The sequence below is a fragment of the Podarcis filfolensis genome (genome assembly GCF_964270895.1).
Source record: "Podarcis filfolensis genome assembly, chromosome: 13".
Lineage (NCBI taxonomy): Eukaryota > Metazoa > Chordata > Lepidosauria > Squamata > Lacertidae > Podarcis > Podarcis filfolensis.
In genome coordinates this window covers 23,436,360-23,542,981 of record NC_139615.1, presented here as the reverse complement: position 1 = coordinate 23,542,981, position 106,622 = coordinate 23,436,360, and the positions used below count along the sequence as shown (strand labels likewise).

General features: G+C 40.8%; 8 protein-coding genes across 8 annotated transcripts; all 8 read right to left on the bottom strand.

Moving 5' to 3' along the window:
* Positions 1–6,054: 6,054 nt before the first annotated feature.
* LOC310747417 (olfactory receptor 14A16-like) lies at positions 6,055–7,023 on the bottom strand (the record flags this gene model as incomplete). Its single annotated transcript, XM_083581780.1, has 1 exon — positions 6,055–7,023. The coding sequence occupies one exon, from the start codon at positions 7,021–7,023 to the stop codon at positions 6,055–6,057; it is 969 nt and encodes a 322-aa protein (XP_083437906.1).
* Positions 7,024–12,088: 5,065 nt separating this feature from the next.
* Positions 12,089–14,487, bottom strand: LOC310747416 (olfactory receptor 14A16-like; the record flags this gene model as incomplete). Its single annotated transcript, XM_083581779.1, has 2 exons — positions 12,089–12,096; positions 13,707–14,487. The coding sequence occupies 2 exons, from the start codon at positions 14,485–14,487 to the stop codon at positions 12,089–12,091; spliced, it is 789 nt and encodes a 262-aa protein (XP_083437905.1).
* Positions 14,488–19,723: 5,236 nt separating this feature from the next.
* On the bottom strand, positions 19,724–20,713 carry LOC310747415 (olfactory receptor 14A16-like; the record flags this gene model as incomplete). Its single annotated transcript, XM_083581778.1, has 1 exon — positions 19,724–20,713. One exon carries the CDS (start codon positions 20,711–20,713, stop codon positions 19,724–19,726), a length of 990 nt encoding a protein of 329 aa, XP_083437904.1.
* Positions 20,714–24,971: 4,258 nt separating this feature from the next.
* On the bottom strand, positions 24,972–25,940 carry LOC310747414 (olfactory receptor 14A16-like; the record flags this gene model as incomplete). Its single annotated transcript, XM_083581777.1, has 1 exon — positions 24,972–25,940. The coding sequence occupies one exon, from the start codon at positions 25,938–25,940 to the stop codon at positions 24,972–24,974; it is 969 nt and encodes a 322-aa protein (XP_083437903.1).
* A 5,849-nt stretch (positions 25,941–31,789) lies between these two features.
* LOC310747413 (olfactory receptor 14A16-like) lies at positions 31,790–32,731 on the bottom strand (the record flags this gene model as incomplete). The annotated part of the gene is made up of 1 exon (XM_083581776.1): positions 31,790–32,731. The coding sequence occupies one exon, from the start codon at positions 32,729–32,731 to the stop codon at positions 31,790–31,792; it is 942 nt and encodes a 313-aa protein (XP_083437902.1).
* A 3,470-nt stretch (positions 32,732–36,201) lies between these two features.
* On the bottom strand, positions 36,202–37,225 carry LOC310746669 (olfactory receptor 14A16-like; the record flags this gene model as incomplete). Its single annotated transcript, XM_083580650.1, has 1 exon — positions 36,202–37,225. The coding sequence occupies one exon, from the start codon at positions 37,223–37,225 to the stop codon at positions 36,281–36,283; it is 945 nt and encodes a 314-aa protein (XP_083436776.1). The 3' UTR covers positions 36,202–36,280.
* A 7,143-nt stretch (positions 37,226–44,368) lies between these two features.
* On the bottom strand, positions 44,369–45,343 carry LOC310747412 (olfactory receptor 14A16-like; the record flags this gene model as incomplete). The annotated part of the gene is made up of 1 exon (XM_083581775.1): positions 44,369–45,343. The coding sequence occupies one exon, from the start codon at positions 45,341–45,343 to the stop codon at positions 44,369–44,371; it is 975 nt and encodes a 324-aa protein (XP_083437901.1).
* Positions 45,344–53,833: 8,490 nt separating this feature from the next.
* On the bottom strand, positions 53,834–71,150 carry LOC310747411 (olfactory receptor 14C36-like; the record flags this gene model as incomplete). Its single annotated transcript, XM_083581774.1, has 4 exons — positions 53,834–54,772; positions 62,338–62,537; positions 66,143–66,605; positions 70,926–71,150. The coding sequence occupies 4 exons, from the start codon at positions 71,148–71,150 to the stop codon at positions 53,834–53,836; spliced, it is 1,827 nt and encodes a 608-aa protein (XP_083437900.1).
* Positions 71,151–106,622: the final 35,472 nt, after the last annotated feature.

Here is a 106,622-nt window from a genome sequence, read left to right as displayed (position 1 = left end):
TCCGGGGGTTTTTGATGGGAAATTGGGACAGTATACGGGGCCCCCCCATTGCTCTACAGCTTGACCCCGCAGTACGACCGGTCAGGCTCAAGGCCCGCCAGGTCCCATTCGCCCTGAAACCCCGTATAGACGAGGAATTGGACCGACTCGTGGAGCAAGGAGTGCTGGAGCCGGTGCCTAATGCCCCCTGGGAAATCCCAATCGTCACACCCGTCAAGCCTAATGGTTCAGTCCGCATCTGCGCAGACTACAAATGTACCATAAACAAGGCCCTCACGGCCCATGCATACCCAGTGCCAGTGGTCAGCCATGTCCTTGCCACCCTGGCTGGGTCGAAAATTTTTGGCAAGCTGGACTTGGCCCAAGCATATCAACAGCTGCCAGTAGATGAGGCCACAGCAGAGGCACAAACGATTGTGACCCACAGAGGAGCGTTCAGGATAAAGCGGCTGCAATTCGGTGTCAGCGTGGCACCAGGCATATTCCAGAATCTAATGGACTCTCTCCTTAAAGGGATTCCTGGTGTCACCCCCTTCTTCGATGATGTGTTGATTGCCGGGCCCACACCAGAGGAGTTTGAGGACCGCCTCCGCACCGTTCTGCACCGTTTCCAGATGGCGGGTCTCAAGGTGAAGCGGGAAAAATGTCTACTAGGAGTGCCTCAGGTGGACTTTCTGGGATTTATGGTGGACGCAGAAGGGGTCCACCCGACTGGGGACAAGGTACGGGCCATTTGTGATGCCCCAGCGCCCAAGAACAAGACTGAACTTCAGGCCTTCTTGGGACTATTGAACTTTTACCATTCCTTCCTTCCCCACAAGGCGGCGGTAGCGGAGCCCCTACACAGACTCCTGGACAAGCGGGCCCCTTGGGTGTGGGGCCAGCGCCAGGAGGCCGCATTCCAGGCAGTCAAAGACTTGCTTGTCTCAAACTCGGTCTTGGCACACTTCGATGAGAGGCTGCCGGTGGTGCTAGCATGCGACGCCTCGCCCTATGGCATTGGCGCTGTCCTGGGACACCAACTCCCGGATGGAAGAGAGGTACCGGTGGCATACTTTTCCCAGACACTCAACGCAACCAAGCGGAACTACTCGCAAATCGACAAGGAGGGTCTGGCAATCGTGAAGGGAGTAAAAAAAATTCCACGATTTCTTGTACGGGCGGCCCTTCACCGTGGTGACTTGGCTTGTTTGCCCCCGAAAAGCAGACCCCCAAGTGCTGTCTCCTTGCGTCCTCAGGTGGTCAATTTTCCTTGCCAGCTACAAGTATGCACTGATTCACCGCCCTGGGAAGGCGATGGGTCATGCGGACGCCCTCAGCAGGCTACCACTACCGGAAACAGGCCCCGACCCAGCACCTGCACAAGAGGTTATGAGCCTGGAGCTGCTTCCCGACCGCCCCATTCAGGCACAAGAAGTTGCACACCATTCCAAGAAAGATAGGGTCATCTCCCAGGTCCTGGACTAGGTGTGGAGGGGATGGCCCAGCAGCAGCCCCAGGCCAGAATTTGCCGGCTACACAACCCGCAAACATGAACTGTCAGCCCACAAGGGGTGCCTGTTATGGGGAAGCAGGGTCGTTGTTCCCCAGCCCCTCCGCAAAAGGGTCCTCACAGCCCTACACGAGACACACCCAGGGGTAGTAAGAATGAAGGCCCTTGCCAGGAGTTATGTGTGGTGGCCGGGGATCGACGGAGAGATAGAGGCCTGGGTCAAACACTGCCAGGCCTGCCAAGAATCCCGCCCAGATCCCCCAAGGGCCCCAGTCCAGTCCTGGGAGTCCGCCCGAGCACCATGGTCATGCCTGCATGTGGACTTCACTGGCACCTTTCAGGGGAAAACATTCTTCATAGTGGTGGACTCCTACACCAAATGGCTGGAAGTTGCACTGGTACCGTCCACTTCTACGTCCGCAGCCATCCGGGTACTACGCAGGCTGTTTGCAACCCACAGGCTCCCTGACACTCTCGTCTCAGACAACGGGACTGCATTTACGTCAGGAGAATTCCAAACCTTCACAGCGCAGAACGCCATCCGCCACATCCGTTCGGCGCCATTCCACCCGGCCACCAATGGCCAAGCACAACGCATGGTGAGGACCACCAAGGACACCCTTCGCCGCATGACGCAAGGGGATTGGGAGTACCGCCTTGCCACATTCCTTCTAGCACAGCACCCCTAGCTCAACGACTGGCCGGAGCCCCGCTGAACTACTAATGGGTCGGCGCCTTGCAATCAGATTGGACCGCCTTCACCCCGATAGAGCTCAGGATGAGGTAGTGGTGGGGGAAGGCAGGAACCCCCGGACCTTCGAGGCCCAGGACCCAGTGTACGCAAAGAATTTTGGGGCAGGCCCTGCATGGGTACCCGCCACAGTCACCAGGGTCACTGGCCCCGTGTCGTACGAGGTGCTAACAGATGTGGGGCAATGCTGGCGCCGCCACTGCGACCAGATACGGCGACAATTCCCGGGAGAAAACCAGGAGGAGGAGGACAGGTCAGAGGAGTCCCAAGGGAACAGTGGGGCAGTGGGGCCCATAGAGCAGCAGGGGCAAGCAGGAGAGGCAGAATCAGTAAATACAGAGAGGACCCATGAGGCCGAAAGGACACCAGAACCACGACTGAGCGAGCTGGTTGCGCCAGACCAAACAGCCCCATCACAGCCAGCATCCTTGGAACACGAGCCAGAACCTGAACCCCGGACCAGGGAACACCCCAGGCCGCAACGCACACGTAGGCCGCCGGCGTACCTTGAGGACTATTGAATGCAACCTCCCGGGCAGGACTGGGACTTAGAGGGGAGGGGTGTTATGTACTGAGTTGAATAGGATCCAAACTGCAGCAGCCTGATTGGTCCTAGAACAATAGGATCCAAAAGGCAGCAGTCTGATTGGTCCTAGAACAATACAGCAGTATGATTGGCTGGCAGGAACCACCCAATCATGCTCCAGATAGAAGTGAATCCACAACCTGATTGGCTTACAGTAGAATTCCGGAATGAGCCAATCATGTGCAGCCCATTGTGTAAATAATGTATATAAAGCAGATACTTTGAGGGGACATTCATTCATTCCTCCTCACCACTATGAGCTGAATAAAGATCATGAAATCACTTTGCGACTCTGAGTATATTTCAGGTTGCTTAAAAAAGAGACTGCAGTTCCTTCTCCTACAGGAGGGGTGACTTTGTCCAGGAGTCTACTGGGGGACCAATGGGCCTATACACCTCTCAACAATGGTGGCCTGCGTGGGGTTGTGGCATCCAATCCATGTTGGGGGCAACTGTCCAACACAAGTTCAACCCCACCACATTCCTATCAGGTGGAAGGCAGTCTGCCTGATGCTGGATACATGCCCAGTGCCTTAGCCAAACCAACTCTTTCCTGTAATCAGTTTTGGCCTAATTCAACCCAATACCAGTCTTCTGTGTTCATTCCTGTGGCCCTCCCTTCACCTGCCATGGCCATTATGTGACCGTGAGGGCAAATCTATCTTTCTACTCTATTAGGTTCCCACAGAGCCCCAAACCCATAACTTTAGCTTCAGCACAGAGAGGAAGTCAAATCTCTTGGTCTTCATAGCTCCACTGGAGACTAGACAAACTTGTCTAGGTCAAAAGACATGTAAAAAGGATACTTAGCAGGCTGGCTGGGGTCATTACCTTAACAAAGAGACTGGTTTGCCCACTTTAGCAGTTCCTTCTCCTACAGTCTCCAGTATTAGAGATACAAAATCAAATGAGTTTGATTGTGCCAAGAATCTGAAGCCATTCCCATCTATCTTATATCTGAAGAAGAAAGTTACATCATGGCATTGCATTTTTTTACATTGCTTTGTAGGAGTACAACATGAATCTCCAGTTTCAGTCTAATCTCCTTATTTAAAATGAAGCACAGAGTGGATGAACAAGAGAAATCCTCAATGATACATCGGGCAATGAATATTGGTCATAATATTGAAATGTTGGCATGGGAATGGTTGTGGAATATAGATCTAAGTTTTATAGCAAGTTATGATTTGAGGAAAAACTACCTGTATATGAAAATGATGTATAGATGGCATTTGACACCCAATGGATTAGCAAAAATGTGTAACTCTAAATAAAATACCTGTTGGAAATGTAAAGGTAAAGAAGTTACCTTTTTCCAGATGTGGTGGACTTGTAATAAGGTAAAAGTCTACTGGGAAATGATATATGGTGAATTGAAAAAAAATGTTTAAAATAACTTTTATTAAGAAACCAGAGGCTTTTCTTTTAGGAATTATAGGAATTTTAGAATAAGAAATCAAGATATTTTTTTTTAATGTAGAATGAAAACCGTTTATTGAATATTTACAAAATTATTGTAAACAAATTAAGACATTAGGAGGACTAAAGTAAAAATGTGCAGTGACAGAAAACATATATTGACTATCTGGGATAAACAATAAATAAGGTTAACTTAGAATTGCAGTAAAAACAGTATAAATGAAAGAAACCACAAGAAATAGGGGGGAGGGGAGTCGAAATATGATGTGGAATAATTCAAATTCTTGTTTTGTGTTTGTTGTAAAATTAAAAGTATAAATAAAATATTAACAAGCAAAAGCACAAAATGGACTTGAAAGACTGTGTAATGTTTTATTATGTTTTTATATACTAATATGTTGGAAGCTGCCCAGAGTGGCTGAGGCAACCAGTCAGATGGGCGGGGTACAAATAATAAAATTATTGTTATTATTATTATTACTTCAGTAAACACAAGGTGCCACTCTACTGATGGCAGTGCTTGAGTGCTGACAAGTTCCACTTTTCCATGGTATACATATATGGCACACTTTAAAAATAATAATGGCATACATCATAATGATATGGATGGTGATGACTCACGCTTATTGTGTGACTCTGCAAGCAAGGTTAACAGTGAACTGGGGGAGTATTCTGATATAGAAAAGGCATTACTATTTATTCATTTAAAATACTGATATCCTGTTATCCAATCAACCTACAGGTGAAACTCGGAAAATTAGAATATTGTGGGAAAGTTCATTTATTTCAGTAATTCAACTTAAAAGGTGAAACTAATATATGAAATAGACTCATGACATGGAAAGTGAGATATGTCAAGCCTTTATTTGTTATAATTGTGATGTTTATGGTGTACAGCTGATGAAAACCCCAAATTAACAATCTCAGAAAATTAGAATATTAAATGAAATCAGCAAAACAAGGACTGCAAATAGAGCAATATTGGACCTCTTAGAAGTAGAAGCATGCACATGTACTCAGTATTTGGTTTGGGCCCCTTTTGCATCACTTACTGCCTCAATGCGGCGTGACATGGATGCTATCAGCCTGTGGTGCTGCTGAGGTGTTATGGAAGACCAGGAAGCTTCAATAGCAGCCTTCAGCTCTTCTGCATTGCTCGGTCTCATGTCCCTCATCTTTCTCTTGGCAATGCCCCATAGATTCTCTCTGGGGTTCAGGTCAGGTGGGTTTGCCTGTATGGTACATTGACTTGCTGTTGCCGTTTTGAAAAGTAATGGCATTAGCACAACTGTTCCCACGTGAAACTCTTGAGAAAAATACACTATTAATACCAGGCATCAATATCACACATTAATAGAAAAACAGGAAGTTAATCCTACAATCCTTCTTTCTTAAAGACTCCAGAAAAACATGCATGGAATGCAGGGAGATTACACATACATGTGCTGAAAAGCTAAAATGGTGCAAGCAAACATAGTTAAACATGGGAGGCAACATATTTACATCTATGCTTAATGCTGAGATCTCAGGCTGTATATCAATAAGCCTAAAATACACCACCATCATTTAAAACAAGCATACATCATCAATAATAAAGAAACCACCCCAGCATAAAAGCAAAGCTAAAGAGCAAATAGATAGAATATATTTTAAAAACATCAATATAAATTAAAAGAGATAATGTGTAGCGACCATGATAACTACTAGCAGTCATGGAAGACCACCCCTGTGGCCCCACATTTTATGTCTCCAGTGATGGGAATTCTTTCACAGATCTCAACACTTTCAACGCCTGGGCAGGACTGTTTAAGGAAATCCCAAGCATTTCTGGATATATCTAGGAACAGTGTCAGGAAATTGCTTAAGATTCAATTGTTTCCACAATGCAGTCTGGATCTCTTTGTTTCTTATGCTATAGATGAATGGGTTGAGCATAGGGGCAAGAATAGTATATATCACAGCAAAGACTAGATCCAGGCCAGATGAGCTATTACTAGGTGGTCTGATGTAGGCAAAGACTGCAGTGAAAATGAAGACAGAGACAACCATGAGGTGGGGCAGGCAGGTGGAGAGGGCCTTATGCCATCCCTGTTCAGAAGGCATTTTGAGGACTGTACTCAAGATCCATGCATAAGTTACAATGATGAAGACAAAGCATCCAAAAACAGAAATACAGCTAAACACAAGAAGTCCAACTTCAACTAGGTATAAGTCAGAGCAAGATAATTTTAGTAGCTTTGGGACTTCACAGAAGAATTGATCAACACGATTGGAACAGAAGGTAATGGAAAATGTGCCTGCAGTGTGTAAGACAGCATAGAGAATACTGGTGATCCATGCAATGGTTATCATCTGAATGCAGGCCCCTTTGTTCATAATTACTTCATATTGCAGTGGATTACAGATGGCAACATACCTGTCATGTGCCATTATGGTTAACAGGGTAAAATCAGAGCATCCAAAGAGGAAAAAGAAGAAAACTTGAGTGACACATGCAGCATACGAAATGTGCCTGTTATTCATGATTGAATTAACCATGGATTTGGGTTGAATGACAGAAACTGAGCCAATATCAGAAACGGCCAAGTTCATGAGGAAGAAGTACATTGGTGTATGCAGGTGATGGTCAAGGGCTATTAAAAAGATGATCAAAAGATTCCCAGTTACCGTTAACAAGTATAGTCCTAGGAACACAAAGAAGTGTAGTATCTGTAGTTCTCGGTTCCGAGAAAATTCTAGAAGTAGAAATTCAGATGTGGATGTCAGATTGTCCATTTTTATGTCACACAAGATTGCCAGCTATCTGTGAAGGATAGAAAATCCCACAAAATATCAGAACTGATTCTCCATTTCATTTAATGCTTTTATGCAGATATTTTAAATTCATATTTATTAACGTTATGGGGAGTGCTGCAATCCACCATGAAATGTGTGCTTCGTGTAGGGAGGACTGTGATATTCCTATTGCCTCTTCAATATTTTCCTCATAGTACAACAAAGTGGATGTCATAAATGCATCTTGAGTAAATGAGAATCTTTGGGGGTACGGGAGTAAATCTGCATAATTACTCTATCCTTCAGAAAAATAGGTAGATATCTCAGAAATTTCAGCTGGTTCAAAATGCAGTAGTGTTAGTACTGAACAGGGTTCAATTTTGAACTCACAAGTCACCTGCAGTGGTTTACAAATTAGTTTCTGGGCACAATTATACTACTCATATTACATATTAGAATGCTAAGTGAATTGGTCTCCTATTATCTGAGATTGCCTCCTTTCCAACAGACTCTGTCTTGTGTTAATATTGGAAAAGATTCCCTCTTAGTAGTTCCAGCACCCATAGAAATTCATTCAACTGAACTTGGAGAGAGTATTTTTTGAGCTTAATATGGTTGCACTTGAAAAAAGAAACTGCAAAAGGAGATTGCACCATGAAACTACTAAATTGCAATTCATCAAGAGGTATAGTGTTATCACTTTTGGATTGAATTCTTACAATTGATATTTTAATAACAAAACATGTATATTTTAGTAATGTAGGTTGCAATCCTGTGAACACTTAGCTGGGATTAAGTCCCACTAAATTTTATGAGATATACTTTGAGCATTGAATTTTACTATTAAATGGTTGTAAATGGATGTACTCACTTACATTATTGAAATAAGCACCACTGGTTTCAGGTGGAAATCTCTTATCAGTTCAAATGCAGCAGTTTTCAAAAGAGAGAATCCAGTTGTTTAGGAGGAAGACTCTGAAGTATTATGTTGCATGTATGTGTATGTTGAACTTTATCTTGTCTCAACAAGATCTTTGATCTTTGATCTTTCTTAATTTTTCTTTGAAACCTAGCCCTCTGTGTGTTTCTACCAACACTGAGGTCTATTAGCTGTTGGAAGGAATTTGTAGTTCTATTTTCTTTGACATCTTGGAGACATTCTCCCAAGAGCCCAGTGCACCTCATCGGAAAAATATGTTGAATTTTTTTCCTTCGCCTTCTCTTTGTTTGTTTCCACACTAACCTAAATAGATGATTGGCACCAATATGGCAATAGGAATGTTAATGTCTATAATTAATTATATTTTGTTCCCTTGATGTTCCGGTTTTGGCTTAACGTGCAAGTACTATACTGTACCTGCAAAGAGTTGTTCTATATTGCCTTTTACAGCTGTAACCTCCAGAGAAAATAGAACATTGTTGAGAGGCTGGCTCAACAAAGCATTTTGCAGATGCCATTGGTGGTTGTTGCTGATGTTTCTATGTTACAAAGGGTTGTGTGTCGAGGTCCCCAAGCCCCCAATAATTGACAATTCACACATAGTTTTTGTTTAAGGTTTTTGGCATAATTATGACCACAACTTTATTAAAATACATAAATGTGAGTGGTTGCTTAGGCATTGGTGCCGACTATCTGTCCCCTGCCCCAGGACAGAACTAACTTCCGGATTCCAGCAAAAGCCAGTAAGGGGAAACAATATTGGGGGGACCATGGAGCTGGGCACCAGACCCTCACCTCTCCTCTGCGAGGCCCAAGTCCCATTCAGGGGTACGGACGAAAGAATGGCAAGCCCCTGGATTTCTTTAATGGAATTCCCTTGCAGCAGCAGCATTGGAGGGGCAGGCACCGCCAATCCTTACCCCTCCACCAACCAATTTTTTAACCAATGCCTAACCACAACCTTACAAGTTGTGACGATTTGCTACGCAGTAGGCAAAAACCAAATGGGACCAGCCAATCAGCCATATGGACAAAATTCCTACCAGGCCCCTGCCCCAAATGCAGACAACCCCATGATAGGCATAGCAAGGTCAACGCAATAGCCCTAGATTAGGGAGGGTGGGCGGGTGATCTGATGCACGCAGCGAAAAAGCCCAGTCAGTGACTTGATTGGTCCATCTTTGGTCCATCCCCCTAAATGGCAACACCAAAATTTGCCCAGTAACTCAACTGCCCAATCACTGTGGATGGTCATCCATACTAATCTGCCCAGCGACAGAGGGGTGGCCTGTCAGACCCCACCACAACACATGCTCTCTATGAAGGAGAACACGCTTTGTAAGTTTTAGTTCCCAAATGATAATCTGTTTGACAGAACTATTGTGGAGCTGAGCCAGTACAAAGGCCAAGCCTCAGCAAAGGGGTTTGTGATGCACAGCTTAAATTAATAATGCAGAGTCTTCTTCAGTAAAAGAATAAAAGCTTTACTGATTTAAAATAAACTTGTTTGCAAATAACAGCATAGTGTAACAGAAAATTAAACCACATTCAGAGCATAAAACAGAGTACATGCTTCACTGAGCACAGGCTCCATTCCTGAGTCAGGCTCCATATACAGAGAGACTCAGAGGCTCCACAGAGTCTGCCTGCAAACAGATACAAAACATTTATACAGAGAATGAGTTATCCTCTGGATAAGTCACAGAGATTCAGCATGCTAGAGTGATTTTGCAGCTTTTCTTTACTGCTTCCTTTTACTGCTTCTGCTCTCAAAGACCTTTGTCACATGACAGTTTGGTGGTGATAGAACTTCAGGATGACAGTGCTCTATTTTATTTACGACAATTACGTAAATTTTATCATTCATGTAAAATGAATGTATGTAAGAATTTACTGCTGTTTTATGTTTGCTTTATGTCATTTACACCTGTAAGAGTTTTTTGCTTCAAAACCCTTTAGAGACCCTTAATAAAAAGAAAATTAAGAATTTCTGGACAGAAGTACTGAATATTATACAAACTAGTATGGGCTATGATATTCCAACTCTCCCTTTTTATACTTAAGACATGTAAAAAGGATACTTAGCAAGCAGGCTAGGGCTATTACCTTAACAAATAGATTGGTCTGACCATTTCAGCAGTTCCTTCTCCTACAAATTCCAATCTTAGAGATACAAAATCAGATTTATCACTGTGGCAGTAATCATGAATCTGAAGCCATCCCTATCCATATTAAATCTCAAGAAGAAAGTTTGGCATTGCATTTTTTACACTGATTTGTGGGAGAACAACATGACTTCAGCCTAATTGTCCAATTCAAAATTTAAAAGAAGCATAAAATGGAAAAGGGTGACTGCTGCTGTTGTTGTTCATGTTCTTCAAGCACTTGAAGACTTCAATAAGCACAAGGTGAAACTCTTTTGATGGTAGTTCCTTGAGTGTTGACTGATGTTATTCCTTTTCGGGAACATGACAATAATATCTACAAGGTGGCTTTTGTGACAGAGCACTGGTTTGCTCTTGCAGAGAAAAATCATTGCACCACCTTGGCCTTTTGCATTTGTTTTACTTATTAATATACTGCAGCGAAACACAAGAAAACATATGCTATATTCAGTGGTTTTTTGTTATTGTTTTAAAAGAAAAACAGGTGCCAGTATGCACCATGTCCCCACAACCCCCCTCCACTGTCACTTGTCACCCTCCTGCTCCCCCCCCCCTTGCACCTTTGCAACTTCCTCTACCACTGCTTCCCATGGCTGAAGGCACAGCCTGCTGGAGGAGATTTGGCGTAAACCTTAGGATCACCAAAGCACCTTTCAGAAAGGTGCCTACCAATCATAAAAATGTTGTGCCAGAGCCTATTCTGGCCTGTGGTTTTCCTACAAAGTGATACCTCGGGTTAAGAACTTAATTCGTTCTGGATCTCCGTTCTTAACCTGAGGTACCACTTTAGCTAATGGGGCCTCCTGCTGCCGCCACACGATTTCTGTTCTCATCCTGAAGCAAAGTTCTTAACCCAAGGTACTATTTCTGGGTTAGCGGTGTCTGTAACCTGAAGCTTCTGTAACCCGAGGTACCACTGTACTAGGATCATGTGGCATCCAGCTGAAGAGGGGGAGTCTACTGTCGCCTTCTGCAAGCATGAATCACTATCTCTTTATGGCAACACAATGGACTCTTGAGACATGTAAAAAGGGTGCTTAAAAAGACACTGCAATGCCTTCTCCCACAGAGTCCAATCATAGAGATAAAATATAATGGGCTTAAAGGGGAAGCACATATTCAAAGCAAATCCTGTAATCCTTTAACAATATTAGTCTGTATCAATCTGTCCATCTATACACAAACACGCACAAACAAACAATTGAACTTGGATAGCTGGAAAGCTTCTTATTTCTAATAACCAGCCTGTGCATTTATTTATTTCTGTCTGGGAAAAAAGATGTACAGGTATTTCATTAGTTCAAAAGGTATCTTGGCAAGGGGTAATGGAATGAATGAAGAAATATAATGTTCAGTTCCTTGGTACTTTGTATTTAGAATAAATATATCACATGAATTGTGCCTTGTTTCACAAATATTTGTGGTAAATTAAATCTTTATTTCTTGAGCCACATAGTCTCAACACATGAAAATATGTTAAGTCCCGTCTTCATGTTTACAGTGTGTATATCGTCAAAATTTAAAGAGTTTTATTCTAAATAATAACAACCAAGAAAAACCCCTAGTTTCCACAAAGCAACTTTCATTTTTCATGATATAAATTTCCAAATTCAGCAAGTGCTCAGGGAAATTTATACTCACTTTCAAGTGAGTATAAACAATGTAGAAGTGCTCAGCAAGTGCTCAGGGAAATTTATACTCACTTTCAAGTGAGTATAGAACAATGTAGCCATGAGCCATGCTGGCTGGAACTGTTGGGAGACCTGGACAGAAGCAGAATTGCCAAAATAATATGGGTAGGGAACAACATATGTTCCCACTGTGTGTATCTACAGCTTCTTTTTAAACAAGTAAGGTTAACAATCTGGTAAGGGTGTATTCTAAGAAAATAAGGACATTACGCCTTATGTATTTAAAATATAAATATCCCAATCCAATCCAGTAATTTCAGAGCTTAAAACTAGGAACCTACAACAGAATACAATCAGCACAAGTTAAAATCAAGAACACATAAACAAGCAACTCAGCATCAATTCAATGGCAACCCCCCCAAAAAAAACCCCTTGTTTTAAGCTAAGATTAGAAAGGAAACAGCATGAATGCCTGAGAAATCTCAAGGGAAATGGAATTCCAAAGCTTGGGAGCCACCATGGAGCAGGCCCACCCACATGTCCCCACACTGTGTACATCATCTAGCGATGGGACACTAATAATCATCACCATGTGAGATCTCACCTCCCAGATAGGGCTCTACAGCATTTCAACTTTTCAGAACAAATTTGGGAACAGTGCCATACAAGTGTTTAAGATTCAATAGTGTAGCACCCTGCTTGTGGTTAACGCTTAGCTGGAATGAAATATTCAACGCAGCAATAGAGAAATTAAAATAATAATTTATTTGTCAGACAAATAAATGTGAGGCACAGTGGTATATGGTTACCAAGCTCTGGCCTGCCTCCTGCCATTATGGCCAGCACTTATATTCCCTCAGCTCAGCCCCCTTGCTCCTCCTTTGGCTGCCTCTGTCCAATCAGCCTGGTTAAAATTCCTATTGGCTGTTTGCTAGAACCAATCATAAAAGATACACCCATTTCCTATTACCTTTTATGGGAGACAAAGAGCTATATTTCCTTCTATTTATAATTGGCAAACAGCCATTAACCTCTACAAGGCACCTTAATTACCAGATAACCTTTTGCCCTAGACTAGGCGCCTTAATTAACATTTCATCTTTTGCCCTATTGCCCTATTCACTCCAAAACAGATGGTGGCTAATTTTATCTGAACAGATCTTTTTGTTCACCTTCCCACACATTATCAATGAAAGATCTCCTTCTTTGGAGGTCATGGTGTTTTTCTGCTTGGCAGGGGTCTGGACTCAATGGCCTTCGTGGTCTATTCCAACTTCTTCTATGATTCTATGATTCTATGATTTCTTACTTTCTAAATCCTTTGCATAATTACATTTAAGCCAATATATTTCATACATAACATATATCGATTCTTAGAAGCAAAGATCTTGTCTTAAGTAAAAAGGAACTTAGTAAAAGCTAAGTTCTCTAAGTTCCCTAAATTCTCTGAAGCTTCAAAGCAGCTTCAGAGAGAGAGAGAGAGACCTCTTCCCTAGCCAGCTGCTGTTTGTATTAGCTCTTGCCCTTTTAACCTTAGGAAGATGTGGCTCAAGTTTAATGGGAGGCACAATAATTAATTGTGTTTTTGCAACCTTGATTGTATTCTATAATTTGTATGGTCAGTGTGACCTTTTGCTCCCAGCCTGTTTTATGACCGCAATAAACCAAAGGGGCCTCTGACAAAGACCTTGCCTGCGACAAAGACCTTGCCTGCTGGTTTCCTGTCTCGAAAGAAACATGTGAATTTAAGCTCATTTTTAGAATACAGGAATCTGATCAAAATATAAGCCTTGATTAAAATGCAGGCTATGATCAGAAGCCTCAGTAGCTTCTGCAATGCACTCTGGATCTCTTTGTTTCTCAAGCTATAGATGAAGGGATTTAGTAAAGAAGGAAGTATAGTATATATCACAGCAAAGACTAGATCCAGGTCAGGTGAGATATTACTGTGTGGTGTTGCATAAACAAAGGTTGCAGAGAACACATACAGAGAGACAACAAGGAGGTGGGGCAGGCAAGTGGAGAGGGCCTTATGCTGTCCCTGTTTGGAAGGGATTTTGAGGACTGTAGTGAAGATCCACACGTACGTTTTAATAATGAAAATGAAGCATACCAATGCTATGATATAACTAAACACAAGAATTCCAACTTCAACTAGGTATAAGTCAGAGCAAGACAATTTCATTAATTTGGGGATTTCACAGAAGAATTGATCAACACGATTGGAGCAGAAGTTCATTGAAAATGTGCCAGCAGTGTGTAACGCAGAATAGAGAATACTGGCAATCCACGCAATGGTTGTCATCTGAACGCAGGCTCCTTCATTCATGATTTGTTCATATTGCAGTGGATTGCAGATAGCAACATACCGGTCATGTGCCATTATTATTAAAATAGCAAAATCTAAGCATTCAAAGACTAAAAAGAAGAAAATTTGAGAGACACATTCAAAATAGGAAATGTGACTGCTGTTTATGAGTAAGTTAAACATTGATTTGGGTAGAGTGACTGAAACTGTGCCAATATCAGAAATGGCCAAGTTCATTAGGAAGAAGTACATTGGTATATGTAGACGATGGTCAAGAGCTATCACAACAATGATCAAAAGATTCCCCATTATGATTATTAAGTATAATGCTAGGAACAGAAAGAACTGTAAGACCTGCAGTTCTCGGACCTGAGAAAATTCCAGAAGCAGAAATCCAGAAGTGGAGGTCAGATTAGACATTCTGTATGTGAAAACAACGGTGTGTTACCTGTAAGAGAAAGAGAGAGAGAGAGAATAAAACCCATAAGAATACTAAAAGTGATTCTCCATTTATTTTTATACTTGTATGTATAGCAAATAAAATCTATTAGAATAATACAATCATAGAATTGTAGAGTTGGAAGGAAGCCTGAGGATCACCTAGGCCCACCCCTGCAATGCAGGAATATACATCCGTCCCATACAGACTTCGAACCTGCAGCCTTGGTGTTATCAGCACATATGTTCCAACCAACTGAGCTATCCAGCTGATTCTCCATTTATTTTAATACTTGTCTGCAGAGCCATTAAAATCATGCTGATTAATATGATGGGAAATGCTATAATCCATTGGCAAATGTGTGTTCCTTGAAGAGAGAATGACTGTGATATCGTTTTGCATCATCACTATTTTCCTCATTGTACAAGAAAGGGGATGTACAGGAGGACATTCTACGCAATTACGGTATTTAAAATTTTCAGGAGGACATCTATTACAAGAGATGTCATGGGATATGCTAGCATCATCACAGTTGATCTAGAACAACACTAACAACCCACCATCAGCCTGAGCTGGTTAAACGTCCATCAATTGAAGTGGAAAAAAATGATAATGAAGGCCAGACATGTATCCAGGAATAATCTACCTCTTGAGAGGCCTAGAAGAGAAAATGACAAGACACCACTTCTTGCCCTGATAGTTCCCAGCTGAAACCACTGGAATTACACTTCCCTCTCACAGGTCTTTAAGAATAGGTCTGTACTTGTTGCAGACAGTGTCCCAAACTAAAGATGTTATCATCAGTCATCAGCCAGAGCAGGCCACTTCACAGGGATATACTGTAGACAAAGTGACCAGACTGTGTGGGCACTGCAGAAGTCCACTCTGTTCCTGTGTCTACTCTTGCAACACTAGTATGATAGGATATAATAGTTATCATCCACATGTAGTGCTGTTTTCTTTCCCTACCCTTCCCCAACTATCTTCAATCTCTGGAAAAGTGACATTCTTTTATCTGCATCTCTGGTGAAAAAATGGCTGGTCCGGGAATGCTTGCAGAAAATCCTGCCAGTGTTTGTCAATGGAAAATTGCCCTCCTTGCCATCACTCAGAAAAGCATTCTTGACATGATACTCTCCTCACTCTTGACTGCCACTCCCTCTGCTCCCTACCCCCAAAATAGACTTCTTTCCTTCCAGTGTAACACAAAACATTTGAACCATACTGGAAAAGATTTATCAGGAGAATCAGGAATGTGATCCAAAATGTGCAGGACTTGCTCCTTGGTCCTATTTTTTCAACAGATGACAAAGCTGTGAACCAGCATTTCCCAACATCATGCTCTCTAGGTGTTGCCAGCCTATTTTCAAAGAGAATGTCACAATTGGAAGCAATAACACAGAATTTCAAGCATATTTTGACTAAAGAATAAAATAAAAATCCCTCAGCTGCCATGTTGCATTTATAACGTAAGCATAATTCACTGCCCTAGTTATACAGCATTACTATTTTTCTTCTTTAAGTGCTACTGTCCATTACCTGCTCTTTGAAAGCATCATTTCTTCACACACAAACATACTGGATGGTTGAAGTATACATTGTGTAAAGGTTTGCCATGGTATTATCCAGAATAACAGGGCTTCATTCACCCTGCTTCCAATGTGATATATGTCATCAGATGCCGGTCACACCCTTCTGAATTCTACATTGGATGAACTGGCCAGTCTCTGCACTAAAGAATAAATGGGCTTCAAAAGCTGAATATAACAGGAAAACACTGGGCTACAATCCAGCAAGAGGTTTGTTGACTGAATTAGAACAGTGGACTTTGAACATCCTGCATGCCTTAAACTGCTTAACAATTCAGGAGGTTTGTTTATCAGCAACTGTTCTGTGAATTGCCACCATGATAATATAAGTGTCATTATTTGTACTTACTGCATTTCATATTCCACTGACCTCACTGTTTGCAATCCTTCCCCCCAAAAAAGAATATGCTGTAATAAATGTGTGCTACAAAAATAATGATTTTGCTTGAAAATGTGAAAATAAAATCTGCTTATTGTGTCTCTTAGATACTACTATATGTTTGATTGTGCATTAACCACAAATATAAGCCACTACCATATTTAGATATGGGTGTGAGAGAATGCTAGGAGGGGAAATTGGTTTTTTGAAATAAAGATGGATGAGTGGGCAAACAAATGAGATAATAGGAATAAGAATGATGAGAAGAAAGGGGGATGAGAAAACTTTTACTTACTATTCCTCAAAGTATCATGAACAGAAGATTAATTTTCTCTCCCAACTGCTTTTGCATAAAATAAATATTTGCATTTGTCTGTTCACTGAAGCACTTTCATTGCTCCTTTGAAACTTGGTATTCTGTGTGTCTGCCAATTTTCTGTGTTTTTTTCTGTTGTGGGAAGGAATTTATATTTTTGTTTGCTTTGCTTTCTTGGAGACATGTTCTCAGGAGCCTTGCACAGCTGATCTGAAAAGCTTGCTGAGCCAAATAAATGTCAATCATTTTTAATTTCCTTACTGATGTCCATGTTTAGACTTGGAGTTCAAGCATGGGAACAGGTGCTATATCAGCATGGAGCTTTTCTGTATTAAGAAGGACATATTAAAGTTAAGTTATCCTAACAAAACTAAGGATTTCTCAGAGGCCCATTGACTGTAGAACCAAATGATGTGTTGTCCTGGAATGCCTGTAAACAACATCTTGGTAGTCGAGATAACCCTGTGACTAACTGATGCAAGTTGTAGAATGAGATCATATATTCTTATATGGTTGTTTTGAAGTCTTAATTTTGGTTGAGAGAGTTGAGACTTCTCACGCTGATTGCCTGGCACTGACTCCCTTATATAAGAGATGAATGGCAGTGAGGAACAGACCTTTAAGCAAAGGGTGTTTAATTGGACTCTTTTTGCAAGCTTGCCTTTAAGCAAAGGGTGTTTAATTGGACTCTTTTTGCAAGCTTGCATTGCTTGATTTTTGGATAAGTATTTGTAGTGGAAATGCAGAAGAATCGCAATCGAGGAGGCATAGGTGGCCTTGTGCTAGTAATCCTTGATTCAGTACCAACTTACATGCTTTCAGGAGCACTCCTGTTCCTGGGGGGGGGGTGGCCCAGTTGAGGTTTAGCTGGTTTACTGGCCTGGATCATGAACTCACAGGCCAGGTGAAAATAGTATCAACCACTCCAGGTGGCGGCAGTTGAGTCATTAAGCCTCATCTGCCTGGAGCCAGTGGTGGAGGAAGGGGGGGGTGCAGACTGCCGCGGGTGTCATCACTGAGGGGAGGGGGGTGACAAAATGACACAAATATGAGTGTGTTTTTTAAAAAATGGGCTCACGAAATTTTTTAGATCAGTAAACAAATGTAACGAAATGTGGCTGGCACTAGGCGCCACACCAGTGACTGACGTGGTGGCTTGGGTGCCTGCAGGCTCTGCGCTGCCTAAAATGGCAGCATGGGACATGTGTCTGCCCTCCACCTCTCCCTCAGCTGCCCTATGGCTGAGGGGGTGATGGTGGAGAGGCTTCATACAGTGCGCCCCACCCCCATGGGCGGCTCGTCCCACTCCCAGTTGCAGGATGTGCGTGCCACCCCCAGCACATGAGCGGCTAGCTACGCCACTGCCTGGAGCTGATAAAAACTGCAGGGTTTGAGCCAGACAAGAGGGAGACTTGATGCAAGCCAATGCTATTGCTGGTCCTGCATAGCCCCTGATACCCCTGGGACTCCCTGCAGCTGGCTGGAGGGGTTCAGTTGGTTGTCTGCTATTGGATGTTGGCTGTTGGGTTAATGTTTTGTTTGGGATGGTTTGTGTGTGTGTGTTGTTGGCTGTTTAGTCTTCTGTGTTAAGAATTTATTGTCTGCCTCTTTATTTGATCCTGGGTGAGTTTCTGCACTTTTAAAATGTGTGTATAAAGGCCTATTCTGCTCAATAAATTCAACCTTTCTTCTATACTGTTGGTATGTTGCTACTTCAGAGATCTATTAAGATAGAACCCATTTTGTTCTTGGAGAAAGAGCAGCCCATATCCAATTGGCCCCTCATAGACAAAGCCATGGTGCTTGCTGCTTCAGTGTCCGATCTGAAGTGTAGCGGCAAGGAATCCTACATTGCATTGCTGTATGTAAGTCTCTTGATATAACTTTATGATAAAGCACTGGAACTGATCACTCAGGTGTTTTGTGAATCTTCCTTTGGAATCTCTGCAACTGGGACTTTTAAGGGCTCAGTCAATCCATCGCCCTAGTCTATATTTGGACCCGCAGAACAGAGCACATTGCTACCTGTTGCAAATGATATTGCATATATAATTGAGAACACCATTTTGCATGTTTACATAAATGATGCCTGAAGATACCCTTCCTATATCTGCAAAATAAACAGAACTTAAAAGTAAAATAAAAATAAAATGTAGCTCCTACTTTCTAAACTTAATATAATATAGGCAGGTAGCATCTGTTACATTCTTCAGGCCTAAATCAACCTAAAATCAGCAATCTCTTTCTCTCATAAGAGATGAACATCCTGGGCTTCATGTAGTTTCCTCAGTGAACTCCAAAGGAAAACCCTGAGCACAGAGGTTGGCTAAACTGCCATGGGACTTTGCTAGTGAAATTGACACAGTAGCCTACATCACATTGGAATGTTGTCAGGGGTGAATCTAGAGTCACAAAGGTCAACCTTGATCACTCATTTAGGAAGAAGGGGTGAACTTGGAATTGAGGAAGAATCACTAAAGATCAACCTTCCAGATGTATTGAGCTATAACTCCTCTCCATATGGTAAAAGAGTTGATACCTTTCCATTTCATTTACCCAATAACAACACAAAAAACAACACGGGGAAAATAAATGCTGTTACTTTAATACCATGCATTGCTTTTAGATGACAATACAAAACCAAGCCATTTAAGTAGCACTCCAGTAGTCTAGTGAGTGAGGACCAATGGCCTTTCCTATTTTGTTGGACTCCATCACCATTCAATCCAAAACAGGATGATAAGTGGTCCTAGCTGATAGTAGTTGGGTGCCAACAAAATACGGAAAGGTCCAGGGTTCAAAACACAACAAAATAACATCTATGGGGTACAGAGCAACAACAAATGTGTCTACCAGAAGATTCTGCTGCATACTTTTCATGCCTGCTTTTTGAATATTGGATTGCTCCCTAAGAAGGGCAACCCCAGTAGATATCAACTCCTAGGAAGGGCTATAAAAGGAAATCCCAAACATTTCAGAATGAACCTGGGAATAGGGTCAGGAAACTGCTTAAGATTCAATTGTTTCCACAATGCAGTCTGGATCTCCTTGTTTCTCATGCTATAGATGAATGGGTTCAGCATAGGTGGAAGAATAGTATATATCACAGCAAAGAAAAGATCCAGCCCAGATGAGCTGTTGCTAGGTGGTCTGATGTAGGCAAAGAGTCCAGTGGACACAAGCAGAGAGACAACGAGGAGGTGGGGCAGGCAGGTGGAGAGGGCCTTATGCCGTCCCTGTTCAGAAGGCATTTTAAGGACTGCAGTCATGATATACACATAAGTTACAATGATGAAGACAAAGCATCCAAAAACAGAAATACAGCTAAACACAAGAAGTCCAACTTCAACTAGGTGTAAGTCAGAGCAAGATAATTTTAGTAGTTTCGGGACTTCACAGAAGAATTGATCAACACGATTGGAACAGAACGTAATGGAAAATGTGCCTGCAGTGTGTAAGACAGCATAGAGAATACTAGTGATCCATGCAATGGTTATCATCTGAATGCAGGCCCCTTTGTTCATAATTACTTCATATTGCAGTGGATTACAGATGGCAACATACCTGTCATGTGCCATTATGGTTAACAGGGTAAAATCAGAGCACCCAAAGAGGAAAAAGAAAAAAACTTGAGAGACACATTCACCATAAGAAATGTGCCTGTTATTCATGATTGAATTAACCATGGATTTGGGTTGAATGACAGAAACTGAGCCAATATCAGAAACGGCCAAGTTCATGAGGAAGAAGTACATTGGTGTATGCAGGTGATGGTCAAGAGCTATTACAAGGATGATCAAAAGATTCCCAATTACTGTTATCAAGTATAGTCCTAGGAACACAAAGAAGTGTAGTATCTGTAGTTCTCGGATCTGAGAAAATTCTAGAAGTAGAAATCCAGAGGTGGAAGTCACATTATGCATTTTGTATGTCACACAAGAATGCCTGCTATCTGTGAAGGAGAGAAAATCCCACAAAATATCAGAACTGATTCTCCATTTCATTTAATGCTTATATGCAGATATTTTAAATTCATATTTATTAATATTATGGGCAGTGCTGCATCCACCATAAAATGTGTGCTTCATGTAGGGAGGACTGTGATATTCCTATTGCCCCTTCAATATTTTCCTCATAGTACAACAAAGTGGATGTCATAAATGCATCTTGAGTAGATGATAATCTTTGGGGTACAGGAGGAAATCTGCACAATTACCTTATCCTTCAGAAAAAATAGGTAGATATCTCCAAAATTTCAGATGGTCAAAATGCAGTAGTGTTAGTACTGAACAGGGTTCAATTTTGAACTCACAGGTCACCTGCAGTGGTTTACAAATTAGTTTCTGGGCACAATTAAACTACTCATATTACTATTTAGAATGCTAAGCGAGTTGGTTTCCTAATATCTGATACTGACTCCTTCCGTACAGACTCTGCTTTGTGATAAGATTGGCAAGGGGGCTCCTCTTGGTAGTTCCAGCATCCTCAGAAGTTCATGGGACCGGACTCGGAGAGAGTGTTTTTTACCTTAATATGGTTGCACTTGAAAAAAGAAACTGCAAAAGGAGATTGCACCATGAAACTACTAAATTGCAAGAGGTATAGTGTTATAACATGAAATTGAACTGTTCCAATATATTTTTTAATAACTAAACATGTATTAAATGGTTTACCAATCCAGCTACTTAGTTAATTGACTATTTTTCACTGTCTCTGTACTTTTAGCAATTCACTGTTTACACCCTCCATCGCCTACCACAAAAGCTAACCACAGCCACATGTATACTCAAGATAATGCTTCGTGGACCTTTGTTCCAAAAAAGTCGTAATAAATGTGCAAGTATTTCAGGCACCAACAGACTGTTCAGGAATGTGACGACAAACCTACAATGGCATCTTCGATTTTGTCTGGTTGTTTGTGCACTAACCATGAAGTCAAAAGGTTAGGGTAAATTTGTATAGGGGTGTTTTTTTTCTTCTTTTTTGGTCTTTGACTTCTTAAGAGATCAATATGTATTATATATGAAAATTCCCTGCACAATAAATTTATTAGTCCTCAAGAAAACTTTTATTTTTGCCATAACAGATCATATATACATTTTAGTAATGTAGGCTGCAATACTGTGAACACTTAGCTGAGAGTAAGTCCCACTAAATTTAATGAGACATACTTTGAGCATAGAGTTTTATCATTAAATGATTGAAAATGGATGTACTCACTTTCATTGTTAAAGTAACCATCACTGGTTCCATGCAGAAGTCTCCTATCAGCTCAAATGCAGCAGTTTTCAAAAAAGATATTCCAGTTGCTCAGGAAGAAGACTTTGAAGTATTATGTTGCATGTATGTGTAGATTGAACTTTATTTTGTCTCAACAATGTTTCAATGGGCAGACAAGGCACGTAGTTCACCCAGTCCTTTGAACTTCCTTAATTCTTCCTTTGAAAATTAATCCTCTGTATGTATCTACTAACACTGAGGTTTTTCTGCTGCGGGAAGGAATTTATAGTTCTGTTTTCTCTGACTTCTTTGAGACATGCTCTCTCAGGAGCCCAGTACACCTAATCAGGAAAGTGGTGTTGATTCCCCCCCCCCTTTATCTTCTCTTTGTTTGTTACCACACTATCCTAAATAGATGATTGGCACCAATAAGGCAATAGGAATGTTGATGTCTAATTCTATCCCCCCCCCCTTGATGTTCCAGTTAAGGCTTAAAGTACATGTACTATACCTGCAAAGAGTTGTTCCTTATTGCCTTTTACAGCTGTTCCCTCCAGAGAAAATAGAACATTGAGAGGCTGGCTCAACAAAGCATTTTGCAGATGCAATTGGTTGTTGTAAATGATGTTTCTATGTTACATAGGGTTTTATAATTTGATTCCCAAATGTTAATCTGTTTGACAGAACTGTTGAGGAGCTGAGTCAACATAAAGACCAAGCTTCAGCAAAGGGGCTTGGTGGTGACACAACCTGAAACACAGAACTTCACAATGACAGTTCTCTTTTATTTCTTTTATGACACTTATGTAAATTTTATCATTCATGTAAAGTGAATGAATGAATTTACTGTTGTTTTATGTTTGCTTTGTGTCATTTTCACCGTGAAAGTACTTTGCTGGGAATCCATTCAGGGACCCTTAATAATACTGAAAATTAAGAATTTCTGGACAGTACTGAATATTATAAAAACAAATATGGGATATTCCAAAAAACCCTAAAATAATTCTCCTTTCTGACACTTAAGACATTTTAAGTGTATACTTAGCAAGCTGACTAGGGCCATTACCAAAGAGACTGGTTTGACCACTTCAGCAGTTCCTTGCTTCCCAAGGCAACCGAGCCACAAAGTTCCCAGGAGAACAATAAATCACACTGATGCAGAATATTATGGTTCATGGGTTCAAAAAGGCCACAACTTTATTGGTTACAGATGTGAGTGGTTTGGCTTAGGCTTTGGGTGAAGCCAGACTATATCTTGACTCCTGCCTGTCTGCAGGGAGTCCACAGAAGGGTAAACCACCATTAGGGAGTGCCCTATAACTTAAGTCAGATAGTAACACCCCCAGGGGTTCCCGTAGGGAACTGTGACATGGCTCTAGCCCATGCGAAGGCTCCAGACAAAAATCACACCCCGGATCCCTCTAACAGGATACCTTTACTGAGGAGGGGCAGGTGAGGCCACAACCTCCCCTCAACCAAACAAAAGGCTTCCCAATACAAACCCCAGTCTTAGAGATACAAAATCAGCTGTGTTGTCACTGTGGCATAATCATAAATCTGAAGCCATTCCTATCCATACTGGCTCTCAAAAAGAAAGTTAGGCATTGCGTTTTCTACAGTGCTTTGTGGGAGAAAAGCATGAATCTTCAGATTCCGTCTAATCTTCCAATTCAAAATTTAAAAGAAACACAAAATGGAAAAGGGTGGTGAATCTTTTATTATTATTATTATTATTATTATTATTATTATTATTATTATTATAGCACTTGAAAGATTGCAATAAGCACAAGGTGACACTCTTTTGATGGTAGTTCCTTGAGTGCTGACTGTTATTCATGACAAAAATATCTACAAGGTGGCTTTTGTGACAGAGCACTGGTTTTCCCTTGCAGAGAAAAATCATTGAACCACCTTAGCCTTTTGCATTTTGTTTACTAATTAAAATACTGCAATATAACATGAGAAAAAGATACAGCATTGTTGTATTAAGTGGTTTTTTGGTTTGGTCTTAAAGAAAAATAAGAGCCGGTATGTATCATGCCCCCACAACCACCACTACCCTGCCACTGCCCCTTGTCACTCACCTATTTCCTCCCTCCCCCCTTGTACTTTTGCAACTTCCTCCACCACTGCTTCCCATGGCTGCAGGCAGAGCCTCCTGGAGGTGATTTGGTGTGACCCTTACCATCACCTTTCAGGAAGGTGCCTGCCAGTCATAAAAAGGTTGGGCCAGAGCCTATTCTGGCTTATGGTTTTCCTACCACTAGGATGATGTGGCATTCAGCTGAAGAGGGGGAGCCTCCTGCCTCCTTCTGCAAGCATGAATCACTGTCTCTTTATGGCAACTCAATGGACTGGAGTGCCTACAGAGTCCATTCATGGAGATACAACATGGAGTCCATTCATGGAGATACAACATGGAGATATCATCAATAATAAAGAAACCACCTCAGCATAGAAACAAAGCGAAACAAAGCAAATAGATAAGATATATTCTTAAAAGATCAATATAAACTAAAAGAGATAATATGTAGTAGCCATGAAAACTACTAAGGTAAAGGTAAAGGTACCCCTGTCTGTATGGGCCAGTCGTGTCCGACTCTAGGGTTGCGTGCTCATCTCGCTTAAGAGGCCAGGAGCCAGCGCCGTCCGAAGACACTTCCAGGTCACGTGGCCAGCGTGACGAAGCTGCATGAAGATGAAAACTACTAGGAGACCACAAATCCATAAATACAAAAGAGAAACCAAGCCCTACCCACCAAGTCTACAATCATGAATTTCTAGGTAGCAGCAGCATCCTCACTTCTGCTGCTATCCTACGGAATATCAAAGGGGAGGGAAGTCCAAAGCCAGGGCGCCACCGCAGGGAAGGACCACTCCTGTGGCCCCACATTTTATCTGTCTCCAATGATGGGACTTCCTTAGCAGATCTCAAAACTTTCAGCTCCTGGGCAGGAATATTCAAGGAAATCCCAAGGATTTCTGGATATATCTGGGAACAGTGTCACAAAAGTGTTTAAGGCTCAATAGCTTCTTCAATGCTGTTTGGATCTCTTTGTTTCTCATGCTGTAGATGAAGGGATTCATCATAGGAGGAAGTATTGTATATATCACAGTAAAGACTAGATCTATCCCAGATGAGCTGTTAATAGCTGGTCCGATGTAGGCAAAAAGTCCAGTGAACATAAGCAGAGAGACAACCAGGAGGTGGGGCAGGCAGGTGGAGAGGGCCTTATGCCGTCCCTGTTCAGAAGGCATTTTGAGGACTGCAGTCAAGATCCACACATAAGTTACAATGATGAAGACAAAGCATCCAAAAACAGAAATCCAGCTAAATGCAAGAAGTCCAACTTCAACTAGGTATAAATTAGAGCAAGACAATTTTAGTAGTTTTGGGACTTCACAGAAGAATTGATCAACACGATTGGAACAGAATGTAATGGAAAATGTGCCTGCAGTGTGTAAGACAGCATAGAGAATACTAGTGATCCATGCAATGGTTATCATCTGAATGCAGGCCCCTTTGTTCATAATTACTTCATATTGCAGTGGATTACAGATGGCAACATACCTGTCATGTGCCATTATGGTTAACAGGGTAAAATCAGAGCACCCAAAGAGGAAAAAGAAAAAAACTTGAGAGACACATTCACCATAAGAAATGTGCCTGTTATTCATGATTGAATTAACCATGGATTTGGGTTGAATGACAGAAACTGAGCCAATATCAGAAAAGGCCAAGTTCATGAGGAAGAAGTACATTGGTGTATGCAGGTGATGGTCAAGAGCTATTACAAGGATGATCAAAAGATTCCCAATTGCCGTTATCAAGTATAGTCCTAGGAACACAAAGAAGTGTAGTATCTGTAGTTCTCGGATCTGAGAAAATTCTAGAAGTAGAAATCCAGAGGTGGAAGTCACATTATGCATTTTGTATGTCACACAAGAATGCCTGCTATCTGTGAAGGAGAGAAAATCCCACAAAATATCAGAACTGATTCTCCATTTTATTTAATGCTTGTATGCAGATAATTTAAATTCATAATTAATAATGTTTTGGGCAGTGCTGCATCCACCATGAAATTTGTGCTTCTTGTAGGGAGGACTGTTATAATCCTGTTGCCCCTGCAACATTTTCCTCATAGTACAACAAAGTGGATGTCATATATGCATTTGAATGGATGATAAGCTTTGAGGCACAGGAGAAAATTCTATATAACTACTTTAGAAGAATATGTAGATATCTCAGAAATTCCAGCTGCTTCACAATGCAGCAGTCTTATTACTGACTAGGGTTCAATTTTGAACTCACAAATCACCTTCAGTGGTTTACAAATTAGCTTCTGGGCACAATTAAACTACTCGTATTACTATTTAGAATGCTAAGTGAATTCGCCTCCTAATATCTTATATTACGTCCTTCTCTACAAGACTCTGCCTTGTGTCAAGAATGGCAGAGGGGCCCCTCTTGGTAGTTCCAGTCTCCTTAGAAGTTCATGGGACTGTTCTTGGTTAGGGTATTTTTTTGTACAAACCACTTTCAAAAAAGGTGAATTTTGCTCTTTCATTATAGAGTTTACACCACATACTGAAGGCAGATATCTTCACCCTATTTCTTGACACCACAAATACAAACATATTCTCTCTCTCTCTCACACACACACACACACACGCACACACACACATCTTGGGTTACACCTCTTTTTTCCAAACTGAAATTGTTTTAAGTGATTTTAATATGGCATTTTTATAGTTGTATACTACCCTGGGACCTTAGATGATGATGATAATGGTGCATTTTCATGCAGTAGGTTAGCATCCTCATGAGTGGCTTAGAACAACACTTTCTCAGCTTCTGCCCACCATAGTCTCTCTTCTGCTTTGATGAGACCTTTGACACCTGGGTCATGTAGGCTATTCCAACAGCAATTACACCCCACCAACAACCCGAGCCTAGACTAATCCATGGAAGACATTCATTTTTTGGAGAATATAGTGCAACAACATACTGGAGATGTAAGGGAACACCCCCCCTTTATATAGGAAACCTACTGACTTATACAGGTGCTATATCTTGATTTCACTTTTACTTCCCAGCTGATAGTACTCACACATTACTTTCACCAACATTTCTCTGATCAAAATTGGGACACCCCACTCCGTAATGATAATTTTAATATTTATACCCCACACATCCTACTGGGTGGCCCCAGCACTTTGGACAGATTCCTACATATATAGAAACATAATAAAACTTTTAACATTTTTTTTAAAAAAAACAACTTCCCTATACAGGATTGCCTTCAGACGGCTCAGGGATTGGATAACTCCAAACTCTCAAACATTTCACAAATGAAAAAGGGACATCCTACCATACCCTCCAACATTTCTCCAATGAAAATAAGAACACCATAAGGACAAGCGAGACATTCCAGGATCAAATCAGAAACTGGGACGACTTCTCTAAATCAGGGGCGACCCTGGAAAAAAGGGACACTTGGAGGGTCTGCTTTCTAAGACCAGCATCCCAACCTATAACCAGCAACAGGCTACAGTACAGAGATATGGACACAGGATATAGGCCCTGTGGTCAATTCAGATGACAACTCTCCCCATGGCTATTCTGGTAATGCTGTTACATGATCTAAACATCATGCTGTGCTGTGTCAAAGCCTGCTTTCTCCCCCTCTCCCCACCCCCCCAAAACCACTCCCTGCAACATTCCTTATTTTTTTTCTGCCTCTTTTGCTAGGAATGTAAGACCTTCATATAAATGCTATGTGTGAGTATTTTGCAGTGACTTCCTTGTTAATGTAATGAGGTGGCTGAGATTCCTTTTTTTAAAAAAAGGTCAAAACGTGTTTCACATGCCCTGGGCATACACACAGTGACATTGGGCTATTTCAGAACTGGCTTCTAGCCTAGCAGGTTTTCCTGAAATGATGATGTGACAGGGTCATTCCAGGAAGTGCTGCTGAGACACAACCTGGTCTTCAAAGACCCCCACACTGTTACAAGTGCAAATGGGGTCTTTTGCATAGTTAGAAAACAACATTTTAATTTACTTTAATTGCTCATTCCAGGAAAGTTTGTCACTCTAAAAACCTGTCTACAAAGTGTCTCACAAACACAGCAAGCAAGCACATTTGGTTTCAAGAAAGTTGGGCTACTTATTTATCTATTTTCTATTCTATTCTATTCTATTCTATTCTATTCTATTCTATTCTATTCTATTCTATTCTATTCTATTCTCTCTCTTTCTCTCCCCGTATATATCTCAGCTAACTCATTCTGTTCATTGTGTGTCTTCAGTCTGCCCTGAGCATCTGAGGGAAAAGTAAAAGATGGAGAAATTGTGCTTGGAAGATGAATGGGCAAAGAGACAAGAGAATGGGGATGAGGATGGTGAGAAGAAAGGGGGTGGGAATAAGAAACTGTTTATTTACTTTTCCTCATACATATTATCAGTGCTTTTTAAAAGAAAAATGGTACTGGTACTCACCATGATGTTGCTACAGTAAGTACCACACTTTAAACATTGAAGGGGGGATGAGTTTCAGGACTGCATGCCCTTGAGTACCCCCAGAAAAAGCACTGTGTATTATCAACAGTACTGTAGATGCAATTTGTCTTCCAGCTGGATCAGTGAAGTGTTTGCATTTGTCTCTTCATTGCATCACTTCCATTCTTCATTTGAATCAAGACTCTATGTCTTTCAGTGTAGCTTTTCAGTTTTTCAGTTGTGGAAAGGAATTTATATGTCTGTCTTTGGTTTCTTGGAGACGTGTTCCCAGGAGCTCAGTGCAGCTAATCGGAAAAGTTTGTTGATATTTCTTCTTTTGCCTTTATTATTATTTCCCTTACCCTAGCCTAGATAATTGGCACTGATAAGCTAATGGGACTGTTCAACTCATGGGAGCTAGACCTATGTCAGTAATTCATTCTCATAGCTTCAGGTCCAGGTTCAGACTCAAGAGTACAGGGATTCTATGCTGCAAGAAGCTGCTCCATATTACGAAAGGCCTTTGAGACAGTAGCTATCTCCTCAAGAGAAAATAGATGATGACACTGAGGCCCACTGACACATGCTTGCAAAGCACTTTGCAGACAGCATTGCTGAGATCCATTTTGATTGTATTCTAGTTTTTCAGTAGCTATTCTGGAGGAGGCTATGTTTTCGCGGGTTTTTTGTTACATATAGCTATACTACCTTTCTGCTGAGGCCAAGACCATTTACAATTTTAAAATGATAAAATGATATAAAATATAAAGGTGAATTGGGGTAGTGGTAGAGGACAGTTCAACTGGAGGAGGACCTGAAATTGCTTGCCTGCATATATCACTCTGTTCTCATTTCTCACAGGGCAGATGGTGTCCTTTAGCATTAAGAGGGGGTCATTCTGATAGAAAGAGGCCCTGATGTTGTCTTACCCTGCCCCCTCACTCTCTTCTTGAATACCTTCTACTGTACTTTGTTGACCTTGAAATGTGGACAGGCTCTTGGGAGAAGTGTAGCTAATTGCTTGTATTCTCATCCTGGTCATTGAAATCAGGATGTTTAGACTTCTACACTTGGGCTAGCAAAGTTATAAACACTTATCTCAGGGGAAGTACTAAATGAGGTGATAATATGGCCTCTTTTGAAAACGAAAACATAATCAGACTCCTCCAATTTGAAGAACTGTCATTTTGTGTCCAACACCCCCTTTTTGAACAAGTTGTGTGAACAAGTGGTTTGCTTGTTTGTTTGTTTGACATAGTTTCAAATGTTTCTATATGAAATTGATAATTGAGATCCTTTCCATTCTGGCTTCTGGCCAGGCTTCAGCATGGAAACCACTTTGGGCCAGGAGCTGGAAGGGGAAATGTTGCCCCATTGGTTTTCCTGTATTGTCAACCATGGATCATCCTGAGGGAATGGGAGTTAGGAGGGTACTTCATTGACATGGCTCCCATCATTTCTGACAGATAGGATTCAGAAGTACATGGAGGTAAGTAAATGGTAGTCAAAGGTTCTACCCCTCTTTTTTCAAAGTCCCATCCCAGCAGCAATTTAACCTGCAAATTAGCTGTCAAATTGTTATCCGCTTTTGTCAACATCAGGCCAGCTGCTTTTGTCAACATCAGGCCAGCTGGGGTGCCTTTTACTTAACCCAGTTATCCAAAATAGAAGGGGATCCACAGTGAACTAGGTTGTTGATCAAGGCTTTCTTCAAAATGGAGTCACGGCATAACACAGCACCCTGCCCCTCCATTCTTGGTGAAGTCTTCCAACTCTGACAGCAGAAGGTGTCTGTGGGTTCAAGGCACCCCCCAAATTCATTGGGGGAATTAAGGGGGAAGCTAGCCTCTGCTATCTCCCATTATGTCCAATTTGAGCCCCCAATCTTCAGAGGCTGGGAGTGCAATTATTCAGGTTCATGGCTGGAAACAGCAGCCTGTTTTTAAATCTCTTTATTGTTTATGTTCTTATTATGAAATTACTTTGAGATATTTTATGGAAAGTAAATGTAATTAATTAAATAAATGAACAAACACATACGAACACATACGGTGTTTCTGAATGTCAATAGAAAATGTAAACCAACCTTCTTTACAAATAACCAAGCCTTTTCAGTGGTGCTGAAACAATGTAAGTATGGTGAAAGATTAGCTTTTCTGGGGAAAGTATTTAAACCAAGAAGTGCAACAAGCATGGAATCTTCCTCACACCAAACACCACATAACTGGTGTCTGATGGAAGAGCACTTCATGTGAAGGCATGTGTAATAGGAAGTGGTATTTCAGATAGTCAGATCCAGGCGCACCGGGTATAAGGGGCAGAGGAGGCTTCAGCTCCCCCATTATTTTTCAGCAGGGGGCAGTGCCCCACAATATTGGGGGGGGGGGCTGCCACCAACCTCTGCCACCGCTGCACAACTTCTGTGCACCCCAGCCTCTGCCCAGCAGCCTGGAAGCACAGGAGCCGGGCAGCAGCTGGGACAAACAAACATGAAGATCGCCCTCCGTGCATCCTGCCAGGCAAGCTGGGTAGAGTCACGTGACATGTCACGTAGCCTCACCCCCTCAATGGGGAGCAAGTCGGTGCCCCTGGTCAGATTCCTAGCTCTTTTGGGCCTTATTGGTAAGAATTGTAGGAATTTAAATCCCAGTACTTCTGCCCTAAAACAAAAAGGACTCTCTTTCTTTCTTTCTTTCTTTCTTTCTTTCTTTCTTTCTTTCTTTCCTTCTTTCTTTCCTTCTTTCTTTCTTTCTTTCTTTCTTTCTTTCTTTCTTTCTGATTATGAAATAATTATAAGTCCATACCTTTAAAAAACCACACCAAATCCACCATTGCTACTACAGAACATATACTATTAAGAAGATATCTACTTGCTGTAAATGGACCAGAATATTTCTACTCCATGTCAATTTTGCATATACACAATCATTTATTCATCAAACCACTAACTTTTAATTTTTTTTTTACTAAAATCCAATTAAAATTGTAGGTTTGTTCACCTGAGGTATGCATTTTGCCCCTAAAATGTGCATTTTGTTTGTTTAAATTGTCTCTCACCCTATTCTTTATGCACCTTTTCATTAAAACAAACATATTCTTGCACATTTATTTGACCTGCCACTGCATTGCAAAAATTGGAGAAATGCACTATCTCACTGAGAGTCATGTTCCAATCGATTGGAAAGTCAGGGACTGACAAAGTATGGTGGGTGATGTTAAAATGCAAACCAAAATAATTTATTCTCCCTCCTTAATGCCCATATCAAAATACAGTGGATTACAAAATGATTTTCATTTGATGCTTGGAACATAGTTTCCATCCAAAATGTTTTGACAGTGCTGATCTGATCTCTTGATTTCTCATGCTATAAATCACTGGATTCATCATAGGTGGCAACATAGAATATAGCACAGAAATCATCATGACCAGATCTTTGGGGGCATTTTGAGTTGGGCACAAATAGCCAAGGGTGCCAGTGCAGATAAATAAGGAGACAACAATGAGGTGTGGCAAGCAGGTAGATAAGGCTTTCTTCTTCCCTTGCACTGAGGGGATTCTTAGTACGTTGGTGAAAATCTGAACATAAGAAAAGATTATGAAGATAAAGCAACCGAAAGCTTCACATGCTGCAAATACATTGATCCCAACTTCTGTCATATAATTGTCATTACAGGAGAGCTTCAGCAATTGTGGGATTTCACAAAAAAACTGGTTGAGAACGTTAGAGCAGAAAGTGATGGAAAATGTGCCCCCAGTGTGCAACATAGCATTGAAAAGGCCAGTCATCCATGCACTAGCTGCCATTTGGATGCAAGCTCTCATGTTCATCACTGTCTCATATCGTAGTGGATTGCAGATGGCGACATATCGATCATAAGCCATGACTGTGAGGAGGACCAGGTCAGTCACTGCAAAGAAGATGAGGAAAAAGACTTGGGAAACACATTCTGGATATGAAATCAACCTGGTGTTCATGAGGGAGTTGCTCATGGCTTTGGGGACATTGATGGAGATGTTGCCAATGTCTGCAATGGATAAATTCATCAAGAAAAAGTACATTGGCGTGTGAAGTTGACGGTTGAGGGTTATGAGTATGATTATGAGTAGATTTCCCATGACAGTAGCCAAATAAATCAGAAGAAATATCACAAAGTGTAAAATTTGCAGCTCCCGCATATCAGAGAATCCCAGAAGAAGAAAATTGGTCTCATTTGACATCATCTACCCTGTGGGAAGAAGGAGAGAAAGAACTGATAGAATTTGGAGGTGCCTGATCCTTGATATAAGAACTCTGCTGGATGAAACCAAAACCTTATTCAGTCCAGCTCATTTTTTTTCTTTAGTAGATAATCAGATGTCTCTTTGAAGTCCATAAGCAGTAAACAAGGGCAAAAGCTTTCTTCCACATTTGCTGCTCCCAAAGCTGGGATCATATGCAGCTAGGAATATAGGAAGCTGAGTAACACCCTGATCTATCTTAATCAATACAGTGGTACCTTGGGTTACAGACGCTTCAGGTTACAGACACTTCAGGTTACAGACTCCGCTAACCCAGAAATAGTACCTCAGGTTAAGAACTTTGCTTCAGGATGAGAACAGAAATCGCCCAGTGGTGGCGCAGCAGCAGCGGGAGCAGGAGGCCCCATTAACTAAAGTGTTACCTAGGGTTAAGAACAGTTTCAGTTTAAGAATGGACCTCCGGAATGAATTAAGTTCTTAACCTGAGGTGCCACTGTATTGTTTACATTGGCTGACACGATTCAGAGCAGAATCTTTTCTAGCCCTACCTAAAGTTTTATTGTCATCCATTAATCATTGGCCCATGAAATAAGGACATTCATGTGCAGTTGGCCCATGAAAAGTCATATTTTGGTATCACAACGAATCAAATTAACCATCATATCATTTGAATTGATTCACACATTCAGACATCATTTGTTCAGATTTAAAGAAATCAACTACTTAAGTGTTTGTGTGCCCTAGCTCATATTCACTGTTTCAAAAGATGTTATCAATGAGAACAACGGCAAACACCACCTTTCCCCTCTTTTGAGCACTATCAGCAGGACAGATCCTCCCACATTCGCTGAGTGCAGAACAAGTTGATGAATTTGCAGGCCGATAATTGAAGGAAGCCAAGTCTCAGGAATATAAATACAGTAGACATAAAAAAAGAATATGAGACGGGAAGAATGTAGCAGAGAAAGATTTGGAACAAATGACTCATAATATCTGACTTGTTCCATATCAGCTGTTACCTGAACATTTGTCTTTTAAAAAAACAACAACCTGCATTCGTCAATATATTTCAAATGCTCTTAGGTAAAGGTCAGTTCAGACCCTCTGGCACAATTGATCTGTTCCTCCCCAGCACCATTCTGTGCGAGAAAGGGGGGTGAGAAAAAGGGCTGCAGAAGGAAAGAGTGGATGGCCCCATGCAATTTTGGCTCTCACTCTGTCCTCCACTGGCATAGTCCCAAACCATTGCTAGCATCCAGCATCTTCTTAGTTACCCCAAGGGAACATGATAATATTAAGGTGAAATGTTTTTCACTCTCCTGCCATAAAGCAAGAGGAGAGACATGTAGAAATTCCTTAATTCTTAGATTGGGACAGTAGCCCCATGTTGTACAAGAACCATGAAGTCATAAAAAGAATTGTAAATTATTATTTTGAAATGAAGAGTATGTATCTGCCTCTAATTGTGAATATGGGAAATGCATCATTAATCATCAGTAGTTTTACCACTGCCCTTCAAATTCACCAGCCCTTAGTACTGAACAGGTGGCTCTCCATCACCCAGAATTAAAGCATAAAAAAGTGAATGGTTTGAAGTAATACCTGGCAATTTAGTACTTTTAATGTCTTAACTGCAGCATCGTAGAGTGCAAAGGGACTTTGTAGGCAATCAAGTCCATCCATTTAGTGGAGGAAATTCACAGCTAGTGCATTCCTAATATGTACCGCTATGAGCTTCAGATTTGAAATATACATCTAATTGACTGTCTTCCACTGATTCTAGTATTCAAGTCTGCCAAGGAGGTATATATGTGTGCATGTGATTTGAAGCTGTTTTGATTGTTGCAACATTTCTTCCTTTTTTGTTTCTGAGCACTTGAGAAACTTGTTGCCTTGGGACCACTATGTCTCAGCGTACAAGATCAGCTGGGAAATTATCTTTTATAGATAGAGAAAAAAGTGCTTTTAGTTTATTATAATTCTGTTAATTCTATTCCTCTTAAGTGGTTCAAATCTGTAGGAAAGAGAAATTAACCCTTTAAAACACTCTGAAGAGGGGCTCAATTGGTTCTCAGCAACTTCTTGTGCATATTTTAAACTATGTTTCTGAGTACATTCAGTTTCTGAAGGAATCTAGTATTTGTGTGTGGGGGGAGGGGGGGTATCAAAAAGTTCCCTTCCAGAGATATTTCACTTTCAAGAGAAACCACTGTTGATGACAGTCAAACATCCAAAGAGGAGCAGAAGTAAGGAAATGAAAGTACCACTAGTCTTTCAAGCAGACAACCTATTAAGAAGGATATTGTGGACAGGGATCTTCTGACACTCTGCAGGCTGGTGCAACCTCATGCCAGGTAGCGTCAGGCCCATGGCAAGTCCTGTGGCATCTCCCAATTCTTCCCTGAGGCTGAGGAGGAGGAGGACGACAGCGGACAAATGGGCAAGGGGGAGGGAGGGGGCAAGTGACCAGTCAGGCAAGGAAGGTGTCAGCAGCAAGAAGAGCAACAAGGTTGGCAGCATGGAGGGAGTGTTTCAAATTGCCCTCCCACAATGTTGAGAGGTTATGCCATTATCCACTTCCCACCCACCCTCTTCCTTTCTGGGTGGAGGTTCTCTAGCATTCTCTCCCTGCCACCTGTCTTTGACTCTCTCTTCCTCCTCCTCCCATTTTGGGGCAAGCCCACTTCCAGGCAGGCAAAAAGCTTCCACCGCAGCCTAGACTTGTAGCAGTTACCCCCCTGCCTGTATATGAGAGCATGCAGTGGGAAAGGGTAGAGCATTTTTTTTTAAAAAAAGTCTTGATATTCCAGGGCCATGAAAGCTGCATTTGCTCATTTTTTTGCAATTGGGTATAGGGCAGGGGAGGGAGGATGAGATGGCAACCCTGCTCATGTGCATGATTCTGTAGGGCAAATGATATATTTTATTTAGAATGATAATTTTATTTAGAAAAAATTATACACTATTCGTTTGTTTTAAAAAAATCAAATCAGTTTACAAAAGAATAAAAAAAATTATTGGCAAAAGCAGTTAAAAACAACTATTTAAACACTCAAAAAAATAGAATCAGCAATAAACTAAAAACAGATTGAAATAAACATTAACCTTTTAGATCTCTGGGAAGGTTTGCCTAAACAAAAATGTTTACAGCAGGTGCCAAATTGAGTGCAGTGAATCGACAGCATGCCTTTGGAAATGTGCATAGCACAGCTGAATGCTGTGCATTTCCTGACAATACACAAATAATTTGGTTGGTATGCATAGTGAGAAATAAACATGCTTTTTTCTATAGTTCTTCAGAAGTGCCGATCTTTGCTCCCTGGGCTGCTTCTGTCACACTGCCTAATGTTATCTGACTCACCACACACACACAACAATGATGAGCAAAGAAGCAGAAATAATATATGATTTCATGAGGCTAGATAGACAAGTAGTCTGTCCCTGTTTAAGGCAACTCTAGGTATAGGTTATATACATATGGGTATATTTCTCTTAGGAACTTAAGTTGTGAAACACACTAGCACAGGATCATAAAATGATGGTTGTCATCTGATGCTTGGAACATAGTTTCCATCCAAAAAGTTTTGACAGTGCGGATCTGATCTCTTGATTTCTCATGCTATAAATCACTGGATTCATCATGGGTGGCAACATAGAATATAACACAGAAATCATCATGACCAGATGTTTTGGGGCTTTTTGAGTTGGACACATATAGGCAAACGTGCCAGTGCAGATAAATAAGGAGACAACAATGAGGTGTGGCAAGCAGGTAGACAATGCTTTCTTTCTTCCCTGCACAGAAGGGATTCTTAGTACGTTGGTGAAGATCTGAACATATGAGTAAATTATAAAAATAAAGCAACCTAAAGCTACAGATTCAACAAATACAAGGACACCAACTTCTGCCATATAATTGTCATTACATGAGAGTTTTAGCAATTGTGGAATTTCACAAAAAAACTGGTTGAGAACGTTGGAGCAGAAAGTGATGGAAAATGTGCCCCCAGTGTCTAACGCTGCAAAGAAAAAACCAGTAATCCATGAACTGGCTGCCATTTGGATGCAGGCTCTCATGTTCATCAGTGTCTCATATCGTAGTGGATTGCAGATGGCGACATATCGATCATAAGCCATGACTGTGAGGAGGACCAGGTCAGTCACTGCAAAGAAGATGAGGAAAAAGACTTGGGAAACACATTCTGGATATGAAATCAACCTGGTGTTCATGAGGGAGTTGCTCATGGCTTTGGGGACATTGATGGAGATGTTGCCAATGTCTGCAATGGATAAATTCATCAAGAAAAAGTACATTGGCGTGTGAAGTTGACGGTTGAGGGTTATGAGTATGATTATGAGTAGATTTCCCATGACAGCAGCCAAATAAATCAGAAGAAATATCACAAAGTGTAAAATTTGCAGCTCCCGAATATCAGAGAATCCCAGAAGAAGAAAGTTTGTCTCATTTGACATCATCTACTCTATGGGAAGAAGGAGAGAAAGAAGTGATATAATTTGAGGGCATGAGCCTGAACATAAGAAATCTGCTGCATAAGACCAAAGACTTACATAATCTGGCCTCTGTTGCCTATACTGACCAACAAGATGACTCAGGAATATCACTGAGCCTAAGACATGAAGTAAAAAGAGGAACGTAACACTGTACCAAAAAAATGTTTTAAAGCACATATCTGAATTTAACCCTGAACTGGGAATATGGGAACTGTTCCATAAACATTTCAGTAGTTTCATCTCTCCTTCAAATTCATCAGCTGTTTTCACTGAAAGAGCTAGATTTCATGCCCCAAGAATAAAGATACAAGACAGTTAATGTAAATAAAATATAAACAGAACTAAGAGCTTTAAGTTTATGTCTGATTTGAAAGATTCTTAATTAGAAGCACAGATTGTCTAGTTCAATCACCATTTTTGTGAAGGAAATTTGGAGCTAGTGTATCTCCAATGGATGGCTTTTCAATCTTTGCTGAAAGATTTCTTAGCCTCCATATATTTAGTCCCTCCACTTTTCTCTCAAATAACACTTTAACTTAAACTGCACGTACATCTTAAAAAGTCAATTCATGGAGTAGAGAAGGAAAATGAAAGGGAAAAGAGGGAAAATATAATATATTCACAACAAAAATGTCATTCAGAGAAGTTTTTTATTGAGATGGTGAGGGGGGAAAGTAGATTATTACCTTGCTGTTGATTATTTCTTCTGAATTATTGTGGTGATCACCCATCATGTTATGCGTTTCTATATTAATCTATGAACATATCACTAGGACATTCAGATTCTAAATGGAGAGTAAAGTGTTTTCTTCCACTGATTCTGGTATTTAAGGCTGCTAAAGAGGTGTATATGTGCATGTGACTTGAAGGTTTATTTTGGTAGTTTTTCTCCCTCTTTCTCTTTTGGGTCCAAGCATTTGTGAAACTTGTTACCTGGGGACTACAACAGCTGCATGAAGAAACTCAGCTGGGAAATTATCTTTCATTTATTGTGACCACAAAGGATGCAAGACACAGAAGGTTGGGTGAACTGGAACACATTTACTTATTTAAATATTTAAACCCAAAACCTATATGCATAGGGAAAACAACCTTAAAGATTTATTTTATATTTTTGTGTAAACTGCTTAGAGTTTTCTTACACTCAAGTGGTATATAAATTTGGTGTAGTGCAGTGGTTAGTGCAGTGTTGGACTAAGATCTGGAAAACCAGGGTTCAAATCGCCACTCAGCCATGAAGCTCACCTTGGGTGATCTTGGGCTGCTCACAAGCTTTCAGCCTAATTGCTGTGACAATAACAAAGAGAGGAGGATAGGAAGAAAGGAAAGGTGGGAAAAGAAAGAAAGAAAGAAAGAAAGAAAGAAAGAAAGAAAGAAAGAAAAAGAAAGTTCGGGCAAATTACACACATTCTATACAAGGCCGTATTCAAACTAGATAACATCATCATCTTCACTAAAGCATTCCCACACTTCATCTTTAACAGAAGGAAAGGAATCTTCTAGGATGTGGCTGCTGTAACATACATATTCAGCCAGGATGGGGAACTCTCCTTTCTGACTATTATGGGAGTTGGACTCCAGCAACATATGGAAGCCCACAGATTCCCAATTCCTACCATACACCATCTATCTATCTATCTATCTATCTATCTATCTATCTATGAATGAATGACTGCTTTCTTCAGAACCTTTTGTAAAATGCCAGTTTAGACCCATTTACACATTAAATTGATAAACTGAATAACTGAGCCACATTGCATGTATTAATTGGTTTAATTGCATGTATTAATTGGTATCATTATTAAACCAATTAAATACAAGTATTGTGCTCAGTTATTCAATTTATCATTTTAACATTTAAATGTGTATAAATTGGCATTTTACAAAAGGTTCTGAAGAAAACTATGTGAATTTAATGAACATGCATATTATCTATTATGCAATTAGCTGCCTCAGAGAAATCAATGAGGGGGGGAAACATAAAGTAAGGAATTCCTTAAAAATAAAAGCATCAAGAGCACCATTCTCAGGCACTTGGTAGCCAGACTCGGCAACTCCCTGTGCTTCAGTTACAGCCCAGGGGAACCCTTTTTCAGTTCATGGATATGGGTGACCAGAGAGACTGCAGAGTGTGGAACAAATATGTAATGGCTAGGATAACACACCCTACGTCTTCTACCACCTTGCAACAGTAAGGAAAGCTCAACCCTCCAACCTCTGAAATTGTAGAGAAATTCTTTTTTTAAAAATCCCAACTGCCCTCCAAATGACAGAAACAAGATCCTCTTTTGTGGGAGGAGAAAAGCTTTTGAGAAGTAGATATCAGTGAGAATCGCTCAGCCGGTAGAGCTTGAGACTCTTAATCTCAGGGTCATGAGTTGTACAAAATATTCCTGCATTGCAGAAAGTTGGACTAGATGGCCTTTGAGAAGTAGATATCAGTGAGAATCGCTCAGCCGGTAGAGCTTGAGACTCTTAATCTCAGGGTCATGAGTTGTACAAAATATTCCTGCATTGCAGAAAGTTGGACTAGATGGCCTTTGCGGTCCCTTCCAAGTCTGCAGTTCTACGATTCTGTGATTCAGCAAACACTATCTTAAGCTAGGTTTCAAAACAAGGGAATGCTACACAGCCTTACTTGAAAGTCTACCATCAAAATCTATAAGGTGTCCTTCAGGGAAAATGAATTTTGACTGTGAAATAGAGTACTATAGCATTCATTCTCTTTCAGGAATCTACTATATGGTGCAAATTCTCACCACTCTATGCCCCACCCCATCCCATTGTTGTTGTTTTTCCTGGTGTCACCATTGGTCATATTTCTGTTACTTTGGAGAATGTGAGGGTGATTCTCATATTTTTGGGAAGTTACAGCAGACTCTTATTCATGGCTGCTGAGAAGTAAGCCCAGTGATTTTTATGGGACTTACTTCCATGTAAGTACTATAGGATTGCACCTGACCTAATCACAATATGAAAGTGTAGGACTATGTAATGGGACATTGGGTTTTTTAAAAAAGTGTTTGAATCTAAGCTTTATTTTCCTTTTCTCTGCAGAAAAACTGTGAAATATACACCTCAGTAAGATTTTGACAATTTTTCCCCCCGACTGGGATGGCAGGAATAATGAAACACAAATAATGAATCATTAGCATCTACAAACTGTTTTAATTAGTCTCTGAGGGAAATAAGGAGAACACACAACACACATTCTATACAACTCATTTAATGTGAGACTTGGAAGATTTTTAGGGTCAATGCTAGGTGAGCATGATTTATTAAAGTTCTCATCTGCTGAGGATTCAAGTTCTGAATTAACTATTGCAACTATTTTTAAATGGTACACTTATTTTATTTCTCTGAAGAGAAATCAGAGAAATAAGAAGGGAAATAGGTGAACATTATTGAGATAATGCTTTCCAATCAATATAATGAAGTGTAATTATCAAGGCAGTTTTTCAGGTGTTTGTGGTCTTGATGGAAGAATTTAGCTTAACTGTTACTCAAGGGACAGTCTTATGCCTTTGAACTAATTTAGCTGAGCACAATGGACTGTGAAATAATGAGGGGAAATGTACTTTTCTTTTAGAAGTGATGTAATGCTTACAACAAACAGCTACTGAAATATTTGAAGTGTCAATTCCAACCAAATTATTTTATTCAAACCCTTCTTAATTACAGCCATAGATTAATCTCTTCACAAACTTTTCCAGCTTCTGCCTTCAACTGATATTTGAGTACATCAGCAATAAATCTAAATGTATCATGAGTGAAATTTCAGAATGATATAATCCTGAAGGGAGGGGGGGTCTAGACATGGATAACAGATGGCAAACATAAAGGAATATAAGAAAGTGAGAAAAAATGTTGGATAGATACCACAAAACAGGTATCATTGAGTAAGCCCTTTGGATTTGTTATTGCGTGGACAGGCGGAGTCCCCAGATCCCGCGCGGTCCCCCCGTCATGTGGAATAACGACTCAAGACAACGTGCTATGGGATTAAATTGGCCACAACTTTATTAAATTTCAAATGTGGGTAGACCTTGGCTCAGGCATTGGGCGTTCTCCCTCCCCAGTCCCCAGCCGGGGACCTAGGGAGCATCAGGGTTATCCAGTGTGTGTGGGGGGGATGGGCCGGCTCTGGAGAACATATGTTCAAGCAGAGATAGCCGCCCCCGTAACGCCGCCGCCGCAGGGGAGAGCAATGACGACTTTTCGGCGTACGGTCAAAGCCTCCCTTCAGAAAACCCCTTTAACGGGGAACCCTGGTATCGCCGCCGCAAAGAGGAAGATGGACAAAAGGATTCCGCCCAAGGCCTGATACCGCCAAAGTTGTGACGTTTTGCTACGGGAAAGGCGAAACCTGCCAATGCAGGGAAATTCCTTTCCGGCCCTTTAACAGCGACCTTAACGTAGCAGCGCCCGCATACCTGTGAAGAAAAGTTAACCTGCAAAATAAGACATTAACTGAGGGTGGGTAGGGTGGGAGAAGCTCTGGAGCCAAGTGAGGATTCCCAGGTAAGATCCTCCCTCTATTGTGTGGGCAGGTAATCCCTCCCCTACCTGGCCTGGTCTCCTTGGCAACGCTTCCCCCAGGTGGGATTGGACAACTGACTGAGGTAGGCGGAGACCTCCAGGTATCCCACCTGAGGGAAGGCAAAGCCAAGCCTATGCTGTTGGAGCCGCTCCAGATCTAGGGGCTGCACGCGTCCACGCAAAGGGCGCCCCCCGTTTTAAGCGGGGAGCAGTCACTATGCCACACACAGGAAGCTGAGGTCAACGAGAAACAAAGAGTTGAACTGGGCATCAAAGGCAAGGACAACACAGAAACATTCCAGAAGCAGGAATATCTTATTGTTTGAGGAAAGCTCCAGCCCAAACAGGAAATTGTCCAATGCTCCTCCAGCCCAGAAAGACAGCTTCACTTTAAATTATTTTTGGGTGGGTGGTAGAGGAGGAAATGGTTTTTCATTACATCAAAGTATGCACTGTTAATATACAGCAGTATTAGTAATGTTATAATTAATAATAATAATAATAATAATAATAATAATAATAATAATTTATATGCCACCCATCTGACTGAGTTTCCCCAGCCACTCTTGGTGGCTACCAACAAATTAAAACACAGTAAGACATCAGACATAATAACTTCACTATACAGGGCTGCCTTCAGATGTCTTCTAAAAGTCAGATACTTGTTCATTTCCTTGACATCTCACAGGAGGGTGTTCCACAGGGCAGGTGCTACTACTGAGAAGGTCCTCTGCCTGTTTCCCTGTAACTTCACTATTCACAGTGAGGGAACCTCCAGAAGGCCCTCAAAGGTGGACCTCAGTGTCTGGGCTCAACGATGGGGGTGGAGATGCTCCTTCAGATATGTAGGGACAAAGCCATTTAGGGCTTTAAAGATCAGCACCAGCATGTTGAATTGTACTCAGAAATGTACTGGGAGCCGATGTAGATCCTTTAGGACTGGTGTTATATGATCCTGGCAGTTGCTCCCAGTCATCCGTCTATTCCAACACTGGACTCCTGGTATTGATTCAACATCTTTATCAAAGACTTGGATGATGGACTCAAGGGCATCCTGATCAAATTTGCAGATGACACCAAACTGGGAGGGGTGGCTAACACCCCAGAGGACAGGATCACACTTCAAAAGACCTTGACAGATTAGAGAACTGGGCCAAAACAAACAAGATGAATTTTAACAGGGAGAAATGTAAAGTATTGCACTTGGGCAAAAAAAAATGAGAGGCACAAATACAAGATGGGTGACACCTGGCTTGAGAGCAGTACATGTGAAAAGGATCTAGGAGTCTTGGTTGACCACAAACTTGACATGAGCCAACAGTGTGATGCGGCAGCTAAAAAAGCCAATGCAATTCTGGGCTGCATCAATAGGAGTATAGCATCTAGATCAAGGGAAGTAATAGTGCCACTGTATTCTGCTCTGGTCAGACCTCACCTGGAGTACTGTGTCCAGTTCTGGGCACCACAGTTCAGAAGGACACTGACAAACTGGAACGTGTCCAGAGGAGGGCAACCAAAATGGTCAAAGGCCTGGAAACGATGCCTTATGAGGAACGGCTAAGGGAGCTGGGCATGTTTAGCCTGGAGAAGAGGAGGTTAAGGGGTGATATGATAGCCATGTTCAAATATATAAAAGGATGTCACATAGAGGAGGGAGAAAGGTTGTTTTCTGCTGCTCCAGAGAAGTGGACACGGAGCAATGGATCCAAACTACAAGAAAGAAGATTCCACCTAAACATTAGGAAGAACTTCCTGACAGTAAGAGCTGTTCGACAGTGGAATTTGCTGCCAAGGAGTGTGGTGGAGTCTCCTTCTTTGGAGGTCTTTAAGCAGAGGCTTGACAACCATATGTCAGGAGTGCTCTGATGGTGTTTCCTGCTTGGCAGGGGGTTGGACTCGATGGCCCTTGTGGTCTCTTCCAACTCTATGATTCTATGATTTGTATATTATTATATTATATTATTATATTATATTATATTATATTATATTATATTATATTATATTATATTATTATTATACAAAGCAGGAGTAGCCAACATGGTGCCCTCCAGTGAACAAGTAGTCTTAAACCTTTTTAGTCTCAGGACCCACTTTTAACCCAAACATGCACCAGAGGACCCGTTTTTAAAATGTTCAGAATTTGTGTTTAAAACCAAGATGTGTGCCTTACTTATTACAGTTATTATCCAGTTATTATCCAGTGTTAAACCCTCATCGAGTGTAATAAAAAACACCACAGTTTTGTTCCATATACTTTGAACCTCTGATGGGGAGTGAGGGGACACTGGGCAGAGTTCCCTGAACAATAATACCTTGCTGCTGTGAAATCTCAAATGCTACCACAGTCAGTTAATTGTAGACCTCTTCACAAGGGTGAATTTTATCTATTAATGCACCCCAAATACAAGTCATGTTACCCAGCACCCATCTTCAGTGAGGATGTCTCTCTCAGTCTCCTTCAGGTTTTTATTTTATTTTATTAAAAAGATAAATATAGGAAAAGTTTAACCAGCACTTATTTTCCATCAGCTACATTATTAACAAATAATTACAATTTGAGAATTTTCATGAAGGAGCAAATGCTGAAGTGAGCAGTGACAATTGGACAATTGTCTTCCCAGGAGATTTCCAGGCAATCAGTTTCCAGAGTCCTCCTTTGATATCCTTGTTTCGCATGCTATATATTATTGGATTCATCAATGGTGGCACAACACAATAGGCTACAGCAGCAATCAGATCCATCGGCGATGGAATCCTATTGACTGGCCGCATGTAGGCAAAGACACCAAAGAAGTAGAACATGGATAGTACAATTATATGGGGCAGGCAGGTAGAGAAGGCCTTCTGCCTTCCTTGTACAGAGGGGATTCTCATCACTGCTTTAAATATCTGCACATAAGATGCAAGGATGAAAAGGAAGCATCCAAAATATAAACAGCCAGTCAGACCAATAGCTCCAACTTCAAGAATATACAAGTCAGAGCAGGATAGTCTGAGCATCTGTGGTATTTCACAGAAGAACTGGTTGATGACGATGGAGCAGAAGGGACTTGCAAATGTGGCCCCAGTGTGCAATGTTGCTGTTAGAAGGCCGAATGTCCATGCAAAGCATGCCAGTTGAATGCATCTGCCTCTGCTCATTACGGTTTCATAATGCAGTGGATGACAAATGGCAACGTAGCGGTCATAGGCCATGACTGTCAAGAGGAAAAATTCACATGCACCACAGAGAACAAATGAAAATAACTGGACAACACAATGAGCATATAGGATCACTCTAGTCTTCATTAAGGAATTTGTCATGGCTTTGGGGATAGTGGCTGAAATGTATCCAAGGTCAACAATGGATAGATTTAGGACAAAGAAATACATTGGGGTATGGAGGTGGACATTGAGAACTACCGTGGTTATTATGAGAATATTTCCCATTAAGGCAACAAAATATATTATGAGAAACATTATGAAGTTTAGTTTGGGCAGTTCTTGAATCTCAGAGAAACCCACAAGTAGAAAGTATGTTACTGTGCTTGTGTTGGACATTTTCTCCTCAGGAAACTCAGCTACTTCTGGAAAGGAAGATAGCCATGAAGTCATGCAGAAAGTGTTAGACTATTTGGACAGGTGTCCGTGAAGGATTTTTCCTGTCTTTAATTTTTTAGTATAAATAACTCACAATTATTCATCAGTTTTTTTATGGGGAAAGTGAGGGAATTTGAAGAGATGTGAATTAAAGTTGGGTACTTTTGTTAATATGTTAAATGAAACACTGAAAAGAATCATGTGATGAATTTAAAAAGACTAGCAGACTAGGGGGCAATCCTGTGGCAAGATCTACGGGGATGAGCAGTTTAGGATGCTGCAGAGCTCCAACACAGCTCCAGGTCAGCTGGCTGATTCCTTGCTCCTAACTTGGCTCAGTCAAATATAGGCTGGTGTAAATCTTAAGAAGTGGATATTCTTCCAAAGGGCAAAATCCTATGGCTTGATCCTCCAGGATGCATGGAGTTTGGATCCAGCATATGTCCATCTGAGCTGGTAGGTTCCTGGCTCAGTCAGGCTAGCAACTTCTGTAAAATGAAAGGGATTTATGAGAAATTCTACATCCATGAAAAAAGGAACACTACTCAGTTGATTTACACTTAAAGTCATTATGCATTTTACAAATTGTATGTGAATTATCACAAGCTAATGTGTTGCTTTAGATAAGGTGCCTCTTTCACAGAAGGACACATGTGCAATAGCCCTCTCCCTACTTGTCTTTCCCCATCAACTGACATTTAGAGACAGACTTATCTTCCATGAATTTGTCTACTCCCCTTTTTAAAGCCATGCAAGGAGGTGGTCATCTGTACTATGTGAAGAAGTATTTTCCATTGCCTTTTCTGAATCTTCCCACATCCAAAACTGGATAGCCCCAGGTTCAAGTATTATGAAAGATGGAGAAACCTATTTACTTTCTCCACACTATGAATAATTTTATACAGTTCTGTTATGTCCCCCCCCAACTCAGCTTTGTTTCCTAAGTTGAAACTCCTTTCCCTCCCCCATCCAAATATTATAACCAAACCCCAGAGGGTAGTTGTTCCTGAATCTTGAACATTTTGGTTGCCATCTGTTTCAGCATATGAAAACAGGGTGCTGTTTGGTTGAAATAGCAAAGGCATAGCAAAGGAAGACATATTTCTGAAATGGTGTGCTATTGAAGGACACGTAATAATGTAGAATGGGATAAAGAGTGGATGGGGGGATTAACAAATAGCATAATAATTGATTAGAGAGGTAGATAGCAAAGAAAATTGAGAAGTCCAATTGCAGAGTGAGAGAGAAATTGAGAAAACTTACTCTTTTTTCGTTATGATTTTCTTCCATTAGTACATCTTCAGTTTCTCTCTGCGGTGTCTTCATACATAATGTACAGCTTTTGAAGGAAATGTACATCTATAGGTTTGATATCCTTTCTTTCTCTAGCTCTGACCAGAACAAGGGCAGGGGCACTGCACTGGAAGAAGCCATATTAATTTCTCTTATACTATATTTGGTTGTATAAATTGGATCAGAAATGTGTTCCCTGGAGACTGACAAAGCTCAGAAGTGAGATGCTTCTTAGTAATGACAACAACAAGCAAACCGCACACACAGCTTTATTGTGGCCCATAGACCCAAAATACACAGTACAACAATAGAATATACTTATAGTTAATAAGGTGTAAGTTTGACCTTGCTAGCCAACGAGGGAGCTTTTTTTGGCCACTTTTTCTATATGTTTTCATAAACAATTCATAAACCATCAAAAAGTATACAACCAATGTAAGCATTTCCACATAAATCATAGTAAACAAAAAATAATATCAATAACAGCAATACCCCATCCCAAGAGTCTTTTCAGCAGCCTTAGGTGGAGTCAGTCAGGGCCCCAGCCAGGTGGGAAAAGATCTGCAAAGCAAGAAGCAGGTATTCCAGGAATCATGTAACAATTTGTTTCTTTAATGAACTTTATGTTGTAAAGACTCATTGCAACTTCCCTTTTGTTTCAACTTTAAATAATTACATAACATGATTAAAGTTAGTCATTAAGGTGTCATTGGAATCTGTGTAATTTTTATACTAAAATTATTCAGTGTACAGCATTTGCCCAGTTCTTCTTATTCCTGGCTGAGAATCACGTCAAGGTTTGCTTTTCCAGCTGTCATTCATGGTACCTCTATAACCAACAATGGGGACAGAGCACCTCTGCTTCAAGAATTCATTCTGTGTAGGGCACCAATGGACGATTTCCTCAAAAAGCAAATTCCGCCTTCATAAGGATTTTCCTTAGGGCTACAGAAGTGGATAAATTTTCTCTCTATGCCCCCTCTGATCCCCTCAATTCTCAGCTCTTGCTAACTGATGCAATTTGCTTTAAAAAAAAAAAAGTCTGCATGTTAAGTGCAAAGATCATGCAACTTTTGTCCATGCAGCGGAGAATGCACACCCCTTTTCACTGGGTAACTACAAAGGGTTTGTGTATGTGTTAATGGTTAAACTGAAGGGCTTTTCAATTTCCTGACAGATCTGAACTGCAACATCTCAGCTTTATTGAAATTATTAAATACTGTCAAAGAGGAATACAAATGTAGGGCAAATGTTTTCCTTTTTAAAATACATATGCACACTTTCAGAAATTAGAAGATAACTTTACAGGCATAAGATATACATTCACAATATACAGTAGTGGAGAAAGATTACCTAAATGTTAGGGTGATGTGAAGTGGAATCAGATGACCATTTACTATGTGTTGGATTTTGGAAGGAAGGAAGGAGGTGGGGGAAAGGGAATCAGTGAAATACAAATATTTTATACATAATGGATAAAATATGGAATACCCTTTGCCTTGATGGAAAGCTTTCTTCTATCAGATAAATATTTGGAGAAATATTCATTTTGAAGGGCAGCCTTTGGATCCAAAACAATATTTTTGCAAAAGGAAGAATCAGCAAATCGTCCATACAACTAACATTAGTATGACTGTTGTCCCAACAAGATAAAATGTCTGCCTTCAATTAGCAATTTAGAATGACTAAATAAATAAAGAAATAGCAGACTCATGGGTCCGAATCTGGAGTGGGACTCTAGTGAAGCAGAATAGAGGTACTTTAACTATTTGTTAAATTTCCACATCTATTTGCATTAGAAGAAAAACTTCCATTGATATGAATGGGAACATTTATCCCCATAGTCTAGATTGGGAACACAGCAAGGGACAAAAGATTGCAATCTCTCTATTGTCATGCCAAGATTCAAAACCAGACTGGATGTTCATTACTATCTTTTTAAAGAATTCTCTCTCTCTTTTTTTAGATGATCATCTAGTTTTGGCCTTAGGTTCTGTTGAAATCCATGTGACTTGTTAGATATCCAACTTCTTTTTTAACTAAAACATCAGTGGACTGGAATTATACCTGCTCAACTCAAGTTTCTAAATTGACAGCAGATTTCTTTTCTTATGGCAAAACCTCTGAAGTGCTGCTGTTATCTCTTTGTTCCTCATGCTATAAATGATCGGGTTCATGAAAGGAGGGACCATTGAATACAACACTGCAAGCAAGAAATCCAAGCCTGATGAGGCTCTAAAGGTTGTCCCCAAACAGGCATAGATTCCAGTGAAATAGAACAAGGAGAGCACAGCAAAATGGGGCAGGCAGGTAGAAAATGCTTTTTGCCTTCCCTTTGCAGAAGGAATGGCAAACACAGCTCTGAAAATGTGCACATAGGAAATGATTGTGAAACAAAAACAGCTTATACATATCAGAACAGTAAAAACAAGAGCCCCAGTTTCAATGAGATACGAGGAGTTGGAACAGGAAAGCTTTAGAAGCTGTGGGATTTCACAGAAGAACTGGTTGATGTTATTGGAGCAGAAAGGGATGATAAATGTGCAGACAGTGTTCAGTGTTGCATCCAAAAACCCAAAGATCCATGCGCTGGTGGCCATTTTAATACAGACTCCTCTGTTCATTTCTCTCACATAGTTCAGTGGATTGCAGATGGCAACATAACGATCATAGGCCATGACTGTCAAGAGGATGAATTCTGATGCCCCAGCCCAAAAAAAGAAGAAGACCTGAGCCATACATCCATAATATGAAATTCTCTTAGTGTTCATCAGGGAATTAGCCATGGCTTTGGGAACAGTGACTGAGATGAAACCCATATCAATGATGTTTAAATTAACCAGGAAAAAGTACATTGGGGTTTGCAGGTGTTTGTTGAGGGCTACAGCAGTTATCACGAGAATATTTCCAGTCACAGCTGCCAAGTAGATGAGGAAGAAACCCAAAAAGTATATAATGTGCAGCTCCAGAACATCAGAGAATCCTTTTAGCTGGAACTCAGTCACAAAACTATGATTGCTCATTTCTTTCTTGGCAGACTGTAGCCAGCCTAAAGTTAGTAAAGGAAAAAAAACGCTCATTGATACTCTTAATTAATGATTTGAGTCTGCAAGAGGCATGTACAGCTTGGACCCCATGCTTGTCCATCAGTCATAAATAATAGCCCACTAGAGAGTAAGCAAGCCTCCTGCTTTTAACTGCTTGTTCTGGACTGAAAAACTGAATGGCTGTGTGCTATGAAACACCTATGTTGGCAGTACAGCCACAATACAAGACTCTGCTAATTTTAGAGTGCCACAACTTGTGCAGGTTTGGTGTATAAAATATGCACACATATATTATTCTGGTATACACATTTGTAGTTTTAATGAGATGTGAGAAAACAGTCCCAATACTGATTTTTGAGGGGTGGGGTGTCATAGAGTTTCCTGCATATGATTTTATCCTAACAATAAAATCATGGCCTCACAACAGTAATGATGGGTTGGCAACAGTGGTGAAGGTTTCCTCCATTCATGGATGAACTTGGACCTCTTCCTCTTAAAGTCGCCTCCTTATCACAACACAAAGACAAAATTCTGCAGTATCCAATAACCTCCCAGTCTCCATTTCTGGGAGCTTAGAATTGCTCCCTTGGTGTTTCCCATTCTGTACATACAATTCAGAGAAACCACACCATGGACTTTTCTCCCAGAGTACCTTTTGTGATGCTCATTCAGTAAAATGACAGAAATAGTCTAGATTGCCATTATTCAGAATTTTCATGGCAACATATGGGGTAAGCTTTGGTTTCTTCCACTGTGTGGAAAAACTGGAATGTAAAGCTAGTTCCCTAGATAATTAGAGGAAATTCTTTTTTGACAACTTCAGCTCATCATACAATCTGTGTTAGTTCAGTCACAGGTATAAGGTGAATTTTAGCAATCTAACTAGTACATTAGAATCTCAAGCTAAGGACTTCTCAAACCCCAGCCATCCTCTCTTAGATTATTTTCTATTTAACCATGCCAAATATCAAGGATGTGTAACCTGTGTCATTCAGTCAGCCCCAGCCAGAATGGTCAGGGACAATGGAAGTTGCAATCCAGCAACATCTGTAGGGCCATCTATGATCCTATCTAGGGTTTCCATCAATTTTCTCTGAGCTAATGACTTTAGATTAAATTAAAGGAATAAATTATACCCATCTAGACTTTATTATCATCTTCTGAATGCAAAGAACTACTTTCCTTATCCAAGGGAAATCCATCTTACCTTGGATCTGCTGCTTATACACATTTGTTTGGCATATTCCATTCCATTCTCATTCCCATCAGATTATAAAACTGCTTGCACTGTGGATCTGGAAAGTATAGCTGGTGTACTGTCTTGCATATGTGAAAGAAGATTATCCAACATATATTAGGAAAACAGACTATCACGGTGATGCATCCAACAAGAGAAAGGAACAAGATATTATTATTACTATAATTACTGGTTTACTGTATATATTTCTTCTAAGATTTGTACAATTTTCTCATACTTTCAGTGATCTTTCAGTATTTCTCTATTAAGGTCTTTATATTTATGTAACTTTCACAAATTTAACTTGAGAAAGGATCTGTCAATTTATCTTCTATAATGAAATAAATGTGATACTGAAATCATCTACATTGTGCTCCAGGTCTCTGCTTCTGATTTCAAACTACAGTGGAAGTGTGGTTTTTTGGGGGGAAGGAAAATTATATATGCTCCTTCTGAAACAGTACTTAGAGATCCCCCCCCCCAGGAGCTCAGACCAGATTATTTCCAAAGTCCCAAGAGAATGATCATTATGTCTAAATTATTTGAGAGCCAAAGTGAGAAAAACACGTTATGGAATGTCACTGCTTGCAGAGGACAAAGACGAATGTTCAGGATGGAGCTTTCAAATGATCCATCATGAGTGACAGACTCAGCATATTGCTGTCAGATGTGCAGATCGGTCTACAAAGTTATCCTGAACTGCTTAACTTTGAAATGCATTTCAAATGAGCTCAAATATTAAAAAGGGGAGATCCCAGACCATGGTCTGAAGTAATGTGATTAAAAGGCATTGTTGAAGATAATGAGGTCTGGGTCCATCTCATACCTAGATGGAAAACAGCATGGAAATCCTATGTACCACATAATCTTTAGTGTGATCATTGAAGAGTGCCATCCTGAATGAAAGGTGGTGTATAAATGTCAAGGCTTCAGGGGAATCCTATCCCTCCCCTGGCGGCAGCCAAAAAAGCAGATAAAGACGAAAAGTCCTTACCATGTAATTTATTCAGTATTCACAGAGAGACAAAGAATGTAGTCTCTATTCAACGATGACATTGCTCCAAGTAAAGTTCCACTCCCCTACGTGTCCCCTATTCAATGTCACTCCTTCATCAGTTAATCTCAGCTTTCTGCCTCTGAGCTCTCTGTTCTAATACCCTCAATGCCCATCTGGCCTTGGGAGAGGTGGGGTCAGGAATGCTTTCCAAGGACACTGAGTGTGTCAGCTGTCTCTCCCCTGGTGCTTCTCCTTCTTCCTGCTGTTTCTCTTCCAGTATTTCCCAGCTTCTGCCCTCTGCAGCCTCTGAACTATGCCCTTCTGCAAACCACTGTTCTAAATCTATACTGTCCTCTTGTTCTCGGGAAGGTTCAGGAGAAGGGGGGAGGGCACCATTCCTCTTCAGTCCAGTTCCTGACAATAAATGTAATAGTGAAATTAAGAAGATTATGGGAACAGCTTCAGATATTCTTATTCTTCCCTCATTTCTTTTCCAACTGTTCCCTTGTTCCAGATATCCTGCTCCATATATCATTCCAGACATTTCATGTCCTTTGGTTTCTCTACCTTTGGTGAATTCCACCTTTGCCATGTTCAGTTGCTTATGCTCCCTCCCTATGTTCTATTTGGTGCCTTTTTCAATTGGAAAACCTATGATGTACCTGTGACATTGGGGGTGAGATGAGAAGAAGCTATGCAGCTCCTTTCCTCCAGTTGTGCTATCATTGTTATGCCACATCAGCCTGCACCCCACCTCAACTCAACTGGTTCCACTTGCTAGCATGAAAGTAAAAGCTTTGGAGCAAATGAGGGGGATAAATCCATCCCTCTGGTGTCCTCCAGGGATATACATTGAGGTCACCCTTGGGGGGGGGGAATTAATTGCTTTGGGAGGTAGAGAAATGTTCATTTTCACCCACCTTTAAAATGTATGTGTTTACAGTATCTATACTGAGAAATATAATTATAGTTCTGCTGATCTTAAATTTCTGTAGCTTTCAGCAATTTATTGTATTTTCAGTAACCCTCAGATCTATTGTTGTAAATGGATTCATTCTGTGTGTTAAGCAATACCCACATTATTATTTGCTGAGAACTATATTCAATGAATATATAAGAAAGTACAGTTTCCTACAGAGTGCAAGGTCAGATTACTACATGGTTAGAGCTGACTTCATACAATCTAGGACTTTGATTCTGCACTACACATCCTCCAATAGGGTCTGTGTGATGTGAGCCTTGGATTTCTATGTATATAGGTGACTAATGTCAGTGGAAGATTAAAAGATCATTTTTTAAAATTAATTTTATTTATTTCATAAAATTTATATTGTGCTTGATTGTAGAAAACTTCAAAGTGGGTTACAGAAAGAATAAAACAGCAATATTACTAGTAAAAACAATTAAAACTTTTTTAAATTAAAAAACCCAGAAATAAACTGAAAACACGTCGCCATTTCAATCCTCTGTGTAGGCCTATCTAGCCAAAAATATTTTCAGCAGGCATTCAAAAGAGTACAGTGAAAGCACCTGCCTGATGTCAATAGGCAGGGAGTTCCACAGTATAGGTGCCACCACACTAATATATATATATATATTTCTTACAAATGCAGAACATATATTATGTGGCACCTGTAACAGTGATGAACTTTTGACAAAATGTATCCGTTGTTACTCATACTCAGGACTGAACTCAAAGGATTCAAATAACTTCAGTACAATAGTTTAAATGGATGAGGATGACTAGATAGATTGATACATGCATACACATATCTATGTTATGTCCCGTTTCATTCTGGCAGTTGCCTATAAAAGTGCATTGTTTCTAATTAAACTTCACAGGGCTGGATACCGGATTCACAGTGGGAAAAGCTTCCTTATTTCCTGTAAGAAACAATGTACTGAAACATTTTGCAAAGTGCAACTTTGATGTCCCTGTTCCTCATGGTATAAATAACTGGATTCATCAGTGGAGGTACTACAGAATATAATACAGAAATCACCAGATCCAGATCTGAAGGTGCACCTGAGACAGGCTTCAAGTAGGCAATGGCACCAGTACTTATAAATAAGGAGACAACAATGAGATGTGGTAGGCAAGTTGAGAAGGCCTTATTCCGTCCTTGAGTAGTAGGGATTCTGAGCACTGACTTGAAAATCTGCACATAGGAAACAACTATGAAACCAAAACAGGTAAAGACTATAAATGCACTGAAAGCAATAACTCCAACTTCAATGAGGTACAAATTACCACAGGAAATTTTCAGCAGTTGTGGGATTTCACAGAAGAACTGGTTGATGATGTTGGAGCAGAAGGTGATGGCAAAAGTGCTACCGGTGTGTAAGGCCGAGTAAAGAAGGCCAGCTATCCATGCACTGGCTGCCATCTGGATGCAGGCTTTCCTGCCCATCACTGTCTCATAGTGCAGTGGGTCACAGATGGCAACATACCTATCATACGCCATGCCTGTGAGCAAGAACAAATCTGAGATCAAGAAGAAGAACAAAGAATACACTTGTGCAACACACCCAGAAAATGAAATCTCTCTAGTGTTCCAAAGTGAATTGATCATGGCATTGGGGATGGTGACAGAAATGGAACCAAGGTCAACAACAGATAAATTCACCAAGAAAAAGTACATGGGGGTATGAAGCTGTTGATCCAGGGAAACTGCTGAGATGATAAGAAAATTTGCTGTCAAGGCTGCCAAGTAAATCACTAAAAAAAGAGTGAAGTACAAAACGTTTTGCTCCCAGTTGTCAGAAAAATCCAAGAGAAGAAAAGTAGGAAGGACAGTTGAATTAGGCATTTTCTCCTACAGATGTGACATGGCTGCTGATACGTAAGAGAGAAAGAGAGCTTATTTAATGCATGTATTCAGCAATTTATTAACATTTTTCATGATTGTCACAATCAGTAACGATAGAAATGAAGCATTATGTGTGTGTGTGTGTGTGTGTGTGTGTGTACACACACACACACACACACACACACACATATATAAGCATTATAGCTAATGAAAAAGCAGGTATGTCATCCCCGTTATGATAGACAGCTTTATAGAAGAAAAGAGACTTCAAAAAATTAGAGTTGCAACCCTATATGCTTTTGAAAAGAAATACATAAAATTTTGCTGTGAATGATGTACCTGAGATGTTGTCAAAGCTTGCCAGGTTGTGGTTTACAACCATCAAAGACTCAACTGCTTGAGTCAAAGAAAAGGAAAGCATTTCAAAAGCCTGAAAATTCTTTTCTGGTTCAGGGTAAAATCTGAACTGGGGAAGAACTGGAGAAGAACTCATGGACCCTCTCATTGCTCCTAAACACAGTTTCCTGCTACCCAAAAAGAAACATGGGAATAAATGAAGTTGCTTAACTCTGAGTCAGAACTTTGGTCTATCTAACTGAAAACTGTCTACACGGACTGGCAGCAGTTCTACAGATGTTCCAACAAGGATCTCTCCAGTCCCTACATGGATATGCCAAGTACATGTAACTATGTGAAAAAAAGGATATAAATGTTAAAAAGAGGAGCAAAAGACAGAAAATATGCTTTCAGGGACTTTGTTTTAGTCAATCAAAAGGCTCTCAGTTCATTAAAGTTTATGTTCCACCATGCCACAAAGTCTATGCCACAATTCTGTTAAACTTTAAAGTGCCACAGAAATCTATAGGTCATTTCTTGTTATACATTTGAAAGCATATCCAAGCTCATTTGAAGCACATGACTTTTCCCCAAAGAACCTTTAAACATGTGCTTTAAGTGTGAGTTATGTTTGCTTTCAGTGTATAGCTTGGATCTGCCCTATGTTGGTTTTCCTGCAACAAATTAGACACAACTAACATGTCTGGAAGTATGGCTTAACACCAAGTTTTTGGAAATAGTCACATTGAATAAATTTATAACATATAAAAAGCCCCCCTCCCCCACTTCTATTGTACCTATACATACCAGTAAAGGATACGGTCCTTTTCCTTCAATGGCGATGCCCAATATGCTGCCAACTTTGTTTATTCCCACATATTCCAATGACATTTGCTGGAAAGGAGGCCTGCTGTCCAGTTATGAGTAATCCTGATCTAATAAACTCTACTCATTGTTTAACAATTCTTTCAGCAATTTTTATTTTCAAAACTATATAGATCTTAATTCTGATCGTAAAACAGGAGATGGTTTGATTATTGAATTATATGTGTCATTAAAGAATCAGTATTTGGGAGCTAGTGACTATTTTAGCTAATATATCTAAATTAAGTGTTGAATTGCACAGCTGATTCTTCAGAGTCACTGCATTTGGTGGTGGTGGTGGGGGACACAGGTGCACATAGTGTGCTGAAAAAGGGTGCACACACTCCCAGCTGTGCTGCTGAAGTCTAACAAATGAGATGAGATGAAGAGATTTGTGAAAATTAAAGACAACATATGTTTGTGTTCCTGTGAGAAGATAAGACACTATGTATGTTTTTGTGTGTAAGAGAGAGTAGAGGAAGTTTGCATTCAGCAAAAGAGAAGAGTGCATACACAGGGCATTAACCTAGACATTTAAATAGTGCAAGTGTGTGCACTCAGAAGTAGATCCCACTGTGTTCAGTCAGCTATATTCACGTACAAAAATGCAAGGTGCATGTGCTTAGGTAAGGGTGCAATCCTAGGTACACATATCTGGCAGTCAGTCACATTGAATTTAAAGGGGGTTGCTTTTCAATAATCACAGATCTTTTGCTTTCTGTATGGAGTCCATACCACATGAACAGATGCATGCAGAAACCAGGTTACTGCACTTTACCATAAAAATACAGCAGCTACAGAATATTTACTGCCAGTATTAAGCAGTCCAGAGACATCCCAGCTATGAAATGGTAGGTTGTGATTTTTTGATGCTGACACTGATTTCAGTCTATGTATTGACTTGACAGTTACACACTGCTTAACACGTATATTAAATATTTCAAGGGTTCAGACTGCTTCACAATGTTATCTAGGTAATGCTTACAACAATTGAAATATCTAGCCTGCAGTTGCTTTCTCAATTTTAAAGTGCATTTAGCAGATGTAAGGAGAGGATGTTGTGATGTCCTGCCACCTGCCAAGTTTTCTACATTGCAAATTATTCTTTGGCATTTCCTACTGCATGACAATAGGGAAAACACTAGGAGGGAGAGTTTATTCTTTCCTTCTTTTTTACCTTTGCATGCTGCATTGTCATTAGTCTTGCTTGATTTCTTCATTTGTATTTCATGAAAATAAAGTCAAAATCTCTAAAACGAGCTTCTTGATTTTCCATATCTTCTATAGCAATGAGCTGTGTGGGTAAATATGTACCTTGTAGTGACAAGGTTTTATGACTCTACACTCTGCATGTGTCCTTGGAGAAACTACAAATCCCAGTAGCATTCAATAGTAGTGGTCCCAAGAGAAATTATCTATGGATCAAAATGTGTCTTATGTAAAACACATGAGGAGTGTTCCTATTTTTATGACAAAGGAGCACTATACTCTCCCCAAAATATATTGCATCACATACAAGGTAGATATTCTGTGTGGAAAACAATAAATGCAATAGCCTGGCCAGCATGATTGTTCCACTTAAGAAAAAAAAAGTGAGTGACACTGCACAAATTAGGACATTTCAAACAATCCAGACCTCACATATGATGCACATAGTGGATGCTTGTGACTGGTGTCATTCTATTATCACATTGTAGTGTAGCCCAGAGATTTCATGACCTTGACTTCAATGTAGTTGAAAATTCAGTTAGGTCAACTTCACCTCCATTAATTCCTGCCACCATTCATATTGAGTAATAGTAAAGTCTTCTGTTCATGTCCATGTTAGTCTCCCCACTGTGATCACATATTGGAATAATATTTCATAATTCTTTTTTTTTTAGTTATATATCCTTTAAATTCTTTAAGTTACACCCAGTTCTGTACATTTAGGGTTTTCCCAGATCTTGTCCCACTTAAATGGGGTCAGCAGTGATATTTTTCTACAAAAAGAGGAACTCACCATGAACACCTCCCTTGCAATAGCAATGGTGCCCACCTGATAGGTGCTGGAACTGAGTTCCGATGAGTTCTGGTTGAAGAAAAACCCTGGGGCCAGGGAGATATATATTTGGTGCTGGCCACATACCAGGAAAAGGGCATCTGATTGGTTATATTTCTACACCTGTTGACAATTAAAAAACCCAAAAAAACCTATTGTCTTGGAAAGTGTAAATTAGGAAGCTTTGCCTTTAAATGCAAATTGCTCCAAATCTTTTCCCCATTTCTATGATCAGCTAACAATTGCTTCTGGGGCATTTTATATGTAATTTGAATGTGATCAGTTATTTTTCAATTTCCTCATGTGAAGACTTTAAATTACTTTAAATCATATGTCTGAAATTACTGTATGTTACTTGGTACAAAGCTGAAGACCTATCTTACCCACAGCCTTATTCAGCTTTACTCTGTGCTATAGATTTTCTAAGCAGAAGGGAATGGGAAGTGACCCTGCTGGCAGGTACTGGCAAGACTGAGAAGCACTTCTATCAATAAAGTGAGGCAATTGAGGGCTTCTCTAAAACCATGCTGAAAAACTTCTATCAATGTTCTTTGATCTAACATTGTCATTTGGTGGGATGGAGTATATTCTACAAGTTTTGGTGGATTATTCAGCAGTGGCCATTTCCACAGAGAGCTAGACTTTCACAGCAGTCCATGCTCTGTTAACCTTCTTATTGAACTGCTGCATTGCAATACACATGGTGTTGCCCTTGAATATGACTAAGAAGCCTTAGTTGGTGCAGAACCTGGCTGCCAGATGGATTCATGTTACTCCAATTATAAGTGGCTGGCACTGGAACTTACCTTTGAAGTGTAACTACCCATATTAGCCTGCTTGTCACATACATTCTTAGGTTAAGGTCTTTTGCTGAGTCCTGTCCTCAGCAGAGCTGCTTTGTTTGTTTATTGTTATGTGTTTTGCATTTTTATAATGTAGACCATCCTATGAACTTGGGCTGAAGGGCAGAACATAAATTTAATAAAATATAATAATTTGCAAGCCCAGTCGCATTGTTGCCAATCCCTGGCTCAGTCTCTACATGTAATATATGATTAATAATTCAGACAAACAACTATCTGGATTTTAAATAGACACAACTTTATTCATTACAGATATAGGTGGAATTTTGGCTCAGGCATTGAGTGCATATCCATTCCAGCCTCCTGCTGGAGGACTGGAACCAGAATCAAGTCATGGATGGCAGTGGTCTTGTGAATCATTGACCTAGCATTGCACAGCAACACCTTAAGGTCATGTGGGTTTCCCTTGTTGATTCCAGTATCCAACCGGTCAAGACCAGACCCAGAGCCAGGGATAGTCTTCAAACAATGACTAAGCCTGCCTCCTTGGTAATGACATGGTCTGGTCTTAGTGTAACCCCTCCTCCTACCCATGATCACTGAGATTGGATGTCCCAGTGCATCCCCCCCTTTGGAACTTGCCCCATAACTTTCTCAAATGAGAGAGATAAAGGATGCAGAGCCCTCAAATATTCCACAGTACTACCCCACAATATATTTCATTCCTAGTATTATTTATTGTCTGCAGCATGAAGTTTCAGATTCAATGCATTACTTTAAAATATATTTTATTATCAAATAGAAACCAATATATGCACAACGTCCTTCAACCGAATCGAACCTTTTCTAACTGAACAAGATAATCAAAAGATCTTCTCTTAAGATTTGCTGACACAGTTAAGTCTGATTGCACTACATTTGAATGTGTTGGAGGTGAAATAGACAATCTTAAAAGTGGTAGAAGGAGAACAATGGATGGATAACATAGAAAATTGGATGAAGGGATTACAGAGCAACCCCTAAGAAATATTAAAATGATTTCAGTGCAAGCGGAAAATTGTAGGGCCAACCATTCACATGCAGAAACAGATACAACATGGTATTTATAGAACTCTAAATATACTTTTAGAAGAATGCCCCAAATGTAAGAGTTTCCACAAAGCAGTTTGGATTTCTTTGTTTCTCATGCTGTAGATGAATGGATTCAACAGAGGAGGAATTATGGTATATATAACAGAAAAAAAACTATATCCAGATCAGAAGAAACACTACTGGGAGGCCGTACATAGGCAAAGATTGAAGTGAACACAAACACAGTGACAACAGTGAGGTGGGGAAGGCAAGTTGAGAGGGCTTTTTTCTTACCATGTACTGAAGGAATTTTGCGCACTGCAGCAAACACCTGCATGTATGTTATGGTGATGGAAATGAAGCATCCTATTTCTATAAAACACCCTATCAAAATAAACCCTGCTTCTACTAGGTAAATGTTAGAGCAGGAGAGCTTCAGTAACTTTGGGATTGATTGACAGTGTTTGAACAGAAGGTGTTTGCAAACGTGCCACAAGTGTGTAACATGGCATAAAGAAGACTTTTAATCCACACAATGATGATCATCTGAATACAAGCTGCTTTGTGCATTATTGTCTCATATTGTAATGGGTTGCAGATGGCAACAAACCGATCGTGTGCCATTACCGTTAGAAGGGAAAGGTCACATAGAGTGTGTCACAGAGTGATTGTGGGAGGCAGAAAGGGAGGGAACTGAGAGGAAAAGGGTGGAATAAAGGAGAGCTAGAGGAAAGTGAGAAGAAAAACTCAGTGAGCAAAGATTACATAGAAAAGGGAGGGACTTTATGGTTTTTTTAAAAAAAAAGATTAAAGGGGTGTGTGCACAGAAAACAGAGAAGAAGGGGCATGGAAATGGGTGTGTTTGTGAAGTGGAGGGGTTGTGAAACGTAAGTAGGGAGGAGGGGAAAGACAGTGATGGTGAAAATTGGGGTGCAAATGGAGTTACAAAAAAAAGTGGAAAATGGTGGCATAAGGGGCCTGGAAGGGTATGACAAAAAGGAGGGAATGGTGGCTGCATAATTGGGCAGGATGTGTGCTTAGTAGTTTCAATGAGTGCAAGAAGGAAGATGCAGGAGTTTACAATGGCAGTAGTTTGTGTGAAATGGATCGCAAGGCATGGACATTGGGGTGAAGGTGAAAATGGGGTTGCAAAGTGGTACTACAGAATATAACATTGAGGCAGCTTCAGAAATGGGGCTAGGAAGGTGAAAAGTGAGCAGAGAAGTTACTGTTACGATAATGAAGCAATGCTGCTGCAAAGTCCTAGCTTGAAAAGTAAACATGATGGGAATGTTGGACTGCCTGTGGGAAAAAGAGGGACAGTCAATTCACAGTGCGAAGCACCAGAATTAGCTCAGAGTGAAATATGAGCTCTTCCATTTATTCCTGTCCAGGATGTACAGGAAGTGTTTGACACAACACTGCTGGAGTTTGAAGAGAGCAGTCATGTTTTTTGTAACGCTGCAAAGACAGAAATAAAAGCATGTAAATACGTTTCTGTCTATCTCTTTCCCCTGCCAGGGGAAGAGGGGGTGTGTTCTTCTCACGTTTGAGAAGAATCGCCGATCGAGACCTTGCCTGCGCTTGCTGGGGAATGCAGCCAGGGACGTCAACAGGGACTCAAGCCGGGTGCCTGGGAATGCTGCCAGCTTCTCATGAGAAGGGCTTGAATTTCCCGACATATGGTAGCATTGAGCCGATGGCATCGATCCATGAAAGCGGCTAAAGAGGTTGATGGATCGTACTTCATCCTCTGCAATGAGATAAAGGAGTTTGTGGTAGCGTGCGGATGGAGGCTACAACGAACGGCTGAACACCGGAGCAGACGTTTTTGCTGATAAGCAAGGAGCAACGGAACCCCCAAGGTATGCTGATTTATGGCTAAAAAGAGTGAACGCAGATTGATACTTCTCTGGTTCACAAAAGCTGTTTTTTTGATAAAGAAACAGCACTGGGAGACAGCCACATTCCTCGCATTCTTGGGACTGATAACGGTTTGCTGCTGAATCCTGGAATATCCAGTTGCTAAGCAACGAAAAAAGTGGAAAATCACTAGCCAACACGGAAGTGAGGCTGGGACTGTAAGAGGCAAGAAAAACAACGTTTGTTTTGACTGCTATCTCACTGCTCTTGGAGGGACTTTTCAAAGCAGCCAGTGTTTTAGCTGCCAGGTGCAAAGAGTAAACAGCCAGCTATTGGATTTTAGAAGGCTTGAGAGTGAGAGCTCAGACTTGGATTCAAAATGGATACCAAGAAGGGGGGAGGCTTACCTTACCCACCTCCACTGACTAATGACAATTATGCCTCATGGTCTGTAAAGATGAAAGCCCTGCTTCAGAATCAGAGGATTTTTGGGGTGATTGATAACCCCATCCCTCCTGCACCAACACCAGGTTGGAATTCACAGAATGTGAAAGCCAGGACGGCCATAATTCTGTGTGTCTCAGATGATCAACTTGTGCATATTCAGGATTTGCATTACGCGAGTGAGATTTGGCAAACGCTGCGTAGAATACATCAAAGAGATGCTGGTTCTTCAGCGTTGCTGCATTTTGAAAAGCTGACCAATCTAAGGCTAGCGCCTGATGGAGATGTACAAGCGCATCTGACAGAGATGAAATTCTTATGCCAGGAGATGGCGCAACACAATTTTCCTCTACAGGAAGAGATATTCTGTTTCATGATTATTAACAGCCTTAATCGGACTTATAAAACGGTTGCAAGTCAGCTGGGTTCTCTACCAGCCAGAGATCTAACGGCGGAGAGAATTTGTGCCGTGATTCTGAATGAGAGAGACAGACTTGCTGCAATAGATGTCAAAGACAGGGGGAGAGAAGCTCGGAGTTCTGACACCCCCACTGCTAGTGCAAGTGAAGAACAGGCTGTTGCTTTGAACGTTGTCCGTTGTTTCAGTTGTGGACAGACTGGGCATCTTCAGCGGAACTGTAAGAGGCCACATCAACAGAAAGGAGCTAAGGGGAGCTCTGCAAAGCCTGAGGCATCAGGCAAAAGTCCTACCAAATCCCAGGTGAAACCTGCAAAGGCATTGCTGTCAACAAAAGCCGCATTTTCAATGGAGAACACTTTTGTTTTGGACACTGGAGCGACCCAACACATGACATCTCACCGAGAACTGTTTTCAACATTTAAGAAGCAAAGCTTCACTGTGAAACAGGCCAATGGCCAGGAGCTGGAAGCGACCAGGTTTGGAACTGTGTATCTTGAAAGTCTGAACTTGACTATTAACAATGTGTATTTGGTTCCTGATTTAAAGTTCAATCTGCTGAGTGTTTCGCAGATCACAAAGAAAGGACTGACTTTGTCCTATGATAGAGAAAGCTGCAAAATCTACAAAGATGGAGAGCTGTATCTTTCTGCCAAAGAGAAAGATGGACTGTATTTGTTGACTTTTGATCAAAGTGATTGCATAAAGTGTAATGCATCTGAATCTAACATGATTTATCTTGCAGGTATGGCGAACGACGTCCGGAAGGCGACCAAAGTTACCAGTGCATTTCAGCGAGTGTATGCTGATGTGATTGGTCCTCTAGCACCATCTAGAGGCAATGCAAGATATTATCTTGTGTGTGTGGATTATTTCACTCATTATGTGTGGATATAAATATTGCAGAAACCACAAGAAGCCTTCGAAAGGTTTAAAGAGTTTTGTGACAAGGTTAAAACTGTCCAGGTGGAGTAAAGAATGCCAGAGGCATTTTTGTGGGTTATGAAAAGGGTCTCTACAGAGTAATTTTGTCTGAATCTGGTCAGGTGATTCTCACAAAATTTCTAGAGAGTGCTCCTGAACAGGAGAGAGTAATTGTTCACACATTTCCCACTGAGGACAATTCAGATGATGATGATGATTTTACTGATTACAGTGGTACTGAGAGTGACAGTGATAGCTCAAAGAGCTCAGTTGACACAGTCATTGAGAGGAAATCTGACACAATGGCTAGACCTTCACAGGTGGAAGACAAACCACTGTTTACTATTGGAACTGGTTCTCCAAAGAGTCCTGAGACTGAACCAGTGAGCAGAGAGGATCAGCACCTCATACGCAGGTCCGAGAGAGTTACAAAGGGTGTACCACCCAAGAGGTATTCCAAAGAGTTTGCTAACTCAGCTGTTGCATGTGTTACTATTATTAACAACTCAAGACAGGTTGAAACTGTGTCTAAGTCAGAGACAAAGACAAAACAGGGAGTTGCTATGCGTAACACTACATTCCCTAGCCAAGGTAATGCAGATGTACTCATTCCTTGGAAGTCAGACAACCAGGGAGGTACACTGGGGAAACCAGTGGCGGGTAGTTCCAAGGGTGGAACTGAAACAACAGGGGAGTGTTATATGTATAACAACTGTTTGTTTTCTTCTCTGGATCAAGCTGTGTTTGATCCTGCCTGGGGGGGCAGGAAAGAGGGGTGTGTTCTTCTCACGTTTGAGAAGAATCGCCGATCGAGACCTTGCCTGCGCTTGCTGGGGAATGCAGCCAGGGAGGTCAACAGGGACTCAAGCCAGGTGCCTGGGAATGCTGCCAGCTTCTCATGAGAAGGGCTTGAATTTCCCGACAGTTACATGGCTTGAAAAGAGGAATCTCTAGAGGACGAATGTGAGGAAATAACAGAGGGCATGTTGAATGAAGTGAGTCCTAATAAGAAAAAATAATAATTTTAGAATGTAGTGGCATACAAGCTATTACAATCTATTGCAAATGGTACAGTATAGATAGAGTCATAGATCATAGATTTGTAGAGTTGGGAGGGACCATAAGAGTCATCTAGTCTAACCCCCGGAAATGCAGGAATCTTTTGTCCAAAATGGGTTCGAATCCAGAGTCTCATGCTCTACTGACTGAGCTATGAGATTTTGCAAGGTGAACAATACAAAGTGTGTTCTCCCTCATGGAGAGCACGTGTTGCGGGAGGGGCTGACGAGACACCTCACTGTTGCTAGGCAAAAGAGTTTGGCCATCTTTTAAGCAGGGGCGGGCTGTTACTGGGGAAATTTATATGTTGCCATTTATTGATTGACAGCCCTATTTGTTAAAAACATTGCACGCAGCAAAGATCTTCCTCTTTTCGCTGTGTGCTTCGGATCACCCGCCCTCCCTTCCCTAATGTTAGGCTGTTTGCTTGACCTTGCTATACCTGTCATGGGGTCGTCTGCTTTGGGGCAGGGGCCCAGTAGGAATTTTGTCCATTTGGCTGATTGGCTGATGCCATTTGGTTTTTGCCTACTGCGTAGCAAATCGTCACAACTTGTAAGGTTGCGGTTAGGCATTGGTTTGGGAATTGGTTGGTGGTGGGGTATGGATTTGGCTGTGCCTGCCCCTCCAAAATGCTGCTGCTTCTAGGAGGGTTTTCCCTTAAAGGAACCCAGGGGTTCGCCATGCTTTTGTCTGAAACCCCCTGGCAAGGGGCTAGGGGCACGCAAGAGCCCCTGGGAGCATTCTGGGGAGAGGTGAGGCATGGTTCCCAGTCCCGTCTCTCTCCCCAGGTGACTTACCCTTTCTGACTTTGCGGGGGGTGCGAATGTCAGAGCTGTCTCCGTGCGGGGTCAGTTAGTCGCTACCAATGCCTAAGCAACCACTCACATTGCTGTAATTTTAATAAAGTTGTGGCCAAAATTATGCCAAAAACCTTAAACAAAAATTAAGTGTCATTGTGTTTTTATTTGGGGTGTCTTGGGGACCTCGACACGCAATAAAAACATTATTATGATGATGTGAAACCTGGTTTTCTTCAAAACTTTCTTACAAAGCTTTATATTTTGATGTTGTTGAAATGGTTGTTGTCTTTTATTATATTTGAATCTCTTGTAAATGAAATAAACAATTCACAATGGGAATGAGGAGGAACAATCAAGGCTAAAAAGACATGGATAATAAGGAGAAGGAATCACAGAGCAATGTCTAATGAATATTAAAATGCTTACATTGCAAAGTGGGAAAAATTCCAGTGTTAACCACACATATGCAGAAGAGGAAACAAAACTATTTCTATAGAACTCTAAATGTACTTTTAGCAGAATGCCTGAAATCTAAGAGTTTCCACAAAGCAGTCTTGATTTCTTTGTTTCTCATGCTGTAGATGAATGGATTCAACATGGGAGAAATTATGGTATAGATCACAGCAAAAGCTACATCAAGAAAGGAAGAAACATTACTGGGAGGCTTTGCATAGGCAAAGATTGCCGTGCCCAGAAACAAAGATACCACAGTGAGGTGGGGAAGGCAAGTGGAGAGGGCTTTTTTCTTACCATGCACCGAAGGTATTCTGCGCACTACAGCAAATACCTGCATGTACGTTATGAGGATGAAGATTAAGCATCCTAGTGCTATAAAACACCCAAGCACAATCAGCCCAGCTTCAACTAGGTAAATGTTAGAGTAGGAGAGCTTTAGTAACTTTGGGACTTCACAGAAGAACTGATTGACAACATTAGAAGAGAAGGTGATTGCAAAAGTGCTGCAAGTGTGTAGCATGGAATAAAGAAGACTCAGAATCCACACAGTGACAACCATTTGAATGCAAGCTCCTTTGTACATAATCATCTCATATTGTAATGGGTTGCAGATGGCAACATAGCGATCGTGTGCCATTACTGTTAGAAGGGAAAGATCAGCGAATGTAAAGAAGAAGTAGAAGAAAACTTGAGCCACGCACCCAGAATATGAAATTGATCTGCTGTTCATGATGGAGTTGGCCATAGATTTGGGTATGATGGCAGAAACGGAGCCAACATCCATCAATGCCAAGTTTGTTAGGAAAAAATACATAGGTTTGTGCAGATGATGGTCAAAGGCTACTGCAACAATGATTAGAAGATTCCCAGCCAGGGTTGTCAAGTAGAATCCTAAGAACAGAAAGAAATGTAAGATCTGTAGTTCTCGTATGTCTGAGAATTCCTTCAGCAGAAACATGGAAATGGATGTAAGATTGCTCATTTTGTCTTCAGTACTTGCATTCATTCTGTAGAAGGAAGAAACTGGGAGGTATTAATATGGCAGTATTAACTGGTTATTTAAAACAGGTTTATTCATATTTCACTATAAACTCCATCAGATTTTGCTTTGATGAACAGTTGTGAAACAGTTTTGCATAGTGATGACACCAAAACATTCCATTTGTAAGCTATATCTCATTCATTTATTATTATTAAATGTATTAAGAAGCGCAGTTTCCACCCAATAAACATTAATATTCTTTTGTAATAAAAAATAATATTGAATATATAATTGAAATTTTCATTTCTGTTGGTTTTCTGAATATTTCTGAGACTCTACAGCTGCAAATACAACATTTTAAGTGCATTATACAAAGGTGACACTAGATGGTCACTAGTTCCTTTACCCCAAAAGAAAGCTCCTATTGGGGAGTAAATTCAAATACATACCTCAACTGCTTAGCCATGACAGGACTTCCATCCATCCATTCTCTCTCCTTCTCCTACCTTCACTCCCTCCCCATCTCTCTCTCTCTCTCTCTCTCTCTCTCTCTCTCACACACACACACACACACACACACACACACACACACACACCCCAGTGATTGGCACTGACTCATAGCTGTCAAAAGTTTTCAATAAAAAAGGATGCCGTACCATTTCAGCTTATCCCTGCATAGAAGTAACTGAAGGGTAGTGTGGGGGGAGATGAAGCTCCTACTCACACCCTTATCCATAGCATCGTTAGTTCATTGTGGATTTGGTGGAAGTCATCCTTGGAATGTTTCTGTAGCATATACACAGGGATGTCCTCATCAAAATACCAGTCAAAATAGAAGCCATCAAAAGTTCTCACATCAACCCTGACTGGCTGGGTGATGGTTCTAGACTAATCTGGATTTCTGTTCCCAGAAGCAACAAAAAGTGATGAAAGAATAACAGCCCAAGAGCAATGTAGGGGGAGAAACATGGAGTGATGAAAACAAAGAAAGAGCATCACAAATTGATCACCATTGGTATCATTAGATTCATAGTTCAAAAGCTTATGAGTACCTTGGCTCTTTAAAAACAGGTATGTTTCTTTGTGGGTAGGTGATGTTTTTGGTTTCAGAAGTTTTCATATTTTCTTGGTACTTCCCAGAATATTGTGCAGCGGTTATATTTCTAAATTGGTTTTTAAAAGTTGTATGTGCAGGACATTAATTGGAAATGTGCTTTGACATTCTGGGAAATTGCTCCCATGAATCCAAAACAGCTGATTGGAATCAGAAGTCATCGCCCGCCCCCCGCCCCCCGCCCCCCAATTATAGCTGCCTCTCTCTTAATCACAAACACACACAATCTAATAGTTAATATGAGCACTCTGAGTCTGATGCAACATTCCAGATCCCACTGCATTTTGTAGGGAGCTCTTGCCTTCTGCCCCTTGCAGACCCATATGCAGATTGGAACATAGCTATGAGGATTACTGCAGCCAATCAATGCATGCTTTGACAAAAGTACTTATGAAGTTGTCTGAATACTTCCTTCTTTATTTCAAAAACATTTAAAAACTCTTTGGAGCTGCCAGTAAAGTCAGCAGCACAAAAATAAAAGGTCATTTAAAATGCTTCCAGGAAGTGACAATATATCCAATAATATATTTAGAGATGCAGACAGGCATTTTTATTGCTCTCGATAATTGTTCAAGAAGAGACTGTCCAACAAGGATTTAAAATCATTGTTTGATAAATAGCAACTCCCCCCCCCCCCCATATGATTCCCTAAAAAGGAATGGCACAATAATACTATAAACATGGTCAATAAGGTCTTGCCTCACCTAGATCCAGTCCCAAATAAATTTGTGGACTAGGCTACTTTAAATAAGGTTTAAAAATTGGAAACAATTAACAAGTTAGACATTTGGTAAAGTAGAATGGTTTAAGGATGGCTGAATCATTACTCTGATGTTTCAAGTATACATGAGACCACTTGAAACTCAATAGATGACTGGAAATGAAAAAGGTGACCAGCACCTCTAGATTACATCAAAATAATAGAAAACTACGCAACTACCTTTATTTATAAGAATCAGTTTCCCCTCCAGCTGCTTTAGGGTTGAATTTTTTGATGATTTGAGAGTCCCTGCATTTTCCCAGCCGATCACATTACCCTTGCTGTGACCCTTAGTACAGAATATGTAATTGATTTGTTGCCTTTATGAAGACTGCCTATATTACAGTAAAATTCATTAAATGTTGCATCAATTAATAGTGACAGCACACATGGGAAAGTGAGCTATTCTGAGTTTCTTTTGCCATTTTGGGATCTTACTCCCAAGAGTGCAGCATTGCTGATCTGAAAACATTGTTTAAACTCCTCAAATTAATGTTTCTTCTTCCATGTAAGTTGCAGATGAAAAGAAATAACATCTACAATATGTTCCTCAATGCATGAAAAATGACGACAACCTCCTGGCTGAATCATGTATTGGATTATACATAGAACTGTCCATGAATATGACCTAGGAGCTTCAGTTAGTGCAGAACCTGGCTGCCAAAATTCTAACTGGTTCAGTAAGATGTAGTAATATAATTCCTATTATAAGAGGATAGCACTGAAACCTATCTTTGAATTGCCACTTCCCATATCATTCTCTTGACTCCAAAATAACTTTGATTATAGCCTCCTAAATGGAGGTGCTTTTTGTATTCAGTAAAGAGAGAGGATGCAATAAAGAGAAAGTTCCCAGATACTTGGTTTGTTGATGTCTTCTAACAGCTCTCATATTGTTCAGTAAATCAGACTTTCCAGGATTCGGTGGAGGAAAGCCATGGATCTTTAAGGGTGATAAGAGTGCTTTAAATGTATGGTGTGGAGGAGATGATGGTATCCCCCCCACCTCTGGGAACAAGGCCCAATTTAAGAAGGTGAACAAAGTGAACAAGACAATGTTCTGGGATTTTTTAAAAAATGGCCACAACTTTATTGATTTCAGAAGTTGGTAGGATTTAGCATAGGCATTGGGCATATATCCCTCTCAGTCCCCTGTTGGAGGACTGAGGCTTCATAGGGTCATTCATGGGATATATGGCTCCATCGCAAGACCAGGTTTTCAAATTATGGAGACATGCAGAATAAAGTTGACGTATTAGGGGGAATTTGTGTCAAAGTTGCCTGATATGCATTCATCCATTGTTACATTTTGCTCTGTATTCTATGCACGGACTTCCAGTGGCTCTCTGGGCCTTCAGACAGTGCATCATTCCTTGCCCTGCTTGGAGATGCCAAGTTTTAAACCAGGAGCTGCCTTCATGCAAAACAGATGTTCTACAACAGATTATAGGGGGAAAGTCAAATACAGAAGGTGATTGTGAAGCACACACATGCTTTCTTATAGAATTCTGGATATGATTTTAGAAGAATGCCCTACCACTAAGAGATTCCACAAGGCAGCCTTGATCTCTTTGTTTCTCATGCTATAGATGAATGGATTCAATGTGGCAGGAATCATAGAGTACATCACAGCAAAAGCTATATCTAGATCAGAAGAAGCTTCACTGGGAGGCCTTGTATAAGCAAACACTGCAGTGAACAGAAACACAGAGACAACAGTGAGGTGGGGGAGGCAAGTGGAAAGGGCTTTTTTCTTACCAAGGACAGAAGGGATTTTGCGCACTGTAGAAAAGATCTCCATGTATGTTATGATGATGAAAATGAAACAACCAAGTCCTATACTACAGCTTAGCACAATAAATCCAACTTCCACTAAGTAAAAGTTAGAACAGGAGAGCTTCAATAATTTTGGGATTTCACAGAAGAATTGATTGATAGAATTAGAACAAAACCTGTTGGCAAATGTGCCCCCAGTGTGTAATATGGCATTAAGAAGGCTTATAATCCACCCAATGGCTACCATTCGAATGCAGGCTCCTTTGTGCATAATTGTTTCATAGTGGAGGGGATTGCAAATGGCTACATAACGGTCATGTGCCATTATAGTTAGCAGAGCATAATCTGACGTTCCAAATAAGAAATAAAAGAAAACTTGAGCAACACATCCAAAATAAGAAATAAATCTGCAATTTAGGAGGGAAATCGCCATTGATTTGGGTACCATGACTGAAACTGTTCCAAGATCCATGATGGCCAAATTCAGTAGAAAGAAATACATGGGTGTGTGGAGGTGATGATCAAGCACAATAGCAATAACAATAAGGAGATTCCCTATTATTGCCATTAGGTACACTATCAGAAATACGAAGAAGTGTAAGATTTGCAGTTCTCGAACATCTGAGAATTCCAGCAGCAGAAAGACAGTCATGGATGTAAGATTGTGCATTTTGTTCACATGCTACCTGTACAAGTAAGAAATCAAGAATTTTTAGCATACAAATATTGATTATCTAGTTTGATTTAAACAGAGCTCCTTTAATTTAACAGTCAAATGCATCTCATTTTCCTTTGTTTAATTCCCGCTGGGAAAACAATATGATGGTTCTTTTTCCCACTCACTATGTCCACTCATTTCCCTTGTACACCTTTTGCAAAGCCTCTCCTCTTCGCCAAGGGGAGGGGTGGTGAGCAGGTATTGCTTCCCACGCTTCGCAGGGGGCATGGATGGCCCACTGCATCAATGAGTCCCTGGCCTGTGTCATGCCCACAGACAGCCAATATGGCTGGCTGTGGGGCGTGATTTGCCGCTCTTAAACCAGTGTGGAACTGTGGCTCAGTCTGTTTGTTTCCTGCACACATGGATCTTTCTCCCTCCCTCCTTTCCTCCCTCTTATTTTCATGCATTCAACAACTGAGCTTGTTATGGTCCTCAGTTGGTCGCCTGTTGAAGAGGCATGGTTGGTTTTTTTTTCCACTTGGCAGATTGGCACCAGCCACTTGGTTTTTTTGCCTACCTCAAAGCAAATCATCACAACTTTGTAAGGTTTGGCAGTTTGGCATTGGAAAATGCATTGTGTGTTGGAGGGGAGGTTGTGGTCATCACCTACCCCTCCCTTTGAAGGGTATTCCGTTAAAGGAATTCAGTGGTCATGGTTCCTGTCCAAAGCCCAGGTGGTGACAAGGGCCATGGCACGATCCTCCAGTGACTCTAGGGGAAAGCTTCCAGTTGATTTGCATCAACAAGCTTCCCCTACTGGTTGTTAACCCTTGTGTGACTCCGGGCAGAGCAGGCAGGAGTCAAATATAGTCAGTTTGGATCCAGTGCCTAAGCCAATACCACTCACATTCTGTAACCAATAAAGTTGTGGCCTTTTTTAGCCCATTAACCTAAAATACTTGTGTCCATGTGTCTTATTTTATCATAAAGTGGGGGTGGGGCCTCGACTCACAAATGTGTGCATTGCAACATGATTCTATATCCCTCTAGCTATCCCTTGACATCTGTGCATTAGATGGAACATCAGAAAGAGAAGCCACTTGCACACATATTGCACATATATGTGCAAAGGGGCTCACTACTCAGTTATGGGTCCTAATGATGCATGTTTTTGCAGCAGCTAGAGGACAACATGCATACAAAGTACACATATAGGCTGTACTCCCCCCCCTTTAATCCACATTTTCCACAGAAGATCTCTAGCAAAATCTGCAATAAATAACCCATTGTACATCTGCAGTCACTGCTGGGGTGCAAACTCTTTTGCACTTTTTTGGGGGGTGGGCTGTTTGTCAGCTTTGGGCTGACCTTTCAGTGACTAACCTCTATTGCCCCACTCCTCCTTTCATTTGTTCCTTGCATTAGCAGATTTGCACAAGAAACGTAATAATGAAAATCAATGATTGGGACTGTTTGCTCCAAAAAGAGTTGATTTAATGTGTATGCCACTATTTCTCTAAACCAATTAATTCCTCTTTCCTTGGAATTGGAGAATGTGTCTGACTGAGTGAAAAAGCAGCATGGCAGCCAGACCAGGACTCCAGGAGGCAGCATGTATGTGCATGTGATTCTGCTCCTGTGACACATCCTGGATTGCATTGCAGCATTTATTTGAGCAGGCACTGAGCAAAAGCTAGGTAGTACAGCAGGAAAGTACTAAGAGCACAGAGCTGGATTAGGGCTATGTGACCTGCCTCTTTACAAGTCTGCTGCCTTCATATGTGGTTTAAGATGGTGTCCTATATCTAGTCTTTAAGAAGGGAATGGGGTGTGGGGAGGAAGACACCCTTCATCTCAACCAGCAAAAGGTCTTGGATCAACCCTGACTAGCTCATCTGGGTTTCTGTTCCCAGAAGCAACAAAAAAAAAAAGTAGTGAAAGAGTAACAGCCCAAGAGTAATGTTGGGGGAGAAATAGGGAATGATGAATACCAATATGAAGAATAATAGATTTATGATCATAGGTTGCTTTATATTCACTTTTCAAAAATTAAAACTTACCTTGTCTCTTTAAGAACAGCTGTGGTTCTTTGTGGGTAGGTGATGTTTATATTTAGCTATTGTAGATCATGACTAGTCATACATTCGTAGAGTCATCTGAAAATTCTTCCAGGAGGTGACAATACGCCCTAAACAGGTTGCCATATTTCCCTATAGGTAAAGCTAAAGGGACCCCTGACCATTAGGTCCAGTCGTGACCGACTCTGGGGTTGCGGCACTCATCTCGCTTTATTGGCTGAGGGAGCCAGCATACAGCTTCCGGGTCATGTGGCCAGCATGACTAAGCCACTTCTGGCAAACCACAGCAGTGCATGGAAACGCTGTTTACCTTCCTGCTGGAGCGGCACCTATTTATCTACTTGCACTTTGACGTGCTTTCGAACTGCTAGGTTGGCAGGAGCTGGGACCAAGCAACAGGAGCTCACCCCATCACGGGGATTCGAACTGCCAACCTTCCGATCAGCAAGTCCCAGGCTCAGTGGTTTACACCACAGTGCCACCTGCATCCCTAATCTGTGGTAAAATCAGCAGTCATTGCTGGTGTGAAAATCTTTTAGCACATTTTGGGGGGGATTGGTGGTTTGTTAGCTGTGGGCTAACTGTTCAGTGTGTTGCCACATTCCTGCTTCCACCTGCTTCTTGCATGAGCAGATTTGCACAGTGTATGTGAATATTTCTCTAAAGTAATTCCTCTTTCCTTGAAATTGGTAAATGTGCCTGATTAAGTACAAAAGCATCAAGACAGCCAGGAGGTTTCATTTATGTTCATGCATTGTTCTGCTCATGTTACACATGCTCAGAGTCAGCCCACCCATGAGGTGAGGTGAGGTAACCGTCTCAGGTAGCAGGGGCAGCAAACCATGGTGTAGATCTTTATTTTCTGCTTGTTCCTGAATATCTTCACTCACACTTTCTTTCCCAGCAGGGAGTGGAGTGCTGTTTTGATGTTCACCCCAGGTACCAATATGTCTTGGGCCAACCTTACAAATGTTGGTACCTCCACTGCTGCATTGCAGCTTTTCTTTGAAAAAGCCACTGAGGAAAAACTAGGCAGCACAATAAGCAAGAAGCAGCCAAATATTAGAGGACAGAACTGGATTTGTGTTTTATGACCTGCCCAATGCCTCCTACGGTAGCCTCTGCCCTCGTGTGTGGTTTACAATGCTGCCCCATCCCTAGTCTTTGCACAGGGAATTGGGGTGAGGCAGAGAGAGAGAGCAAGTCAACCTTCATCTCAGTCAGCATAATGACTTAGATAATCTCTGAGTGGCTGGGTGGCAATTTTAGATTAATTTGGATTTCTGTTCCCAGTAGCAACCACCACCACAACAACAAAACTGCTCAGGGAAACTTGTGCTGTAAGAGTAACAGCCAGAGAGAGATGAAGGTGGAGAGACGGGGAATGATGAAATAAGAAAAGGAAAGGAATAATAGATTTCTTACTATGGATAGCATTAAATTAATATTTCAAAAATCAAAACTTACCTAGGCTCTTTAAAAACAAGCGGGTTTCATTGTGGGTAGGTGAAGTCTTTTGTTTAGCTGTTATGGGTCATACATTCATAGAGTCGTCTGAGAATTTTACGTCTTCTTTTCACCCTTGCCAAAACATGGTGTAGCAGTTTTATTTCTAAATCGGGTTTTAAAAGCTGTATGTGTAGGAGGTTCATTGGATATCTGCTTTGGCATTTTGGGAAAACACTCCCATGAGTCTAAACAGCTGATCAGAACTGGAATTCTCCCACTCCAATTATTGCTGCCTCTGTTTTTTGTCACAAACAAAAAGAAATAATTAATATTAGCACTCTGTGTCTGATGCAGCATTCCAGAGCAAACTGCATTTTGGAGGGAGCTCAGCCCTTTTGTCCCAGAGTGGTGTAGTGGTTAAGAGTGGTAGTCTCATAATCTGGTGAACCGGTTCGATTCCCTGCTCCTCCATGTGCAGCTGCTGGGTGACCTTGGGCTAGTCACACTTCTCTGAAGTCTCTCAGCCTCACTCACCTCACAGAGTGTTTGTTGTGGGGGAGGAAGGGAAAGGAGAATGTCAGCCGCTTCGAGACTCCTTAGGGTAGTGATAAAGCGGGATATCAAATCCAAACTCTTCTTCTTTTTCCTTGCAGTCCCCCATGTGTGGATCGGAAGATAGATATGAGGATTAGTGCACGTATCGATGAACCAATCAATGCATGGGTTTGGCAACAATACTTGTGAAGTTGTCTGAGGGCTGCCTTCTTTATTTCAAAAACATATTAAAACTCATTGGAACTGCTAGTAAAGACACTTTCACACAGATAAAACGTAACAAGGGATCATCTGTCATGTATTACTCTGTCCTGGGCTATATGAGTTTCTTGGCCATTGTCAGCCAAGCATGGCTTTTTTTGCCTGCCCAGAAACTACCTGACAGATTTATTGAAATCAAGTTTATCACGTTCAGCATGTTGATATTTTGCAGTGTTTGGTTATCTTTTGTTCCAACCTACCTGAGCACAAAGGGAAAATACATGGTGCCTGTGGATATATTTTTTCGCTTAACTTTCATTGTTGGGCTGCTGGGTTGTATCTTTCCCCTCAGATGTTATACATCATTGAGTTTAAGCCTGGCCTGAGCAACAGGGCACAGCTAATAAGAAAGAAATGTGTCTGCAGTTTGCTATAGTCCACAGCTGATTGTATTTTGTTGATACTAGTGTCAATATTTTCTAAGGCATTCTGTCTTGGCAGCTGCCTAAAACCTTTAAAAATCACTTCTAGTTGTTTTCTTTTAAGTATTTTGAATATACTCAGATTTTATTAAAAGTTAATCTGATGCACATGGAGACCTAAAGTATAAGCTCAGCTAACTAGCCAACCTAGAGGCCTTGGGCCTATTGTTTCTTTGTAGTGCCTTATCTTGTGCTAGGAGCAGCTTTACTCCCAATGTTGTAAACACATTCCTAAGTGTCAACATTTGACAATGAGACATGCTCTGCTCAAATGTCCTAACCCCCTCAGGTAGAAAGGAATGCAAAGAGATCACATGCAGCGGGGGCTGCTTAGAGAGAGAGTTCTTTGTTCCCTTGCTCAATGAATAGGTAATGAAGGAAAGACCATACAGAAGCACCGAGGGCCTTCTGGTGATCCCTCACTGGGAGAAGCCAGGTTACAGGGAACCAGGCAGAGGACCTTCTTGGTAGTGGCACCCGCCCTGTAGAATGCCCTCCCAACAGATGTCAAAGAGAACAACAACTACCAGACTTTTAGAAGACATCTGAACGCAGCCCTGTTTAGGGAAGCTTTTAATGTTTAACAGACCAGGCTTGTTGGAAGCCGCCCAGAGTGGCTGGGAAAACCCAGTCAGATTGGTGGGGTATAAATAATAAATTATTATTATTATTACACATGGTATACCGGTAATTATTATTGTGTTGTAACTTTAGATTGGAGGAAGTTTATGTATATGTATTGCTTTAATAGATAACAGCTCAAAATTATCTATCTAGTCCTAGGTTTCTTTTTTCAAAAATCATGTTTAAATAACCAGTAATAAAATAAACAAATGAATAGTCCTAAATATAATAATAATTCCCAGTTTTCTTAACCATTTAATCATACTGGCTCATGTGTTTCTTCCCCAAACAATAATGAGTGTGATTCACACAAATATTAATACAAATTTATTCCTTAAACGTAACATTACAGTCCTGAATTTTGACCATTTTCTCCATGGCAGAGACTCAACTTAGTTAAACAAAATGAAAAACTTCTCTTCAGATGTGGAGGGGGAACGTTTTTCTTTAGCAATTCCTCAGAGAATTCACAACTTCAAACTGGAGATTAGCCTGCCCATTAATTATCAAAAGGACTATAATTATTTCCTCCCTTATACTAAAACCCCAAAGAATTGCAGTGGCCACCAGCAAAAACAGAAAATAAAAGAATTACAACTTTTGTAGGATGCTACAAATATATCCCTCATAGCATTCCAATCTGGGACCAGGACAAAATACACACAAGACTCTTCCACTTTGATATCTGATGTTTTGCATTTTAAGTTGGAACCTTAAAAGATGAGAATAGAAGGAAACAGGAGCATCCATGTCCTGGTCCCAGATTGCAAACTTTTGAAAATGAAGTTGTATTGCTGTTGAATAGTTATTTGTTTTCTGATTTTGAACATGAGAAGAAAAATTATGTGTACCAATCTGGATTTTTGCCCCGTTTTTGTTTTAATTCCTTAATTCCTTTGTTACACATTTTGTGTGTTTTTAAAATAGTGTAAACAGCCCTGTGATCTTTAGATGAAGGGCTGTATAGAAATAATAATAATAATAATAATAATAATAATAATAATAATAATAATAATAATTGATATATTGTATTTAGGATGGAGATTCTAGTAGCATTTCTTCTGATACAGCTTCCTCATATGGCATGCAAGGATCACATTCTTAACTGCATGGTTAAAGATCCACACCCTCCACTTCATGACTATCAGCAGCCAGGTGACCTCTTCATTGGTGGAATTGTTTCCCAGAGCATCATCGTCACAAATTTAATACCGTTCACAGAAGTACCACCACAGACTCTGCATGAAGAGCTTTTGTAAGGAGTTTGTTTTTAATGCATTATTCTTTCTGTCACTTGAGTAATGTGTCTTGGCAGCTGCCGCCTCAGTTTGTCTCACTTTTAATAGATTTCACTGTGGGACCTCCACTAATATTGTTTGCAGCAACAAGCACTCAATAAACTGCAGTGCAGAAGTACTCCAACTTTCATATGGTTTGGTTATTTAATCTTCATTTAGGAGAAGTGCTTTTCAATAAATTGCCTATTTAATGCTCTAGTAATGAAGATGGTGATAATCTTACAAGATGCAGTACACAGGTGAGGGGAAATGTTCAGCCAAGGTCCATATTCACCCTTTGCCGCAAGTAGAGTCACATGCCATCATCTCCAAAATCCCATGATCAAATAATATGCATGTACTGGACACAAAACACACACATACATGCATACACAGACAAAATAAACATGCATACACATCCCCCTCTTCATTGGAGAGATGTCATCTGAAAGAGATATTTAAAACTCCCGTCTCCTGCCCTCTCAGCTTATACTGGGAAAAATTGTTCATTTAACGTATTTCAACAGACGCAATGCATTGTTGCTTCCTTGGAATCGGCCTTTTAAAAAAATGAATATATGCTTTTGCCAATCATGGGAGCAATTGGACTAATACAGGAGGTAGGGCAGGTGTGCTTCTCTGCTTGGCTGAAATCAGAAGAGCCCTTGCAGCTACCTCCTTGCTCCAAGCATGCTTTGGCAGCACAGTAAGGACAGCACACTGCAGTAGATGGTGGCTTTAAGCCTGTCAATTTACTCCACTGCTGGGGTGGAGAATGGCTGAAAAGGCTTTATGAGTTTGATCTGGTTATCTATAGGCCACCAGTGCCCAAACCCCAGTGCAGAAGGACATTCTAATACAGAACACATCTCTCCTTCTAGTGTGGTGACAAAGAATTACCAACACATTCTCACCTTGGCGTTTGCAATCAAGGAAATAAATGAAAACCCTCAGCTGTTACCCAACATCACCTTGGGTTTCCGCATTTATGACAGCTATTTCACTGCCAAAGGGACCTACCATGCTACAATGCTACTTATATTCACACCACTGAAACATCTCCCAAACTACAAATGTGACATCCAGGATAACCTCATTGCTGTTATTGGAGGACTGGACCCACTGACCTCCTTGCACATGGCAACAGTCTTGGATATTTACAAGATTCCACAGGTAGGACAGATCCTTCCAGTTTTTTAGAGCCTAGCAGAGGGGAAAGAGGACAGAAGGAGGTACAATTGGAGCAAACGGGCAGATTTTTCTTTTTAAGAGATGAACATCAAATCTAAGCCAAGCAATACAGCCTGCTGAATTGATCTGTAAATCTGAATTGAGAGAATGTACTTTAAGAGCATAAACTTATCATGGATCCCATGAAGACAATCAGGACACAGTGAGGTTGGCAGGATTATTCTGAAGGGGAGAAGGAGGAAACCTCCAATTTGGCAGAAGGGGAACATCAGGACGGTAGTCTGGATAAGGTCCTACCCCAGTTTCATCAGGGGTCCGGGAAGGGGAGTGGGAGTCAGAGGGGTCCTCTTCTACACCTCATCTGGAAAGTGAATTTTCCCCAGTAGTAGAGTAGCTGCGTAACTTTTCAGTAACTTGTCACTGAAGCCACAATGCTGCATGGGAAAAATACAATTTTAACGTTCCAGGAGAGTTATAAGAATTGTTCATTTGATGACTGTAGATTACTTTGAAGACTTCAAATAGTAAAAAAGACTTCTCTCATTCTCTATTCTCCTTCACACCTCCTTTAGCTCATATATAGCCCTGCTCCAGTGATGAATGACAAAACCCCAGGCCTTTCTTTTTACCAGATGACACCTCAGGAAGCAATTCAGTATGCAGGGATTCTCTCTTTGCTTCTGCATTTCAAGTGGATATGGATTGGAATCCTTACTTCCAACGATAAATATGGAGATAGATTTGTCCAAACTGTATTTCCACTTTTCTCCCAAAGTGGTATCTGTTTTGCCTTCATAGAAAGAAGTCATAAACAAGCAATTGTCAGTGAAATTAATAACATGCTTACTCAGGGAGCAAAAATACATGATAAAATCATTGAGAGTAAAGCCAATGCAGTGGTTGCCTATGCAGAATGTTTTTCAGTTATATTTTTGAGATGGTTCTCATACCTGTCAGAACAACAACATGTGTCAAAAAATGAAAAAGGTATTGTGTGGATACTGACAGCCCAGATGGAGCTCACATCTCTTACGTATCAAAGGACTTGGAGTATAGACATTATCCATGGTGCTCTCTCCTTCTCAATTCACTCCAAGGATCCTTTAGGATTTCAACATTATGTTGAGAATAGGAAACCTCTGAATGCAAAAGGAGATGGCTTTATCCTGGACTTCTGGCAACATGCATTTGGTTGTATATTTGCAAATCGAGTAACTGAGCGATTGGATGGAGATTTTTGTACTGGGGAAGAGAAACTGGAGAGTCTTCCGAGGCCCTTTTTTGAAACAAGGATGATTGGCCACAGCTACAGCATCTATAACGCTGTCTATGCTGTGGCATATGCTTTACAAACGATGTTCTCATCTAGACTCCCATACAGAGCAATGGGGGCTGAAAGGGGGCAGAAGCTTTGGAATCTACAGTTCTGGCAGGTAATGGACCCAAGGAGTACAGCACCTAGAGTGTCTATGCACACATTCCACCAGGCTCAACATGCCGAGTAAACTGACTCCCAAGCTGCATATGGCTCCCAATTTTCTATTACTTCACTTCCCTACGAAGTAGGAAAAATGCTGTCTGTATCTAACTATATTGACACCAAGATATTATCTTCCATTTAAAACAATTATATACTCAGAAAACTGTTGTTTAAAAAATAATAACATGAGAGTCCATTTCTTTCTGGGTGTATTTTAAGGAGGCTACCAGTCAGGAATAACTAAAAATATTTCAATGAAGCTTCTCAAAAGTAAACTTTGAATGTATGAGAACTTTTCTCATTTGCTTATTGCTATACTGCAATTTGAGGGAAGGGGGACATCTCTTCATTCAGGGAAAGCGTTTTTATAACTCCATCTAAAAGATTCAATGCACTACTGTTAAAATGCATCATGCTCTACACTCTTACATTTCCCTTTGCATTCTAGTCCCATCACTTTCTGAGAAGAGTCTCCTTTAACAACAGTGCTGGTGACCAGGTTTACTTTGACCAGAATGGGGAGTTAGTAGCTGGATTTGACATTTATAACTGGATTTTTTCTTCAAACCAATCCTTCCATAGAGTGAAAGTTGGACAGGTGGACCCCCAAGGTCTTCTGGGCAATGTGTTCAGCATCAATGAGAGTGCCATAACGTGGCACAGCTGGTTTAATCAGGTAGGAGCCAATTGCTAGTAATTTCAGTTGGCATGGCCAGAGTAAAATTAAAGTGGTACCACCTTTAGCCATATTTGGTTCTTCTTTCGTTCTTTCATACTTACATGGTCCTCTTTCATTTGTGAATTAGGCAAAGCCTCATTCTGTATGTAGTGAAAGTTGTCGTCCTGGTTTTAGCAAGAAAGTGAAGGAGGGGGATCCATTTTGCTGCTATGATTGCATCCCATGTCCAGAAGGGAAGATTTCAGTCCAACACGGTAAGAAAGATATTGCCAAATGATGTCAAACCTTTTTGATAAACAACAGATAGATACAAAGATAGATACAACAACAGATAGATACACCAAAGATAGAACACCAGAAAGCAGAAGCAAGCGACAATGCAGCAGATGCAGGCTACGAGTTTATTGCTCCAAAGGATGTAAATCTCACCTGCCCCCACCTTCTCCTTAAACATTAGAGTGTTACCAGATGAACATAAAAAGGTACATAACCATTACTTTGCATTGTATCCATTTGGTGTTCCTCCAGTTGCCTTGAACTAGCAGAGATGGCGGCATAAAGCACCTATCTTTCCCTTTTCAGATATGAACGACTGCTCCAAATGCAGTGACGTAAGCTATCCAAGCAAGAACCAAGATTCCTGTGTTCCCAGATTGGCTGCCTTCTTGTCTTACAAAGAACCACTGGGGGTCGCTTTAGCCTTTTTTGCCCTTTTCTCTTCCTTGATCACAGCTCTGGTGCTAGCAGCATTTCTGAAGCACCGCAGCACTCCCATTGTCAAAGCCAACAACCGGGGCCTCACCTACACTCTCCTTGTCTCCCTCTTGCTCTGCTTCCTTTGTTCATTGCTATTCATTGGCCAGCCACAGTAGGTGACATGTCTTCTCCGACAAACTGCTTTTGGAATCATATTCTCAGTAGCTGTTTCTTGTGTGTTGGCCAAAACCACCACAGTGGTCCTGGCTTTCATGGCCACCAGACCGGGATCCAGCATGAGGAATTGGGTGGGGAAGTCATTAGCTAACTCCATTGTTCTTTCCTGCTCATTCATCCAAGCAGGCATTTGCTTTGTGTGGTTGGTAACTTCTCCCCCATTCCCAGATGTTGACATTCATTCAGTAAGAGAAGAACTTCTATTGGAGTGCAATGAGGGATCTCTGACTTTCTTCTACTGTGTTTTAGGCTATATGGGCTTTCTGGCCATTATCAGCTTCAGTGTGGCTTTCCTTGCTAGAAAGTTACCTGACAGTTTCAACGAAGCCAAATTCATCACCTTCAGCATGTTGGTCTTTTGCAGTGTTTGGTTATCCTTTATCCCATCCTATCTGAGCTCCAAGGGAAAGTACATGGTAGCTGTGGAGATCTTTTCTATTTTAGCCTCTAGTGCTGGGTTGCTGGGCTGCATATTTGCCCCAAAATTTTATATCATTGTGTTGAGGCCTGAGCTGAACAACAGGGAACAGATAATAAGAAGAAAAGCATGACATACCCAGATGTATCTGTGTTTATTTATATTCTACTGTGCAGTACTGGCAGCCTGGTCTGAGCAACAGGGAACAGTTAATAAGAAAGAGATGTTATTATATTTTGTCTATAAAAGGGTCGGTATTTCCTAAGGCATTTTGTCTTGGCAGCTGCCTCAAAGCTTTAAAAATCAATTGGAGTTGTTTTGTTTTAACGATTTTGTAGATACTCAGATTTGATAAACGTTCAACCACTACATCTGCACTGCTGAGTTCCATCTTTCCCATGAATGCCTTGTTGTTCAGTTGCTTTCTAAAAAATGGACCACGAAGACGATGATGATGATGATGATGATGATAATGATAATAATAATAATAATAATAATAATAATAATAATAATAATAATAATAATAACGGGCCATGTTCTGGAATAAAAGGTGGAGGAACTCACCATGAAGTTTGTTTGTTTGCTTGCTTGCTTGTTTGTCTGCTTGTTGGTTTGTTTACTGTGGACTTAGTTGCAGTGCCACACACACACACACACACACACACACACACACAGAGGCAGTGGCTAAAGCTAAGATGTGATTTAAAAACCCAAGAAGACAATGATCTGGATTTGATATGGCCACAACTTTATTGATTACAGATATAGGTAGATTTTTGCCTCAGGCATTGGATGTATATCCATTCCAGCCCCAGAAGAAAAAGGTAAGGGAACTCGGTTCCCACAATCTCCTGCTTACCCCCACCCCCCTTAAAAAGGGAATGTCTTATAAACTGAAGACTTGCTCATTACGTGTCTATTTTGCTAAATAACAGTTTGTGTTTTAGGGCACAAATGGGTAATATATATAAAACATGTTCCCTCAGAAGCTTCAGCTCAGTGGAACGAATGAACATCATGAAAATGCATCTGAGATATCACATGAAATACATGCACAGTACGTTTGTCACCATAAGCAGAACAATAAAACTTTGCACGTGTCTCTTTTGATAATCTAGATATGTTGCTGCTTATCAGGTTCACTGTCTCACAGTTCCTTACATACGTTGCTTGCTTTCCTGTTAAACTCATACTTAGTGGTACATATCTAGAATCAGGGAAAAGTTAACGTGAAGAAGAAATAAAAGGGTATCATTATCTCTTCATTTTCTTGCAGTCTGAAGTCTAGAGTCGTTCTTGTAGTCAGGGACTGAAATGCTGTTCACCACCTACTGTTCACCAGCTGCCCAGTATAAATCTTCCTCAAAATTATGTATCTAGTCCTACGTACCTTTTTTAAAAAATCATGTTTAAATAACCAATTAAAAAATGAATATTCCTAATAATAATAATAATAATTCCTAGTTTTCGTGGCCCTTTAATTAAACTGCTCATGTGTTTCTACCCCAAACAATTATTCAATTCACTCACATATCAATATTAAAGTTTGTCCTTAAAAATAACATAACAGTCCTGAATTTTGACCATTTTCTCCATGGCAGAGACTCAACTTAGTTAAACAAAATGGAAAACTTCTCTTCAGATGGGGAGGGGGAAAGTTTTTCTTCAGCAATTCCTCAGAGAATTCACAGCTTCAAACTGGAGATTAGCCTGCCCATTAATTATCAAAAGGACTATAATTATTTTCCCTCTTTTTCTAAAACCCCAAGGAGTTGCAGTGGCCACCTCCAAAAACAGAAAATAAAAGAATTACAAAATGTGTAGGATCATATAAATATACCTCATAGTATTCCAATCTGGGGCCGGAAGAAAATATAGACAAAAGACTTCCAGTTTGATCCCTGATGTTTTGCATTTAAGTTGGAACCGTAAAAGATGAGAATAGAAGGAAACAGGGGTATCTATGTCAAAGGCAAGGAAAATGCGCACACTTTTTAAAATGAAGGCTATATTGCTGTTGAATGGTAATTTGTTTTCTGATTTTGGACATGAGAAGAAAAATTATGTGTACCAATCTGGATTTGTTCCCCATTTTTGTTTTCATTCTAAATTCCTTTGTTACTATGTTACACATTTTGTCTTTTTTTTAATATTGTAAACTGCCCTGCAATCTTCAGAGGAACGGCTGTATACTACTACTACTACCTCTACTACTACTACTACTACTAATAATAATAATGTATCCAGGATGGAGATTCTAGTAGCATTTCTTCTCATACTGCTTCCTCCTATGGCATGCAAGGATCACACTGTTAACTGCCGGGTTAAAGATCCACAGCCTCCACTTCAGGACTATCAGCAGCCAGGTGACTTCTTCATTGGTGGAATTGTTTCCCAGAGCATCATCATCTCCAATTTCATCCCCTTCACAGAAGTTCCGCCACAGACTCTGCATGAAGAGCTTCTGTAAGGAGTTTATTTTTAATGCATTATTCTTTCTTTCTGTCACTTGAGTAATGTGTCTTGGCAGTTGTTCCACTTTTAATAGGTTCCACTGTGGAACCCCCGCTAATATTGTTTGCAGCAACAAGCACTCAATAAACTGCTGTGTGGAAGTACTCCAACTTTCATATGGTTTGCTTATTTAACTTTTATATGGTTTGCTTATTTAATCTGCATATAGGACCATTAAGCCAAGTGTTGCTTCAATAAATTGTCTATTTAATTGCTCTAGTAATGAAGATGGTGTCATCTTACAAGATGCAGTACACAGGTGAGGGGAAATGTTCAGCCAAGGTCCTTATCTACCCTTTGTGTGTAGCGTCACATGCCAGCATCCCTAAAATATCTTGTATACAACATTTACATGTACTGTACACAAAACGGGCACATGCATAAAGGGCACACAAACAAAATACACATGCATACACATCCCCCTCTTCATTGGGGAGATGTCATCTGAAAGAGATATTTAAAACTCCCGTCTCCTGCCCTCTCAGCTTATACTGGGAAAAATTGTTCATTTAACGTATTTCAACAGACGCAATGCATTGTTGCTTCCTTGGAATCGGCCTTTTAAAAAAATGAATATGTGCTTTTGCCAATCATGGGTGCGATTGGACTAATACAGGAGGTAGGGCAGGTGTGCTTCTCTGCTTGGCTGAAATCAGAAGAGCCCTTGCAGCTACCTCCTTGCTCCAAGCATGCTTTGGCAGCACAGTAAGGACAGCACACTGCAGTAGATGGTGGCTTTAAGCCTGTCAATTTACTCCACTGCTGGGGTGGAGAATGGCTGAAAAGGCTTTATGAGTTTGATCTGGTTATCTATAGGCCACCAGTGCCCAAACCCCAGTGCAGAAGGACATTCTAATACAGAACACATCTCTCCTTCCAGTGTGGTGACAAAGAATTACCAACACATTCTCACCTTGGCGTTTGCAATCAAGGAAATAAATGAAAACCCTCAGCTGTTACCCAACATCACCTTGGGTTTCCGCATTTATGACAGCTATTTCACTGCCAAAGGGACCTACCATGCTACAATGCTACTTATATTCACACCACTGAAACATCTCCCAAACTACAAATGTGACATCCAGGATAACCTCATTGCTGTTATTGGAGGACTGGACCCACTGACCTCCTTGCACATGGCAACAGTCTTGGATATTTACAAGATTCCACAGGTAGGACAGATCCTTCCAGTTTTTTAGAGGCTGGCAGAGGGGAAAGAGGGCAGAAGGAGGTACAATTGGAGCAAACGGGCAGATTTTTCTTTTTAAGAGATGAACATCAAATCTAAGCCAAGCAATACAGCCTACGTGAATTGATTTGTAAATCTGAATTAAGAGAATGTACTTTAAAAGAATAAATTTATCATGGGTCCCATGAAGACAATCAGGACACAGTGAGGTTGGCAGGATTATTCTGAAGGGGAGAAGGAGGAAACCTCCAATTTGGCAGAAGGGGAACATCAGGACGGTGGTCTGGATAAGGTCCTACCCCAGTTTCATCAGGGGTCCGGGAAGAGGAGTGGGAGTCAGAGGTGTCCTCTTCTACACCTCATCTGGAAAGTGAATTTTCCCCAGTAGTAGAGTAGCTGCGTAACTTTTCAGTAACTTGTCACTGAAGCCACAATGCTGCATGGGAAAAATACAATTTTAACGTTCCTGGAAAGTTATAAGAATTGTTCATTTGATGACTGTAGATTACTTTGAAGACTTCAAATAGTAAAAAAGAATTCTCTCATTCTCTATTCTCCTTCACACCTCCTTTAGCTCATATATAGCCCTGCTCCAGTGATGAATGACAAAACCCCAGGCCTTTCTTTTTACCAGATGACACCTCAGGAAGCAATTCAGTATGCAGGGATTCTCTCTTTGCTTCTGCATTTCAAGTGGATATGGATTGGAATCCTTACTTCCAACGATGAATATGGAGATAGATTTGTCCAAACTGTATTTCCACTTTTCTCCCAAAGTGGTATCTGTTTTGCCTTCATAGAAAGAAGCCGCAAACAAACAATTGTCAGTGAAATTAATAGCATGTTTACTCAGGGAGCAAAAATACATGATAAACTCATTGAGAGTAAAGCCAATGCAGTGGTTGCCTATGCAGAATCATTAGCAGTTGTTTTTTTGCGATGGCTATCATACCTATCAGAACAACAACATGTGACAAATAAAGAAAAAGGTATAGTGTGGATACTGACAGCCCAGATGGAGCTCACATCGATTACATATCAAAGGACTTGGAGTATAGACATAATCCAGGGTGCTCTCTCCTTCTCAATTCACTCCAAGGATCCTTCAGGATTTCAACATTATGTTGAGAATAGGAAACCTCTGAATGCAAAAGGAGATGGCTTTATCCTGGACTTCTGGCAACATGCATTTGGTTGTATATTTGCAAATCGAGTAACTGAGCGATTGGATGGAGATTTTTGTACTGGGGAAGAGAAACTGGAGAGTCTTCCGGGGCCCTTTTTTGAAACAAGGATGATTGGCCACAGCTACAGCATCTACAATGCTGTCTATGCTGTGGCCTATGCTTTACAAATGATGTTCTCATCTAGACTCCCATACAGAGCAATGGGGTCTGAAGGGGGACAGAAGCTTTGGAAGCTACAGTTCTGGCAGGTAATGGATCCAAGGAATACAGCACCTAGAGTGTCTATGCGCACATTCCACCAGGCTCAAAATGCCGAGTAAACTGACAACCAAGCTGCATATGGCTCCCAATTTTCTATTACTTCACTTCCCTATGAAGTAGGAAAAATGCTGTCTGTATCTAACTATATTGACACCAAGATATTATCTACCCTTTTAGACAATTATATACACAGAAAACTGATTTTCAAAAAATAATAAAATGAGAATCCATTTCTTTCTGGGTGTATTTTAAGGAGGCTACCAGTCAGGAATAAATAAAAGGATTTCAATGAAGGTTCTCAAAAGTAAACTTTAAATGTATGAATACTCTTTCTCATTTGGTTATTGCTATACTGCAATTTGAGGGAAGGGGAGTAAGGGGGGGACATCTCTTCATTCAGGGAAAGCGTTTTTATAACTCCATCTAAGAGATTCAATGCACTACTGTTAAAATGCATCATGCCCTACACTATTACATTTCCCTTTGCATTCTAGTCCCATCAATTTCTGAGAAGAATCTCCTTTAACAACAGTGCTGGTGACCAGGTTTCCTTTGACCAGAATGGGGAGTTAGTAGCTGGATTTGACATTTTCAACTGGATTTTTTCTTCAAACCAATCCTTTCATAGAGTGAAAGTTGGACAGGTGGACTCCCATGGTCTTCTGGGCAATGTGTTCAGCATCAATGAGAGTGCCATAACGTGGCACAGCTGGTTTAATCAGGTAGGAGCCAATTGCTAGTAATTTCAGTTGGCAGGGCTAGAGTAAAATTAAAGTGGTACCACATTTAGCCATATTTGGTTCTTCTTTCATTCTTTCATACTTACATGGTCCTCTTTCATTTGTGAATTAGGCAAAGCCTCATTCTGTATGTAGTGAAAGTTGTCGTCCTGGTTTTAGCAAGAAAGTGAAGGAGGGGGATCCATTTTGCTGCTATGATTGCATCCCATGTCCAGAAGAGAAGATTTCAGTCCAACACGGTAAGAAAGATATTGCCAAATGATGTCAAACCTTCTTGATAAACAACAGATAGATACAAAGATAGATACAACAACAGATAGATACACCAAAGATAGAACACCAGAAAGCAGAAGCAAGCGACAATGCAGCAGATGCAGGCTACAAGTTTATTGCTCCAAAGGATGTAAATCTCATTTCCCCCACCTTCTCCTTAAACATTAGAGTGTTACCAGATGAACATAAGAAGGTACATAACCATTACTTTACATTGTATCCATTTGGTGTTCCTCCAGTTGCCTTGAACTAGCAGAGATGGTGGCATAAAGCACTTATCTTTCCCTTTTCAGATATGGATGACTGCTCCATATGCAGTGACGTAAGCTATCCAAGCAAGAACCAAGATTCCTGTGTTCCCAGATTGGCTTCCTTCTTGTCTTACAAAGAACCACTGGGGGTCGCTTTAGCCTTTTTTGCCCTTTTCTCTTCCTTGATCACAGCTCTGGTGCTAGCAGCATTTCTGAAGCACCGCAGCACTCCCATTGTCAAAGCCAACAACCGGGGCCTCACCTACACTCTCCTTGTCTCCCTCTTGCTCTGCTTCCTTTGTTCATTGCTATTCATTGGCCAGCCACAGAAGGTGACATGTCTTCTCCGACAAACTGCTTTTGGAATCATATTCTCAGTAGCTGTTTCTTGTGTGTTGGCCAAAACCACCACAGTGGTCCTGGCTTTCATGGCCACCAGACCGGGATCCAGCATGAGGAATTGGGTGGGGAAGTCATTAGCTAACTCCATTGTTCTTTCCTGCTCATTCATCCAAGCTGGCATTTGCTTTGTGTGGTTGGTAACTTCTCCCCCATTCCCAGATGTTGACATTCATTCAGTAAGAGAAGAACTTCTATTGGAGTGCAATGAGGGATCTCTGACTTTCTTCTACTGTGTTTTAGGCTATATGGGCTTTCTGGCCATTGTCAGCTTCAGTGTGGCTTTCCTTGCTAGAAAGTTACCTGACAGTTTCAACGAAGCCAAATTCATCACCTTCAGCATGTTGGTCTTTTGCAGTGTTTGGTTATCCTTTATCCCATCCTATCTGAGCTCCAAGGGAAAGTACATGGTAGCTGTGGAGATCTTTTCTATTTTAGCCTCTAGTGCTGGGTTGCTGGGCTGCATATTTGCCCCAAAATTTTATATCATTGTGTTGAGGCCTGAGCTGAACAACAGGGAACAGATAATAAGAAGAAAAGCATGACATACCCAGATGTATCTGTGTTTATTTATATTCTACTGTGCAGTACTGGCAGCCTGGTCTGAGCAACAGGGAACAGATAATAAGAAAGAGATGTGATTATATTTTGTCTATAAAAGGGTCGGTATTTCCTAAGGCATTTTGTCTTGGCAGCTGCCTCAAAGCTTTAAAAATCACTTGGAGTTGTTTTGTTTTAACGATTTTGTAGATACTCAGATTTGATAAACGTTCAACCACTACATCTGCACTGCTGAGTTCCATCTTTCCCCTGAATGCCTTGTTGTTCAGTTGCTTTCTAAAAAATGGACCACGAAGACGATGATGATGATGATGATGATGATGATAATAATAATAATAATAATAATAATAATAATAACGGGCCATGTTCTGGAATAAAAGGTGGAGGAACTCACCATGAAGTTTGTTTGTTTGCTTGCTTGCTTGTTTGTCTGCTTGTTGGTTTGTTTACTGTGGACTTAGTTGCAGTGCCACACACACACACACACACACACACACACAGGCAGTGGCTAAAGCTAAGATGTGATTTAAAAACCCAAGAAGACAATGATCTGGATTTGATATGGCCACAACTTTATTGATTACAGATATAGGTAGATTTTTGCCTCAGGCATTGGATGTATATCCATTCCAGCCCCAGAAGAAAAAGGTAAGGGAACTCGGTTCCCACAATCTCCTGCTTACCCCCACCCCCCTTAAAAAGGGAATGTCTTATAAACTGAAGACTTGCTCATTACGTGTCTATTTTGCTAAATAACAGTTTGTGTTTTAGGGCACAAATGGGTAATATATATAAAACATGTTCCCTCAGAAGCTTCAGCTCAGTGGAACGAATGAACATCATGAAAATGCATCTGAGATATCACATGAAATACATGCACAGTACGTTTGTCACCATAAGCAGGACAATAAAACTTTGCACGTGTCTCTTTTGATAATCTAGATATGTTGCTGCTTATCAGGTTCACTGTCTCACAGTTCCTTACATACGTTGCTTGCTTTCCTGTTAAACTCATACTTAGTGGTACATATCTAGAATCAGGGAAAAGTTAACGTGAAGAAGAAATAAAAGGGTATCATTATCTCTTCATTTTCTTGCAGTCTGAAGTCTAGAGTCGTTCTTGTAGTCAGGGACTGAAATGCTGTTCACCACCTACTGTTCACCAGCTGCCCAGTATAAATCTTCCTCAAAATTATGTATCTAGTCCTACGTACCTTTTTTAAAAAATCATGTTTAAATAACCAATTAAAAAATGAATATTCCTAATAATAATAATAATAATTCCTAGTTTTCGTGGCCCTTTAATTAAACTGGCTCATGTGTTTCTACCCCAAACAATTATTCAATTCACTCACATATCAATATTAAAGTTTGTCCTTAAAAATAACATAACAGTCCTGAATTTTGACCATTTTCTCCATGGCAGAGACTCAACTTAGTTAAACAAAATGGAAAACTTCTCTTCACATGGGGAGGGGGAAAGTTTTTCTTCAGCAATTCCTCAGAGAATTCACAGCTTCAAACTGGAGATTAGCCTGCCTTTTAATTATCAAAAGGACTATAATTATTTTCCCTCTTTTTCTAAAACCCCAAGGAGTTGCAGTGGCCACCTCCAAAAACAGAAAATAAAAAAATTACAAAATGTGTAGGATCATATAAATATACCTCATAGTATTCCAATCTGGGGCCGGAAGAAAATATAGACAAAAGACTTCCAGTTTGATCCCTGATGTTTTGCATTTAAGTTGGAACCGTAAAAGATGAGAATAGAAGGAAACAGGGGTATCTATGTCAAAGGCAAGGAAAATGCGCACACTTTTTAAAATGAAGGCTATATTGCTGTTGAATGGTAATTTGTTTTCTGATTTTGGACATGAGAAGAAAAATTATGTGTACCAGTCTGTATTTGTTCCCCATTTTTGTTTTCATTCTAAATTCCTTTGTTACTATGTTACACATCTTGTCTTTTTTTAATATTGTAAACTGCCCTGCAATCTTCAGAGGAACGGCTGTATACTACTACTACTACTACTACTACTACTACTAATAATAATAATGTATCCAGGATGGAGATTCTAGTAGCATTTCTTCTCATACTGCTTCCTCCTATGGCATGCAAGGATCACACTGTTAACTGCCGGGTTAAAGATCCACAGCCTCCACTTCAGGACTATCAGCAGCCAGGTGACTTCTTCATTGGTGGAATTGTTTCCCAGAGCATCATCATCTCCAATTTCATCCCCTTCACAGAAGTTCCGCCACAGACTCTGCATGAAGAGCTTCTGTAAGGAGTTTATTTTTAATGCATTATTCTTTCTTTCTGTCACTTGAGTTATGTGTCTTGGCAGTTGTTCCACTTTTAATAGGTTCCACTGTGGAACCCCCGCTAATATTGTTTGCAGCAACAAGCACTCAATAAACTACTGTGTGGAAGTACTCCAACTTTCATATGGTTTGCTTATTTAACTTTTATATGGTTTGCTTATTTAATCTGCATATAGGACCATTAAGCCAAGTGTTGCTTCAATAAATTGTCTATTTAATTGCTCTAGTAATGAAGATGGTGTCATCTTACAAGATGCAGTACACAGGTGAGGGGAAATGTTCAGCCAAGGTCCTTATCTACCCTTTGTGTGTAGCGTCACATGCCAGCATCCCTAAAATATCTTGTATACAACATTTACATGTACTGTACACAAAACGGGCACATGCATAAAGGGCACACAAACAAAATACACATGCATACACATCCCCCTCTTCATTGGGGAGATGTCATCTGAAAGAGATATTTAAAACTCCCGTCTCCTGCCCTCTCAGCTTATACTGGGAAAAATTGTTCATTTAACGTATTTCAACAGACGCAATGCATTGTTGCTTCCTTGGAATCGGCCTTTTAAAGAAATGAATATATGCTTTTGCCAATCATGGGTGCAATTGGACTAATACAGGAGGTAGGGCAGGTGTGCTTCTCTGCTTGGCTGAAATCAGAAGAGCCCTTGCAGCTACCTCCTTGCTCCAAGCATGCTTTGGCAGCACAGTAAGGACAGCACACTGCAGTAGATGGTGGCTTTAAGCCTGTCAATTTACTCCACTGCTGGGGTGGAGAATGGCTGAAAAGGCTTTATGAGTTTGATCTGGTTATCTATAGGCCACCAGTGCCCAAACCCCAGTGCAGAAGGACATTCTAATACAGAACACATCTCTCCTTCCAGTGTGGTGACAAAGAATTACCAACACATTCTCACCTTGGCGTTTGCAATCAAGGAAATAAATGAAAACCCTCAGCTGTTACCCAACATCACCTTGGGTTTCCGCATTTATGACAGCTATTTCACTGCCAAAGGGACCTACCATGCTACAATGCTACTTATATTCACACCACTGAAACATCTCCCAAACTACAAATGTGACATCCAGGATAACCTCATTGCTGTTATTGGAGGACTGGACCCACTGACCTCCTTGCACATGGCAACAGTCTTGGATATTTACAAGATTCCACAGGTAGGACAGATCCTTCCAGTTTTTTAGAGGCTGGCAGAGGGGAAAGAGGGCAGAAGGAGGTACAATTGGAGCAAACGGGCAGATTTTTCTTTTTAAGAGATGAACATCAAATCTAAGCCAAGCAATACAGCCTGCTGAATTGATCTGTAAATCTGAATTGAGAGAATGTACTTTAAGAGCATAAACTTATCATGGATCCCATGAAGACAATCAGGACACAGTGAGGTTGGCAGGATTATTCTGAAGGGGAGAAGGAGGAAACCTCCAATTTGGCAGAAGGGGAACATCAGGACGGTAGTCTGGATAAGGTCCTACCCCAGTTTCATCAGGGGTCCGGGAAGGGGAGTGGGAGTCAGAGGGGTCCTCTTCTACACCTCATCTGGAAAGTGAATTTTCCCTAGTAGTAGAGTAGCTGCGTAACTTTTCAGTAACTTGTCACTGAAGCCACAATGCTGCATGGGAAAAATACAATTTTAACGTTCCAGGAGAGTTATAAGAATTGTTCATTTGATGACTGTAGATTACTTTGAAGACTTCAAATAGTAAAAAAGACTTCTCTCATTCTCTATTCTCCTTCACACCTCCTTTAGCTCATATATAGCCCTGCTCCAGTGATGAATGACAAAACCCCAGGCCTTTCTTTTTACCAGATGACACCTCAGGAAGCAATTCAGTATGCAGGGATTCTCTCTTTGCTTCTGCATTTCAAGTGGATATGGATTGGAATCCTTACTTCCAATGATGAATATGGAGATAGATTTGTCCAAACTGTATTTCCACTTTTCTCCCAAAGTGGTATCTGTTTTGCCTTCATAGAAAGAAGTCATAAACAAACAATTGTCACTGAAATTAATGACATGTTTACTCAGGGAGCAAAAATACATGATAAAATCATTGAGAGTAAAGCCAATGCAGTGGTTGCCTATGCAGAATCATTGGCAGTTGTTTTTTTGAGGTGGTTCTCATACCTGTCAGAACAACAACATGTGTCAAAAAATGAAAAAGGTATTGTGTGGATACTGACAGCCCAGATGGAGCTCACATCTATTACATATCAAAGGGCTTGGAGTATAGACATGATCCATGGTGCTCTCTCCTTCTCAATTCACTCCAAGGATCCTTCAGGATTTCAACATTATGTTGAGAATAGGAAACCTCTGAATGCAAAAGGAGATGGCTTTATCCTGGACTTCTGGCAACATGCATTTGGTTGTATATTTGCAAATCGAGTAACTGAGCGATGGGATGGAGATTTTTGTACTGGGGAAGAGAAACTGGAGAGTCTTCCGGGGCCCTTTTTTGAAACAAGGATGATTGGTCACAGCTACAGCATCTATAACGCTGTCTATGCTGTGGCCTATGCTTTACAAACGATGTTCTCATCTAGACTCCCATACAGAGCAATGGGGGCTGAAAGGGGGCAGAAGCTTTGGAATCTACAGTTCTGGCAGGTAATGGACCCAAGGAGTACAGCACCTAGAGTGTCTATGCACACATTCCACCAGGCTCAAAATGCCGAGTAAACTGACTCCCAAGCTGTATATGGCTCCCAATTTCCTATTGCTTCACTTCCCTATGAAGTAGGAAAAATGCTGTCTGTATCTAACTATATTGACACCAAGATATTATCTTCCATTTAAAACAATCATATTCTCAGAAAACTGTTGTTTAAAAAAATAATAACATGAGAATCCATTTGTTTCTGGGTGTATTTTAAGGAGGCTACCAGACAGGAATAACTAAAAATATTTCAATGAAGCTTCTCAAAAGTAAATTTTGAATGTATGAAAACTTTTCTCATTTGCTTATTGCTATACTGCAATTTGAGGGAAGGGGGACATCTCTTCATTCAGGGAAAGCGTTTTTATAACTCCATCTAAAAGATTCAATGCACTACTGTTAAAATGCATCATGCCCTACACTCTTACATTTCCCTTTGCATTCTAGTCCCATCAATTTCTGAGAAGAGTCTCCTTTAACAACAGTGCTGGTGACCAGGTTTACTTTGACCAGAATGGGGAGTTAGTAGCTGGATTTGACATTTTCAACTGGATTTTTTCTTCAAACCAATCCTTCCATAGAGTGAAAGTTGGACAGGTGGACCCCCATGGTCTTCTGGGCAATGTGTTCAGCATCAATGAGAGTGCCATAACGTGGCACAGCTGGTTTAATCAGGTAGGAGCCAATTGCTAGTAATTTCAGTTGGCATGGCCAGAGTAAAATTAAAGTGGTACCACCTTTAGCTATATTTGGTTCTTCTTTCGTTCTTTCATACTTACATGGTCCTCTTTCATTTGTGAATTAGGCAAAGCCTCATTCTGTATGTAGTGAAAGTTGTCGTCCTGGTTTTAGCAAGAAAGTGAAGGAGGGGGATCCATTTTGCTGCTACGATTGCATCCCATGTCCAGAAGGGAAGATTTCCGTCCAACACGGTAAGAAAGATATTGCCAAATGATGTCAAACCTTCTTGATAAACAACAGATAGATACAAAGATAGATACAACAACAGATAGATACACCAAAGATAGAGCACCAGAAAGCAGAAGCAAGTGACAATGCAGCAGATGCAGGCTATGAGTTTATTGCTCCAAAGGATGTAAATCTCACCTGCCCCCACCTTCTCCTTAAACATAAGAGTGTTACCAGATGAACATAAAAAGGTACATAACCATTACTTTGCATTGTATTCATTTGGTGTTCCTCCAGTTGCCTTGAACTAGCAGAGATGGCGGCATAAAGCACCTATCTTTCCCTTTTCAGATATGAACGACTGCTCCAAATGCAGTGACGTAAGGTATCCAAGCAAGAACCAAGATTCCTGTGTTCCCAGATTGGCTTCCTTCTTGTCTTACAAAGAACCACTGGGGGTCGCTTTAGCCTTTTTTGCCCTTTTCTCTTCCTTGATCACAGCTCTGGTGCTAGCAGCATTTCTGAAGCACCACAGCACTCCCATTGTCAAAGCCAACAACCGGGGCCTCACCTACACTCTCCTTGTCTCCCTCTTGCTCTGCTTCCTTTGTTCATTGCTATTCATTGGCCAGCCACAGAAGGTGACATGTCTTCTCCGACAAACTGCTTTTGGAATCATATTCTCAGTAGCTGTTTCTTGTGTGTTGGCCAAAACCACCACAGTGGTCCTGGCTTTCATGGCCACCAGACCGGGATCCAGCATGAGGAATTGGGTGGGGAAGTCATTAGCTAACTCCATTGTTCTTTCCTGCTCATTCATCCAAGCTGGCATTTGCTTTGTGTGGTTGGTAACTTCTCCCCCATTCCCAGATGTTGACATTCATTCAGTAAGAGAAGAACTTCTATTGGAGTGCAATGAGGGATCTCTGACTTTCTTCTACTGTGTTTTAGGCTATATGGGCTTTCTGGCCATTGTCAGCTTCAGTGTGGCTTTCCTTGCTAGAAAGTTACCTGACAGTTTCAACGAAGCCAAATTCATCACCTTCAGCATGTTGGTCTTTTGCAGTGTTTGGTTATCCTTTATCCCATCCTATCTGAGCTCCAAGGGAAAGTACATGGTAGCTGTGGAGATCTTTTCTATTTTAGCCTCTAGTGCTGGGTTGCTGGGCTGCATATTTGCCCCAAAATTTTATATCATTGTGTTGAGGCCTGAGCTGAACAACAGGGAACAGATAATAAGAAGAAAAGCATGACATACCCAGATGTATCTGTGTTTATTTATATTCTACTGTGCAGTACTGGCAGCCTGGTCTGAGCAACAGGGAACAGATAATAAGAAAGAGATGTGATTATATTTTGTCTGTAAAAGGGTCGGTATTTCCTAAGGCATTTTGTCTTGGCAGCTGCCTCAAAGCTTTAAAAGTCACTTCGAGTTGTTTTGTTTTAACGATTTTGTAGATACTCAGATTTGATAAACGTTCAACCACTACATCAGCACTGCTGACTTCCATCTTTCCTCTGAATGCCTTGCTGTTCAGTTGCTTTCTAAAAAATGGACGACGACGATGATGATGATGATGATTTTAATAATAATAATAATAATAACAATAACGGGCCATGTTCTGGAAGAAAAGTTGGAGGAACTCACCATGAAGTTTGTTTGTTTGCTTACTTGCTTGCCTGCTTGTTTGTCTGCTTGTTGATTTGTTTACTGTGGACTTAGTTGCAGTGCCACACACACACACACATACACACAGGCAGTGGCTAAAGGTAAAATGTGATTTAAAAACCCAAAGCGGACAATGATCTGGATTAGATATGGCCACAACTTTATTGTTTATTACTTCATTACAGATATAGGTAGATTTTTGGCTCAGGCATTGGATGTATATCCATTCCAGCCCCAGAAGAAAAAGGTAAGGGAACTCGGTTTCCACAATCTCCTGCTCACCCCCACCCCCTTAAAAAGGGAATATCTTATAAACTGAAGGCTTGGTAATTACTTGTCTATTTTGCTAAATAACAGTTTGTGTTTTGGGGCACAAATGGGTAATATATATAAAACATGTTCTCTTAGAAGCTTTAGCTCAGTGGAATGAATGAACATCATGAAAATGCATCTGAGGTATCACATGAAATACATGCACAGTACATTTGTCACCATAAGCAGGACAATAAAACTTTGCACGTGTCTCTTTTGATAATCTAGATATGTTGCTGCTTATCAGATTCACTGTCTCACAGTTCCTTACATAAGTTGCTTCCTTCCCCTGTTAAACCCATACTTAGTGATACATATCTAGAATCAGGGAAAAGTTAACGTGAAGAAGAAATAAAAGGGTATAAATATCTCTTCACTTTCTTGCAGTCTGAAGTCTAGAGTCGTTCTTGTAGTCAGGGACTGAAATGCTGTTCACCACCTACTGTTCACCAGCTGCCCAGTATAAATCTTCCTCAAAATTATGTATCTAGTCCTAGGTTCCTTTTTAAAAAATCATGTTTAAATAACCAATAAAAAATGAAAATTCCTAATATTCTTAGCCCTTTTATTAAACTGGCTCATGTGTTTCTACCCCAAACAATTATGCAATTCACTCACATATCAATATTAAAGTTTGTCCTTAAAAATAACACAACACTCCTGAATTTTGACGATTTTCTCCATGGCAGAGACTCAACTTAGTTAAATGAAAAGGAAAAAATTTGTTCAGGGGGAGGTGGTCTGCAGCAATTCTGCAGAGAATTCGCAACTTCAAACTGGAGATTACCCTGCCTTTTAATTATCAAAAGGACTATAATTATTTCCTCTCTTTTTCTAAAACCCCAAGGAATTGCAGTGGCCACCTCCAAAAACAGAAAATAAAAGAATTACAAAATTTGTAGGATGATATAAATATACCTCATAGTATTCCAATCTGGGGCCCGAAGAAAATATAGACAAAAGACTTCCAGTTTGATCCCTGATGTTTTGCATTTAAGTTGGAACCGTAAAAGATGAGAATAGAAGGAAACAGAAGAATCCATGTCAAAGGCAAGGAAAATGTGCACACTTTTTAAAATGAAGGCTGTATTGCTGTTGAATGGTAATTTGTTTTCTGATTTTGGACATGAGAAGAAAAATTATGTGTACCAATCTGGATTTGTTCCCCATTTTTGTTTTCATTCTAAATTCCTTTGTTACTATGTTACACATCTTGTCTTTTTTTAATATTGTAAACTGCCCTGCAATCTTCAGAGGAACGGCTGTATACTACTACTAATACTACTACTAATAATAATAATAATGTATCCAGGATGGGGATTCTAGTAGCATTTCTTCTGATACTGCTTCCTCCTATGGCACACAAGGATCACACTGTTAACTGCAGGGTTAAAGATCCACAGCCTCCACTTCAGGACTATCAGCAGCCAGGTGACTTCTTCATTGGTGGAATTGTTTCCCAGAGCATCATCATCTCCAATTTCATCCCCTTCACAGAAGTTCCGCCACAGACTCTGCATGAAGAGCTTCTGTAAGGAGTTTGTTTTTAATGCATTATTCTTTCTTTTTGTCACTTGAGTGATGTGCATTGGCAGTTGCCACCTGAGTTTGTCCCACTTTTAATAGGTTCCACTGTGGAACCCCCGCTAATATTGTTTGCAGCAACAAGCACTCAATAAACTGCAGTGTGGAAGTACTCCAACCTTCATATGGTTTGCTTATTTAACTTTTACATGGTTTGCTTATTTAATCTTAATATAGGACCACTAAGCCAAGTGTTGCTTCAATAAATTGTCTATTTAATTGCTCTAGTAGTGAAGATGGTGCTCATCTTACAAGATGCAGGACACAGGTGAGGGGAAATGTTAAGCCAAGGTCCATATCTACCCTTTGTGTGTAGAGTCACATGCCAGCATCCCTAAAATATCTTGTATACAACATTTATATGCACTGCACTCAAAATGCACACATGCATAAAGGACGCACACAAAAAACACACATGCATACACATCGTCCTCTTAATTGGGGAGATGTCACCTGAAAGAGATATTTAAAAACTCCTGTCTCCTGACCTCTCAGCTGATACTGGAAATATGGCTTGCTCATTTAACATATTTCAACAGGCGCACTGCATTGTCGCTTCCATGGAATTGGCCTTTTAACAAAATGAATATATGCTTTTGCCAATCATGGGTGGAATTAGATTAAAGCAGGCGGTAGGGCAGGTGTGCTTCTCTGCTTGGCTGAAATCAGAAGAGGCCTTGCAGCTACCTCCTTGCTCCAAGCATGATTTGGCAGCACAGTAAGGACAGCACACTGCAGTAGATGGTGGCTTTAAGCCTGTCAATTTACTCCACTGCTGGGGTGGAGAATGGCTGAAAAGGCTTTATGAGTTTGATCTGGTTATCTATATGCCACCAGTACCCTAACCCTACTGCAGAATGACATTATAATACAAAACACATCTCTCTTTCTAGTGTGGTGACAAAAAATTACCAACACATTCTCACCTTGGCATTTGCAATCAAGGAAATAAATGAAAACCCTCAGCTGTTACCCAACATTACCTTGGGTTTCCGCATTTATGACAGCTATTTCACTGCCAAAGGGACCTACCATGCTACAATGCTACTTATATTCACACCATGGAAACATCTCCCAAACTACAAATGTGACATCCAGGAGAACCTCATTGCAGTTATTGGAGGACTGGACCCACTGACCTCCTTGCAAATGGCAACAGTCTTGGATATTTACAAGATTCCACAGGTAGGACAGATCCTTCCAGATTTTTAGAGGCAAAGGGTGAAAGGGACAGAAGGAGGTACAATTGGAGCAAACAGGTAGATTTTCCTTATAAAAAGACAAATATCAAATCTAAGCCAAGCAATAAAGCCCGCTGAATTGATCTGTAAATCTGAATTGAGAGAATGTACTTTAAAAGCATAAAATTATCATGGCTCCCATGAAGACAGTCATTGTTCAGAAGGGGAGAAGGAGGAAGCCTCCAATTTGGCTGAGGGGGAACATCAGGACGGTGGTCTGCATAAGGGTCCTACCCCAGTGTCATCAGGGGTCCGGGAAGGGGAGTGGGAGTCAGAGGGGTCCTCTTCTACACCTCTACTACTCCCCAGTAGTAGAGTAGCTGTGTAACTTTTCAGTAACTTGTCACTGAAGCCACAATGCTGCATGGGAAAAATACAATTTTAACGTTCCAGGAGAGTTATAAGAATTGTTCATTTGATGAATGTAGATTACTTTGAAGGAAAAAAAAAACTTCTCTCATTCTCTATTCTCCTTCACACCTCCTTTAGCTCATATATAGCCCTGCTCCAGTGATGAATGACAAAACCCCCGGCCTTTCTTTTTACCAGATGACACCTCAGGAAGCAATTCAGTATGCAGGGATTCTCTCTTTGCTTCTGCATTTCAAGTGGATATGGATTGGAATCCTTACTTCCAACGATGAATATGGAGATAGATTTGTCCAAACTGTATTTCCACTTTTCTCCCAGAGTGGTATCTGTTTAGCCTTCATAGAAAGAAGTCACACACAAGGAATTGTCACTGAAATTAATAGCATGTTTACTCAGGGGGCAAAAATACATGATAAAATAATTGAGAGTAAAGCCAATGCAGTGGTTGCCTATGGAGAATCTTTTTCAGTTATTTTTTTGAGATGGTTCTCATACCTGTCAGAACAACAACATGTGACAAATAAAGAAAAAGGTATTGTGTGGATACTGACAGCCCAGATGGAGCTCACATCTATTATATATCAAAGGACTTGGAGTATAGACATGATCCATGGTGCTCTCTCCTTCTCAATTCACTCCAAGGATCCTTCAGGATTCCAACATTATGTTGAGAATAGGAAACCTCTGAATGCAAAAGGAGATGGCTTTATCCTGGACTTCTGGCAACATGCATTTGGTTGTATATTTGCAAATCGAGTAACTGAGCGATTGGATGGAGATTTTTGTACTGGGGAAGAGAAACTGGAGAGTCTTCCGGGGCCCTTTTTTGAAACAAAGATGATTGGTCACAGCTACAGCATCTACAATGCTGTCTATGCTGTGGCCTATGCTTTACAAACGATGTTCTCATCTAGACTCCCATACAGAGCAATGGGGGCTGAAAGGGGGCTGAAGCTTTGGAATCTACAGTTCTGGCAGGTAATGGACCCAAGGAATACAGCACCTAGAGTGTCTATGCACACATTCCACCAGGCTCAAAACTGACTCCCAAGCTGCATATGGCTCCCAATCTCCTATTACTTCATTTCCCTATGAAGTAGGAAAAATGCTGTCTGTATCTAACTATATTGAAACCAAGATATTATCTACCCTTTTAGACACGTATATACACAGAAAACTGATTTTCAAAAAATAATAACTTGAGAATCCATTTCTTTCTGGGTGTATTTTAAGGAGGCTACCAGTCAGGAATAAATAAAAGGATTTCAATGAAGCTTCTCAAAAGTAAACTTTAAATGTATGAATACTCTTTCTCATTTGGTTATTGCTATACTGCAATTTGAGGGAAGGGGAGTAGGGGGGGACATCTCTTCATCAAGGGAAAGCATTTTTATAACTCCATCTAAAAGATTCAATGCACTACTGTTAAAATGCATCATGCCCTACACTCTTACATTTCCCTTTGCATTCTAGTCCCATCACTTTCTGAGAAGAGTCTCCTTTAACAACAGTGCTGGTGACCAGGTTTCCTTTGACCAGAATGGGGAGTTAGTAGCTGGATTTGACATTTTCAACTGGATTTTTTCTTCAAACCAATCCTTTCATAGAGTAAAAGTTGGACAGGTGGACCCCCAAGGTCTTCTGGGCAATGTATTCAGCATCAATGATAGTGCCATATCGTGGCACAGCTGGTTTAATCAGGTAGGAGCCAATTGCTAGTAATTTCAGTTGGCAGGGCTGGAGTAAAACAGAAGGGGTTAAAACTGAGGTGGTACCACCTTTAGCCATATTTTGTTCTTCTTTTGTTCTTTAGTACTTACATGGTCCTCTTTCATTTGTGGATTAGGCCAAGCCTCATTCTGTATGTAGTGAAAGTTGTCGTCCTGGTTTTAGCAAGAAAGTGAAGGAGGGGGATCCATTTTGCTGCTATGATTGCATCCCATGTCCAGAAGGGAAGATTTCCATCCAACACGGTAAGAAAGATATTGCCAAATGATGTCAAACCTTCTTGATAAACAACAGATAGATACAAAGATAGATACAACAACAGATAGATACACCAAAGATAGAGCACCAGAAAGCAGAAGCAAGCAACAGTGCAGCAGATGCAGGCTATGAGTTTACTGCTCCAAAGGATGTAAATCTCACCTGCCCCCACCTTCTCCTTAAACATTAGAGTGTTACCAGATGAACATAAAAAGGTACATAACCATTACTTTGCTTTGTATCCATTTGGTGTTCCTCCAGTTGCCTTGAACTAGCAGAGATGGCGGCTTAAAGCACCTATCTTTCCCTTTTCAGATATGAACGACTGCTCCAAATGCAGTGACGTAAGCTATCCAAGCAAGAACCAAGATTCCTGTGTTCCCAGATTGGCTTCCTTCTTGTCTTACAAAGAACCACTGGGGGTCGCTTTAGCCTTTTTTGCCCTTTTCTCTTCCTTGATCACAGCTCTGGTGCTAGCAGCATTTCTGAAGCACCGCACCACTCCCATTGTCAAAGCCAACAACCGGGGCCTCACCTACACTCTCCTTGTCTCCCTCTTGCTCTGCTTCCTTTGTTCATTGCTATTCATTGGCCAGCCACAGAAGGTGACATGTCTTCTCCGACAAACTGCTTTTGGAATCATATTCTCAGTAGCTGTTTCTTGTGTGTTGGCCAAAACCACCACAGTGGTCCTGGCTTTCATGGCCACCAGACCAGGATCCAGCATGAGGAATTGGGTGGGGAAGTCATTAGCTAACTCCATTGTTCTTTCCTGCTCATTCATCCAAGCAGGCATTTGCTTTGTGTGGTTGGTAACTTCTCCCCCATTCCCAGATGTTGACATTCATTCAGTAAGAGAAGAACTTCTATTGGAGTGCAATGAGGGATCTCTGACTTTCTTCTACTGTGTTTTAGGCTATATGGGCTTTCTGGCCATTATCAGCTTCAGTGTGGCTTTCCTTGCTAGAAAGTTACCTGACAGTTTCAACGAAGCCAAATTCATCACCTTCAGCATGTTGGTCTTTTGCAGTGTTTGGTTATCCTTTATCCCATCCTATCTGAGCTCCAAGGGAAAGTACATGGTAGCTGTGGAGATCTTTTCTATTTTAGCCTCTAGTGCTGGGTTGCTGGGCTGCATATTTGCCCCAAAATTTTATATCATTGTGTTGAGGCCTGAGCTGAACAACAGGGAACAGATAATAAGAAGAAAAGCATGACATACTCAAATGTATTTGTTTTCAGTCATATTCTGATGTGCAGTACCTTTTGGATGCATACACACTAGTATACCTCTGGGAAATTCACCCTTGGCATTTTCCCATTTGCAGATCTTTCCTAAAGCTCTCCAAATCATTTTTTTCTCAGAACTGACTAACATGACTTTAAGGATCTTTTCACCCAAGGTTCCAGAAATTCAGCATTTTATTTATTTTTTGCCTACAAAGCATACACTCTACCACTGATCTTCACCATCTATGAACACCCTGCTTTGGCCACCATCTGGTGGATATATTGTTTTACAACCTCTTCTGAAACTGCTTTGTGATGTGATAGTTGTTTCTGGATTATTTTTTTCTCTGCTTACTGCCAGGAAGGAAACTTAAATGCATCATCTTTTTGGTCACAGCCATGAAACCAGTTTTCTAAGAATTTTCAGTTCAGTGGAACTGAATTTTTAGTTCAATGGAACACATGAATGTGTTATGTGTATTAAATATTATCGTGCAAATTTCAAGTGTTCCATTTGCAGTGATATATTTCTGTTTATCCCATAAACTAGAGATCAGAGTTTGTGTCAGCGAAGCTCAGGTGCTGACAAGAGGATAAGAAGCAGGCATAAGGAGAGAACAGTTAGCAGCGGAAGGCAGAGAGGAGGGGGAGAGCATCTGCAATCTGAGGTCAGAACAAAGGGGAGGAGAAAAACAGAGCCAAAGTGACAGGCAGCTGTGTGAGAGTTCCAATAGTGAGCCAGAAATTGGAATGCAGGAAACATTCTCTCCCAAATCTCGTAGGATCTCAAAAGTGGCCAAGACGAGCAAAAGTTATCGGAAGAGAAGGTGGGGGCTTCCGTGCTGGGGAAGGGGGAGGAGCTCAGTCCAGGCAACTCCATCTTCTGGGGAGGACAATGAGTAGAGGAGCTCCATCCTAGTTTGTTGTTTTAGAAATAAATCTGAAATAATTAACAGGCAGAGTCGTCTCACATTTGTGGGAGAGACCAAGCCATAACAGTTTGCTACAGTTTTCCTGTGAGACTGATTCTTTCTCTTTCCTAAGTTATTTGTCTCTCTAGAACAGAAGTGATGAGCCTGTGCTCTCTAGATGTTCTGGAGTATAGTTCTCATGATTCTTATCCATAGGTCATGCTATCTGGGGCATGGAATCCAACAACATATGACTGTCCATAGGTTCCCCACCCTATAATATGTCTTTTTCTTTCTTTTTTTCACATATGGAAGTAAGAGGCAAAGGTAGTGCTATTTTTCTAGATAACGAGGGGCTGGAATGCATAATGAACTCACCTTGTTCTCTTAAAATGGCAAAGACACCGACCTGAGAGTTGCCAGAACTCAATTCCAGCTGGGGAAAAGAAGCCCTGGACAAAGCACACCTCAACTACCCCCACACAGAAAGTTTAATGGTTGAAAGGCATGATTTATGTTTTTGTTCTAGTGATGTAGGTTGAGATACAATTTGTATTAATTAGCTAATAATTAATTATGGATGCAAATGTATTCCTTTTACAATTATTTATTGCTCATTGCCATGATATAGAATGCTGCATGTAACTAATAAAATTGTATACTTTGTTTCTTAATTTTGTGTATACAGGGAAGTTTTTCACATCCCCAAAAATATAGATCAACCATTGGCTGTTCTAAGGGGATCAGGTACCTAAAACTCATAAGGAAAATCAAAGCTATTCAGCAGTTACAATATACATATATAATCTTTAACTTGGACCATCAATAAACTTTGGCTAGAATTGGAGTTATGTGTTATGTCTGACAAGAGGGTTTTACAGTGAAATACTAAAGAGATATGTCTATGAATTCAAAAGATCTAAAGATCTAAAACCCATTTGGTGTACCTCCAGGCCTTCTTAAGAATTGCTGATAGTAAATAGTGACTTGCTGTATTGTATTCCTTGGCCTGAATATGATTACTATAATGGATGCTCACCACTTTCCTGATGGGCATCTGTTGCAGACCCTAACCCTCTGCCTCCTTCCTGGCCAGCCAGACCCTCCTGGTCTCTGGCCAGTGGGGAATTCCCTTGGTCATTGCAACCACGGGGGTGTTACCTCCTAGTCAAAAGCCAGGTTCAAATGGGGAAATAAGGGCCCAGGTCTTGGGGAGTTTCTTTGCTGGTTGGCTGGGCATTGGCCACAGCCATGACCAGCCATGGCATCAGTCATGCCCCAGTATTGAAAGATTTGCCATCCTGTCTTATTGCTCTGTGCACATATTGACCTGACCCCATTGTCCTCACCACCTTGAGAGAGTTACAGAGGAGCCAAAACAATCAACCTAGGGAAGGTGTGAACACTGGCTCCACGTTTGAATTCTCCCCTAAGTACCATTTATTTGGACGACTCAGGTCTATACCCACACAGCTGTCTTGCTGTCTATGAGCCACCCACTGTCTTGATATTCTCACAAAT